Source organism: Pelodiscus sinensis, chromosome 6, assembly GCF_049634645.1.
Source record: "Pelodiscus sinensis isolate JC-2024 chromosome 6, ASM4963464v1, whole genome shotgun sequence".
Lineage (NCBI taxonomy): Eukaryota > Metazoa > Chordata > Testudines > Trionychidae > Pelodiscus > Pelodiscus sinensis.
Window position 1 is genome coordinate 23,858,197 of NC_134716.1, and position 120,066 is coordinate 23,978,262.

At 42.2% G+C, this 120,066-nt stretch overlaps 1 long non-coding RNA gene across 1 annotated transcript; it reads right to left on the reverse strand.

The window, feature by feature from the left end:
* Positions 1 to 722: 722 nt before the first annotated feature.
* On the reverse strand, positions 723 to 72,740 carry LOC112544911 (uncharacterized). Its single transcript, XR_003088277.2, has 4 exons — positions 72,623 to 72,740; positions 72,172 to 72,331; positions 68,046 to 68,113; positions 723 to 899 (listed from the first exon to the last, which is right to left on the reverse strand). It is a non-coding gene; the product is annotated as an uncharacterized LOC112544911 (long non-coding RNA).
* Between the last annotated feature and the right edge of the window lie 47,326 nt (positions 72,741 to 120,066).

A 120,066-nucleotide genomic window follows, 5' to 3' on the forward strand; every position in this document is an offset into this window, starting at 1 on the left:
GTCCTTTCCAGCTGAGGCCCCATCCCTTGCAACAGCCCCCCATTCCAACACAGCTTGTCCAGGGGCCCACAGATGCTATCAGCACCCTTGGTGTAGGTAGGATGTGTTCTCAATTAGAAGGCTGGTTAGTGGGTTTTAAAAAACTTGGAAGGGATTAACAGGCTTAAAGCAAATGGTAACTGGACAAAATTTAGCAAAAAAAAAATTAAATAATAAAACCAGAACTGTAAATATGATTAGGCAAAGTTCAAGAGGTAGGTGGGACTATCATGGGATAAGAAAAATGGGACAATATTGTATCCCACGCTCCATTTTCTGGCTATTGCCTCAATAGATCTAAAAATCTTTAGAGTGGAGACCTTTGAATGTGTCAGGAATGCATCTAGGTTTGATTGCCATATAAACAACTATGTACTAGGGAAGGATTTTGCAATGTTTACAGTAAACCATTGCTAAGAGGAGCCCAAAACACAATGTACTGCTTGATCTGTTCTTGAGTACATGGTATATAAAGGAGCCTAAAGTTTCTCGGGCCACATGATAGACCAATTATATACATCAGTGTATGTAGAAGTTCATGCAGTATTTCATGCTGAGGAAGTGAGGTTAGTAGGAAATTGAGAGTGGAAAGACATACCAATGGAATTTATAGGCTGGAAAGAAAACTCTGAGCTGTGACTTCCATGAAAACGTGGTTATATATAACCTCTTCTCAACAGCTATTAATCAAACTGACTGCATATTACATAGTTTGACTGGAAGCTGCTATCTGCATGTAAATGGCAATACTCTACAAAAGTCACTAACATTTTTTCCATGGTGCTGTTCATCCTGTTGATTGTGGGCAGATATCAAGAACTGATCTCTCTCTCAAGTCCAGTACACTGACAAACGCTGTCCTGTTAGGATAAAGCAACGATGGGCTGTTAAGTCTGTGTGCACAGACATGCCACAAGAGTACTGCATGTCCCCAACTTTCACTGACTTCAGTGTGGGTTGAGGGTGCTCAGCACCTACAGGACTGTGGCCTCGATATGGCACATTCTGTCACTTCCAGACCCTCTACCTTCAACTTTCACTTTTTGAAGACATGGGTCAAGGACATGGAAGTTCAGGGCCTGGTGATAGTTTGTGCATTTCCAGAATGAGTTCAGCAAATCTCAACTTTCTGAAAACCAGTAAATACAGACTTAAGGTAAATAACTCCTCCCCACTGGAGAGGTCAATAGCCACTGGCACTTATCTGAATGCACTCCAACTGCATTCACTATTAGGTATTGAAGAGTGGAGGGTTTAAGCAACTTGGAAGAGCTGTGATTGTGGGATGAGGAGATCTAAGGGTGAGGTTGAGGAGTGTAAAAGAGCTGTGATAATGACAAGGTGAACTGGGCCTGTGCCCCCATCGGTCAAAGGACAGAGGCCTGAAATAATCTAATTATAATACTTAAGCACTTAAACACAGTATTTTATCCAGTTTCAGATTTGGATTGTTTTAGTCTAGTCTTGTAGTGAAACCACATTCAGCACTGGCTCAGCTGGAGCAGTTGCTGATATCCATTTTCAACACTGGCTAAATGTTTTTAATAACCTTATGCAAAGGGTGGTGTAAAGACGGCTTTGTTTACTTCCAGGAAATATGATGAATAGCTCAACACCTAGTCATGAGAACACGCGTATTTGGCATGGTACAAACAGTTATCATAACAAAACCACAAAGGTAATGTTCAAAGTAAGCAAGTGCCACTCAAAGTGCAATAAAATAAAGGAGCCAGTGGCGCCAAGTCAAATATTTCTTGGCTGCAGAGAAAAGGAGGGACCCAGCTATAGTGTCTCTCCCTCGCACCCACACACATACCCACCAGCAGGGACTTCAGGCCTCCTTAGGTGGGGAAATCTCTTCTCTCTCATACCCATATCATGAATGAGTTGTGCCAACAGGGACTGAGTTGCAGGTGGACTCCCTTGCTCTCTGCTGTAGGGGAATAGACTCCCTGTACTTAGGTTGAAACATGACTTGAATCTGTCACTCATGATTTGACAGGAGGAACGAATTTTAGTAGCATCGTGACCCATGTGCCAGGTCACACCACCACTCTCTGAAACTTGGCTCACATGCTCCTCCATCTGTACAGAGGAGTGGCTGAATCAAATTTCTGTGGTAGTGCGACCACACAGCACAGCCGGAGACCAAACCATGCCAGAAACAGCCAAACAGACTTGTCACAAAACTACTCCTTAAAAGTGGTTGGGTTGGAAGACTATGGAACTTTCTGCAAAATCTTTTTTTAAGGGGGGGAGGGGAAGGAGGATTTGCCCCCTGTCCACTCCTAATTGATGCCATTGAGAGGAGCTGCAGAGCAGACAGCATGTGAGAAGCAGAGTAACAATGACAGAGTCTGAAATGAGCATCAAGGAGGTTCTTACAGTTTCCATTAGCATGAGTCCCAACTGCTCTCTTACTACTGGAGAAATATAGTTTAGGGCCTGATCCTGAGGTAAGTCCATTATCTACCATGGAGTTACTCCCAATTTACACCAGCATTAATCAGTCTCTTAATGAACTCAGATTTTTACCACCTTGAAACACTGCTTCTGAATCCGATTCCCAGCTCAGAAGGTTACTAAAATTCACATTCTGAAAAGCTTGGCATACAGAAGGAAGTCATTATTAAAGCTTAAGGCAAGACTTCACTACAAAATTAAGTCAACCTAAGTTGCATTAACTCACAACCACCTCACAAGTAAATCATTTTTGCCTGTCCACACAACAGTCCTTGTGTCAGCAGTGCACTTCCACACCAGGAGCACTTGCACAGATTTAACTGTCAGCCTGGAGCATTGTAGGACAGCTTCTGAAAGCACATGACAGTCAATGTAAACAATACAGCATCTACACTGAGGCTATGTCTAGACTGCCACTTTTTGTTAGAAAAGGTATGCAAATTGCACTCCAATTCTTTTTTTTTTTTGAAGAGTTTTTTCCAAAATTTGGCTCATCTACATGGGGCCAAATTTTGGAAAAAACTCCTCTTTCAGAAAAACCCTTCTTCCTCATGAATCTTTTGGAAGACAGGGCTTCCAAAAGAGAGCATCTGCTCGTCTGCAAAAAATGTTGGAAGAGTAGACGTGTTCTCTGGATGCGGCGGAAGTTTTTCTGGGATACCTCCAGTAGCCCGGAAAAACTCCATAGTCTAGACATAGCCTGACACTATATTGATCTAACTACATTGACCTAAAAGTAGGAATAAGGGATCTTCTGGAAAAGGGCTTATTTTCTGCAAGATCCCGTCTAGACTGGCGCTTTTCTCCAGCAAAACCCCGAGCCGGAAAAAAGTGGCAGCCATGTTCATGCAAATGCTGCGGGGCATATTTAAATCCCCCGCGGCATTTGCAATTCCGACTGGTCTCATTAGCATCCCTTTTCCGGAAAGGGGTGTCAATGTAGACACAGCCTTGCCTTTTTCTGATTCTTTTCCTTTGCAAATGAACTAGTCCTTATTAGGACATGATAAACTATGTATTACTTAAGCTTATCCAAATTTCATAAATTTAGAACAGCTGGAATTACTTAAACACTCCCTGGTGCTGTTCTTGAAACTTGATCACTTACACATTTTATTTGTATCATGCTTTGCTTTTCCAGCTCTTTATTTCATTTGTAACAGTTGTGTAGTTTAAGTGTCACTTGTCACCATTATCTCATGATAAAAGCTAGTACTGTAAATATATTGCACATATGTTCTCAGGAGCATGTTGTGAACCAAAAGATTCATGTTCAGAATTAGTCTAGAATTCCTAGATTTATTCTCGTTTGATGCCCATTTAAAATGGTAGGGAATGTCCAGTGATCTGCTCTTACCATCACTTTTGAATTCTTCTGCCCCATCCTACCACACAGAAGTGAAAAGCCAGAGCTAGATTTCAAATACTTCATCAATGTTCAAGGGTTCTTGGACCAGGGTAGTTTGAACACAAATATTTAATTGTTGTATTTACCTTTTGAATGGTCAACCCAAGCAGAGTTGCCTAACAATGTTGAGAAACTAGATCCTATTTTTAATAGCTAAAGTAAATCAACATGTTGATTGTTTGTTAGTAGGACTATATACAGAGCAGTCACTCCTAGCCACATTGATATCAGTGGCAAATTTTTCACTTCAAGTGTATAGGACTATATGCTTAATAAGGCATGTGGTAGTCTCTGCAATCAAAGGGAAACACATTGGAGTGCTAATTATGAATTGATCTTCATTTCCTAGCCCTAGTCACATGACACAGATTATATAAGGCCATGTCTCCATTTACCACACCGGAGATCAACCTTCTGGCATTCAATTTAGAAGGTCTAGTAAAGACCCAAAAAATTGATTGCTGAGGGCATGCCTGGTTGGTGCCGGTACTCCTAGCAGTTACAAGGCATAAGAGAAGCTGACAAGAGCATTATCTCCCATTGACTTCTCACTGTGAAGACAGTGCTAAGCTTGGCTTAAGGTATATAGACTCTAGCTATGTTATTTACGTAGCTGGAGTTGCGTACCTCACTTAAGCCGACCTTCCGAGTCTAGTATAGACCTGGCCTAAATTATAATTGATCACATGACCCAGGTTAGAATGTTGGTGACCTCTGATGATTTTCATTTCTTTTTTTACTATTGTAGGGCACAGTGATCTACCTACTATAAAGACCTAAAAAAGAAAGATTGCACTAACTTGGAAACTTTTTCTAGGTGGTCTAAATTTATTTCTCACAACTATCAGAAATGTTATTACAATTGATGGATCATGAAAGAAACAATGTTAAACAAATAAGTGATAAAATTAACTAAATTACCATGCCACAAGTGTGTAACCAGTAGTTGCTGTATTTTAGCTTTAGGGCATCACAATTTATTTCCAACAAATTAGCATGGAAGGCTATACACTCCTGTCCATGACATGTCTTTATTGTGTTTTCTAATACAAAACATTGTCCCCTTCCTCATAAAGTGCTACATAGTTTTTCCTTTTGTTTTAGCAAGATCAAACTAACATGGCTACCTCTCTATTACCCTTCCTCATGAGAGACTTTAGTTTCTCAGACATACATTAAACACATAGACAGCAACTGCACACCTTATTTTTTATAATTCTTTATAAGGAAAGTGTGTTATGATTGGCTGGCATTTCTTAGAAGAAAAGTGAAGATTTCAATTTCAATCTAATTTCCCCCAAATTTGAAAGGGCTAGGATCTAGAAGTCCAAATCAGCTCCCTCTTACAGTGACAATTGTAAATAGAAGATCTGTAGATATGAATCTCTACAAAATTCAACAGAGTCCAGTTGCAGGTCTGGCCCTATTTAATCACTTTATAAATATTGTGGTATAATTGTGTGTTGAGGTGGATGAGTTGGTTAATATAAGCCTTAGTTATCCACACTCTTTTTGTTAAGTACTTTACTTTTTTAATATTCTGACTACTCAGTTTTAAACAAAATATAGCACATTCAGTTCAGATCAGAAGAAAGTCATATTGGTTACTGCGACCTCGATTGATGAAAGAAATTTAAATAAAGAAACAGAGCTAACTCCTTGGCTGCTATAAGTCACCAGGGCTCCAGTGATGTGAAGATCTTATCAAATATTTAATGTGGACATATTTTTCTTAAGGGAGAAAAAATCTTCAGAATTTGCAGTTGTAGACGTGTTACTACATATTCATTTACTGTACTACCCACAACATACAAGGCACTTCCTAAAAATTCAAGGACAAACTGGCTTAAAATGCTCAAACAAGAACAATAGCTACAGTACATGCGATTTATGTACGTGATTCACTGTAAGGGACACTAGAGGACACCACCGTTGATTTCATTTGGATACAGTTACACCAGCTATAGCATGGGCCATGCTATTTACATCCATTTGCTTATTACACAGAAAATATATATATAGCATTACTCTGAGGTTGCCAGCAACATGCAATAAGTAAATGATACTGGTTATCCCTCACCTCTCAAAATAATTTTACAACAGATATATTTGGGTAGCAGAAGCCTGTAATGTTCTTGATTTAACAATACATTTCCATAATATTAGCCCTAGTCTGCTTGTCCTTTGTTATTTTAGGATTAATATCTACAAATACCAGTTTCTGTAAGGCAATGGATATGGATTAACTGGATTAAGATTAAAAATGGATTAAGATTTTTAATTTTAGCTCTGGACATCCCACACTCTGGTTATCTGAAGAAGTGGGCTGTACCCACGAAAGCTCATGATACCATCTATATGTTTTGTTAGTCCGTACAGGATAAACTGAAATATCAACAAATAGTATGGAAGCACTTTAAAGACTAACTCGGCTACCCCTCTGAAGCTTATGGTTTAACTAGTTATTTTGCTTTAGACCTGGCATTTGACTTACATGAAACTGATTAAAAAATTAAATTACCAAATCCAGTATTTAACTTTTTTCTCTGTGGACTTTTATTAGAGTTTGCTATTATCTCAGTTGTAGACTTTAAGGGTGGGATTTTGAAAAGCATCCAACCTAAGTAATTTAGGAGCAAAAGTTCCCCAGAACGTCAATAGGCTTTGTGCTCTTAATTCCTGTTAGCATTTTTTAAAATCCCACCCTAAATTGAGACTAATTCTAATTCACATTTTACATTTACTGCTTCAACTGTTTGTTTTCCTCACTGATAAGGGATACAGCAGGATGATATAGAAACCACTGTGTACTGGGTGTAGTTTTGTAACCTACAGTCCAGGAAATAAATATAGACTTTCAAGTACCCTGGGTAATTCTTTGCCTTTCTTTACATAGATATAATAAATAAGTGTGGTGCAAGAACTCAGAAATAGAGAGCTATGTGAGGAAAAGATCTGACTTGTTGCAAAGGTGAAGTAAAAATTTTTATCACAGTGCTGATGAATATAGTTCTTTTTTTTGTGTGTTTGGTCTTGCCCACTATTCAGCTTGGTGCTGCTCTGGAACTTCATAGAGGTTGACATTACTCCTTCTAATAGTCAGAAACTAAATAGCCTAGCCCATATGGTGTCTAAGGAAACATTTCAAACATGAAATACTGGAAATTTCTCTTCCTGGATCAGCAGATAGCTCAAAACAGCAGATGTAAAAAGGCTGTGAAATTTCCACAATCTCCTCACAGAGTGTTAACTTTGATACAAGTAAATGTTGCTAACTTTTCAAAGATTTAGCATAAATTTTGCACTGTTTTGGTGTTTTTCTAAAATCCCCACCATTTGGTCTCATGTGTTTATGTGAGAATGTCAACTTTCATTTTTTTTTAAAATGTCCAGTCCTCATAGCTGCAGAAAAAAAAAAATCTTGAAAATGTTATCCCTGAAAGAGCCAACCAAAATCTCATGATTTCTAAGTGAACCAAAATGTCATTATTTTTAAGCCAACCTCATGATTAACATTTGCAGCTGGTAATATCCAGTTGCTCATTGACATTACCTAGATTATAATTGATCATCTTGTTTGAAAACAAACAAAATGTCATTTTCCCCCCATTGTTGGATGCAGTGAACAATTAAAAAATGCAGTATTATAAGTGACAACTCTGTAGATGCACCATTCCTTTCACCTGCTGAATTCCTTGTTTCTGCTGATAAGAATAGAGTTGATTCTGGTCAGAGAATGCAGCCACTGTTAAGTTGGTTTTTTTTTTCTTCAAGCCCTGACCTCATTCAAGAGTAGATGTATGAAAAGCTGCCCATTGTTGTTCCTGTGGTCATATTTTTAATCCAACAGATATGATGCTTAATTCTTAGCCAGAGCACACACAAGACAGAATGCAATCTGGAGTGTTGTCAACAATGCTTGTCTATATTTGATTTAATCACACACAAAGACAAAGTCTCTGAATTTTCAAGCCTTTTATTTCTTCAAATGACATCTAATTCTCTACTTCTATCTATCCAGTAATTTCCACTAAAAGGGGGTTAATTTTGATGTAAGAGAAAGTAGGGGAAAATGAAATTGTTAGGATTTTATATAATTAAAAGCCATTTTGAGATGGTTATATTTTCTTAAAGGAAAGATTGAGATAAAGCAGCACGCTTTACCGGTGAGAATGTGTTCCGTGTAAACTGATAGCAGTCAGCCACCAATCCTAATGACTGACCGATTAAAGGGAAGATGGGGAAAATACAAGGTGGGGAGTTTTTTTATTATTATATTATCTCTGTTGTAGCAGTGATAAAGTACCAGTGAGAATCAGGGTCCCTTTGAGTTAGGCATTGTGCATATATCCCTTTTATCACTTAATCCTAAATAACTGAATATCCTAAGGAAGTGTGACTGGAATAAATGTTAAAAAAACCAACCCAAGGTTCTAAAGTAAAGAATGGATAAGTAAAGATAATGAATAATAAGTTGAGATTCACATTCTGCATGTGGTTTAGGAAGGATATCCTAATATTATTGCTGAAGAGAGCAGAGGTAGGCCATGATAATAGATATGGAGACATGGAATGGTTCCATCATTTGTCTGCTATGCATTTGGCAACCACTGTCCCAAAGTACCCTTTCAGTCCTTTACAGGCAGTGTGACCACTAGCTTTATTGAACAGAAATGTATACCAAACAGGGACCAAACTTGACATATAAATGTGCTGAACTACACAGAGTGCCTCAGGAAATTTTGGAACACTGCATCACTTCTTAGATGTTTCCCAAAGTCTAATGTCACTTGGCATGAGCCACGCCATAGACAAACCCTTGTCCTTTTACCACTTCACTGACAAGAGTTGTTTTAGCTCATTCAAATTAATCTTTCACTTTGGCATCTGTGCCAGGACTCTTAAGCATTTGCAAAGGAACTCTCCTTTTCAGATATATTTAAATATCTTTTTATCCATCACCTGTTAACAGGTAAATGTTTGCCACACCTTTTGTACTAAACAGGTTTGTTCCAGTCACCAGGGACTTGTCTAATGGGCAGCAAGCCTGGGAATCAAATTTATAATGCACTAGCATGCCGGCACTGTCTGTGTGAACTCTTACCATGCACTAAAACGGGTTGATAATGTATGGCACATGAGCCCATTTTGAGTGGCATGCGGCCTGGCCAGTGGGGCTGAATGACAGGCGGCAGCCCTGTGTGCCACCGCTGGAGTCGGGTCATGGTGAAGCTGTCAGTGCTAGGGCAGCCTTACTATGACCCCAGTTCCTGCTCCATGGGGACAACACCAATACTTCCTTAACTCACAGAGGTATTGGGAGGGGTAAATTAATTACTATTTGTGAGATACTACGAGGGGAACCCCTCGGCCCCCAAAAAAGCTTGTTTATCTGTGACAAGGTGAGGTATTGCCCACTTTTCCTATGCTGTTTTTTTTTTTTTTTGGTTATTCATTTGCTTAATCAGCATGTTTTTGCTGTGATCCCAGGAGCTTGCTAAATTTCTAGGTCTAAAGTCACAGCTGGTTTTTGCATGGGTACCGTAAAGTGTAATGAGCCTGGGCCAGCCTCCCTGGAAGTCCCTGTGCTTTCTCTGGCACAGTGATTTCTCCCCTCCCCACACCTCTTGTGGCGCAAAGTATCCTAAAGGAGACAAAAGTAGGCAGAGCTGCTATTCTGCCATCCCCACTAGCTGACCTGTGGAGCCGGCTAAGCATGGAGGGCAGCCTTTGATTCACTCTCCTAAAGGATGGTGCAATGGGAGAGCTTCCCTGAACTTCAGTATGTATAATGTGGTTCCAAATGACCTGTTTCCTTTGGAGAACAAATCTTGCACTGGCACTGAATGGGCTGCACCTAACTGGTCAAATTCATCCTTAGTGAAGTACTCCACAGATACCTAATCTGTTTAGGTAGGCACATTTTCTGGCCTCAGGGCCAAATCTGGATATGGAAATTGTATGGCAGGCTGAGGTGGGATGGAAGGACTCATGAGATGTTACTAAGGTGGAGAAGAGGAGACTCTGGGGTGTGTCTCATGTTGGGGGAGGAGGGGCTCTACTAGGGACTCTTAGTGACCCTTCTTCCAGTGACACCAAGACTATTGTACCACTCAGTCACCACAGGTGGAGACATCTTAGATGGGCCGGATGAGGTCCGTGGGCTGTTTTGAGACACCCAAGAGTGGGGCCTGGTTGGATACGGTGCCATGTGGGGAGGACACTGTTGTATAGGGCCGGGGTTCCGATCCATGAAATAATATATTGAAGTCACAATTAGTTACGTGGCTCTGTCAGCAGGAAGAGGATGGAATTGAGCGTCAGGGACTGGGGAGTGCCAGACGAAGTGTGGCAAGTCCTGACCCCGCTCCTTGACGGGAGCTTGAGGGCCAGATAAAAAAAAAAAAGTCTGCCAGGCCGGACATAGCCCATGAGCTATAGTTTGCTCACTCCTGTTTATACCATGCTGATTAGTTCAGTTACTGAGTGCCTGACTTCAGCCACTTGTACCAGGGATGAATTTGGTCTTTTTTTCCTCTCTAATCTATGATACATTTTCTTGTGGTTTTAGTGATTACAGATGTTCCAAAATAAGAAGAAGATTTGATTTAAAAAAAAATCAACTTCCAGAGGCCTCCCAATTTAAGATAACCATTACTGGCATAAACATGAGGAAAGCTGAGATTTTGTTAACATTAATAAAAAAGCCCTACAGATTTTAGACTGAAAACAGATGTTGTGAAGGTTTGGCAACAGTCTGCAGATCAAAGGGGAGAATTATTTTTCCTGCAGTTAGAAAAGAATTTGTTGGAAGGAATCCTCGTCAGGTACACATTCCCAGAACTCTGTTTGGCCCAAATTCTGCAACCCAAAAAAGAATAATAGCGGGCCCCTGACTGTGGTGAAGTCCTTGCAGTGCTGCTGTGTGTGGGAATGGACAAGGCAGGGAGCCTGCGCAGCTAGTCTATATGCTTCATGCACCCAAAGAACACAGGCTAGAGTTATGGTTTTGCTGATGGATTTGTGACTCTGTGGATCCACTAACAAAAATCTCTTCTGGAAGATTGCAAAGCAACTGAGTCTCTAGTAGCTCAGACAGGTTCTTGTGCTGCTGAGCATTATTATCCCACCAGGTTTCACAAATGGTCCCTGGGCAGAACTGGCCTGCATCTTGAGAAAAGGATTTATACCTTAGTGATTACAGAGATCTATTAAAAACTATTAAATAGCGATAGTCATAAAATCAGGAACATCCATGATCAATGATAATAAAATAAAGATACATATGACTTGTGAGAGATGCTGAGGTGCAGTGTCACACAAACTCGACATACTCAACATAGAAAATTTCTTAAATTTCCCCAGAGAGCCGGGTTTTGAGATCACTGACACTAATGTAGATCCAAAGCAGCTTCATGGAAGCCAGTAGAAGTAGTCTGGATTTACCCCCAGAAGAAATGGGAGCAGAATATTTTCTTTGGAAAGAGTAATACTACAACATGCAAAATGGCTATAGGTTTTAGCATACCTTTACTTTTGTATTTCAGACATTTTAACAGGATCCTTGTTAGCCATGGGATTTTTGCAATAAGGTAAGCAGGAAAAATAGCCATTTACAAGTAGAAAACCATATTTTTACTTTGGCTATTACTAATTGTGAACCAAATGGCTGTCACTAGATCTAGGAGTTCCAGGATTTTGAAAATGAATGATGAAAAATGAAACTCAGAGGATGGCTGTACTTCATCATGCTAATTACCAAGCCTGAACCCTCATTTCACAGTTAGTTAGTAAATCAGGAGCAATTCCAGTTAAATCACTGGAGTTACAGTAGGTAAAAACCTGTGGGGAAATGAGGATCAAGGCATAATCAATATGTTGATATGGTCAACTAAATAAAGCCAAGGTAGCAACTGCATAGTTGATTAATGGGGCTAATCAATGAATTGACCCAACTGTACATTTCTTATTCCTCCTCCCTCACCTTCTCTTTCTCTTTTTTCTTTTGGTAAAAGAACTTTCAAAATATTTTCATTACCGTCAAGGGTCCTTTGCATTGTAATTTCAGATTCTTCAGTTCATGTCAAAGTTTATATTAGCATTATGATTGCAACTGAGCAAAATATTTCTTCTCAGCCTAGCATTTAAGTATATACAGGCAGTCCCCGAGTTACGCGGATCCGACTTATGTCGGATCCGCAGTTACGAACGGGGATTTTCTCGCCCCAGAGGACTGGAGCAGCGGGACGCCTGGTCCTGCCGCCCGCCTCCTCCGGGGCGAGAAAAGCTGCTCCCCATCTCCCTGGTCTGCTGGGGGATCAAAGCGGAGACGGGGAGCAAAGCGGCGGAGGACCCGGGGCCAGACCCACGGCGCTGATCTGGAAGCGCCGCGGTCCGGCCCGGGTCCTCCGCCGCTTTGCTCCGCGTATCCCTGCTCTGCTGGGGGGGGGGGGGGATGCAGCTAGTGCCCCCCCCCAGCAGACCAGGGAGACGTGGAGCAAAGCCCGGGGCCTGTGGTAGAGCAGGTGGGGCGCTGCCGGTTGGTCCCGCAGCACCGCTCCTTGGCGCTACTGGACCGACCTGGCAGCACCCCAACTGCTCTGCCCCAGGAGTCCTGATTCAGCCGCTGCTGATCAGTTTCAGCAGCGGCTGAATCAGGACGCTTGAGGCGGGGCAGAGCAGCTGGGGTGCTGCTGGGTTGGTCCAGTAGCGCCGAGGAGCGGCCGCACTACTGGACCCACCCAGCAGCACCCGAGCTGCTCTGCCCCAGGCGTCCCCAAGTCAGCTGCTGCTGAAACTGACCAGCGGCTGACTACAGGAAGCCCGAGGCAGAGTTGCTCTGCCCTGGGCTTCCTGGAATCAGCTGCTGATCAGTTTCAGCAGCAGCTCACTTGGGGACGCCTGGGGTTCTTAAGTTGAATCTGTATGTAAATCGGAACTGGTGTTCAGATTCAGCCGCTGTTGAAACTGATCAGTTTCAGCAGCGGCTGAATCTGGATGCCAGTTCTGACTTACATACAGATTCAACTTAAGAACAAACCTACAGTCCCTATCTTGTACGTAACCCCGGGGACTGCCTGTAGTTAAACCCCATTGAGCTCAGCCTTGCTGAATCAGGGCCTAGAATGTTTGCTTCCTAGGTGACTGGTTCAATAAAAACTGATTTTAATGGTAATTGGATAAGGACCATATTGGGTAATTGTACCTCTAAGGCTTTCCCTATGTTGTAAGTGCCAGGCACAGCTGAGTCAGTGGGTTAGGCAGTAAGACTAGATCTCTTGCTCACTGTCAATATTTATAAATATGTTACCTGCACCCAACAAACTGGAGAATTCTTAAAACCTGACATAGTGCTGCCCTCTAAGTTCCAATATGTGGGTGGATGGCGCTTAGGACATTGTATTACTTGCTATTCCATTAGCACCTTCAAAGTCTTTATTAAATAAGGCCCATATTACCTCACAGATGGCTTCAACTTCAGGAACTCTTTGTGGTAGCTAGGAGATGCAGTGCAATATGTTTATCAAAAACTAGATACAGACTTGTGGGAGTTAGTGATATAGTGGCAAGACAAAGATTCAGAAACATCCTTCAGCCTCTCCCTCCACTCTATTCAAAACGCTTTTGGCGCTGCTTTCTGATCCATTTATCTGACTACTATTTGTGGCTAACAAGGCCTCTGCTACATTGAAGACAAGGGTGTGTGTGTATTTTATTTTAGGCACTTTTATGAGCTTTAACTTTTAATTCCACCCTACATATCAAATTGAATTTCTTATTGAAATTCATAGCTCCCATCCCCAGTCTGCTAGTGAGTCCAGCCTTGATTTCTTATTTGTTTTTCTGCCAACACCTCCTTGGCTGACTTATGTAGTTGAAATTCACAGAGCTAGCACCTGTATCTTCTTTTAAATATCTCTGATTCTGTTATAATATTTACAGATCACAGCCTGTATTACTGGCTAACATAGAGACCACTTATGTTACTAATTTATGCAAATATAAATTCTTAATTTCACTTGGTTTCCCAACCCCCACAAAATTATCCATTTAGCCACATGTTGCATCTTTCTCAATTATAGACTATGACCTCTGAGGCAGAGACTGACTATTTTGTTTTATGCATTCGTACGGTGCCTTGTATTCCCTTAAAATGAAAAATAGATGAAAGCCTGATAGCATACTCAATGCCACCAGATGAACGAATTCTATAGAGGCTGGAGAACTAATGTGCTCAGAATTGGGTTGGGACTACACTGAACAGGGTGAAGAACTGAAATGGCTTGTGCAATGAGAATAGCTTTTATGCGCACATGGACCATATATAAATATATAAAATTGTATATTTTAAATAGGTTGCATGTTGATGTACTTTAAAAGTAACCAAAAGTGCTTATTTAAATTGGGACTTTCAAAATTAATGCTTGCAAACTACAACTGAATTCAACTTGCTAGGACTGAGTCACAGGGCTCTAGGTAAGGCTCCCTATTGGGTTTTCCCAAAGGCCTGATAGGAAGGCTCTGAAAGAAAGAGTGGGCTGGCAGAGATCCCAGTGTGAAAATAAGAGTGCAGCCATATCAAGCAGAGAACAGAAGATTTAAACCCCTAAAATGAGCAGTTGAATCAACTGATTGCTTACAATGCTATTGAACTATAAAATATATTGAGTAAGGTTTTTAAAGAAAGCATTTAATGTTCAGCTCTTGACAATCATCAGATGTGTGCAGACTGGTTATGAATTTATGTATTTGTGTATCTAGAAAACTGTGCTCATAGTGATCATAGAAAATAATGCCCCATAGCAGGGCCTTGAGCAGCCAGGGAAGAAGAAGCAGCTCCCAAACTATTTGTTGTCATGAAACCGGCTTCACATCTGTGGTCCAGCCCAGGAAAAGACAATCATGGGCCATTAGAATTAATGGAAAAACATTGAGACAACTGAAAAAAAAAAAGAAAAAAAAAAAGCATCACAGCTCTCCCATTGAGACAGAATTTCTCCACTCTGAATGAGTCACCAGCACCAGAGAATAGGGAAGCAGGGAAATAAAAAAGTCAAAAGCCTTTTAAAGCATACCAGATACTGGTGGTTTTTAACCAGCATCACATAGTATCCAAGCTCGAGACTGTCATGAACACTGGCTCCCTCTTCTAGATAAGGGGTATGCTGAGAAACTTTATAAGGCAACAGGCAACTTGTGTTAAAACAGGATTTTGGCTAGTATAAAATTTTAAGACCCGAGTTTCATCTTTATGTTTATTTCCTATGTAACTTGTATAGATTTGCTCTTCTTTACGATTTCATTTTTGAATACATGAGTTTTCTATTAAACTTTTTATTTTTATGCAAACAGGACTCTGGTATGAAAAAGTACATGGAGTATATAGAATACTAAAACTGCAAGGGACCTTGTGCGGTCATCAAGTCCAATCTCTTGCCCTCACAACAGGACCAACCACCATCTAGACCATCCCTAATAGATATTTATCTAACCTGCTCTGGTGGAGATGCCACAACATCCCTAGGCAATTTATTCCAGTGCTTAACCACTGTCAGGATTTTTTTCCCTGATGTTCAACCTAAACTTCCCTTGCTGCCATTTAAGCCTATTGATTCTTGTCCTATCAAAAGACATTGAGAATATTTTTCTCCCTCCTCCTTGTAACATCCTTTTAGATATTTGAAAACTACTATCATGTCTCCTCTCAGTCTTCTCTTCTAAATTAAACAAACCCAATTCGTTCAGTCTTCCCTCATAGATCACATTTTCTAGACCTTTAAACATTTTTGTTGCACTTCTCTGGAATCTTCTCCAATTTCTCCACATCTTTTCTGAAAAGGAATTACAAGTGAAAGCAGCACTGTTTCTTCCCAATTTTGAACCAGGGACCTTTTACATGTTAGGCAAACATGATAGCCACTACACTACAGAAGCCATCTATAAGCTTAAGTGAACTGGTTCAAAAGGGATGGGTGTGTGTGCTCATGAACCTCAGACCAATCAGAGGGGGACAGTTTCACTGTCTAAAAATCACTAACTCAGGGAGGATACATTTGATGAGAAGTGTATTGGTACCAGTAGCGGCCCGAGGCTGGGTGCAGTAGCTGGTGCCCCAGGCAGAACTGGTGCCCTCCTGCAGGGCCGTCAATGGACTGACATCATCATCGGGTGCCCCAGATGGCGGCACCCTAGGCAGCGGCCGAGTCCGCCTATAGTCACGGACCGCCCGATTATTCCTTGCAGAGTAGTACCAAATAGGCTAGTGAGGATCAGAGTGAGACCTTCCGCTTGTGAGCTGGCTATTGATGTCTGCCATCTGAACCATATCTGCAAAATCACAAAGGACCATCAGTGACAGAACCAACCAGTCTAGGTGGACTCCCAAAATGTCATAACCAAACATTCAATTTTCTTTATTTTTAGGATAAAATTGTAAGTGCCTGAGCTCACCCACAGAGCCCAGACAGGGAAGATACCCAAAAGAGTTTCCTAGGTCCAGTAGACCTAAATATCTTATAAAGGCATTCTTTAAAGCATGTTCTGTGTCTTAGGGTACATATATATTGCAACACTATTTCAAAGTACTATTTCAGGACAAGGAGTAATGGGCTTAAAGTGCAGCAGGGGAGGTTTAGATTGGACATTAGGAAAAAATTCCTAACTGTCAGGGTGGTCAAATATTGGAATAAATTGCCAAGGGAGGTGGTGGAATCTCCCTCTCTGGAGATATTTAAGAACAGGTTAGATAGACATCTGTCAGGGATGGTGTAGATGGAGCTTGGTCCTGCCTTGAGGGCGGGGGGGGCTGGACTCGATGACCTCTCGAGGTCCCTTCCAGTCCTATTATTCTATGATTCTATGAAAGTAACTAGCGCTATTCTGAAATAATTTAGTCCGTATCTACACAGCAGGCAATTCTTTTGAAATAGTGTCAAAATACCATCAAGCTGGAGGACTTTTTACTCCAACTCCTGTAACCCTCATTGTACGAGGAATAAGGGAAGTTGGAGGAAGAGTGCTCTATTTCGAAATAAGTGCTGTGTAGACACTCCCTATTTTGAAATAAGCTATTTCAGGAAAGCAAGGAGAGCAGTGCAAGGGACAGCTTGAAGGTAGGGAGGTGGGTTGGGTTCTGGAGTGGCCTAGGGCATTTGCCTGGGGAGGGAAGGGTGGTGGGCTTAGTCTAAGCTATTTTAAAATAAGATACTCAATTGAAGTAGATCAATTTGTGTAGCTTATTTTGAGTTAAGCCCTGCAGCGTAGGTGCACTGTATGGCTACGTCTAGACAGCTCCCTCTTGCGAAAGAAAATAGGCAAATAAGGCAAAATGGTGAATATCCCCATGCCTCATTTGCATACTTAATGAGCTGCCATTTTTGCACAAGGGGCTTTTGTGCAAAAAGGAGCAGTCTACACAGCTCCTTTTTGCACAAAAACCCCCTCTTGCGCAAGGGCTGTTCCGCCACTTTGTTCAGGAAAAACAGTTCCTGTGCAAGAGGGGATTTTTGTGCATAAAGGAGCCATGTAGATGGCTAATTTTTGCGCAAAAGCCCCTTGTGCAAAAATGGTGGCTCATTAAGTATGCAAATGAGGCACGGTAATATTCACCACTTCGCCTCCTTTGCATATTTTCTTGCACAAGAGGGGGCAGTCTAGACATAGCCTCTGTGTCTTGAAAGACCCAAGTTTGTCACTTGCTTTTTTGGTAAGTAAGTGTTGTTAAATTTCTTACCAAGAGTCATCTGTTAAAGTCTATACTATAATATCCATTGTGAGGGAGGTGAAAAGTTTATCCACCACAAAAGAATTCAGATTCAAGAGGGAAGCTTTATAAAACTAACTTAGATTATGGTTCAGACATTTGATATTTTGCTTGCAGTATTAAATAACCTAATCTGAAATTAAGAGATTTTATTGCCTTTAGTTATAAATCCCAGTTAACAAATTTTACCAGACCTCCTCTTGTCAATCTTTCTCTTAGAACTTCATTAATGACAGATTATACAGTAAGTGCCAAAAACTCCAATCCAGTAATGAAAATAAGTTTATTTTATTTTAAAGTTAAAAAAATGTTAACAATTTTGTTTTATTTATTTTAATATAGATATCTAACAGAGACACTTACTAAAGCATATTTCTTTCAGTAATCAATGTGGGTTCCAGAATCTTTGGGGCCCTTAATGAGAGCCCACTGGTGAACCTAGAAGAGTGACCATTTTCTTCAGTAAAACCAGCTCCATGTTCAAATACCTCTCTAAAAATATATATAAGATCCCTACACCATACCTATCAATACTTTGAATTGCCTGCCCACATTTCGTGCTTCTTTTAATGGCATGTGGGGTATGTGTTTAAATAGCAGTGTTGTGGTGCCAGTGAGGCACAGCTTAGGCAAGTAGAGTATCGACACACTTGACTGGGATAGGTACATACCTGAGAACATAACCCTAAGCGTCTCTTCGTTCACCCAAGCTGTATGCTCCCATCTATACTGCTGTTTTTAGCCATTTAATGTTCCAGTGCCTCCCTGCTGCTGGGGCCTTTCCTTGCCCCCAGGGGAAAAAATAGGAGAGAAGCAGCAATAGGGAAAGGCTCCAGCAGGGGGTAGCTGCCAGAGCCTCTCTCCACTGTGGGAAAAGACTCCAGTAAAAGGAGAAAGGCCCTGGGAAGGGGGAGCATCTGGAAAAAAGATTCAGCCATTCCTTGCTGCCTCATTCCCACATGAACATTTCACTGATACAGGCAGCTACACACCACTGTGAAGACACAGCTTGCTTTTCATGGCAGTGTAGCTGCACATATCCTAAATGTTTAGAGTTACAGAGGTTAGGAAGAAATCACTTGAAACACAGAGAGCTGTAGTGGCTGCAAGTTGCCATTTTATTCCACAGCACAGAATTAACTAGAACAAGCACAGACCGGCTGGACTGACCCCTAATGACTTAATGTCAGTTACTATAACAACAAGAAGATCTATATCTACAACAACCCAGTACACAATACTGCACACTGCTGAAAATGATGTGCACTATAGACATGGCTACAATGGTAATCGCTGCTTTATAAAAATGAGGGGAAGATGGGGAGTGGAGAATAGAGCTGCTTAAAAGTTAAACGTTTTCAATGCAAAACCTGAGGTGTTGGAAAATTTGGATAGGCCATATAGGGCTATGCAAATTTGGGGCTTAGTGTTGTATAATTTTAATGAAAAGTACATTCATGCCACAAAATGCACTCAAATTTTATATTTTTATGGCAATATTTTGCAAATTGAAACCCTCCTTTACATTATTAAGAAGTCATCTTCCTCAATGTCGCATTTGCATGTTCAGAAAGATCTGAACCATGAGAGGGAAAACTTGCTGCTTATTCTTAATACTACTTGTACTAATTAGGGGAACATTGCCCAAAAGCATAATTTAGAGCAAAAATGGCTTTCTGAAAGCTCTATTCAGAGTCACACACTTGGAGAACTTTAAAAAGAAATTAACAAAAAAGTATTTTTTTATTAAGCACTTTTTTGACAACGGTGGTTTTCCAAACTCATTTAGCTCTAAATTTTCTTTCAGCAAGTTTAACATTTATACTCATTTGGTTAATCAAGCCTCATATAAGTGAACATGATAAGGTGTAATAGAATATTAAATTGGCTCTCTGTTAATAGAATCTGTGCCAGAACAAACAATATATGTCAGCAGGGATCTCCTGGTAATGAGAAGGAAGTATTAGAAGAACTAATAATCAACTGGATAGAGTTCACATTAAAGGAAATTATGTATGTTGCAATTTTAGTGCCATTACCTCATTGAACTGGCACATAGGATGTGACATACTGTATCAGATAATTGGTCCATTATGTCTAGCAGCTGGCCCCCAGCAGCGGCCAGCCCCTGATATGAAAACTTCATGGTCCATTGCACAGTGATGTCTATGAAGGGCAGGAGGCTTACTTTATAAGATTCTTCCCCTTCAGCATGAAATTTTTTAACCTTAATATTGTCATTTATACTGAGACACACCATGAAAGTATATTTCCACTTTAAAAACTTCAGACACTGTATTGAGTGACATTTATGCAGGATGGATTAATTTGGACTAAAAGGTAAACTGCTGCAGGAATCCCCTGCCCCATAATTCCAGTCTTGAACTAGATATTAAAATGATGTATTAATTGCACACAAACTCTACAAAGTTGGCCACCTGGTTTGTTTACTGAGTTTGCAAGGCAGTAAGCATGTTCGCTTGCAGTAGTTTTCTCTGCAGACACTTATGCGAGCAATGGCTATGCAAGTTCTCATTTCACTCTCATTTCATTCCCCCAATAGGATAACTGCCAAATAATCTCTCATGTATCTTGGAAAGCAATCTAATAATGCCTCATGATGTCAGCATAAGTGGAGTTTGAGTTTGTCTTGTCACCAAGGCAACATCTGTTTGCGCATATTTACAGTTATAGTCTTTAGCATAACACACTGTGCCCTTTTCTCCCTCACCAATGTCCTTGTACTTAGCAGATTTTGGCTAGAAGTGGCATAATGAGAGCTACAAATCCTCATTTTAGATAAGATAAAGTCTGAGAGTTGAACAACATTCTTCTCTTTAAAAGATTTTTTGCTAGAAATGGAATCCATTGGCAGAGCCTAAGAAATGGTTTAAATATTTTCACATTAAACTGTATTTTGCAAAATGACTGTCTAAAAATGATACCACTTTACTCAAATCTGCTCTCTTTATATATTTGGAGTCTATCTACTCACTATGTTTAAGTTTTACCAGTATTTATTTCTGAAAGCCCTGCAAAATTTACAGTGTGGAGGGAGGAGCAGCAGATTTCTATTTTGTTTTATGCATCAACAGAATTCCTTATGACCAATAAGGGAAAAAGAGATTGCATTGGTATTACAGAGGGACTAATTTGGTTTGCAGAAATAACAATGATCCACAAGAATGAGAATCCAGTTTAACTCTCAGAACCCAGGCTGAATTTACAGGGCTTAATGTTGGGGGGGAGTGGGGAATTGTTTCCTGTGTAAACATGTCGGCACAGTTGATCTCACATGGTTTCAGGTCTGTCTGCTTGATAATGCCAGTTTCAGAGCACCAAATTTCAAAGTAGAATTGCACTTCTCAGTCCACATTTATTTAGCTGGTACAATTTAATTGAAAACAAAGATATTGTAAATTAAAAATAAAAAGTTATCTTCAAAGCTTTCAGCAGGTGCAAGAATGACAAGAGGGTGAAATTTTATCTCTAAAATGAAGTGAAAGTATTTCAGCATTTGGCCCATAATTACTATCCTTATTGCAAACATTGTGTTGATTTTTACTGGCAGAGACTATCTGCTTCAGCAGTTGAAACCCAGTGTAAGAACATCTCTCACTCCTTTCCCCAAAGCACTGTGTTCTAAAAGACTGTTATTTAGCCAAGGTGCAGTTGCAGTGAACTTCCTAGACTCTGTACACGTAGTAGCGAAGTAAGCATGTCAATTCACAACATACAAATCTACCAACTCAAAAACACTGCACCATTTTATTATATAGTGTGCACTATCAATAGCAGCTGTGATATATGAAAAAATAAATTAGGACAAAATATTATATATAGTCTGCAGTGTTGTCTAAGGCCTAGATACTCAGCAGAGGTTGTGATGAATGGGAGTAGCGCTGGCCAGAACTCGGTGACTAAAAGATTAAACCCAGGTAACTAAGGATGTTGGTAGGGAACCAAAAGAACCAATGGGGGACAGTGCTCTAATCTGAATTGCATATAGATACCTGGCTGCTCTTCCTTTGTGTGAGTTCTAAGTTAAGGGCTGGAGGGAGCAATATACAATAATCAAAGTCTCCAAGGAATTCAGGGCATGGAATTGGACTGGACTGTGAAGGGATTGTGAATAAATAAGGGAAAATGTATATTTAGTTGGGATCAGAGAATTTCTCTTTGTTTTGGTTGTTTAGTTAAACTTCTCTGTGTGAATTCCATGTGCCTTCCCTCCCCCATGCCTCATATTTAGCTACAGCCCAAAGAAATGTTTCTTTGTGTCTTGATCTGTTCTTCTCTTAGTTGCTCTGTAACACCTGACAACCAAGTATGCTTTATCAAGAATATCATTTTGTTTTGTTAATAAAATCACCCTTTTAAAGGCAATGATCTTGTGTCCTGGAAGGTAACAGGAGGTCTCTGTGTGTCTTCCTAGCCTGGGAGGTCAGCTATCAGAGATAGAGTTTGTTTTCTCCTCTTTTTGTTTCTTTTTCTAAGCTCTCTTATGACAGAAGAGATTGGGGTACCACTGGGGAAGAAATTCAAGTGTTTGTTTCCTGTTTTTTCAGAGTTTAAATCACTTGAAAGTGGCAGCCTATCTTCCAGAGTCAGTGCATCTGTGACTCAGTGGAGATGTTCTTTTTTGGTAAGCAAAGTCTATAGATGTAAGGTGTTTAAGGTCTTTTGCAGGCAACCACCTTCTGCACTCAGATTGCCAGAGTGGGCAACAGCCCTGACAGAAGTATATTGGCATAGCTCCATAAATATGATGCTATACCAATTTACCCCAGTAGAAGATTTATCCCCAAAGCCTTTTCATATCTGATTCTCCCCCACCCCACACACACACTTTTAAAAGTGTCATCTTCATGGAACTGGTACCTTAGGATATGTCAACACTGCACGCTTATTTCAAAATAGCACATCTACACTGCAGAGAAGCCTCAAAATTAGACGGAGGCAGGCTTCCCTAACATAGATGCGCTATCTTGATTTAGAGCCTTGGGAGGCACTAGGGAGGAATAACTGAGAGTGGTCCTGCTGAGGGGCTATTTTGAAATAGCAGCAGTGGAGCACACGCCTTATTTCAAAATAGCTATTTTGGAGTAGGCATTATTCCTTCTAGAATGAGGTTTACAGATTTCAGAATAAGCCATCTGTTATTTCAAAATTATTTTGAAATAACAGAATGGCTGTGTAGATGCTCACACTGTTATTTTGAAATAATGCTAGTTATCTCGAAATAAGGGTGTAGTGTAGACACACCTTTAGAGTAGATTTCTAATCCCCATCACTTGACTATGTGCTCCTTAATGTTGCTGTACAGAGAGCAGTGATGCCTAATTTAGGAGCCTCTTTTTCACATGGGATTTAAACTCTTGAAATGTAGGCTCCCATATCAGTTAAGCATTGCTGTCCTTGCACAGCAAGACAAATTCTTTAAAAATTTGGGCTTGGAAAGTGTTTCTAATACCATTTCTATTTTAATAACTTAATAGATTTATGTAGGACAGAAAAGAAGCCATAATAATCAGTCCAATGAGAACCGGAAATAATGTTTCCTATATTTCACTTGTCGTATTCCCCAAAAATGTAGACGCATAAGGAAATTTCAGCTTTCATACCTTCTGTAAGAAAGCATGTCAATTTTTCCCTGAAGCTGCCCTGCAAGTGTCATATAGAAAACTTCTTGGAAATGGAAACATTTAAAAATGTTTTACCAAATAAGCCCTGCTGCAGAGGGAAAATAAGTTTTTTTAAGAGTATAAGAAGATTGGAAAGGATCTAGGTTCAGCTTCTAATGAGCAAATCAAATTGTTGAATTAAAATTATGAAGCCATCTGGATTGTAAATTAGTCTCCTGATCTCCCTTCCTTCTCATGAAACCTACATTTAAAGGATTATATTAAATTAATTTAGTGATTTGTGACAGAAGAGAGCTTATTACTTTCCATTCCTCAATACAGAAGGTTACTTTAGTTTACAGATGCATTTGGAATGCTGAGCCTTTGTCAAGGCAAAGGATAAGAAAAATATTAAAAATTATCCTCAGTAGAACAAAAAAATATAATGCATCGTCTCAGGATTTTAGACCTGCAGGCTAGCTACTGTGTTGTTTCCTTCTGATAGACTGCATGAAAAAAAGCAAGTTGGAAAAATACTAAGTTGTCAGTGAGGAGGAAACTTTTCAAGAAGGTCAGGAGAAGTGAAATCCTATCTTTAAACAGCTGATCTCAAAATTGCAGGCACGAACAACAGTAGACTCAGGTTAGGTCATTTATGCTACGTGTTTAAGTGCCTGATTGGAATCTACAAATCAGGTACTTAGATGTCCATAAACTTCAACAAGTAATTGCAAGTGCAAAATTGCACCCTTGGTTATTTGCACTCACAAATTGTGGGCACAAACATAGAGGCCCTGCTAAGGCGAGACTAAAAACTAGACCTGTGAGGTGCAAAATGGACTTCAAATTCAGAGATTACACACTGATCTGAAAGTTTCATTGGAAACCTTGTTCTCATGAAAGGTTGCAGCATTCGGTGCCAAGAATCAGGAAATGATTTTCAAGTAAGTGTTAATAAAATGAAAGTCCAGTTCAGGGTCAGTTAGTTCAAAGGATTAGGTCAGTTTTTATGTTTTAGCTTAATCAGAGGTTTCCAAAATGTAATTTACAAATCTCTGATGGTTCATAGATCACAGAAGTTTGTGGAACACTTGCTGATATCATATAGAAAGCTGACTCATTACATGGTTCTTCCTGCCACTAAGCTGTCTTAAAAGGCAACTAAAAATCATGTATATAGTAGCCCAATGCCTGAGAGTCTGTAACACTGTAATGCTGGCTGTTCCCTCTGGGTAGCACTATTGCCTGAAATGCTGGCTGTTCCCTCTGGGAAGCCAGTACTGCATGGGGAGTGCAGGGCCAAAACGGCCGCTTGCTTCGCTTGCTCCCCCGCGGCAGCTTGGCTGAGCAGTGCAGAAGTCAGCAGAGCACCACGGCAGGAAGGGAAGTGGGGTGGGACGGTGACATGCGGCGTGACAGCGGCTCCAGGCCCTGCCCCCTGGCCGTAAATGTCACCGCCGTGGCGATCTGCTGACTTCTGCACCACTCAGCCAGGCCGCAGCGTGGGAGCAAGTGGCGCAAGCGACTGTCTGGGCTCCACGCTCCCCATGCAGCATGGGGTGAGAGGCAGGAGGGAGAGGAGAAGAGAAAGAGAGAGAGGCAGGAGGTGGAGGAGAGCTGAGAGAGAAGTGGGGAGGCAGTAGGAGGAGAGAGAGAGACGGAGCAAGAGACCGGAGGCTCAGGAGGGAAGACCAACGTGGAGGAGAGACCTGAAAATCCCCTCTTATGACAGGCTAACTGGCTAGTAAACAATGCTTTTCTAATTGTATCTACCCATTAAGCAACTGCTGAAGTTATCAGAGTAATGTCATGTATCTATGAAAGGGAGAGGAAGCATTAATTAATGTTGATGTTGATTAAGGCAAAGTAATGCATAATGGAAAACATAAGCTCAACTATATGTATAAAATGATGGAGACTAAATTATCTGTTACCACTCAGAGATCTTGGAGTCTTTGTGGATAATTCTCTGAAAACATCCACTCAATGTGAAACAACAGTCAAAAAAGAAAACAAACAAAAAAACCCCAGGATGCTAAGAAAGGAATAGAGAAGATGACAGAATCTCTCATTGCCTCTGTATAAATCCATGATACACCCACATCTTGAATACTGTGTGCAGATATGGTCATTTCATCTCAAAAAGGTATCTTGTCATTGGGAAAAGGACAACAAAAATTAGGGGGTGTAGAAGAGCTGCCATTCGAGGAGAGATTACTAAGGCTGGGTCTTTTCAGCTTGGAAAAGAAATGGACTAAGGAAGGATATGATAGAGGTCTATAAAATTATGACTGGTGGGAAGAAAGTAAATAAAATAAAAAAGTTATATACTTGTTCCCATAACACAAGAACTAGGGGACACCAAATGAAATTAATATGTAGCAGGTTTAAAAACAAAAGGAAGTATTTTTTCCACACAACAGTCAACTTGTAGATCCTCTTGCTAAGGATGTTGTGAAGTCCAAGACTAGAATGGGATTCAAAGAAGAGCTAGATAAATTCATAATTGATAAGTCCATCAATGGCTTAGCCTTTGTTTGTCAGAAACTAGGAACAGATCACTTGATTACCTGTTCTGTTCATTCCCTATAGGGCACCTGGCATTGGCCATTTTCAGGGGACAGGATATGGGGCTAGATGGACCTCTGGTCTGACCCAGTATAGACATTCTTGCGTTCTTATTAAGCTATGACCCAATCTACAAAAAAATGAGATGGCTTGAAATAAATTTATTTCTTCATCTGTCCCATCCATGGAAGATAAAATGGACCACTGAGTTACTATTATAGTATCATAGGTATGCATGGTTCCTACACACAGAGCTATAAACATGCACACTCAGCTATATAGAAACCTGACGGCTGTGTCTACTCTGCACCCCTTTTCTGGAAAAGGGATGCAGATGAGACAAGTAGGAATTGCTAATGCAGCGGGGATTTACATTTTCCCCGCTGCATTTGCATGAACATGGCTGCCACTTTTTTTCGGCTCGGGGCTTTGCCGGAAAAAAGCGCCATTCTACACAGGGATCTTTTGGAAAATAAAGCCTTTTCCGAAAGGTCCCTTATTCCTGATATTAAGAGGAATAAGGGACCTTTCGGAAAAGGCTTTATTTTCCGAAAGATCCCTGTCTAGACTGGCGCTTTTTTCCGGCAAAGCCCCGAGCCGGAAAAAAGCGGCAGCCATGTTCATGCAAATGCAGCGGGGAAAATGTAAATCCCTGCTGCATTTGCAATTCCGACTTGTCTCATCTGCATCCCTTTTCCGGAAAAGGGGTGCAGTGTAGACACAGCCGAACAGTTTGTGCTTGAACTGGCTCAATTACTAACAATAATGCATACCAGTCATGCAGAAACAGTTGACGTTTTCCCTCTGTCTACACTAGTAGGCTGTGTCTACATTGGCGCGATCTTGTGCCAAAGCAGACGCTTTTGCGCAAAAACATGCTGCCTGTCTACACTGGCAAAGAGTTCTTGTGCAAGAACACCGACGTTCTAATGTGTGAAATCAGTGCTTCTTGTGCAAGAACTATGATGCTCCCGCTCAGGAATAAGCCCTCTTGCGCAACTGTTCTTGCGCAAGAGGCCAGTGTAGACAGGCAACATTAATTTCTTGAACAAGAAAGCCTGATGGTTAAAATGGCCATTGGAGCTTTCTTGCGCAAGAGAGCATCTACACTGGCATGGATGCTCTTGCGCAAAGGCACATGCCAGTGTAGACGCTCTCTTGTGCAAATTCTTTAATGCAAGAACTCTTTTAAGAAAGGGAAAAAAAGCGACCCGGGTAATTATAGGCCTGTTAGTTTGACATCTGTAGTATGTAAGATCCTGGAAAAAATTTTGAAGGAGAAAGTAGTTAGAGACATTGAGGCTAATGGCAATTGGGATAAATTACAACATGGTTTTACAAAAGGTAGATCGTGCCAAACCAATCTGATCTCCTTTTTTGAGAAAGTAACAGATTTTTTAGATAAAGGAAATGCAGTGGATCTAATCTTCCTCGACTTTAGTAAGGCATTTGATACAGTACCACATGGGGAATTATTGGTTAAATTGGAAAAGATAGGGATTAATATGAAAGTTGAGAGGTGGATAAGCAACTGGTTAAAGGGGAGACTACAGCGGGTCATTCTGAAAGGTGAACTGTCAGGTTGGAGGAAGGTTACTAGAGGAGTTCCTCAGGGATCAGTTTTGGGGCCAATTTATTTAATCTTTTTATTGCTGATCTTGGCACCAAAAGTGGAAGTGTCCTAATAAAATTTGCAGCTGACACAAAGTTGGGAGCTATTGCCAATTCAGAAAAGGATCGGGATATCATACAGGAAGATCTGGATGATCTTGTAAATTGGAGTGATAGCAATAGAATGAAATTTAATAGTGAGAAGTGTAAGGTTATGCATTTAGGGATTAATAACAAGCATTTTAGTTATAAGCTGGGGACACATCAGTTGGAAGTAACGGAGGAGGAGAAGGACCTTGGAGTCCTGGTTGATTATAGAATGACTATGAGCTGCCATTGTGACATGGCCGTGAAAAAGGCTAATACGATCTTGGGATGTATTAGGCAAGGTATTTCCAGTAGGGATAAGGAGGTGTTAGTGCCATTATACAAGGCATTGGTGAGACCCCATTTGGAATACTGTGTGCAGTTCTGGTCTCCCATGTTTAAGAAGGATGAATTCAAACTGGAACATGTAGAAAGAAGGGCCACTAGGATGATCCGAGGAATGGAAAACCTGTCTTATGAAAGGAGACTCAAGGAACTTGGCTTGTTTACTTTAACCAAAAGAAGGCTGAGGGGGGACACGATTGCACTTTTTAAATATATTAGAGGGATAAATACCAGGGAGGGAGAGGAATTATTTAAGTTTAATACCAATGTGGACACAAGAACAAATGGATATAAGCTGTCTAGTAGGAAGTTTAGACTTGAGATTAGACGAAGGTTTCTAACCATTAGAGGAGTGAGATTCTGGAACGGCCTTCCAAGGGAAGTAGTGGGGGCAAAAGATCTATCTGGTTTCAAGATTAAACTAGATGGGTTTATGAAGGGGATGGTTTGATAACATGATCTTGGTAGCTAATTGACCATTCATGATCAGTGGGAAATAGGTCAATGGAGGGATGATAGGAGTTACTATAGAGAACTTTCTGAGTGTCTGGCTGATGAGTCTTGCCCACATGCTCAGGATTTAGCTGATCGCCATATTTGGGGTCGGGAAGGAATTTTCCTCCAGGGTAGATTGGCAGAGGCCCTGGAGGTTTTTCGCCTTCCTCTGTAGCATGGGGTACAGATCACAGCTAAAGGATCTCTGCATCTTGGGGTCTTCAAAGTATTTGAAGGCTTCAATATCTGAGATATAGGTGAGAGGATTATTCTAGGAGGAGTGGGTGAGATTTTGTGGCCTGCATTGTGCAGGGGGTCAGACTAGATGATCATAATGGTCCCTTCTGACCTCGGAGTCTATGAGTCTAAGATCATGCCAATGTAAATGTAGCCGTAGGGTCTTAAACCATTTTAGTTGCAATGTCTTTCAGGTATCTACCCCTTCATTCTTCATAAACCATGTGAGGCGCTGTATTATGGAAGATTTCATTAGGCCACCACTGCATTATGGAACAAAGGGTACATCTACACTGCATGGTTATTTTGGATTAACTAGCATTATTCCAAAATAATAGTGAGTGACCAAATAAACATTCCATTATTTCAAAATAATTTTGAAATAATGGATGGCTTATTCCAACTCATGTAAACCTCATTCCACAAGGAATAATGCCTATTTCAAAATAGCTATTTCGAAATAGGATGTGTGTAGACACTCCACTGCTATTTCAAAGTAGCCTGGCACCAGGACCATTTTAAGTTATTCCTCCCCAGTACCTCCTGGGGCTCTATATCAAAATAGCACATCTTCATTAGGGAAGCCTGCCTCAGACTACTTTGGAGGCTTCCCAGCAGTGTAGATGCTCTATTTCGAAATAAGCTATTTCAGAATAACTATTCCAGAATAGCTTATTTTGAAATAAGCCTGCAGTGTAGATGTACCCCAAAGAAATGGAATTTTGTTTTCTCTTGGGTGCCAAATACTAGTGGTTGGGAAATTTCCATCTAAATAATAGGTTAGTGAAAAATGCCCTTTTTGCGCGCGCACACACACACACACACACACACACACACACACACACACACACACACAAAGAGATCAAAATTTGCAGAAAAATCAGAATGACAGCTTCCTGGTTGGGTCTCTGCCTAGAAGGGTCCTGTCAGCTTTGAGTTCTCCCTACAGGCCGAAAATGAAATTTACTAAGTCTTCCAGGAAGGAAGATTCCTTATTTGTTCTCTCAAAATTGGATTTTTTTTAGGGAGGGGGGAGGAGGGGAAGACACCTCTTCCTGAAAAAAAATAGTGTGATTTATATTCTGATGCAGGATTTACTTTTCAAGTATCCAAAATTAGGACAATAAGTCAAAACCAACATGTGACTGGATTTCCCTTTTCCGGCCTGTTCTAAATTGGTTCAGACTAACAGTTAAGCTGTACTAGATGTTGCAGTGATGGGCACCACAGAAAAACTGAAGATATATATGCACAAAAATCTGTCTATTACATGTCTTTATTAGCTTCAGTGTCAGTACTCTCACCACAAAGGGACTGGAATTAGGGGCTAGAGAAAAACTCTTAAAAAAAAAAAGCCTTGCTTCTCCGGCAGAGGAGAGTGGGAGAACATGTTGCATGGTGTTGAGAATCTATTCTGTTTGATTTAGTTACCATACCAGAAGACTCCCTAGCCAACGGGAAGTTGCCATGACATATAGTCTATTTCTACACTTGGAGCTAGTTACTTAGACATTCTCAGACTAGCTCAATGGGAGTTTGTGGGCTAGTAATGCAGCCATGGGAGCATAAGTGCCAACTTCTCTAGCTGGCGGTGGAGGTGCTCAACCCATCCTTCTGCCCCAAGCCACACTCCCACTCCACCCTTTCAGTCAACCCCTTTGCTCCTGACCTGCCTCTTTCTGGTCTCTCTCTGCCCCAATCACACTGAGTCCTCACTCTTCCTTTTCTCTCCCTGAGCCTGTTGCATGGTATTTAGGTTTTTTTTTTAAGCAGTGAGTAGAGGGAACTGAGGGGAAAGTGGATGAATAGATCAGTGGGACTGCTGGCAGGCAGGAGGTGCAGGGGGAATTTTTCCCTCAGATTCCCCAAACCTGGAGCACCCGCGGAGTACGTATCTATGCAGGGTGGCATGGGCAGCAGTAAATGGTGGCACAGGTTAGCTGACCCAAATGTGTGTCCATGGGGTCATGTGGGTTTGGATGGATAACTTATGGCACTGCTGCTCTATTTTTAGCCAGTTAGCTTAATTAGACCTAGCATGGATATGCACCACTGCCTCTAACCATAGACAGGTAGGAGGAGGTGGAAAATGGGAAGTGAACCACCCTGGATAAAAACAAATTAATGTTTGTTTTTAAGGTGTCACAGGACTCGTTGACTTTCCAAGTTGATTATAAGTTATATTAGATGTTTTGTGGGTTAAATGTATCATTTGTAATACTCTAACACATAGGCGCCCCAGTCACATACTATGGTCTCCATTGTACTGTGCTGTATAAACAGAATATGATTTAACTCTTTCCTTCAGGAGAAATTTTTAATATCTAAAACCAGAGACAACAGAAGGATGGGGAGCTATAACAAAACAACATTGGTCTGCACGATGGACAATGATATCATGCCAGTAGGACACTCAAATATTGGCATAAGAACAAGGAAGTACCTGTACTGTCTATGAATTGTTGGGATTGTGAACATTTTAGCACATGAATATTTCTAAGGTAACATCATATAACACTCATTAGATGGCTGATAATTAGTTTGAATTGATTTAAAATAATATGCACTGTCTCAAAGCTGAGCTTGTTAATGTGCCAGGAGATTTCAGGTAAGAGAAAGACGTATCAGCAGGATTTGTGCAGGGATAAGCAGACTTGTAGAGTCAAGAGATTTTAAAAGTGTGCATCTTTCATCTTGTTTTCTGTATTGCTGCATCTGCATTAATGACCTTCTGCAACAAGATAGGAAAGAAAGATGAACATTTTAAAAATCTTTTAAAATGTAAAAGCTATTCAAAATCCCTAGAAGAAAATATAATTCCTATTTAGGTTAATCAATCCTTTAGATTTCTAGATAATCCAGTGTTCAGGTCATTTGTACTGGTTTTTAAACATGTTTTCATAGTTAGTACATGCTCATAAATGATGAATACTTATTAGCCCTGATTGAAGTTCCTAGATATGTGAGAGTTCCGTTGATTTAAACAGGATTACTCATGTGCTTAACTGTAGATACATGCTGAAATAAGGCCACTGTGATGCACCGAATAGAGATTACAGTGATGATGAAATGCACAGATTGTGTATCCTCAAATTAGTCATCTGTCCATTTCCAAAAATAGTTTATGGGGAATAGAGAATTGTAATTTCAAATACAAGTACACTCTCAGGACATTGTTTGAAGGGCATGTCTATGACTGTTTATTTCTCATTCACCTAAAAGAAAAGATATTCAGGCAGCTCTCAAAAAAAGATGTATGTCCTCTCTCAGTGCTCCAAAACACAATAGCATCTGCATGAGTCATGATGAAATGGATACTTCCCTCATCCAGCCACAAGTGTTAACTGAGACAAGGAACAGTGAGAGTACAATGAGTTCTGATCTCCTCCAAACCCATTTATCATACTATCTATGGAGGAGAAATTTGTTTCTCTTTAAATGCAGTGCCTGTGTAAGACATCACCAGTCAGTACAGTCTTTCTTGAAGTAAAGCCAAGAATTTTGTTCTTGAAGAATTTTATTACTTCAGTCAAGAGTACTTGTAACAAAGCCTTTCGTGGTATGACAAACCAAGTGGAAAATAGGGGGAAAGATGTGTTGCCAGAAGTCAATGGCATTTATTATTTAGTGACTGAAAGAAGAACATAATGAAAGCCCTCAGTAAGGAAAAAACTAAGAAAGAGAAATTAAACTGAAAACAATAGGCTGCAGTAATGAGAAAGTTCCTCTGTCTTCAAACAGATCACGTTTCTTTACCAACAATAAGCCTTAAAAACGAAAAGACTACCTATGAGATAGAAATAAAACAGGGGGTCAAATGCTTTGATATCTGAGTTCAAAAGAATAATATCTTCTTGTGCTTGGGAAGACTTTTGAATTTTGTTAAGCAAGAATTAAGCTTCAAAGAATTTTGCCACAGACCCCAGTGGCCACTGACTTAGATCGCTAATAATCCTTCAGGCCCACTGAAGGCAACATAAGGATTCCCCTGGCATTGAGGGCATACCACATTAGGCCCCAAGTACACTCTAAAGGAAACAACACACTGTATGTAAGCATATAGCTAGTATCATGAACTCACTAGTCTTTCATAATATTTCCACTGAATCTTAAGAGATCAGCAGTAGATAGCTTGGGACCTCCCACAGTTTGCAGGAATGGCCTCCTTTCTGCTTACCTTACGATGTTGCTGACCCTGGGTATCACACACACATTATGCTTTTACATTTAAGAGGAAGTTTCACTGACAATTTGAAAAGAAAAGACAAAATACTTTGCATTAAAAATTAATGTTTCCTTTATGGGCTTTTTTGTATTGCTGACTGATTTTTAGTTTTGTTGCTTCCAACAAAATCACTTGACATCAATAGTGTTGCCAGATGTCTGATATTGACCCAGACAGTCCATCTTGTCTTCCTGCTCCAGGCCAGAGAGCTGCTCTGGGGAACCAGGTAAGCACCTGTTATTTTTGTCTCCTGTCCGGTAAAAAAAAAAATCAGAAAATACCAGACACCTAAAATGTTCAGTATTTTCTGATTTTTTTTCCCCAGCCAGGAGGCTAAAATAACAGGTGCTTACCTGGTTCCGCAGGGCAGCTGTCTGGCCTGGAGCAGGAAGACAAGATGGCCGCCGGCTGCCTGTTAGGGCCAAAAAGCCTCAAAGGCATTTTTTAAAGGGCCCATGCTGGGTTTTTTAATTTTTTTGCTCAACAATTTTGGTCTCTCCTTTCCCCCGCAACAGAATTTGTTTCCCCGGTGGGTTTTTTTTTTGGGGGGGGGGGGAAGGGGTGTTCGGTATTTTTGGTTAAACCATCTGGCAACCCGATCAAAAAAGTTAGAAACAGGCTGATTTTAACAATGGCTATTACAAGAGGCCATTTGAGAGATACAGGAATCGTCAAGTGTTTATGGAATCATCACTATTTGAAAATTAAAGAGAACTCTCATCAAAACTGAAAAATTATATGGCTACAAAGATTAAGTTAATCTTCAATCTAGCGAAAACTCTGTCCTTTAAATACAGTTTGTTTTCATTTATTTCCAGACCAAACCTCTTTCCTACCTCCCAAAATCCAGAGAAATATAAAAGAAAATATTGCATTTTAAATCTGTCAGGCTACATCTAGACTGCAGGCTTCTTTCGGAAGAAGCTTTTCTGGAAGAGATCCTAAAAAACTTCTTTCAAAAGAGTGTGTCCACACTGAAAGGATGCTATCTCATATTTAAGCTGTGATTAATATGGATGAAGTGGCCACCAGGGCACCTGTGCTTTTTCCTCTTCTTTCGAAAGAACTCCCTCTTCCCTGTCTACACACACCTTTTTCCGAAAGAGCTCTTTTGGAAAAAGGCTTCTTCCTCATAGAAAGAGGTTTACCAATGTCGCAAAACCACCTCTGTTCTTTCAATTTTTTGTCAAAAGAACGCGATTGCAGTGTGGACATAAGTGAAGTTTTTTTTCGTAAAAACAGCCGTTTTTTTAAAAAAATTCTGTAGTGTAGACATACTCTCACTGACTAGCCTTCATTACCTACACACCCTTTCCAGTACTTATAAAATCCAACTGGTTAAGTACATCATAAGTCTTACACTGCATGCAAGTAATAAGTAATGCATGAGATAAGTAATGTATATTGTCAACACCTTTACCTCTGACCACAAAATGAATATTGTTCTCATCAGTAATTTCAAAATAAAAAAATGTAACTTTGTTTTAAATCCTTGTGCCTACTTCAAACAGATGGTATTTTCAGCATTGTCAGCTCATGGTATTTGGTACTTTTCTTAAGGCCTTAGTTGCTTTAAAAAAAAAAAAACCAAAAAAAAAAAAAAACCACAAGAGATTGCATGCAAATTTCACTATTTCTTTTTTAATGAAAGGTAAGTTCCTAGACCTCATGGGTGTGTGGAAAAGCTTTGCAGTATGAAGCAAAATCCCCTTAAAGGACTCAGAAATCAAAGGAAAATAAATACCAACCACATTTTATCATTAAAAACCCTTGTTTTTTAAGCAACTCATGAATGTGGGGGTCCTGGGACATGATTTTTCAATATTTGGGTTGGGAATATTTTATATTAGAAGAAATACATTTAGTTAACCCTGATCATTGTTAGATTACAGAACTAATAGTCTGGTATCACCCACAATACTGATACTTATTGGAGAACTACATAGATTCAGCTATGAAGTATCTACATAGAGCTGAGATGGAACAATGGTTAGGAGACTCTCTTATAGTGTTCTATTTCTTATCTAAAATTAATACCAATGGAGTCAGGTCAGAAGATGAGATTTAACCTAAGACCTTTAGAGCTAAAGGCATGAGCCTCTACCACATGAGTTCAAGGCCAGCTGAACCTTTGCTTTACAAAGACAGAAATGGATAGCTCTTTAGAAAGGTGCAGCACACACATTGAAGTGATTTAATGAATGTACCCTGAAAACTGGACCCATCTCATTTTAATGAAGAGAGGCATCAGGTTGCACAACAGCCTGAAGGAGAAGGAGGAACCAGTCAGAAGGAGTATGAATCAGAGCACCATCAAATGGCAGCTCACATAGGACAATTCTTTCTTGAGTGTGCACGTAACCTTCTGATGTCAGTAAGAACTTAGGCAGGCATTGGAAGCCCAGTATGTAATCCTAAAAGCAGGAAAAAAAATCCCGATTAATCAGTGAACCTGTTAAACATTTGGTTAACCTAACATTTAGCTAATTAAGTGGGATCCAGCCAGGGGGCTGAGGCTGGGAGGCTGCTGCTGACATTAGAGGCTCTCAGCTAACTGGTACATAATAAGGCTCACCCAGTAAGGTTGATGATTATTGAGTTACCTGTTCACATCCCCAGCTAAAAGAGGGAAATATTGCTTTCAGATTGTGCAACTAGGAATGGAAACAAACAATTAAGGAAACTGAGCACAGAGCAGGAGAGGGTTAAACCAGCCTGGAGGGCTGAGAAGGTTCCTCTCACTGTGCATTATGGGCATGCCTAAGCTGCTCTGCTATAAAAGAGAGCAGCTCAGCTCAGTTCAGTTGAGGGCTAGTGGCTAGAGGGAAAGGATGTGCCTTGCCAGCATCAGGCAAACTGCAGAGACTTCCCAAACGCCGAGGCACTACCAACACGGGCTGAAGGCCAAACATGTCTAGAGACCGCACAGGTTTCAGACACCAGCAGAAGTAACCAGATTCCCAGATGGAGGGGAGCTGGAGATTCAGTAGTGAGCTGAGACACCTGAAGCAGGAAGTAGCCCAGGTGAGGGCTACAGGGTGAGTGAGCCGAGGCTGGAGAGCCAGCATGTTGCAATGGGAGCTGTTCCCCACTGACTCCGTCGGTACGGAAAGCCATTAACAGGACCTTCGGCTGGGGTGCAGTGGAATGGGAAGCCTGGAGCCCCCTGCCAGAGGATTTAAACCTTTCCCCTATCTACCATCCCTTAATAGTCTTTGACCATTGAGTCACAATATGACTCGAACTATGTTGCTCTGCCAATAGGGGCAAGTTAGTCTCTAACCATTGGGTCACCCTATCCTGGGGAGTAAGAGGAAGGAGTAGACAGACCTTGGTTGGTGAGATTAGAGACACCAGTAGAGAATACAAGCATGACAGGTGTGAGGCAGGCACCCACTCCCTGCCTTGAACAGGGTCTTCTCCAGAGCCACATCATAGAGACCCAATCTGAATTACAAAGGAACATGCAAACTGAGCTACCCCAGGCTTCTGGAGAGGGCATAAAATGGTAATGTTACAAATGGAAACTAAAATGTTCCAACAGCTACTTCAAGGTCAGGGGAACAATGGAAGAGATGAGAGCCCTAATACTACTACATACCACATGTTTTCCACAGCCACACACTTTTCCCTGTGCACCACAACATCCCATGAGACTTTTCTGAGAAGTCTAGTGGGAAAATCAACTTTCTAGATTTAGCAGATGTTACTGCAGAAAGCAGTCCAGGTGTGGATATTTTATAACAGCAGGGGAAAAAAAAAGGAAGAAAGATGCATGCCTTGACATACAAGTCACCATGATGAATGGGAGTGTTTATAGGGGAAAAAGCCACATTCTCTCATTGGAAGCCAAACTTTAAGGCACCAGGCTTTATTCCAAATGGGATGCAAACACAAGTGTGGTATAGCCAAGTAAGAAGTCAGTTCTTCCACATGCTTTATTTGTGCTCTCACCAGATTTTGTTTGGGATTCTGCCAGTTATGTAGTGCATCTGGGGTTTGTGTGGGTATGTCTACACTACAAAGTTAATTCGAACTAACTTAGATAGGCGCTACACTAGCACTCCATTAGTTCGAACTTAATTCAAACTAGCGGAGCGCTTAATTCAAACTAGGTAAACCTCATTCTACGAGGACTAACACCTAGTTCGAATTAGCTAGTTCGAATTAAGGGCTGTGTAGCCACTTAATTCGAACTAGTGGGAGGCTTCCCAGCTTGCCCTGGTGGCCACTCTGGCCAACACCAGGGAAACTTGTCTGCTCCCCTCCCGGCCCCGGAGCCCTTAAAGGGCCATGGGCTGGCTACACAGTTTGTACCAGTTGCAAGGCTGCCAGGACCCAGCCAGCAGACCCTGCACCTGCCACGCCATGAGCCAGCCACCCGATGCCACCCAGCCCTCCCCCTCTTCCCGGGACGAGCCTGGTGGCTCCCAGGAGCCTGCCCAGGGCCGCAAGAGGCAGGCGCCCGCTTGGTTTAGTGCGGAGATCGTGGACCTCATTGAGGTTTGGGGGAAAAGCCTCCAATGTCCACGATCTCCGCACTAGCTACAGGAACGCGGCTGTCTACGGCCGCATGGCTGACAGCCTGGCCGCCAGAGGCTACCAGTGGACCCGGGAGCAGGTCCGCTGCAAAATAAAGGACCTGCAGCAGTCCTACTCCCAGGCCTTCCTGCCAGGGGCCGACCCAGAGGCCTGCCCCCACTTTCAGGCCCTGGACCACATCCTGGGGTCTCACGCCGTCCATGTCCCCCCGGGTAGTCATTGACCCCGGGGCAGAGGGACCGGTCCTGGACACCAAGGAGGAGGAGCTGGAGGACGCCGCAAGCCAAGAGCCTGCCCAGGACCCCCGAGGAACCCCACAGACAACATCTCGTGTGTCGTCCGAGGCCGGGGAGGCCTCCACCTGTGAGTACCATCATGCTCCCGTTATGTGTACGGGGGGGTGGGGGGGGGAAGAGGGAGCCCAGGGACCGTGCGCCTGGGCCTTGCCCACCATGGAGCAGCAGCTGGGTGTCATGCAGGGGCCTTGGCCTTGCAGAGGGGGGCTGGGTTTCACCCACCTTGTCCCCAGGGAGAACTGACCGCTGCTCTTGTTTCACCACAGCCACAGCACCTGGGACTGCAGGGCGCACCACCCCGCCTGCAACAGCCACCTGCACCTGGGCCAGCAGGCATGCCAGAAACTAGGACTACCACCAGCAGCGGCACCTCCGGTTCATGGAGCAGCTGCTCCGCAACCAGAAGCACTGGGTCCGGGAGGACCTTCGGCTGCGCCAGCGGAGTGTGGACATCCTGGAGGAGCAGGGCCGTGGCCTCAGAGGCTACCTCCAGACCCTGGTGGACCGGTTCCTGCCTCCTCCTGCTCCGGCTCCTGCGGCTGCCCCAGCTCTCATTCCTCCTCCCACCCCTGCTGCCCCTGCTCCCGCTTTCTCCACACCCCCCCCCCCCCCGGTCCCTCCTGCCCCACCCTCCACACCCACTCCCGCCCGAGGTCTCTGCACCCATAGTGTTGCAAGATGGGAGAGCCAGCCGGACACCCAAGCCTGAGCTTTCCCTTCCCTTCCTCCCCTTCCGCCCCCTTCCAGCTCCCCCCTCCCAGGTTTTCCCCTCTCCTCTCCCACCCTCACTCCTCCTTCCCCCCACTCCAGTTATGTAAAATAAAGAGAGGTTTTTTTTGCCAAAACAGGTGTCTTTATTTGACATTAGGAAGGGAGGTTAGGGAGGGGAAAGCCGAAGGGGGGGAGGGTGGAAGAAGGCCCCAGTGGGGCATGCAGGGAGAGTTCAGTCCTCCTCCTCAACCTGGAAGCTCTCCTGCAGGGCTTCCCGGATCCGGACGGCCCTCTGCTGGGCTTCCCGGATGGCGGTGGTGCGGGGCTGAGCGTACTGGCTAGCCATGAGGTCAGCCTCAGTTATCCAGGCTGGCAGGAAAGCCTCTCCCTTCCTCTCGCACAAATTGTGCAGCACAGAACATGCTGCCACCACGGGAGGGATACTATGCTCGGCGAAGTCGAGGCGGGTGAGGAGGCACCTAAATCTGGCTTTCAGTCGCCCGAAGGCCCCTTCAATGATGATACGGGCCCTGGTCAGCCTCGCATTGAAGGCCTGGCAGGAGGGGTTGAGGTGCCCCGTGTAGGGCTTCATGAGCCAGGGCTGTAGGGGGTAGGCCGCATCCCCCACCAGGCAGACGGGCATGTCCACGTCCCCGACCCTGATGTGGTGGTCGGGGAAGAAGGTCCTGGCCTGCAGCCTCTGGCACACGGAGGAGTTGCGGTACACCCGTGCATCGTGTGCCTTGCTGGACCAGCCCACATTAATGTCCGTGAACTGTCCCCGGTGGTCACACACGGCCTGCAGGAGGACGGAGAAGTACCCCTTGCGGTTCACATACTGGGAGGCCTGGTGTTCCGGGGCACAGATGGGGATGTGTGTCCCGTCAATGGCCCCGCCGCAGTTGGGGAAGCTGAGGGCGCCGAACCCCCAGATGACAGCGTCCGAGTTGGCGAGGTGGACCACCCTGCGGAGCAGCACCTGGTTGATGGCCTTGACCACCTGCGGAGAGACACAGCAAAGCACGAATCAGTGGGGCGCCCGGGTGGCTGGGAGTGCTCGTGCCCTGGCAGTGTCCCGCGCCCCACTCCCGGGAGCAACCCTCCCGGGCGGCATGTAGTATGGCCGGGAGAGACCGGCCCCTCCGGTGCTTGGCACTTTTGCCTCCTCCCCTTCCCGACCCCCCGTTTTCCCTGGGGCAGCCCATCCCCTCCTTGCAGCCCCCCTCGTCCCCCGCCTAGTGGCCAGCGAGTGCCGTACCTGCATGAGCACCGCTCCGACGGTGGATCTCCCCACGCCGATCTGGTTCCCGACGGATTGGTAGCTGTCCGGCGTGGAGAGCTTCCAGAGGGCGATGGCCACACACTTCTGGAGGGGGATGGCGGGCCTCATGCGAGTGTCCCTTCTGCGCAGAGCAGGGGCAAGCCACTCGCAGAGCTCCAGGAAGGTGTCCCTCTTCATCCTGAAGTTCTGTTGGTCTCCCCAGCGCTCCAGGACGATGTGGTCCCACCAGTCGCTGCTGGTGTCTAGACACCAGATGCGGTGGGGCATGCCGGCGCCCGGGCGCCGCCACAGCTGCTCCATGGCCCCCAGGGTGGCCAGGCGGAGAGGCAGGGGGCTGACGTGCACCAGGTGGAACCAGGCAGCCTCCAGCCATTGCTGGCAGGCTTGCAGCAGCAAGTCCATAAATTGCACCAGAAAGTGCAGGGTGAGCTCTGGCTCCATGTTGCCACCTGCGGCGGTGTCCCTGAAGGGAAGCACCGACACAGACGGGCGCAGAGAAAAACGCTTTGCTGTCCCTCGGCGAGGTAGGCAAGCATGAGGAAAAACTGAGAACCGGCTGTCCAAGGGGGCCTCTTTAAGCACGAGCCTCAGATAGCCTCAGACAGCAGCCACACAAAGCAACTACTGACCTGGTGCCCTGCCGGAACCGGTTTCAGCCACCCTTAAATGCGCCCCTGCGTCCAATCAGTGTGGACGCGCTAGTTCGAATTAGCAAAACGCTAATTCGAACTAGTGCTTAGTTCTAGATGCGCTAGTTCGAATTAGCTTAGTTCGAATTAACTAATTCGAATTACGTTAGTTCGAATTAGTGCTGTAGTGTAGACATACCCTGTGAAGGGAACAGCCCTCCCCACCTAAAAATTTTGAGAGTTCAAGGTCTAGACAAGAGCTCACCCATCCCCTCCAAACAAACATGGTAGATGGCCCAAATTCTGCTTGATTACTTTGGTGTAAGTGTGCAGGAGCTCCAATTATGTTACTCCAGATTTACAATTGATAAAACAGCATATTTCACTTCCACAATTTACCTTGCAGTGGACAAGATTGGTTTGTTCAAGACACAGATTCTTTTGACCTAGGCTAACCACAATTAAGATTGAGCTGCTGACCAAAAGCAACACTTGTGTTGTAAACTTGTTGCCAGTAAAGCAGCACCTATAAATACATGTTGTGTTAGTCTTTAAAGTGCTACCAGAATATTTGGTTGTTTGGGTTTTTTTTTAAGTAAATAGGTTTGCTGTAGCAATGACACTGCAAACAATGCACAAACCGAAACCTCAAGATGACCCTTTCACAAGTGAAGAGTTTGCTGTGAAGCGGCCTCTTTAGAACTTTTGTCTACTAGAAGAATTAGCACAGGACTGGGAAAAAGAAGTTTGAGTTCTGTTCCCACTCACCACTTAACTTTGCAGTTACAAGCAATAGTTTGGCCTCTTAACACTGCTGGTATATGTTCTCCATTTTACAAATAGAGAAACCAGAGGCTTAGATAGGAAATCAGTTTCACAATATGCCCCAAACTCCTACTCTATTAGACTGCTGTATGCTAACAAATTACTTAACTTCTAAACCTCATTTTCTCTGGAAAAGCATCATTGTTTTCGACATGTAACTGTTACACAGGGTTTTCAGAACCCACAGCAAGGGTAACTAAGCTGTTTCACTCTGGGTTGTGTCAAGACCATACAGGGGTGCTGACAGCTTCTGTGGACTCCTGGGTAAGGTGTGTGGGGGAGCAGCTCCATGCTCCCAGAAGGAGTAGGGCCTCAGCAGAAGGGATGGGGCTGGGCACAGATCCCCTCCCCCAGCCCTCAGACCCACAGGAAGCACATAGTGTGGTGATCCCATAGCAATTTAAAGGGCCAGGGGCTCAGTGCAGCAGCAGCAGCAGCCCTGGACCCTTTGAATTGCTGGGTCCCGGGGCAACTGTCCCCTTTGCACTCGCTTCCCCTTCTGGCAGTCCTAGGAAGGCAGCAATGTGGCTGAGGGATTAATGCAAGTAAGTATGCTCTGATCTATAATTACATTTTATTAAATTCAAGCACAAAGACACAAGCAATAGTTTTAGAAAATTCTAAATAATTTACCTAAATTCTGGGAAAATATTGAGTAAATGATAGCCAGTCCACAGTGGTCAGGTGCTTACCCACGAGGGAGAAAAGTCTCTCAAGATAGCCCCAGAAGGATAGCTCCACTCTATTATCCAATCCTTTTATAGCTAACTTATACAAAATACAAATTATAGTGACCGCCCCGGCTCATCACTTCTCCCATCTTCAATAAACTATTTACTAAACATCCCTAACAATCACAGTGATAAGAAGTTTCTAGATCAAAAGCACCCAAATTCAAGGTTCTTGTCCACTTATTTCCATTTAGTCTCAATTCATGGTCTCCCTCCCCAACACACACACACACACACACACACACACACACACACACACACACACACACCCCCCCTCCCATTTTGGTTATCAGAGTATGCAAGCTTGCACGTTTCAACCTTGCCTCAGAAGCCCTACTTTATGCAAATTAGAACACCAGGGAGTTAAGGATTATTTTATTAATTTATGGTGGCTGGGTGCACATAATATGGATGCAATTGGCTTAATGATGTTCTAGAGTACAAACACCCCTGAATGTAAGTTACCAGAAATGTCTGAAAACATACAGGGATTTAAGCTTTCCAAAGCTTCCTGCCTGTAGCTAAGTGATATTAGCTTAGTTTTACAGATTCACAAAGGAGTAATTTTTTTGGTTGGTTGTTTGTTTCTCAGGCTCTATGTTTTGGCCTTCATTGTATTCAATATCATTACAAGATTCTGGCACTTCATCTATGGAGAATGAGGCTCCTTCCCTCCTCCCAAATTGTGAACTGAAGTGGTGCTCAGCTAATCAGGCCTAGAGAGAAATTATCTTTATCTGTTCAAACCTATGAACCATATTCTGTATTATGTTTTCATAAAATAATTGTGCCCAAATATTAAGATGAGCAGAGCAGAGCAATCTGTAACTCTCTCTAAAGATCTAGGACTTATTGAATAATTCTGAACAATGAATACATTTGTAACAGTCGTCATGCTTACGGACAATATATGAAAGAAGGGCCCCACGCCCCAGCAAACTGAAACAAAATATTTTAACCCTACAGATTATTGTTCAGCATGATGCAATTACGTAGGGCAGAATGCACACGGAAAGGCCATAGAATGTGTTAAAGTACATCTCCCCACTACTTAGTTCACTCTTATGGAATGTCATGAGGGATCTTAAGAACTAGCTTACTAGCCTCTCTTTATGCTAAGAAGAGTTAAGCTTAGTAATTTTTGGTGATAGGATCTGAGCATTCAGAACATGATTTGGAATCCTTCACAGTTCCAATATGACTTTCAAAGGAGTGAGAAACCAAGAGTAGTTACCATGTGGCCCGTGTGTGATGAGCTGATGATTTTGTCTTAGTTCCCAGTCTAAGGCTATGTCTACACTACCAGGTTATTTCAAAATAATAACTCCTGAAATAACTATTTCAAAATAAGCTTATTCCTCTTCACAAGCAGGAATTACTATTTTGAAACAACAGGCTTGGTAGTGTGGATGCTTGCCTTGTTATTTCGAAAGAAGGAGAGTTACTTCAAAATAACTTCCCAGTGTAAACATGCCCTTAGCGTGCGTCTACAAAGTACCCTAAACTTGAAATAAGATAAGCAATTTGCATAGTGCAAATTGCGTATCTATCTTATTTTGAAATAGTGCGTTATTTCAAAATTTGGTACTATGCTGACGCACAAAATTTTGAAATAAGCTATTTTAACACATCCCTTAACCCTCATGGAATATTTTCAAATAACGGGCACGTTTAAAAGACACTGGGTAGTTATGTCAGGATATCTCTGGTATCCCGAAATAGCCCTGCTGTCTAGACATACCCTAAGTGTTCACATCATGAGATTTCATTTAATGACTAAATCACCATAAAACTTCTAGAGCTAGCTGTCTAGGAAAGGATCAAGGTGCACCGGAGAGACAATATTTGGAGGTTTTGATTTTGGCTGTCCTTGCTGTATTTGTCTCTGGGAATTCTGACCCTGAATTCTGACAGGATACAGCTCAAAAAGTTGTTGCTGTGCTTTTAAAAACTGAATACCCTATTGTATATGCTCTGGAGAAAATATACAGCTGTATAATAAAGTTATGGAAAAAGTTATGAAGCCATCTTTTTTCCTTTTATTTACTCCAATTTTAAATACGATTTTTAAAAAAATATCTAGCTTAGTAAGCAAAGTGACTTTCTTTTTCCATTCAGTCAACTGCTAAAACAGTATTAAGAAGTAGAATTCATGCTAATGTGATCAATACCTGTTATTTTAACATCAAAGAAAAAATGGATCTCTTTTTTGCAAACCAATTGATTTCACATCTGTTAATGTTTAAGTTCCTTGAAGTCTACCTGTCAGAATAAGCTTTCCTATAATTATAGACAATTTTTCAGTAAATTTTATGACTTTTTTTCCATTTAGTGACATAATACAGTCAAGTTTTCCATGTGAAAAATATGCCACACATTAGAGTCAGTTTAACAGTAGACTTATGGTATCACAATCTGATATTAACCCCAGAACTGAATATCAACTTTAAATCCATTAGAGTTATAAAGTTATTCTGCTACTCCCATTTCTTTTTACTTTTTTCTGTAGCAGAACAGAGTTTTATATATTTCCAAATCCCTTCACTTGCGCCCTCTCCCCCCTCCTGGCATTTCTTAATAGCCATGTTTCCCCCTAGACTATATGCATTCCCTGGACCACTTCTGAAGTTATCATACAGAATCTATTTAATTCAGATTGAACAAGACAAAACAAACCTGATGCTGCTCTTCCCACACTGAATTATTTTAAAGTGTTTTTGCAGACGATCAAGGGGATAAATCTGGCTGGATTTTTTATTTCTGAATCAGAGATAACAGTCTTTGGGGCATACTTCTGTTTCCCCTCAAGAATGAACACTTTGCACTTTTGCTGTACAATGAAAAGAGATGCCTCTCTCCCCCTCCCCTTTATTTAACAAGCTGATTACATTCTTAGCCTTGGAAACCCAGAGAGTGAAAGTCCTGACTTTGTTGACATACTGCTTTCCCCTTCTGTAGTACAACTGTTTAATCATTCCTCTGTCTGGAGCTCCATTTCTGTATCCAGGAGCAGGCTCAGTACCACCAGGATGTTAGAAAGCTTTGTGGGATTGTGAGCATGTTCAGAAAATTTTAACTAAATCCCTAACAAGTTCTGCATATTTTTTTAGGGGGTGGGATGGAGCACTTAAAATTTAGCCAGCTCCGGGGGGATTTTTATGTGGACACACAAACCATATTCCTAACCTCAGGATTATTCTGCCAAATTTCATTTCTCTGTTCCATAATATGGACGTTCTAGAGCTCTTCAGAATCAGTCAGCAACAGTTTAATATTGACAAAACGATTGAATTTTTCCACACACACACCCTGCTCAGAGGCAGCATGGAAAATTTCAGTTTAACTATTTCTATTTGAGTGAACAGAAATGTATAATGGGAAGTTTTGTGCAATCTTAGAAGATTCTGCTCACTTTATACACTTTTCACCGGTGTAACTAATTTGTCCCAGAAAGTGTCCATGTTACATTTAATAGGTAATGTGAAACCTATTGCTACTGCCATTGCCACAGCTCAGGTTATCATATCATGCACTAAGGGTGAGAAAATAATTAATCAGGAAGGTCACCGTATGGCCTGGTAAATAGAGTTGATGACTCACTTTGAATTGGATGACACATATGTAACCTACAATGAATAACTGCTTTGTGCTGTATTTTGTCAGAATCAATAGACATTCCAAGGTCACCTTCTGTAAATCTAACCTTATTTAAACAAAATAAGTGCACCTTGCTGATTATAAAAGTTACCAAATTCAAATCCTGTATCTCAAGGAAAGTGCTAAAAGAAATGAAATACTTAATATTGGCTACGTCTAGACTGGCATGATTTTCCGCAAATGCTTTTAACGGAAAAGTTTTCCGTTAAAAGCATTTGCGGAAAAGAGCATCTAGATGGGCATGGACGCTTTTTCGCAAAAGCACTTTTTGCGGAAAAGCGTCTGTGCCAATCTCGATGCGCTTTTCCGCAAAAAAGCCCCACTCACCATTTTCACGATCGGGGCTTTTTTGCAAAAAACAACAACAACAACAAAAAAAAACCCCTGAGCTGTCTACACTGGCCCTTTTGCGCAAACGTTTTGTGCAAAAGGACGTTTGCCCGAACGGGAGCAGTATAGTATTTCCGCAAGAAGCACTCATTTCAGACAGTAGAAAGTCAGTGTTCTTGCGGAAATTCAAGCGGCCAGTTTAGACACAGCCAATGAGTATTTTGCACTTCTTCACCAGCATCCTAGAGAGTATAATTGAGCCTCAGTCCTCTATATCAGGTACACTGAGGGTAAAAATAGGTACAACCATCAGAAGCAATTCACTTAATTTTTTACTGCTTGGAAGTCTAACAGAGTTTAAACACATGTGAGAAGAGATCTGGCACTCCATAAAAGAGACTTATGAATACTACTGAATCTAAACAAGTTTAAAGCCCGAGAGAGATAGTACTGTGATAATCTGGGGGGAAAATTGTTTAATGATATCAGAGGAAACTATTCAATATCTTTAGACTCCCACTCACTGATAACCAAATGTTTCTAACATAGAAGAAGCCTACCAGTCACTTTATCAGAATTTTGCAACAAAATGTTGGCCAGCATTCACATGGTGCAACTTTAATCCTAATAAGCTAGGAAAAGATCTCAAAGGGGATCTTTTGAGCAGCTACTTGATTAATAAACTGATCCTAGAACTGATCTTGCGCCGTAAACATCAGGGAAAAAATTAAGTTCAGCTCATATTGAATCTTTTCTCTGTACTATTGGTGATTCAGTAGTTGCATCTACTCTCAGGGAACTTTGTAACCAGACCAGAGTAGCAGTCAGTCCTCATGAGCTCACCTCCAGTTCATAAAAGCTCAAACATCTGGAATGTCAAGATCTCGATTCAAAAGAGATGAAGTTTTAAGTAAATGGGGGTGGAGGGGGGGGAGGGAGAAAGTGATCCATTTCTACATTGTACAAGCACCCCAGGAATTAAATTTAGTCCATGTCCCAGTCCCCATTTCAGCTTGGCAGTGACAATATAGGGGATACTATGGAAACCAAAATTGTTCCTGATATTGCAGGCCTTTTTCTGACCCAATTCCCTGTTATTAGAGAATGTAGCAAGTAGTAATAGTAATTCTATTTTAATGTGCAACATTTAGAAAAGATAGTGGAAATAAATGTGTTTCCTTTATTAAAAGATCTTGCACAAGAATTATACCCCAGTACACACAAATCCTTTACAATAAGTCCCTGCAAACTGAGAGAAAGATATAATAGTAACAAAAACAGCATTAAAATTGTGGATGCTAAATGAAAAACCCACTTAGTAATTCCATCTTCTACATCCATGTTATGAATGGCATTAAAACTAAATCCAACTCATGCCTGAATTGTTTATATTTAGCTCTGTTAATAGTTTTGCGTACAGTTGATGAATTTCATTTTCAGGTAATTAGGTTTGTAACATGGTCCTTGCCAACAACCACCAAAGGAAAGATCACCCAAATGACTGTTAGCCACAAGGAGTCTTATTACAGGACCTCTTGCTGAGGACAGTTTGCCTTTTCTTTGTTGCTATGATAGTCTGCATCCTATTTCTAAAGCTGTTCTCTACAGACATTACTATATGTATTCATTAGATTATTTAAAAAGTGCATTCTAAAATAAGAAAAAAATAGAGTCATGAAAACCTTTTCTTTGTCTTACTTATTAGGCTTGACCCTGCATTCTGTGGACATCCAGAATTCCCCATAAAAAAAAAAGTCACTGGGGTGCTACAAGGAACCCAGAGGATATTATTAGTGTTACTGCTCCACTGAAGCCAGTGTTTTCAGACACCCACAGTATTATGCAAATACCTCATGCCCACAAGCTCACATGTGGTAGGAAACCAGCATGCAACCTATATATGACAGCAGGTTTTTCAGTCTCCCTTCCCCATAGATTTCACCCACCCTTTTAGATTTGTGATGTAACCATACTTCCCCACTCATTGCAATCATCATACAAGATGTGCCAAATGAAGCTATGCATTCTCAAAGTTCAAAATCTTGTTTCCCCCCTGTTCCCCATCTTTTTTGGTAGGCCCAAACTACACCATTAGTTTTTTTCCCCAGTTGCTACTAGAGATGAAGAATGTTGTTACTTCTCAAAGATGTTTTTAATCTGGGGGGCACACCAATGATTTACACCACAATCGTCTTAATCACATTTCACTCAGATAAGTGAGAAGTTAGTACAGTTAAGAAAATTAAAGTTCTTCCAACTTCTAGTAACTTCAAGTATTATAAGTGTGACTGGTGCTAGCTGAGAAAGGGTTCACTGACCTTAGTGTTAGACTTGACAGACTCATGACACCTGCTTTCATGGTATTTATCTATAAAGCATAGCATGTAAAGCCTCTACTGAAAGCTTGTAATTTATCAATATTTATCATTGTAAGATATGTACATAGGTGATTTTAAGCAATAATGCAACAAATACTGAAAATTATGGTCTTGGAATGAAAGGGAATCTTGCATCTCACCGATGGCCAAGTAACAGCATTCCGGCATCTCTGAAACAGTTGGGAATCACTTTGGATGGAAGCACTAGTGGTCAGATAAAATATTCCAGAACTCATCCAAAAGCAAGGAGAGGGGAGAAACCACTCCAAGTACCAACCCTCCTTTCTGGTGCTTGCCTCATACTGGGAATTAGACCATGGACTATGTAGGCATAGTGTAGGCTACACTACAAGGTTATATATTTCAAAATAATAATTCCTGAAATAACTATTTACAAATAGCACATCCACACTACAAATCCCCATCAAAATAGCACAGAGCTATATCGAAAGAGTGCATCCAAACTCATTGGACCTGAATTGCATTGAAAGCACTCCGGGGAGGGCATCAGGACAGCAGTCACTTCCTGAAGCTTCTGTTTGAGACTAAAGCTCTTGCTCAAAGGGACTCCCCTCTATGGCTGTGTCTCAGACTCTTCACCTTTGCCTACTTCCTGGAGGGACGGCAAACACCTTGCCATGTGCTCTGCTTACCCTTGTGGAAGCCACAGCAATTCCAGCATGAAGCCAGACCTGTTGCAAAGCAGTCACCAGCTATTAGACCTGCTGCTGCACCTCCTGGCACAGTTTATGCAGACTGCCCACGTGGCGCTGCTTGTGGGTGACGACCAGCACTGGACTGGATGACCCCTCGCTTAGGCCCAGGAGCTTCTTGTGTACCACATTCCTTTCCATCCTCCTGTGCATACTGTGCACTGCCGCTTCTGGTGCTGGGAAACCACTACTAACTGGTAGGACCAGATCGTCATGGAGCGGTGGGACAACCAGCAGTGGGCTCCAGAATTTGTGTATGTACAAGAACACCTTCCTGGAGCTCTGCAAATGGTTGGCCCCTACCCTCTGGTGACAGGACATCCAGATAAGACCTGCCATCCCCCTCCAGAAGCGTGTCACCATCACTATTTGGAAGCTTGCCACATTGGACAGCTACCACTCCATCAGGAACCAATTTGGCATCAGGACATCAATCGGCAGGGCTGTGCTCATGCAGGTATAGCTCTCTTTCTATTGTCCCAGGAGGGTGGAGAAGCACTAGAATCCCCCCTATTGGGGGTGGGGGGGGGTTGAATCTCCCTCCTAGGTTTTTCAGTCTTACCTTTACAAAGCCCTGTGGGGATTGAGCACTTGGAACTGGTTCTGCAATAGGAAGGGGCTTAGGCTTGGGGAACTCCTAAGGGCTCTGGCAACCCTTTGATTCTCTGTTTGTATCCTTCTACAGGTGGTGAGGGCCATCAACACCGTCCTTCTGTGCAGGGCGGTCATCCTGGGGAACATGGACCCCATCATAGCTGGTTTTGCCACCATGGGCTTTCCCAACTGAAGGGGGACCATTGACAGTACCCACATCCCCATCTGGGTCCCCAAGCACTGGGCCTCTGAATACATCAATAGGAAAGGGTAATTTTCAATGATCCTGCAGGTCCTCATGAACCACTGGGGCTGCTTCACTGACATTAACATTGGGTGGTTGGGGAAGGTGCACAATGCCCATGCCTTTAGAACTTCAGCCTGTTCCAGAAGATGCATGCTGGCACTTTTTTCCCCCAACTGCACCATCAGGGGTAGGGACATAGACTGACTATGTGCATTGTGATGAGGCAGATATGCCCCCACACTGAAGGGGAGGGGGTTAAGTCTCTGTGGGCAGAGGAAGTCGTGCCCTTCTTCCCAGACTGGGCATGCTCCAACTGCTGGAGCTGTATAAAAGCCAGGGAGCAGCTCAGTCTGGGAGGACTGCCAGCAGGGCAGGAGCTCAGGCCGGAGCTCTTGAGCAGCCGCCTCAGTGACAAACTTGCACCAGGGACGGTAGAAACTGGCCCAGGGTGGAGGTTTGTCCCTTCAGGAGCTCAGTGCGTTTTGGCCGAACGACCCACTGAGCAGGCGGCGGAAGTGTCTGCTGCCAACAGGGTCCTGGGTTGGGACCCAGAGGAGTGGGTGGGCCCGGGACCCCCTACCTCCCTGCCCCACAATGCTCGCTTGCCAGAGGCACAGGCCTCTAGGCCAGAAGGCCTTTCAGAAAGAGAGAGAGAGAGAGAGAGAGACACACCACAGGCCCTTTTGAACTAGGCTGGTGGGCCACATTTCTCCTGAGTCGGGGGCACTGATCTTTGGGACTAGGCCGGTGGGCCGTATTTCCCTGGATCTAGGGGCACTATACGGTGAGGTTGATATCACGGGAGGGAGGGGCTTGCCCCTCCCCAGGACCAGAAGGGCGCACCCCATGAGATGCATCATGGGCAACGCAGCCTACCCCTTGCTTCCCTGGCTAATGAAGCCCTATACAGGACACCTGGACCCCACCAAGAAATGGTTCAGTGCCAGGCTCAACAGGTGCCAGGATACAAATACCTGCTGATCTGCAGGGCATTACAGATCTGCCCACTGCTAGAAAAGAAACACCTACACTTGCCATTTCTACTGACTCGTCATGACATACAACATCCTTTTGCTACAGCTAGTCATGCAGTTATGTCCACTGCTGCCAATTCAATGTCCATCTTCTTACAGCAGCAGCAACTCTTGGAAAACAAGACAGGGCTTCTGAAATTTTTCAGCATGCCTAACGTCTGAGACACAAATCCTGGAATGACAGGAATGGCCAAAGTGGCCACCACAGTGAAGAAATTTCTCTCAGTCAAATCTTTAATGAGGATCCTTGGTAGCAAACACATTATATATTGGAGTGCCCCATTAAAGGACTGCTGGGGTAGACCGCAACTTTTCAGCAGTTAGATTGCTCGGTGGTATAGATTTAGACTTGCAACACATTCAAACAAGGAAGTCCTCCCCAAATCCTCAATCCAAAAGCTACTTAGCAAGGCTTCACAATATGACTTGCTCTTAACACTTGCTACATGGTCTCCTCTTGTTTATTTCAGAATAATTACATATATCCAGTTTCCAGACGGAATAGCTCAAAGAATGAGGAGGTACAAGCTCAGCTCTGAGCGAAAGGAGCAGTCTGGTATCATTAGAACAATTTATCAGCGACATTCACTGCTAACAGATCACAGAACAGTGCAATCAGACAGAGCTCATCAACTCAGTATCAAGGTCACAGCGATTTTTAACCAAAGCTCAGGCTTTACTTGCAGTTGGAAATTAGTGCCAATTTCAGCCTGGTATAAGATGAACTTGTGTAAAGCTTTGAACAAGAGAAGCAATGGGTTGCTACTGAATAGGAGTAAAATCCACCAGCATAAGTTACGTTTTCCTGGTCTACGGTAGGAGTTTGCACCACTGCAACTACACCCAAGATTAAAATTGGGGCACAATCCAAGTGTTCACAAGGCCTGAGCCACAGAATGGATCCCACCCTTTGGCACGGGATCCATAGCTGAAACCAGCCATTGAGCCAAATGCATTTCACTAAACAGAGTAGGATGATCAGATAGAAAGTGAGAAAAATCAGAGTGGGGTGGAGGGGAAATATGTGCCTCTATAAGAAAAAGCTCCAAATATTGGAACTGCTCCTATAAAATTAGGGCATCTGGTCACTTTAAGTCAGAGACTGGCAATTTGTCAAGAGATGGGACACAGCTTCTCAAATATGCACATATCAATTCAGCCATTCCACAACTGCAATATTTCCCCGAGATGTTTATTTGTCCAAGCCCCCATCCTTCATCTAATTGCTAAATTGGTTGTTCCAGTATACATAGACTTTTTTGATGAATTTCCTTGAGCTGTGGGCAGGGAGGGAAACACAGTTTCTTTGCAAATTTTGCTAGTTTTTTTTTTTTTTAAATTCTCAACTAGCAAGAGGTGGAGACTGTTTCTGAGTAAGAGACTAGGGAAGCATGCAGGAGCTCAGCCTGTTACTGTAACCTAATCTGTTGCTAAAGCTTGAAGGCTTTTTTGTTGTCATCGAGGCACATGTTTTTGAATGGATTGCCTGAATGAAAGACTACTCAGAGTTGTCTTTGGAAGGGCTAGTTGACAAAATTATTTTTACAACTATTTATGCCATTCAGTCTTTTACTTGTTAGCTGACCTTTTCGAACTGTACCAGGAGAAAGACATAACCATTAGTTGTCCTGTCAGGTATGGCAGTCACATTAGCAAATATTGAAATGGAAAGCTTTGGTAACAGCTGTCCTGACCTCTTTTGCCCTGTAACAAGCTATTCCCACACTATGAAGGGTGCAAATCAACTTTATGAGACAAGGCTACTCATTTCCACTTATCTGAGGTTATGTCTGCTTTGTGGTTAGGACAACAGGGCATATAAAGTCCATTATGGTGAACATTGGACCTTTACATTCACCTCCACAACATCCATATGGAGAAGTCACATCACTTTGTTGTGCATCATTATTCACACTTCTATATCCAGATTGCAGGACTGTATAAATAAGCTCTTAGTCTCATGGGGCTTCAATGATTATTTAGCCCTCACTGTCAATCTCTACCTCGAATGAGTTTGGCAAAACCTGGCAAAGAAAAAGTAGTAACAGGTGGAGTTAACATGTTTTGTGGCCACATCCATCACCGACACAACAGCATTATGTGTCCAAGAAGTGTCAGGTTTCCTGGAGAATCAGTTACTGAAAAACTATTTCCTGTGAAGTTTGAGAAGGAAAATAAATAAAATAAAATAAAAAATATCCATGAATCTCTGAGATTATTTGAATTGATACTGAGCTAAATTGAGGAATTAGTTATGTTTCAGCTAGCATACTGAGTACAGGTATTCTCAGAAATATTCTAGTGACACAACAATCTGCTAAAGACTAAAGAGCAGAAAACCAGAGCTGGCTGGAAAGAGGATATGGCCAGAAAATGCATTGATGCAGCCTTTCTCCATAACTCACTCATTGTAGAAGTGGCTTCTAAGGTTGCAATGTGTTTTATGTAAGTTATAAACAAGGAATTAGTAACCAAGCTTTCAATGTCAAATAATGGGCAGAAACCAACAGAAAGACCCCCTCAAAATACTACAAAAGAATTATTTTGCCTTCATGCTCCCAGAAAATTATTAAGACAATAGAACTCACAAACATAAGGGCCTTCCACATCTCTGCCACAGAAGAATCAGGGCCTGTTACTTATGCTTACATTATATGCATACCATACTTTTGCTGAAATGCTCAGGATCAAATTGACAGCTATATGGGGGTTAGGAAGGAATTTTTTCCCTGGTTACATTGATAGAAACCGTGAGTATTTTTAATTTTGCCTTTCTCTGCGGCATGGGATTTGGGTCACTTGCAGGTTTAAACTCGTGTAAGTTTTGAAATCATGATTTGAGGCCTTCACTATGAGCGAATTAGGTGGGCAAGTTACTGTGGCCTGCAATGTGCAGGAGGTCAGACTAGAGGACTATGACTGTCCCTTTAAACCTGAAGATCTCGGATACCCGCTATGTAGCGTTCTGATGCAGTCACCAGGAGGATGGATCACTGATTCCTAGCGGATGTATGAGGGTATTTCAGCTCTCCATCTAAGAACTAAGATGATGCACCCAATATAGCCATCCTTGACCAACTGCAGGTTTATTAGATTTGTTAAGAAGTCACTGCATAACATGACACAAGGCAGAAGAATGTGCATCTCTTTAGGCAAATATCCCCTATATACACATAAATAAGACTTCAGGCGTTGCCAGATCATACTAGCAAATACTGTACTAACTACAGTCAACCACAAAATTTAGAGGACAGTTATTAGGTCATAGTCCATCCTTCCTGCTAGCACTGTAAATATTCCTTAAAAAGATTGAAGTGCTTTACATACTCCAGTTTTAAAGTAACCACAGCAACAGGTCTTCCCTTCACACGGAAACTAGGACCGTTTTAAACAATTTATTATAGCTATCACAAATCCAATTTTCATGCATTCAACAGGGAATTTTTGAACATTCTAATTCTATTGATACTTTTTCTTGAACATTCAACACCACCACATGATTTAAACAGTGAAACATAACAGACCATTTTTCATCCTGAGCTGGTACTTAAGGCATTCCTTCCAGATAAAGTACCACTATAACTATATGCTAGCACACCATACAACAGTTCCTAGATGATGTTTGGAGACAGCTTTTCGGAGAAGAAGGTATAAAGAACCATATATCAGGTAACAGACAACCACAAAGTATTTCATGTGTCCAGGACAAATCCAACTGAATGGAAAGGAAAACAATTTTATAACCTGCTACTCCTGCATCCTATTACTTGTATTTAGAACGTATAAATAAAGAGAGAACCATTCAAGAAATATTAAATCTTTAGCAATATTTTATAGGGCAAGAGGATAACTGGGAAAAGAGCTATACTAATTACTTGCAGTTAAATGTAGTGACTTAATGTAAACACATTTCTTCTTTTGATCATGCCAAAAGATGGCACTCTGGTAGAATCATACCAAGTTAGCAAGTTGTCTCCAAACTTATTGGTTTTCAGACTTATCCTATCTGCAGCTGCAGGAGCTATTTGTGCACTAGCTGCCACTAAGCCATTTAGAAATAGAAGTTATGAAGACTAAATTGAAACTAAATGAAAGCAAGAACACGAGGAAACAAGAAATGAGTACAGAAAATGACAGAGTGCCAAGTAATCAGCACCTTGGGATGCGGGTCACTGACCTGGTTAACCACAAAAAGGCATTCTTCTAAAAAGTCCTGATGTTGTAAAGGACCAAACAGAGCAGGTTAATCTCAGACTATTTTAAAGAAAAGTAAAGAGAAAAAGCCATTTCTTAACCTTTCGTGAGAAACCATCGAAATGCTGCATGGCTTCTATAAGCACAGGCCTCAGAAGAAATTAAACAAAAGGTTGAAACCTCTGGACTGTTTTCCAGTATCACTCCTCACGTGGAATGCAAATCCACAGGACTTCCAGCACACACTTTGCTTTTCTTCTCAAGCATCTGAACTGTAATATAGCATGGGAAGAGGCGGAAGTACTTCCATTCTCCACTGTCCCCTTGTGACAGTCACTTCAGAAAGGACAGACAGCAATAGCCCTCTCTAGAAAAGGGGGAATAATTGCTCCCCCAGGTGGGTACCCTACCAGTATTATGCATGTGAGCCTAATCCCTGGTGGTCTTTGCTATCTATATGTGGAGGAAAATAGTCTCATGATTAATGGACTGCACCAGGATTCAGGAGATTGGGATTCAAGTTGATTACTTTGCTACAGATGAGAGAGATCTTGGACAAGTCACAATCTCGCAGCAGCTCAGTTCTCCGTCTCTCAGGTGGGGGATGATAATACCTACTTCTCTCACTCAGACTACTTAGTCTCAGAGGGGTAGCCATGTTAGTTTTCATCTTCAAAAACAAGAAGGAGTCCTCCAGCAGCTTAAAGACTAACAGATTTATTTGGGCATAAGTTTTGGTGGGTAAAAGACACTTTGCCAGATGCATGGCCATTACTATAGTATCTGAACACCTTGCAGTAATAATTCATTCAGTAATGTGACTGTACATCTGCAACGTGTTTGTTCTCTCATCCACTGCCCAGAGGAAGAAACATGTCCTGTGGAGTGTTGTTTTGGTAGTGTGTGTATGTGTGGGGTAAAAATATCTGCTGCTATTTGCTTTGTTAGAGAAGGCAAAGTCAAATAAATGTCCTGGGTACATGGACTGGGAAATGGTGACATTTGGTATGACTCTTAGCCACTGGGGTAGCTCATACTACTCTCACACCACTTCCCGAAAAGGGTCTGGCTCCCCCCAGAGATAGGCTTTATAGTTACTGTTGAGAGTTCCATTGTACCAGAAGAGCAGACGTGTCAGGTGTGGTCTGTGCTGCAGAGCTTTAGACAGTCTTTTAGCCAAAGGCTTCTTGCATGAAGAATAAGCCTCTACTGCTTGAGGATCACAAACTAGTCTCTGTACACCACACGCATTAACCTCATGTGTGAGACACTCACTGAAGGGCACATAGGTAATGTGGGGTACATTTACATGGTATTGGGAATGGAGATGGGTGGGAAACCATTTTCTTGCAGTGTGAAACTTTTAATTATATTTTTTAAACATTTCGGCTGTGTCTACATTGGCACCCCTTTCCGGAAAAGGGATGCTAATGTAGACTTCGGAATTGCAAATTCTGCGGGGGATTTAAATATCCCCCGCGGAATTTGCATTTACATGGCTGCCGCTTTTTTCCGGCTTGGGGATAAGCCGGAGAAAAGCGCCAGTCTAGACGTGATTCTCCAGAAAATAAGCCCTTTTTCCTTGAAAGTAGGAATAAGAAATCCTCCGGAAAAGGGCTTATTTTCCAGAGAATCACATCTAGACTGGCGCTTTTCTCCGGCTTATCCCCAAGCCGGAAAAAAGCGGCAGCCATGTAAATGCAAATGCCGCGGAATTTGCAATTCCGAAGTCTACATTAGCATCCCTTTTCCGGAAAGGGGTGCCAATGTAGACACAGCCTTTCTGTTTATTAGAGGTTCCCCCTCACCAAGAGTACTAGAACTGGAAGGGACCTTGAGAGGTCATCAACTCCCATCCTCTGCACTCACTTCAGGACCAATCACCATCTAGATCATCCATGACAGTTGTCGATCCTGCTTTTAAATATCTGAATGATGGAGATTCTACAACCTCCCTAGGCAATTTATTCTAGTGCTTAAGCACCCTGAGAGTTAGGAAAATGTTTGTTCTAGCCAACCTAAATCTCCCTTGCTGCAACGTAAGCCCATTGCTTCTTGTCCTAACAGAGATTTCCCCATAAAAAATATAAGAGATTGGTGCCCCAAGCGTAGCTGAAAGCCAAGAGTTTGGAGCATTTGCTCTGCCTGACTCAGACCAAGGACTTTCCCTTAAGTCTCCTCACACCTCTAGTGAGTGTCCTTGTACTAGGACTTTTTACTATTTTCAAGAAATCCATTCCTAAACCTGACCAAAAAAAAAAAGTTTCGTTTAAAACCAATGCATGCCAGCAAAGGTTTGGTTTGATTAATAAAGATTTTTCTGATATTAAATGGCTTTAAAAAGTTGCTGACCACATTTAATTGGAAAAAAATAAGTAGGGACAGCAGCAGGTTATGAAGGAGAGGGAAAACAGAAGTGTGCATCTGGTATCTTAATGGCAGAAATAACAGAATCCAGTCTGCATATAAAGTTATTTCTCTTAGAAAAGAAAAAAGTGCAGAGTGAGATAAGGCCACTCAAGGTACACAGACCCCAAAAACAACATAGAGTGCACTACTTTATTTTCACTAAGATATTGAGCAAGTATCCCATTCTAGTGCTGGATTCCAACCTTCTAAGCCATTAAACAGAATATTCCACAAAGATCATTGTCAGGTCATAAATTCACTAAGGGAGAAAAAGGAATGAATGTAAGCCGCCACTGTTTATAAGTTATGCAAAAGCTTTCCACTCTCTATTTGGACCAGTATCCTATAAATAGAGCTCTGCAGTTTCAAGATATGTATGTGTATGGGTTTTGAAAATAACACATGTTTTTCAAAATCAATTATTTCAAAGGAAAAAAAAAATCAAGATAGGAAGAGAAGGCTGACATCATACCAAACTTTTTCCAGTGAGCCTTAGATGCTACATATAGGACTGTGAGGAATGTGATAAAAGTTGTTTACTCATAACATATTTATCCTAATATGCACTTGTTTATAGGTTATACATCTAGGCTGTGTCTAGACTGGCCAGTTTTTCCGGAAAATCAGCCGCTTTTCCGGAAAAACTTGCCAGCTGTCTACACTGGCCACTTGAATTTCCGCAAAAGCACTGACTTCCTACTGTAAGAAATCAGTGCTTTTTGCGGAAACACTATGCTGCTCCTGTTCGGGCAAAAGTCCCTTTTGCGCAAAACTTTTGCACAAAAGGGCCAGTGTAGACAAGTGAAAGTTGTTTTCTGCAAAAAAGCCCCGATCACAAAAATGCAATCAGGGCTTTTTTTTTTGGTTTGGTTTTTTTTTGGCAGAAAAGCGCATCTAGATAGGTACGGACGCTTTTCTGCAAAACGTGCTTCTGCGGAAAAGCGTCCGTGCCAATCTAGACGCTCTGTTCTGAAAATGCTTTTAACGGAAAACTTTTCCGTTAAAAGCATTTCCGGAAAATCATGCCAATCTAGACGTAGCCCTAGCTTTTAACTTTTAGGACACTAACAATGGTAACTATCCTTTATAGATCATAAAAAAGATTTGTTCACAGGAGATTATACAATAGCATTACAAGAGTACAAAGGCTGAAATGTCCACTACTTACAATAGTGTGGTAATTAATAACCATATGTTGACATCCATTGTACACCAGTTATATGTAGTGGGCACAGTGGATAGATATTTGTAATATCTACACAATAAATATATTTGATTAGAGTCAAGCAAAGCAAAACCTCTCTCTCTCTCTCATCTTAGGCATGTTTGCAGTATGTAACTATACCATACTAATGGATATCTTAATTTTGAATACCTCATTATATAAATAACACTGACAAATGTGAGAGCAAGACATTTGACCGGGGACAAGAGAAACTGATTTACAAGGAACAAATTTAAAAGTTGAACAGTATGTGAAGAGAAAACTCAAGAAAGGTTACCGTTACAATTTGGAACTCAAACCACTTTTGGATGCTTATGAAAGTTTGGTTAAATCTTAGAATCATGGGAGGACCAAGCATTGTCTAGATCATCCCGGATAGATGTTTATCCAACCTTCTCTTAAATATCTCCAGTGGTGGAAATTCCACAACCTCCCTAGGCAATTTATTCCAGTGTTTAACCACCCTGTTTTTCCTAATATACAACTTAAACCTCCCTTGCTACAGTTTAAGCCCATTGTTTCTTGTCCTGTCATCAGACACAAAGGAGAACAATTTTTATTCCTTTTAGATATTTGAAAACTGCTATCATGTCCCCTCGCCGTCTTCTCTTTTCTAAACTCAACAAGCCCAATTCTTTCAGTCTTCCCTCATAGGCCAGGTTTTCTAGATCTTTAATCATTTTTGTTGCTCTTCTCTGGACCTTCTCCAATTTTTCCACATTTTTCTTGAAATGTGGTGTCCAGAACTGGACATAATATTCCAAATGAGACCTAATCAGCAGAGAGTAGAGTGGAAGAATTACTTCTCATGTCTTGCTCACAACACTCCTGTTAATGCATCTCAGAATCATGTTTGCTTTTTCTGCAACACTGGCACATTGTTGACTCATTTAACTGGTCATCCTCTAGGACCCCTAAATCTCTTTCAATAGTAGTCCTTCCTAGAAAATCACTTCACATTCTGTATATGTGAAACTGATGGTTCCTTCGTAAGTGGAGTACTTTGCATTTGTCCTTATTAAACTTCATCCTATTTACCTCAGGCCATTTCTCTAATTTGTCCAGATCATTTTAAAATTTGACCCTATCCTCCAAAACACTTGCAATCCTGCCCAGCTTAGTAACATCTGCAAACTTAATAATCGTACTCTCTATGCCATCACCTAAATCATTGGTGAAGATATTGAACAGAACCGGTCCCAAAATAGACCTGTGTAGTATCCCTCTTGTTATGCCCTTCCACCATGATTGCGAACTGTTAATAACTACTCTCTAAGAAAGGTTGTCCAGCCAGTTATACACCCACCTTATAATAGCCCCATCCAGGTTGTATTTCCCTAGTTTGATAAGAAGGTCACACGAGACCGTATCAAATGCCTTAATAAAGTCTAGGTATAACGTATCCACGCTTCTCCCTTATCTACAAGTCTGGATATCCTATCCAAAAAAAAGCTATCTGATTGGTTTGATATGACTTGTTCTTTGCAAATCCACAGTGGCTGTTATCTGGAAGATAAGAAGGTGATAGGCGTTTACAGATCAATTCCTTAATTACTTGCTTCATTATCTTCCCCAGAACAGAAGTTAAACTGACTGGTCTACAGTTTGCTGGGTTGTTTGTATTTCCCTTTTTATAGATAGGAACTATATTTGCCCTTTTCCAGTCTCCTGGAATCTGTCCCAACTTCCATGATTTTTCAAAAATGATACCTAGAGACTCAGATACCTGCTCTACCAGCTCCTTGAGTATTCTAGGATACATTTCATCAGGCCCTAGTGACTTGAAGACATCTAACATTTCTAAGTAATTTTTACCTTTTTTGGTTTTTTACTTCTAAATCTACCCCATTTCCACTAGCATTCACTATGTTAGGTATCCCTTCATCATCCAACGTCTTGATGAAGACTAAAACGAAGTCATTAAGCACTTCTGCCATTTCCAAGTTTCTTGTTTTTGTTTTTCCCTCTTCACTGACCCATGGGTCTACCCTGTCCTGGGTCTTCCTCTTGCTTCTAATATATTTGTAGAATGTTTTCTTGTTACCCTCTTTGTCTCTAGCTAGAGTTAGCTCATTTTGAGCCTTTGCCTTTCTAATCTTGCCCCCTGCATACCTGTGTTGTTTGCTTATATTAATCCTTTGTAATTTGACCTAGTTTCTACTTTTTATACAACTCCTTTTTGATTTTTAGATCATATAATATCTCCTGGTTGATCCAAGGTGGGTCTCCTTGGAAAAACTCTGTAGTCTAAATGTAACCCCACTCTAAGTTTACTAAATTCTGCCTTCCTGAAATCCATTGTCTCTATTTTGCAGTTCTCCCTTCTACCATTCCATGAAATCATAGAATTCACGATTCTATGATGACTATCATCCAAGCTGCCCTCCACTTTCAAATTGTCAACCAATTCCTCCCTATCTGTTAAAATCAAATCAAGAACAGCTTTGATGAAGAAGCTCTCTCAACCTTCTGAAATAAAAAAAAAATGTCTCCAATGCAGTCCAAGAACTTATTGAATAATCTATACCCTGCTGTTTTAATTTACCAACTTAGGTCTGGATAATTGAAATCCCCCAACACCAACAAGTCTCTCCTATGTCTATCTCCACCTCAGTCCACATGTATACATTTTTAATAGATAAGGCAACACGTCCTCCCTTTTTTCCCCTGCCTATCCTTCTTGAGCAAGTTGTACCCTTCTATACCAATTATGCATATTATCCCACCAAGTCTCTGTGATACCAACTATGTCATAGCTGTGTTTATTAGCACTTCAAGTTCTTCCTGCTTATTTCCCATACCTCTTGCATGTGTATATAGGCCTCTAAGATACTGTTTTGACTGTGTCCTCCATTTCTGACTTGTCCCTCCTTCATCTCTGCTATTGTAGCCCATGCTCCTTCCCATTTCTGAGCCATCTCCTAGGTCTCCATGTTTTTTTATTTACCTGTGCGCTTTGGTCACCTGCCCTTGTTGAACCTAGTTTAAAGCCCTTCTCACTAGGCTAGACAATCTATGTCCAATACTCTCTTCCCCTTCCTCAAAAGGTGAACCGTATCCCTGCTTAGCAGTCCTTCTTGGAACAGCATCCCATGGCCAAGGAAGCCAAAGCCCTCCTAGTGACTCCATCTTTGCAGCCAGGCATTCATTTCCAGGATGCTCCTGTCTCACCCTCGGCCCCTACCTTTGACAGGAAGGATTGAAGAGAACACTACCTGCACTCCAAACACTTCACCTATACTCCCAGAGCCTGTAGTCACTCTTGATCTGCTCAAGGTCACACCTTGCAGTATCATTTGTGCCCACATGGATGAGCAGCATGGGGCAGTAGTCAGAGGGCCAGGTAATCCTCGACAAATGCCTCAAAAACATCTCAGATATGGGCTCCTGGCAGGCAGCATATCTCCTGGGATATAATGTCAGGGTGACAGATGGGTGCCCCTTTCCCTTCAGAAGAGAGTTTCCAACCACCACTACCCTATATTTCCCCCTTGCAGTGATGGCTGCAGATCTCCCAGCCTTGGGCTACAAGGCTTCTCCTCTTCTGCTTTCAGGGATGATTCTTTATCTCCCATATACAGAACAGCATAACCCTTCTCCTAAAACACAGTGGGAAGGTTGGGAGCACTGCCTGCTGCTAGAAGTGATCAGCTGCCAGTGTCCCTCTGAGTCAAAGCCATCTCCTTCTCCACCATGGTATGCAAGCAGTCTTTTGCTGCCTCCTCATTCTTTCACTGGTAGCTTTCATTTTGATGATCAATCCTGGCCTGCATTGCAAGTCTGGCCTCGGTCTCTTCAATAAAAATTACTCAAAGAATAAGCCAAAAGAAGGAACAAACTGAGTGACTTCAGATAGTCCCAAACCTAAATCTAGGCTTGCTGAATATCCAGTAGTTTTTCCTTGACAGAATTGCAGTTTCTCCTGGAAAAGTCTTTAATGTTTTTCTTCATTTACTCTGCATTTCATTCATTCAGTTACTGCTTACTTACTCAGGTATCTGTTTGACACTATGCTCTAGATTTATACATACAGCAGAATGCAAACAGAAAACAGTGGATTGATAGATTCAAAAATCTAACAATTGTTACCCTTGAATTTGGGGTTTGAAGAGTTTTATTCTCTTCATTTGTGTTCTTATTTTGTAATCTACCCAGTGAATTTTTCTGACTTCCACATATTACCTACTCAAAACATAACAGCAACAATAGTATTGGAAAAAATAGGCTTCCTTATTTTGTCAGTCTCAAATGGATATTTAGCAGTTGCCAAATATCTGCGCTGATGAGGAAAGCTCACATTCTGTTATCTGAAACAGAAATAATATCTGTACTTTCCACTCCTCCACAGTCAAGATATTTAGAAAATGTGAAGTCAGACACACATACCTTCCCCTGAACAGAACTAAAGCTTTTGAAATAAGACTTACCCAGACTCAAAATACCTCCTGAATTATACAGAGTTAAAAAGGTCATACCTTGAATCACTAGGAAGGAAAATGTTCTTTGTTTTCTAACTAAGGTCTGAGGTTTACCCTCTTTCTCAGAAATCATGAAGCTCTATCTAACCAGGCAATCAACTGTATGAATTTGTAAAAACAGTTACCAATATTTTATTATATTTATTTAGTGTCCATGTAAATTGTTCTAACATTAAATACATTCCTCAGATGGGTGAGCACCCTGTTAAACAAAGCTGATGATTATGATGGACAACTGAGTGTAGAATGTACTCCCCATCCCTCCAATTGGAGAAACTAAATACCTCCTGAGCCTTCTAAAAAGTCTCTTTGGCAGAAGTGACCCCATAAGAAAGCAAGGGCTACAGGTATCATTAATGTATCTCTGTTCAAAAGTAGACCTTATTAGCTTTTTAACTTGACTGCTGTAAAATATTACTCTAGAAAGGTTAGCTGTAGTCCTCTGAACCTATTTCTATAATGATCTCTATCATGCCTGCTCAACTTCCTTCTAGCTTTTGGCAAATTCTTCGATCACAATTACCTGAAAAATCTGAGGACTTCCAGAGATAACATGTCCACAGTTTCCACAAGGGCATAATTCCACATAGACTGGAGGAACTGAGGTTTAAAAAAAATAAAGTATATAATTTTCCTCATCTACCTAGTGCTGTAGTAGCTAACCACTGTTATCTGGTTCTGACCAAGTGTGTATGTTTTTTTTAAAACCTAGACCAGTGGTTCTCAAATTCCCCATCCCCACCCCAGACCATTTGAGAATTGCTGAGGATATTGGTAGACTACTTAATGATCTTTCCCAAATATTGTTTCTACTACTGTGAAATGCTTTGGATAAAAGTGTTGTATAAAAATCCTGCACACCTCAAATTCCCCCTCTCACCCTACTGCTCCCCTTGTACTTCTTACTCCCCAACCTCAGTCCACTGTCCCCTTCCACCTTTCTGCGATTCTTCCCAAGGTCACCATGTAAGGGCCCAAGTACCTATTTAGTGAAGCCACACCTGTGAGCCACTCATTAGGTTGGCAACCCTTCATTCTCACATGTGTGGCCACCAAAGTACGAACTATCTGCAGACCACATGAATGGAGCTTGCAGACCACAGTTTGAGAACCTCTGTCCTAGACTACAACTTTGCCTGGACTCTCTAAGTATGGGGCTGACTATTTTTCTGATTTGATGGTGGATTCCTTTCCTAAAATGTCAACAGAGAAATCAAGAAGAGGGAAGAAAATGTAGGCAGTCTAATCATTTTGTAAGTTACAAACTCATTTAAAAAAAGCTTTGAAAATGTACGACAGTTGGGTGTTATTATATAGCTATCAAATTTAAACAGTGAATTGCTGTAAAGAATTTTGATGGAATATTTCACAGCAATTCACTGATTACATTTGATAGCTATGTAATAAAACTCAACTCCAATATCTTCAGCACGTGCTGGTAAGAACTTCTGATTCCTTCACCCAAAATACACACCATTCTGAGAGTGGACTGGATTTCTGGAATACATGTTCTCTTTGACAGAACATAATTTTAGCCAACTCCTCCAGGAAGGAGAAGTTATGCTGAAATAGGTTTGTCTGTTTTGGGTATTCACTAGTACAGGGGTGGGCAAAAGGATTTCTGTGGGCTGGATTCGGCCCTCCAAGCATGTTGATCCAGCCCATGGAGGCCCTGCCATTCCCCCACCCCCAGGTTACCCCTAGGCACCCATGCCCCTGGCAGTGGGAGGAGACTTCCCATGCTCTCACCCACATGCTCCTGGCAGGGCAGGAGGAGACTTTGCTCCCCCACCCCTAAACCCTGATTGGCCTGGAGGTTGGGGAGTGAGGGAAGTCTTCTCCCACCGCCAGAGGCATGGGTGTCTAGGGGTAACTTGGAGGGGCCTAAAGGGCTCCCCCACTCCCAGACCAATTATGGTCTGGGGGTGGGGAAGCCCAGAAGTATCCTGGCCTCACCCCTTCTGTTTGAAGCCCCGCCCCTTCCAGTGCAGCCTCAGGCCACTTTAAAAAATTTTGAAGTGGCCCCCAGCAAAAAATTAGTGTCCACCCCTGCACTACCTCAAAAAAAAATCATACAAGCAAAATTATATTCCACTTTGCCATTTGTTCTGCTGTGTCCCCCTTCTGCACTGTTTACAGCCTTCAATAAAGCACCAGATAGAGCTGGAAAAGCTTAGTCAAAAATACAATCTACTGAAAAGGTCATATATATTTTGTGGGAAGCCATCACAATTTGTTAATTTGTTGCCATGAAAAATAGTCTAATAGGAACAGGAAGGGCCACACAATTAAACTTAATCAAGGTAAAATGTCAAGACCTATAAACATGGTCATCTGCCTGATCTATTAAAATGCTAAATAAAGCAATGCTTCTCAACTGCTGATCAGAACAGATACACATTGCCAGCTGGTTTACACCCCATCTTTTAGGCCTCTCCAGTTGTTCTGCAAAGATAATGTTAGTCAGAGGCATGAGATGCTGAGGACTGGATGGCTCAGCCAAATACTGTACAGAAACTTTCACCCACAGGAACCTAGTTTGAATCTTATTAGTTTGAGGGTAACCAAGAGGGTAACTTTCTGCTGATTGTTTGGTGACAGATTTAAAATGAGTTCATTGGCCACAGTCGTAGCAGAAAGACATTCACCCCTACGACAGGTAAATTCTTTGCAGAAGGAAGGGACAAACCCTGAACAGATACATAGATTGTCCACTAGAATTGCTCTCTCCAGTACCTGGTTAGGCAAAAATCATGAAAGGTATCATGGGAAAGGTTGGACCGCTCAGCTGCTCTCTACTGTAAGTACCCAAAGGTACCCATTCTCACCATAAACATCCTCTAAGCACCTTCGGCCTTGTCCATACTGGTGGCAGCATGTGAGGCTTCATGTTGCAGTGAGAGAGCAGGATGTGTCCACACGATGGTGTGTACATTTGGTATTAATAGACTTAGTAGGGAAAGACTTTGGTAGAGAGCTGCCCGAGCTATTACCCACTTCCTCACCCCTGCCAGTCTCTCACAGTGGTGGGAAAGGCTCCAAGGGGGAGATATTATGCAGCTAAAAATAGCAGTATTGATGTAGGAGGCACTATTTGGGCATGTAGAGAGCTATGTAGAGTTCTACTCACCTAAGGAGTGCTCCTCGGAGCCAGCTTTAGGGAAAATGGTGCACTGGGAAAATCTCTGATCCACTGTATATTTAGTTATTTATCCACAGTGGGACAGCTTCAAACAGGAGAGAAGTCAGAATACCCTGTAGTTTGGTGGTGGGAGACCCCTCTGCAAATTTCTTTCCATTAGGTAGAGGGGGGAATTGAATGAAGGTCTCCTATGGCCCAGGCAAGAACCCTAACTACTGGATGAATAATTATACCTTTTTATGTCCCTTCTCCCTCATAGCCACTTTGCATGATATTAGGCATGCTTATAAAATAGTTTAGGTATCTGATCTCAGGGGATGGTTTCCAACTGCTGATCCTAAGCAAGGACAGGTCCTAAACTCCCAGGCTACGTCTACACTGGCATGATTTTCCGGAAATGCTTTAAACGGAAAAGTTTTCCCCGTTAAAAGCATTTTTGGAAAAGCGCATCTAGATTGGCAGGACGCTTTTCCGGAAAAGCATCTGTGGCCAATCTAGACACGCTTTTCCGCAAAAAAGCCCCGATCGTCATTTTCGCGATCGGGGCTTTTTTGCGGAAAACCCTACTGTGCTGTCTACACTGGCCCTTTTCCGGAACAATTTTCCAGAAAAAGACTTTTGCCCGAACGGAAGCAGCATAGTTTTTCCAGAAAAGCACTGATGATTTTACATTAGATCGTCAGTGCTTTTCCGGAAATTCAAGTGGCCAGTGTAGACAGCTGGCAAGTTTTTCCGGAAAAGCGGCTGATTTTCAGGAATAACTTGCCAGTGTAGACACAGCCCCAGTGAGAAGCAGGGTTTAAGATCCATCATTCTCCTTAGCATCTGCTACTGGCTCACTGAAATGATTCTCCACTCAGCTGTGTAGGAACGAGACCCACAAAAGCTAGCACACTCTCTTGCCATGCGCTGAATAGAGCCTAAGCACTTAATCCAGGTCTTATTGCTATGACTGGGCAGGTAGCACCTAAAAGTTAGGCCTTGCAACAGCTAAATTCCTTTGTAGATAAGATAGGGCTTCAGCGAAGATGTGCAAGTTTTTCATAGTGAAACTTCAAAACCAGGCAATAACTGGTCAATAACTGGCCAGTTCTTTCAGCTACTTCATCAAGAACCAACATCAGGGATATCTGATTGTAACCTGGCCTCCAGTGATATCTCAGAGTAACCTCATACTTTGAAGTACAATGGGAAGTTAACTTTAATTTAACAAGTATGGCAATCTCTTTAATAAGCCTTTGGCTTTTAAGTTTCTAGATCCAATACTTTCAGATGGCTGGGATACTTGTGAACACCAGGACTTTCATACACAGTCTACCTTATAAGCGTTCCTGTAACCCTGAGTTAAGCATTAAACCTGTACCATTCTATTAGGAATGTTCATATTCTTAATATACTGAATTTTAATCCATATTAGAAAATATAGTGCATCTCTAAGTATTTAAAAATGTTTATACATGCCTAGATATCACTATCTAGACAAGAGTGCAGAAAATGAGCTAGAGAAGACACTTGCACATAAATGTTGAGTGTTTATTGATGGAAGTTACATGTGCAGATTAAGGAGGATTACACAAGGAGAGGTTCATATTTTAGTGTACTGAACAAATTATGGGACTCACTAATGCATGGGATTTAGTCAATGTATTTATATACCAGTGGATTATTGGCTTCTGACATGTCCAGCCCTTACCTAGGCTCACCCTCCAGTCTTTAATAGCACCAGCTGCTGAATTGAAAAAATATAAAGGCATTGCAACTTACTTTAGTGCAGAAATCCTGGGTTTATCAGTGGTGTTTTTCCAGTCGACCTCAACTTTTCTTTAAGAAGGCTGCAAGTCCAAACAAAGCATTCCTCATTACTTTAGGGTCAGGCCTCAGCTCTCTGCAGCCACAGAATTCTAACTTTTTTTTCCTTTTACAAAAGAAGGAAATTTTCCTAACTTCACAACTCCCAGACTTCTTTTGTCTAGATTTCAGCTGGTGCAACAGCCACCAGTTGCTCAAGCCCTGACAACAGGCACAGATTAATTATTCTAATCAGTCATTCCAGGAAGACCCAATTAAGTGCAATCAGCTACTCATTTTACTCCATTCTTGGTCTCTTTCCTTCTCCCTGCTACAGATATTTTACCTTTGCATTTTTAACCTACCTACTGAACTCCACTTAGAAGTTGGCCTTTCTACCCCAGGCTCTTAATATTTAGGGAAACCACAGATTGTTTTAAAATGCTACATTTTGAGCCAAGGCACCTAATAAAACCCAGGCTTCTCTTTAAAAAAAAAATCACAGTGATGGAAAAACAACCCTCATATACACATCATGAATGGGCTGCAAAACTGTTCCCCATGTGTGGACAATTTTAGATTCCTCTCATGTACTCTTGAGGAATTCTCAAGTTAGTCTCCTGGATAAAAAATTTCAGTTTGAGAAGCATTATATCAAGGAAATAGAGGAGCAAGATCCTCTTACTCTGAGGGTTTTTTTTTCAAATACACCTCTCTCTTTCTCTTCCTCCTACTCTTCAGTACGGTGCTGGGAATCTGTCAGCAACACAGCTCTGTTTTCTTTCTATCGATAAATCCCTTTAATAAACTAGGCAGACGGACACTGTAGAAGGATACATTTCTTCCCTGTTGGCATTTCTGGTACTGCAGTGTTTATGTAGCAAGAGGTTTCCAGTTCACATGATTCTCTGGAACAGAGGCTCAACAGTGCTCACTTAGCAAAATTCCAGCCTAGCAGAGTGGACACAGTGAGAAATTTCTCTACAAGTCTAGAAAGAACGAATCCATTTCATTCTAATGAAAAAGTAGTATTTCTCTCCCCCCACCCCCTAGTTATAGAAGCCTCAACTTTATGGAATTAGGCTGCCTGTCTCAGAGGAACTCTGTAAACACCTTCAAGTGGAAGTGTCTGAGAAGAATAGTCACTGAAATATTTGGGTGAAGAGATATTAAATAGGAATGTAAACAATTAAAAACTCCCAGAGAATACATAGACATTTGATTGTAAACAGCTCAGTGCAGGACCTACTGTTTGCTACCTGTATGCAGTGCCTAGCACAACAGGAAATTGGTCCTCTTTAGAGCTGGCTAATAATAGCCACCTCAATACAAATGGTTAAGAAATGAAAGGGGAGGTCAGTGTTCATGTACTAGCCACTTTCAGAAGAGATTGTGGTGCTCATGAAAGGAAATGGGTTTATAATGTTATTAATCTAGCAATATTAAGAGCTGTGGCAAAAGTCTCACCACAGGACTCTTCTAGAAAGTGGAGACTGCCACAGGAGAACAGCACTTACATTACAGAGTTACTTGTGGAAGGGGAAAGTGAGAAGAGCACAGCTGATGACACGGCCTTTAAACAGAGGCCTGGGATATCCTCTTTTGGAGATACTTACCTGTAACAAAATTCCCAGATCAAGTCTTCCATAGTGAATAGCAATTTTTTACACCATATAAGCATCCTGAGTGTTATTTCCATACCTAATGGCAAGAAGACAGCTATTTGCCTACACAGCCCCCTTTTTTCCTATTTAAGAGGAGGATACTTATTCATTGGATTATTATGAATAAGACCAACTTTTTTAAAAAAGCTATATTTAAAGTTTTGTCTGTGTTCTTTCTCTCTCCATCCTCTGACTGCCAGATGTTGGCCCTTGCACAGATACAATCCTTGAAGTGAATGGAGTCTGCACGTAAGTCCAGAATGAAAGTACACATTCATAGTAATCTATTATTCCACCTGAGTTCTGTCTTTAGTAATGAAATGTAATCTCAAAAATGAAATCCAGGCTTGGCTGCTCCAGGATTCCTTTGCTCAGATTAATTCTGTCCTAGAAGTGAATTCTGTCCTAGATTTTAATGGTCTTCAGGTGCCTGAAGATGCAGCTAAGCACCTAGTGGAGTTTTCAGGAGCACTTATGTCTAAGTATCTTTGAAATCAAAGAGTTATACACCTAGGAACTTCTAGAGAAAATGCACTACAATTGCTTATCTGCATCTTGAAAAATCTAGCCCCCAGTCCCTCTACCAGTGACTTAATCCACTTTAAATGAGAAGGGTTGGCAGTGAAAGGGTTCTTACGTTCCATGCCTGGATCAATGTGTCAACATTAGTTAATTTGAAGCTTCCAGCAGGTTTCAGATACCTACTAAGAGTGATTCCTGCTACCTTTTCACAAGTTCTTGAAACAACTGTGGGACATCCACAAAAAGTTCTGAAGAAGCACTAGAACAAATAGTATCATTATTTGTTACAGAGTTTGCTAGAATTCCATGATGCTAATGCAAGTATGGAAATCTAACAGCTCCCTACGGCTGCTAAAGACATATGTAAGGAGGTAGGATAAAAAAAGATTCACTCACAGCTAATATACTTCAGGTAAATATCTGAATATTTGATTTGTAATGGGATATCTGATCTGTCCTGAAGATTTTTAATGTGAGGAGATGGAGCATTAAGTGTGGTTAACAATATTAGCAACTGGGTAACAAAAGCTAGCTGAATACTGATAAAAGATAACTTGGTAAACAAGAAGTTCTCGAATATCAGACAGCTAACTGTCTTGCTGAAGCTTCTTGCTGAAGCTTACAGCTAGTGATAGTTTGCTTTCTACAACACTTATTAAGAGACAAAACACAGTATGCACTGAGGTAATGACTCTTGGCAGAGGTACAAAGCAGCAAAACAGTCTCTGAAATATAGTGCATTATAGCATTAACAGGGCCAATATCAATTTCCAGCTGCTTTACACATTTTCTCCTCCCTTTCCTCCCCTGGATATTTGACCTATGTTTATATTCTTCATTTTTATATCTGGCTTATTTGTCTGAATTGCAGTTGCTTTTAGAAAGCAGTTGCTTATAAAACTATATTGTAGGCCTGTCCTATAGTTTAGGAGTAGCCATCTCTTTAAATAGAAACAATCCTTGGCCAACAAGGACGCCACAATTTACTCACAATTTTGTAACAAGCAGGCTGCATCTAGACTGGCATTATTTTGTGCAAAAGCTACTGCTTTTGCACAAAATCTTGCCGCCTGTCTACACTGGCCACGAGTATTTGCGCAAGAACACTGACTTTGTAATGATCAAAATCAGTGGTTCTTGCCCAAATACTCTGACTCTCCCGCTCAGGGATAAGCCCTCTTGCGCAAGTATTCTTGAGCAAGAGGGCCAGTGTAGACAGCAACATTAATTTCTTGTGCAAGAAAGACCGATGGCTAAAATGGCCATCAAAGCTTTCTTGTTCAAGAGAGCGTCTACACTGGCATGGATGCTTTTGCACAAAAGCAAATCTTTTGCGCAAAAGCACATGCCAGTATAGATACTCCCTTGCACAAATACTTTGAATGGAAAAACGTTTCCATTAAAAGTATTTGCGCAAAATCATTCCAGTCTAGACGCAGCTGCAGTGTTTGTCCACTTAGGTGCAGAGCTGGCAAATTCTTCATCAAAACACATGCTTTGTAGGAACCTCCTCCCCCCAGACAGTCACATAAACAAATGGAGAAAAAGTTGAAAGTTAAATTTGATTTAAATGTGTTCTGGTGTTAGCAATGATGAGAGAGAGAAATGACACCTTTGGGCAAGTAACCCCCCCCCCTGATTAAAGCTTTCTCTCAAAAGAACTTTAGTTTGTTAAGACCCAAGCAGCACAAATGCCTCATAGTTCTAAGAAATTATATTTTCTACACTCTAGATGGCCTTGAGGTCTATCCAGACATAAATTTCTATACTTCTACTCCAAAACCATGAAAACTAGCAGTTAATGCGTCATGAAGTGGTGCTTTTATTTATATATATATATCAGTCCCCATGGATGGATCCTCAACAACAGTGGTTTCTTTATTTAAAAAAATAACTCTACACACAAGCATTGTTACCTAGGGTGATTGTTTGATCTTAGTGGACTAGGTTTAAGAGATGCAGCACCTTTGGTGGTAATATCTTCTTCCAGACAAACAGGAGATGCCTCACAGTATTATTGCACCACCTTATCTTGAGTTTATTGATCTTCTATCTTTAAGGAAGGGACTGCCAAATCTGGGGATAAAAAAACAAATCAGGGAACATTTTCCAATACAAATCTCATTACAATAGTTCAAAAAGGTGCCTTTCAGGTAATGAGATGAACTACTACTAAGATTTTGCATCTTTTATATATTTGTGGGGTTAAGCGCACACACACTTTGCAGGAGGGGAAAAAAAGCAACAATGTTTCTAGCAGGCAAAAGTTGCTCCTGAAATATGCATTGTGGACCAAAGTCCACATAAAAAAAGTACAGCATTGTTTCTAACAAGGACCAACTCCCACCAGAGAGGCATATTTCTAACCTTGAAAAGGAAATGCAGGTCTACAAAGACAATGATCTGAGTGAAGAACTGAGTCACTTTCAACCCTATTTCAATCAGCTCTTCATTTGAGTCTTCAGTCTGCTGAATGAACTCATACCTGAAGATGAATATAGAGAGAAACAGAGGGTAGAACGTTAAGAAAGGGCAACAAAAGTTTTGAGGGCAGACAGAGTATATTCCATGCCCTAAGGTAGCTGGAGAGCTCTCACTTTGAAGACCTACAGTACGGTTCTCTTATTGTGACACTGCACATGATTACGCCAAACAATTCTCTACTCCTTAGATGGGCTTATGCAGAAGTAGACAGGGACTTACAATTGTCATTATCACCTAGAATCATGTTTGCGTTGTGATTCACTATATTGAAGGGTCTATGTTTAATGGTACCAGTATGAACCTTAAACAAAGGGGCAAACACTAAGTATTAGGCACATATTAGGATATCTTATTTGCTACCTCTTAGGAAATTAGTTTCAAAGAAAGTTTCTTTATATAATGATGCATTCCTGCACTAATTCCCTTTAGATTAGGAACCAGGTTAGATTAAGAATCAAACTATCCAGGAGTACAATTCACACATTCTGAGGATCATGATTACAGAATGTAAAATAAATACAATGAATGATGCATTACCTGTGCTCTGAAAGCAAAGAACTACAACAGAAGAGATTAGTGGTAACAGTGGACACATTTCTATTGAAAATCAGTATAAAAAGGGATATTATTCAGGTTCAGTATCTTAGTTCACAAGGACTTTGTTATAGTTCACTGATGCACACAATCTATTTTTAATTAAAACTCTTTGCTGCCCAAAGCTTAGACTAATCCCTAAGAATTAGATGCAAAACAAACAAGAAAAGAGAAAAGTTACACTGGTAGATATCCCTGAAGAACAAGTCTAGGTTTTTCAGGTTATCACATTTAGCTTCAGAAATGAGGATTAATACACAGGTGGGCATTCAAGATTGTTCCACCCTAGAATAAGGTAACTGAATACTGATGGTGTCTAATTTACCTTGATTTCATCAACTATTGCAGTTACATGTAATTGAGAATTCTTGAAGCAGGTTCAAACATTAGGAATACATGTAATCATTTGATCCCTACAATTTTGGAAAAATCCATACTTCAGATCTTGAAAATAATGGACTCCAAACAATCCAGAACACTTTCAGTGTAATTTCTGGTAACTGTCGAGTGGGGACTAGTGTTATGGTTAATTGGACCTTGCATATAATTAGACAGAGGCCTGGACATTTCTCACCAGTCACTGTGTTTGACACTAATGGCCATCACAGTGGTCAATGAGCATCCCAATAATATTTGAATAAAACACCTTAGTGCCAGTAGAAAACTATCCTTCAAGAATCTGTCTGATCACTGGTCAAGATGTGCATTTCTCCTGATTTCTAGGGCTCATGCATGATAGGTGACAGGTGGTTTAATAGCTATTCCCAGGCCTACAGTAGAGGGACTGTTACCTTGAAACAATAAAACATCCTACTGAATGCCATACAGGCAATAAATCCTTCTGAGGGTCAAACAAGCATTGGAGAGGGCTTAGTCTCGACCATTTACACAAAGACTTCCGAATTGTAGACAAAATGTCCTACACTGGTGACAGAGTGAAATAAAACTTTGCCTTTACATGACAGCAGTTTTGTTTTCAGAGACTTCTAGTCAGGGCAGGTCACGCCTTTCAGTGATTCCACCCTATTTATTCTCAAGCTCAACAAGCTGATCTGTATGGCTTTCTGATGAGGTAGTAACATTGCTTGACTGAGGAAAATAATACTGTGGGGATGCATGCCTCTGTGTGAAGCCTAGCTAGCGGTCACGATTTTATCATTGAAACAAAGGGTTAGAAAGCTGCAAAGATCATCTAGACTAACCACCTGCCAGGCTGCACAATTGGTTGTGTCTAAGCCATCCAAAACAGGTGGCCATCCAGCTTCTTATTGAAAACCTTTTGTGAAAGATCTTCCACAACCTCTCTAGGCAGTCTGTTCCATGCTGCAACTGTTCTTACAGTAAGGGTGTTTTCCTGAAATTTAATCTAAATCCAATGTGCTGTAGTTTAAACCCATTGTCTCTTGTCCTTCCCTCTGTGGCAAGAGAGAACATCTTTAATATGGCAGCCTTTCAAGAATTTGAAGACTGATATCAGATCCCTGCCCCAATCTTCTCTTTTAGAAATTAAATACACACTGTTCCATCCACCGTTGTTCACGTGGCTAGATCAAGAGATGGAAGGTTCTTCTCTGGACCGTTTTCAGGTTCTCTGCGTCTTTTCTATCCACTGGTGACTGATGTTGGACACAATACTTCAGCTGAGGCCTACCCCACAATGAGGAGAATGATACTATCACCTCCTGTGACTTGCATGCTGTGCCTCGGTTAATACAAAAAGCGCAGCAAATGCAATTTTTGCATTGCTGACTCATGTGGAGGTTGTAAACCTTCGGAACTTCCAGATCCTTCTCAGCAATGCTGTTGCTGCCAAGCCAGTTATCTCTCAGTCTGTATTTGTGCATGGGTTTTTCACTTAAGAAAAAAAACAATGAGAATTCCTGCAGCACTTTAATGACTAGAAGTTTTATTTGGGTATCAGCTTTCATAGATTAAAAACCATGATGCATCCACTGAAGTGGTTTTACCCACAAAAAACTTATGCCCAAATAAATCTGTCAGTCATTTAGGTGCTACAGGACTCCTCGTTGTTTGTATAGATACAAACTAACATGGCTACCCCTCCGATATTTGTCACCTTCTGTTGGTCTGTTGTTGAATTTCTTGGAGAACTAGATTATAGGCAAAAACTCATCAAGATTCCTCTGAAGAGTAGAGTTAAATTCAAAATGTTGGCAACCCCCACTAGCTTTTTGTCAGCTATATGTTTGACCAATATGCAAACTCTCATGACTGGGCTTATGAATAGGGGGAGCACTCATGGCAACATTGTCAAGAAGGTGATGGCTGCAGGGGAAGAGGCAGTGCCTGTTGGGCTCTACTCCCCACTTGGAGGTAGCTTCACTGGGGCAGATGGTGGCCCAGTTTGGTGGAAGGGGTGTGCAAGTTGAGCTGGGGAAGGGGCTGAAGTTGCAGGGGTCATGTTGCAACGTATGGCTGAGAGGGTCTGCCCAACGGGGTGAGATGTGGGAGCCCTGGCAGGCCTGGGGGACCTTTTATAGCAGGCAGGGGCCAGAGAGGCCTTGTCCCAGGGTTGTGCACATACTAGTCTGTGCTAGGTAGGGTGACTAGATAGCAAGTATGAAAAAAATCAAGGCTGGGATGGAGGGCCATAGGCCCATACAAGCTGTCCCCGTTAAATTGGAACATCTGGTCATCCTAGCCTATGCTTGGGTGGGTAGCGTTAAGGAAAATGCTGAGGGGAGAGCTACTTCTTCCCACTGTCTCCTGCATTCACCCCAGGATGCCTTCTGCAGCCCATCCATCAGGCTAGCCACTCACCTGCCCTCAGACAGCTGTGCATCAGGAAGGATGGGGCATGTCTGAGCTAGTGGTGCATGCTCCTAGGAGCACAGAGCCATGTCCAAAGCTGGGTGGTGAAGAGGAGCAGATGCAGCCGGGCACCCTGGGCAGGTTCCTGGCAACTTGGGGAAATGGACTTCATGCCAAGTGTATGCTGTTCAAGGCTTCAGTTTGTATCTTGTAGTGCTGCCATCTCCTGGCACTTAGCAAGGTCTCCAGCCTTGTGACAGAGGGTCAGATGCTACAGCAAGCTAGCATAGAACATATAGACTGCCTGTGTCATTTTTCAGTGGTCTCTGCTATAGGTGCACGCCGCTCCTCCAATAACTTAAAAGCTTCTCCACTAAATGCAAGATGTGTGACCATACTGTGTATCTGTACTTAAAGGCTTTGTCTACACTACACGTTTTTGTGGCAGAAAATATGCTAATGAGTCATATTGATGGCATCATTAGCATATTTTCTGCCATTTCTTTTTGCGCAAGGGGTTTTGCAGGAAAAGAAGCAGTGTAGCTGCTTCCGTGTTGCACGAGATTCTTTTGCCTGTCCTGGAGAGGCATAAGGATCTTGCGCAAAACGGGGTTTTGGCACAAAACGGAAGCGGCTATACTGCTTATTTTTCTGCAAAACCCCTTGCGCAAAAAGAAACAGCAGAAAATATGCTAATGATGTCACGATTCATGCTAATGAGTCCCTAATTAGCATATTTTCTGCCGCAAAAACATGTAGTGTAGACATAGCCAAAGAAAGGCCCCTAAAATACAAGTTTACCCAGCATGCTGTTTTCTGTTAGGCAGGTGCTTGCTTTTTATGTCTGCATCCAGATTGTTAAGTTATATAGTGGATCCAGAACAGATCTCTGTGGAACCCTACTCGAGGCTTCCAGCCAATCAGACATTCCATTCAAAGTTACTTTTCGTTCACGGTTCTTTAACCAGTTATGTAACCACTTAAATGGTAGTTTTGCCAAGCCCACATTTCTCCACTTACGTGTCGGGTCATGTGGGACTTTGCCAAAAGCCTAGCTGAAATTCACATCCATTATGTCCACTGCATTTCCCCAGGCAGCAAATAGGTTATCCTGTCAAAAAAAGGAAATCAAACTAGTTTGGCATGATTTTTTGTTAATATATCCATTCTGGCTGCTCCTGATTATCTCTGCATCCGACAGGTATTCACAACCTGGATGATTTATACATTGCTCTACAGATTGGACCTCCTCAGTCCAGCACCCTTGGGACCTGACATTTCTGAATGAGGGATTTTGCCCAATCAGGGAAGGTCATTTTGCCACCTCCCCCTTGTTTCCCCAGCCATGAACTCACTGCTAACCCCCCCCCCCCTCCTTCCCCTGTCACTGGCCCCTCAGTGCAGGGGTCCTGGCCCCACGGTGGAAACCCTGCTGCTACAAGCAGAGCCCTGTTGCTGGGTCCCAGCCCTGCAGGGCAGCTCGCTGCTGGGGTTCAGTTGCACTGCCAGGCCGCAGCCCCACTGGGCAGCTCTGCTGCCTCCCAGCCACAGTGGGCAGCTCTGGTGGGCGAGAGTGGGGCTGCTGGGCTCTTCGCTACACCACTGGGCAGGCCACTCCCGGGATACTGACCCTGTTGCCAGGCTCCCAGTCCTGCTGGGCAGCCCCACTGCTTCCTAGTCCTGCCACACTGCTGGGCTCTTGGTTATGCTGCTGGGCAACCCAGCTGCTGGGTTCCCAGCCCCACCACCAGGCAACCCCACTGCCTCATGGTCTTACTGGGTAGTTTTGCTGCCAGACAGCAGCCTCACAACTGGGCTCCAGCCCTGCTGGGCAGTCTGCTACCTCCCACCCCCAGTCTCCACCCAGTGTCACCACTGGGAGGCAGCCCAGTTGCTGGCCTCCCAGTTTTGCTGCCTCAGGGCAGTCCCAGTACTAGGCTCCAGCCCTGCTGCGGGGCTCCCAGCCACCAGCCCTCCACAGAACTATCTTGTCCTAGAACATCCCTTCCAGACCAGGGATGTTGCTGGACCAGAGAATCTCAGTTAAGAAAGGTTCAACTAGTCGTACATTTCCAACAATCAAAATCATGCTGACTGGTCTACAGTTCCCTGGCTCCTCCTCCAGTCTAAAGCTACCTCTTCTCCAGTCTTCCAGGACCTCTCTCAGGGTATGTCTACACTACAAAGTTAATTCGAACTAATGGACGTTAGTTCGAATTAACTTTGATAGGCGCTACACTAGCGCTCCGCTAGTTCTAACTTAATTCGAACTAGCGGAGCGCTTAGTTCGAACTAGGTAAACCTCATTGTACGAGGACTAAGCCTAGTTCGAACTTACTAGTTTGAATTAAGGGGTGTGTAGCCCCTTAATTCGAACTAGTGGGAGGCTAGCCCTCCCCAGCTTTCCCTGGTGGCCACTCTGGCCAACACTAGGGAAACTCGTATGCCCCCCTCCCGGCCCCGGACCGCTTAAAGGGGCACGGGCTGGCTACGGTGCCCATGCCAGGTGCAAACCTGCCAGCACCCAGCTAGCAGACCCTGCACCTGGCACGGCTCGAGCCAGCCACCCGATGCCCCCAGCCCTCCCCCTCTTCCCGGGACTAGGCTGGCGGCTCCCGGGAGCTTGCCCGGGACTGCAAGAGGCGGGCACCCGCCTGGTCTAGTGCGGACATCGTGGACCTCGTCCATGACCTCCGCACTAGGCACAGGAAAGTGGCCGTCTAGGGCAGAAGAGCTGCCAGCCTGGCCACCCAGGAGCAGGTGTGCATGAAAATCAAGGTGGTCCACTGAGACCCCCCGACCCTGAGCTTACAATGGCCGTACTGGGTCAGACCAAAGGTCCATCTAGTCCAGTAGCCTGTCTGCCGACAGCAGCCAACCCTAGGGACCCTGGAGGGGATGGACCGAAGACAGTGACCAAGCCATTTGTCTAGTGCCATCCCTCTCCAGCCTTTCACAAACTTTGGGCAGGGACACCACTCCTACCCCCTGGCTAATACCACTCCATGGACCCAACCTCCATGACTTTATCTCACTTCTCTTTAAACTCTGTTCTAGTTCTAGCCTTCACAGCCTCCTGCAGCAAGGAGTTCCACAGGTTGACTCTTTGCTTTGTGAAGAATAACTTTCTGTTACTAGTTTGAAGCCTGCTACCCATTCCTTTCCTTTGGTGTCCTCTAGTCCTTCTATTATGGGAACGAATGAAGAACTTTTCTTGATGCACCCTCTCCACCCCACTCATGCTTTTATAGACCTCTATCCTATCCCCCCTCAGTCTCCTCTTTTCTAAACTGAAAAGTCCCAGTCTCTTTAGCCTCTCTTCATATGGGACCTGTTCCTAACCTCTGATCATTTAAGTTCCCCTCCCCTCTCCCACCCACTCTCTTCCCCTCTCCCACCTCCTTTTCCCAGTCTCCCCGAGTTTTGTTCAATAAAGAGAGATTCTATTTTTGACCACACATTTTCTTTATTTTGTACATCAGGAAGGGGGGCTAGGGAAGGGTAAGTGGAAGGAGGTGAAGGAGGAATGGGGTACGAGCCCCCGATGGGGAGGACTGGGCTGGCTCTGTGGGCTTCTGGGGGTGGAAGCTCTCCTGCAGCCCCCCAATTGCCACCTCTCCCCAGATGGCAGCCTGCGGCAAGTGTAGCCGGTCTGATGGCCGAGTGCTGTGATGTGCCCAGTGTGGGCACTCAGGGCACTCCAAGCCATGACTGCTTTGCAAGCGGGGCACCCCTGAGAACTGTCTGTCCGGGGTGGGGGTCGGGACCCTTTAAGCACAGCCCTCGGCTAGCCTGAGGCAGCAGCTCCACACTCTAAGTCCTCATCTGATGCCCTGCCGGCACTACTTCCGGCCATCCTTAACCCCGGTTCAGGGTCCACTTAATGTGGACACGCTAGTTCGAATTAGCAAAATGCTAATTTGAACTAGTTTTTTAGTCTGGATCCGTTAGTTCGAATTAGCTTAGTTCGAATTAACTAATTCGAACTAAGTTAGTTCGAATTAGCACTGTAGTGTAGACATACCCTCATTTACAAGTTTTGTACATAAAATTCCTTCATCTGACTTTGTACCCAGATTGGTCAGAAGATCTGTGTTCTTTGCTTATTCTGTTCTGCATCCCTATCCCTTTATTGTCTATGATAAACTTTTCTCATCATCCGGTCACAAGAAGACTGAAGCAACGTCGGCAATGAACAGCTCTACTTTAACACCTCCCTCCCCCACTTGCCAGCTCACCTTCTCCACTGAGCAGTGGATCCACATTCACCCTGATCTTGTGTGTCTAATAATTTAAAAGTACCTCTAACATTCCTTATCTTGGTTTTCCTGATTGTCCCTAAGGCTGTGTCTACACTGGCCAGTTTTTCTGGAAAATCAGCCGCTTTTCCGGAAGAGCTTGCCAGCTGTCTACACTGGCCACTTGAATTTCCACAAAAGCACTGACTTCCTACTGTAAGAAATCAGTTCTTCTTGCGGAAATACTATTTTGCTCCCGTTCAGGCAAAAGTCCCTTTTGCGCAAAGCTTTTGCGCAAAAGGGCCAGTGTAGACAGCTCAGATTTGTTTTCCTCAAAAAAGCCCCGATCGTGAAAATGGCAATCGGGGCTTTTTTTGCGGAAAAGCATGTCTAGATTGGCATGGGTGCTTTTCCGCAAAAAGTTCTTTTGCGGAAAAGCGTCCGTGCCAATCTAGACGCTCTGTTCCGAAAATGCTTTTAACGGAAAACTTTTCCATTAAAAGCATTTCCGGAAAATCATGTCAATCTAGATGCAGCCAAAATGTTTGTGCAATTGCAACGCACATTCCTTTTGGGTGGGGTGTATTGTCGCATCTAGTGACACACAGACCACCTAGAGAGACAATAATGACTCTATGCTACAGCTTCAGCTAAGAGCCAGCTGGCTTTCGTCTCATGCAGCAGAGGTTCATGCATTAAGCTCCATAGGTCCCAGGTTTGATTGCACTCACAGAAGACCAGGGTCTGCTGGTGTTACACTCTTCCAAGGTATTTCCTTGGAGAAATGCCCCTCCTTCCATTTTATCTATATATCCCTTTTGGGTTTTAAGATCGCTAAAAGGCTCCATTTACAGCCACATTGGCATCCCGTGATTCTTCTGATCTTTCCTCTGCATCATAATAGCTTGATGTTGAGCCTCTAATATTACTTTTTAGGAAATGGCAGCCCTGTTCAACACCATTTTCTTCCTAAATGGTCTTTCCATGGGACCTGGCCTAGTATTTCTCAGAGTTGTTTGAAAGACATCTTTCTGAAGTCTAGTGACTTTGTTTTGCTTCTCTTATATCCTCTTTTCTGTTGGTTCTTAGAATGCTATCAGATCACAATCACTTTTCCAGGCTTTCTCAATATTCTGTGATTTTTTTACACCTTAGACCTTATTCATCTTATGTTAAAGTTTTAACTTTTTTTTCCCCAAAATGGAAGTCACTAGAGCTCTTAGTGGGAGAAAAAACTTAAAAACTGTGAACCCTAAAGGCTCAAAAACCAGATGGAAAAACTACAAGAACTTGATATTTAATATCCTATTTTTAAAGAGCCTTATTATTAGTCTGAGTCATGGTTTTAAATACTTGGGATTGGCAGTGCTGTTGTTGTGAGTGAGAAATCAAGTCCTTTACATGGTGATAATCTATAGCTGAGATGTGTGTCCGGGAATACAATACTGTATACGTTTCTATTCAAGTTAAGAGTACATATAGTATAAGCATATCGAGACTAGCTCTTTTACACTTGAGGTTTGGAAAAATATTAAATGCAAGTACTTTAAAAGATGGTGTTTTATTAAACTAGAAGTTAATGTGGCTGAATCAACCCTCTTGTCAAAATCCCTCAAGTTTTGTGGGATGAAGTTAGAGTTCTATAGAAGTGATTCTCAAGATGGAGTGAATTTGATGGAGATTTACTCTTTCCAATAGGTTTTAACTGCCCCACAGAGTTTAATAGATAAGTTATAGCCTATTGGAAAGAGTAATTTTTATCAGGTCTTGATTTTTCAGAGGCACTGCACACCTGCAGTTTCCACTGAAGTCAGGCCACCTGTTACTATTACGAATAGTTGGGTCCAATTTATATGACTGTAGGTGACATTCACAAGGAAAAGGTTAGGAGGATAAATCTTCAAGTGGAAAAACAATCACTTAGAACAATCATTGAACAGCTTGGAAGGGCTGGTAACCTGGTATTCCATTGTCAACTTCTGGAGACAACCAGTGCCCAAGTGGCTATAAAACCCATGGTTTAGAAGCAAAAGGTCCCTCAGTCTGTTCCCTTTGCCACTCGAAAGCTCCTCCCCCATGTTCCAGTGCTACGCATAAAAAGCTCAAAGGGCACAAGTAAGAGGAATTTTTTATAACCAGTTACTTGTAATTGCCACCCTCTGTTTCACACTGACAGTTACTGTAATTCTTTATGGGATTGTTGTGGCACAAGAATACAATAGCTCCCTACCATAACATACACTGTCGATATGCAAGAAGAGAAGGCAGAGAGGATTATTTTAGAGTAAATCTATTCTGGCTTCTGCTGCTCTTAATACACTGACCATCTGACCTGACCTGAAGAAGAACTTGGTATAGCTTGAAAGCTTGTCTTGTATTGGACCAATTTCTTTAGGTGTGTGAGAGAGATTACCTCACATCTTGTCTATAATCGCCTGGGAACAAAACAGCTACACCTGACCTACTGACAATTCTAGGTTTTAGAACCAAATGTGTCAAGAAAAATGGTGAATGCTGTGTCAGGGGTGTGTGTGCTGTCATCATTTACTATTAGGTTACTTTGCAGTAAAAAACAAACAAAAAAAATCAAATAATACACTGCAAACTCTAAAGCCCTTTGGCAAGATACCCAGTGAGGTGAAGCAGTGCATTTGGGATGGCCAGGCTCTTTTTCCAGGCAGTGATCACTCACAGTCCCCAGACCCTATGCATACCTACTTCCTGTGAAGTACTTCAACCTCATACACCAAAACATAATAGCAGCAAGGAGGATCTTTCTATATGAACTGACCAAACTATCTTAAGTTGCCTTACATCAGAGGATGAAATCCATCCCTGAAGAAAATTCATAATTAAGACCAGCTTCAGCTTCCAACCACTGGATTTTTTTATTCCTTTTTTCTCCTAAAGAGCCCTCTCTTCTCATGTAGGTACTGATAGACTGAGACCAACTCACCCCTTAACATTCTCTTAAATAGACTTTGGATCATTCCAAGATCATTAGATCTTGAGTCCTTTCCAATATTTTTCAACTGTAGAAATGGGCACAGTATTCCAGTATTGGTCTTTCTAATCAGGGGCAGATGACGATTTTGCGGGGCCCAGGGCAGCACAATTTCGCGGGATCCTCCCTTTGACACAGCATGCGTGGTGGCGCTACAGCGCATGCGCGAGACTTCTTGAAGCACGGGGCCCAGGGCAGCCGCCCCACTCGCTCTGCCCTATATCCACCCCTGTTGCTAATGGACTCGGAGGTAATACCACCTTCCTCCTCCTACAGATTGGACCTCTCTGGTCCAGCACCTTCAAGACCTGACCAGTCCCAAATGAGGGAATTTGCCAGACCAGAGGAAGTCCCCTGATAATGGCTCCCAAGACCACCTTCCCTCCCTGCTGCTGGCCCCAGCTGTCCTTCTCCCCCCCTCCTCCCCTTCACACCAGGCTGTAATGCTGCTATGGCCCCAGCAGCCTGGACTGCCCTGGCCCCCGCTATCATGGCTGCCACATCTCTGGCCCCACTATCTTGGCTGCCACAACTGCCACGTACCCAGCCCTGCTACTGGGCCTGCCACAGCCCCTGCTGTGTTACTGGGGCTCCAGCCCCAGTTGGCTCCAAACCACCAGCCCTATTACCACTGGGGCTCCCAGACAGGACTCCCTACTGGATCATGGATGTTACCGGATGAGGGAGTCCTGGAATTGGGAGGTCCAACCTGGACTTAATATTCCCCTCCTTGTGCCTCAAAAGGATCACATTTGCCTAATGAGCTTCTAGTGCACTGAATATCTACCACAACTTATAAGACCCTTTTCAGCATCTTACAAGTATACCCTACATTATTTGTTCCTACATGTGTTATTGTGCATTTGATATGTTGAAATGCATGCTGTTCAAAAGAGGAGCCCTTGCAGACTGACCTAGATTGCTTGGTACAACTGACCTGTCCCCGTGATTATTTATCACTTAACCAATTTGTCACTGCAACCTTTACCAGCAGTGATTTTCGCCAATAATTGTGAAGAAAATATACTGAGTACCATTGTTCCAAGAACAGATCCCAATGGAGCCCTACTAGAAACACAATTGTGATGATTTATCAGTTCGTTAGGTTTTAATCCATTTATGGTGGGCTACATAGCCTTTCTGAAGTGCTAAGCTTTGTATTGAAATGTCATGGACTAAGTCAAATTCCATATGGAAGCCTAGGTATATTATGTCCGTGGACTGCTTACACATCTCTTAGCCCCACTGTCTAGACATACCTCTTGTATTCCAAAATAGCTATCCCCATGCCTTTTAAAAGCACCCTTTATTTCAAAATATTTTCAAAATAATGGGGATGCTATTTTGGCATCTTTGTAACCCTCATTCCACAAGGGCTAAGGGAATGTGTCAAAATAGCATGTTATTTTGAAATTTGACGTTGTGTAGATGTGCCAAATTTTGAAATAAGCTATTTTGAAATACAATTGAAAAAAGATATGGAATTTGTATAGCGCAAATTGTGCCTCTTATTTCGAGTATAGACTCACCCTTAAGGTGCACTTCAGTAATATTCAAGTATACAGACCTTGTGCTGGCTCTCTGTCAACACTGATTTCACCATATATTTTAGAAATATGCATCTGTGAGTCCGTTCAAGAACTCTTTCTAAATGGTAAGAGCTAAGACCACCGAATTTGGTATGCAGCTTCCTTTTATCATAACTTAAAGTTAGGTACAGGTTTGGCTGTGCCAGGGCATTGGGGTGTGCCTGGAATTGTATTGTTTCTCATAAAATAGAAAGGAAGGGGTCTGTTGGGAGGGATTTATACTACAGATTGACCACAGGGAGTGAGGGGGGCAGCAAGGGGCAAGAGTTGGGGTCCAGGACAGCTATAACCCCACTGGGACAGCAGGAGACAGGGTGGAGAAAGGGACAGATATCTGAAATATACAGGAGCGAGAGAGAGAGAGAGAGAGAGAGAGACAGAGAGAAAGCATATGTCAGGAGACATGCATCCCTCCCTTATCTGTGCCAGCTGCAGTAGGTATGGCATTTCTCATCTGACCCCAAGCTTCTGTGATGAGAGAGGGCTTGGGTGTCCTCTCTCCCCAGGGCAGCCTGCATACTGAACCCCTCATCCCCAACTCCACTTCAGAACAATGATTTAGATGGAAAAAAAGTATTTGAGTTAAGGACCTAAACAATGCTTGGTAAATCTTCTAGTGTTACCATATTTCTTGTATTTTCTAAGGCTTCAAAAGTTAGTTCTGAGTCTAAAATGACAACAAAGACTGTTTCTTCGAGGCCTTCACTAAGTTTTTGAAAACAGTTTTCTATTAGTCAAGGATCATGAAAACTGGAAAAAAGGTAAGTTACCATTTACATTACAGCTTTACTGAATGTACACTTTTGCTGGAAATGAAGACTGCCCCTCAAGTTTCCTTTGACTGATACGAACAGGGAAAACAAAGGATTGTGTGTCAGTAATAACATATCAGGCACTTTTACATTTAAACATTCTCTCCTGCTAGTGTCCAAATAAAAATGTAGTACTGGAAAGCACAAAGCATTTAGTCTAACATATCAGCACTGTACAACAATGGTCAAGCCATGACTATGTAAATTGCTGCAACAATTCAGCCAATTTACTTTACATTCTCCTGATCTGAAGAGAAAGAAGTGTGACCAAAAGCATCCCTGTATTTATATTCTACACAAAGTTGGAATCTTTGTATAAACAATGCCTTACAGAATACCCCAGCTACAGAAAGGATGTGGACAAATTAGAGAGAGCCTAATGTGCTTCAGAGGTTGGAGCATATAACTTATAAGAAGAGGCTGAGGAAATTGGATTTATTTAGCCTGCAGAAGAGATGCATGAGGGGGGAACTTGACAGTTGCCTTCAACTACCTGAAGGTGAGTTGCTAAGAAGATGGAGCCAGGATGTTGTCAGAAATGGCAGATAAAACCATTGCTTTTTGTTCTGTCAGGTTATAATGGGGGAGGCCTCGGTTGGATATTAGGAAAAACCACTTCACTAGGAGGGTGACGAAGCACTGAAATGGGTTACCTAGGGAGGTGGTGGAATTTCCATCTCTAGGGCTACATCTACATTGGCAAGATTTTGTGCAAATGCTTTTAAGGCAAGAGTTTTTGAGCAAGAGAGCGTCTACAGTGGCATGTGCTTTTGCACAAGAGCATCCGTGCCAGTGTAGATGCTCTCTTGCGCAAGAAATCTCCGATGGCTATTGCACAAAAACTAGCAGCCAGTGTAGACAGGCGACAAGTTTTTGCGCAAAAGCAACTGCTTTTGCTTAAAATCTTCCCAATGTAGATACAGCATAGAAGTTTAAGGCCAGGCTTGACAAAGCCCTGACTCGAACAATTTAGTTGGGATTGGTTCTGCTTTGAGTAGGGTTTTGGACTCAATGACCTGTTGAGGGCTCTTCCAATTCTAATATTCTATAATTTGAGAAGTAATAACTCACTGGTCATTACTGTGGTGAGATAAGTAGCAACATTAATGAATTTCCTCCTATATGATGTTAACACATGTTCACAGACCTGCCCAAGTGGTGCTATCTCAAATGAAGAAATGTATATGTTTACATAGAACTAGTGAACATGGATTTGAGATAGTAGGGAGAGGAAACAGCAGGAGACACGACACATTTGCACCTCAGTCAACACAACTGGGAAAAAACATAGAGTCTCCTTCACCACAGTAGGATCTACTTCAAAGGCCCACTGGACTATGAAAGAAAGGGACAGAAAATCCTAAGCATGTGCTTGCTCTTTCTTCGTCACACACATACTAAGATAAACAAGAGAACTGACCTTTTCTCTTTTGGTGACATAGCCTGAGAATCGGTCAGCAGTGGTAAGGATTTAAATTTGGAACAAGTCTAGCTTGTTAAGTATTAGCAAATAGAAAGTATTTTCTTTCATCTGTAATAATTTCTGACTTTAACACCTTATACTCAAAAACCTATCTTTGTAATTAAACTTGATTTACCTTTTTTTAAATCTCAACTAATCCAGTGGGCTGTGTCTAGACTGGCCAGTTTTTCCGGAAAAATCAGCCGCTTTTCCGGAAAAACTTGCCAGCTGTCTATACTGGCCGCTTGAATTTCCGCAAAAGCACTGCCTTCCTACTGTAAGAAATCAGTGCTATTGCGGAAATACTATTCTGCTCCCGTTCAGGCAAAAGTCCCTTTTGCGCAAAGCTTTTGCACAAAAGGGCCAGTGTAGACAGCTCAGATTTGTTTTCCGCAAAAAACCTCGATCATGAAAATGGCGATCGGGGCTTTTTTGCGGAAAAGCGCATCTAGATAGGCACGGACGCGTTTCCGCAAAAAGTGCTTTTGTGGAAAAGCGTACGTGCCAATCTAGATGTTCTGTTCTGAAAATGCTTTTAACAGAAAAAAATTCTGTTAAAAGCATTTCCGGAAAATCATGCCAATCTAGACACAGCCATGTTGTTTAAACTGAACAAAGGGGTAACTCCAGTTAAAGTACCAAACTGAGGTCTATTTTCCCTTTACAGAGCTAGACAGGTTTTGGGGAAAATTTGTTTGGTTACCCTTCAAATAGCAACTAAGCCTGCTGGAAACCAGAGCATAGTTGAGTTGCTGACTGGGTCAGAATTGCTGGACCAGGACTGAAGCAATATACAGACCCACATGATGTGACTGGCTTTTATGTGTTGTTCTACTCACTGCTGGATGGCTCCAGTTGATTCTACCAATTAGCACTATCAGACAGATATTCCTTTCAGTAGTTATATCCCCTACAATTTCATCTCTCAGAAGCCTCAGCTGTCTTCTTTGTAACTCAGACTTCTAGCAGATCACTACTGCAGTTTTCCCCTGGGAGGTGGGAGAAGTCTATCAAAGTTTCTGGCCTCTTGGGCTACATCTACACTAGCGGGTTCTTGTGTCAGAACATCTTGTGCAAGAAGTCTTGCACAAGAACACATCCACACTGCCATTTCCTTTTGTGCAAGAGCATCCATGGCAGCATGGATGCTCTTTTACGCATGAAAGCTCTGATGGCCGTTTTAGCCATAGGGCTTTCTTGTGCAAGAAACCCCTGCCACACATCCACACTGCCCTCTTGCGCAAGAGCTCTTGTGCAAGAGAGCTTACACTTGTTAGAGAAGAGCATAGCTCTTGTGCAAGAAGCCCTCTCTTACCACACCTTACTGTAAATCTTGCGCAAGCGCAGGCAGGCAACATGGATGCTCTGCAGAAGAACATTCAGTCTTGCACAAGACCCCGTCAGCGTAGACATAGCCTTGTGGTCTTCTGCTTCATTGTCTCTCAGTACTACTCCTAAGTTGGCTGGCAAGCAAGGCCAGGTCTGTTCTCTGCACTTTACTGCCTTTCCACGAGCTGCTTCCATAACTTCTGGTCTTCTCCTACTTTGCCAGTCTGATCCCGCTTTTCAGAGAGCAACTTTAGGCAATGTGGCTCTACAATCCTACCACAGCTTTTCATTTCTTCCTAGGACCTTGTCTGCTTTTCCTGTATTTTATAGAAGTCCTGCCTCCCTCTTGCCGCTGACCTTCTATCTAATTAGCTGTCTCTAGCCTAAAGCTGGCTGCTTTTGCAGCCTAATTAGCTGATTGGGCCCACCTGGTCCTGCTCAGTTCTGTAGGGCCAGTGCATGTGTGTTGGGGGGGGGGGAGTGCACACTCCATCACACCTGCATAATATTAGGCTGTTCATGAACATCCCTGGTTGGGAGCTACAACAGCAAAGCCAAGGTTGCAGGGAATGCAGGGGCAATCCCTTGCTCATCTGGAGGGAGGCACCCCAGAATGTGACATTGTCCTCTCTGTCATACCCTGTTGTTCACATGCATCTTTGCTTGCAGTGTAACATCTCAGAGGACAGAAAAAAGTAGTTCTTTACTGTAGCCACTTTACAAAAGTCTCTTTATCAAAATCTATCACATCCTACAAAAAGTGTGACCTGAGCAGAGTGCTGTAACAGCCACCAGAAGAATGACAGCAAAAAGAGAACAGTAATTATGAGGAGTCCTGCACCTATATGAACAACTCTATTTTAAAAAAAATCTTCATCTGTAGCGTTCAAAGCATGGATACATGCTATTATAATAGTAATAATGGGAAAATGGAGGCACAAAGGGGAAGTAACTTGCCTCAGGTCACACAGCTGGTACCTGGTTTCTGCCGTTTATTATTTTAGTGCTCCGTTCACTAGGAATTAAATAAATAGCATTTTAGATCTCTTCTGAACTTGTTCTGGACCATCCTTTTGGCTTGTTTAGAAAGCACCGAATGAATGCTAATAAATATTGGAGCACTATATTAAAATGCCCTAGAAATTATTCTGAAACCTGTGACTGTAACAGAAAAGAAGATTTTTTTAATGCAATTGTAAGACCATCCACTGAAATTGAATTGAGAATTATACCCCTGTAATAGACTATTTTGTGAATTCTTTAGACAGGGCTTCATGCTTTGGTAAAATTTGAAACTTTTTTACAGGGCAAAACATATTAAGAGAATACATTGTACTTATTATGCATTTTTTATTCATATAACACTAGGTTCGGTGTCTTTAGTATTCACTATATGCTTTGGGCAACATTTTCAAGAAATTTAGGAGCCCAGAGCAGATAGGTGCTTTCCAAAATTTCTCATAGTGTTAGGAAAAGAGTTTGCAGAATGGGATAATAGTAGCAGATGGGATGTAATTCAGCATTCTCAGACTCAACCTTAGCAGGGAAGATGTGAAATAGCTGCAGTACCATGCACTTGCTTAATCCACCTAAATCTAGCTACCTGAAAGGAATTTTCCTAGATGCACGAGTGAAGGAAAGAGAATTGATCCTTTCTTCCAAAGTCTCCTTTAATTTGTGTGATGATGCTTAGATGCTACTAAGACTGGAACTTTAGATGCACATCTAATATTCATGTGCATAGTCTTCTATACATTGGAGCAATTTACCTGTTCCATTACAACACATTTGCATGAAAGGAGTAATTGGCAATGTTTGTTAGCTTGTGGAATATAAATAGGCCTTGGTTTTAGATCCATGCCCTACATAGATAAATACCCCTTTCTCCTCTTAATAGCTTCCTCTCACTGTTCTCCTTATGATTTTAATCTGTTCTCCACCTCCCCACACACATCTGATCGGCATCTCCCCATCTTTTACACTTGTTTGCTCAGAGTATGTTTTACTTCCTCCTCTGTGGGCCTCCTCTTCATTGCTGGAGTATCTCTCCTTTTTCTCTACATCAGTAGTTCTCAAACTTTTTGGGCTCTGGAGCCCTTTACATGTGTAAAAATGTATGTGGAGCCCCAGTGGTCCACTGATTGTATGTGTCGTACCTATCGATGTTTCCAGTTTGTCAACCTTGTGGAGCCCCTGGGGATGTCTCAGGCTCCGCAGAGCACAGTTTGAGAAACACTGCCCTACATCAACCTTTTTTGCACTATTTTAATAGTCTGACTAGATTGCTCCATAACAGTGGCACTTCAATTAACACTTTGGTTATGTCTACTGTATGAACTAAGGGTTAGATTACCCTGCTTGTGTACACATAGCTGTGCTAGCTTTCACTGAGTTAGTTCAAATGTTAATGGCAGCATAGCTATGGTGGCAATGACTATTCAAGTTTTATGACCTGTCTTATATAGGAAGTCAAACTAGATGGTCACAACGGTCCATTCTGGCCTTGAAATTTAGGAATCCCTGTGTAAAACTTGTGAATACATACTCGCTATAGCTCAGTCATGTGAGCTTTCAAGTGATTAAAATTAGTCACAATTACTTGTGGTGTTAAACAATAATAAAATACTATTTAAATATTTTCATTTCCAAATACATTGATTTCAATTACTACACAGAGTATATGGCAGAATGGGGTTAAAGCAGAACAGAGACATACAACTCTCCCCCAAGGCGTTCAGTCACAGATTTAATTAACACATTTTTTTAACAAGCAACATCAGCATGGAACCTTTCCCTCTCGCATGGTGACCAAAGCATGAAGGCACAAACAAATGTTTAGTATGAAGGGGCACACAAATGTTTAGCATATTTGACACACAAATATCAATATCCTCATTCAATATAAAGTACTTTAATTCACCTATGTTATTATTTAGACATCTAGCATTTGTACATAAGCACTTTAAAAATTTGTCACTACTTAGCTGTTTGCCATTACCAGATGTGATTGAATGACACTTTTTCATTTGACTGTTTCTCATCTGATTTTACCTTATCTTCTCATCTTCCATATTTTCCTCTTTATTAGGACATAGAGAATCTCTAATAATATATCTTCCCCTAAGGGATGTCTCTGTCCATTCCATGTGCTCCCCTCTGCACCTGTTAGCTTTCCTCCATCCCTTAGTTTAAAAACTGCTCTACAAACTTTCTAATTTTAAATGCCAGTAATCTGGTTCCATTTTGTTTAGGTGGAGCCCATCCTTCCTGTACAGGCTTTTCCAAAAGTTTCCCCAGTTCCTAATAAATCTAAACCCCTCCTTCCTATGCCATCCATGCATTGGGGCCCTGCGTGTGGAACTGGAACCATTTCAGAGAATACTGCCATTGAGGTCCTGGATTTCAATCTCTTTCCTAGCAGCCGAAATTAGGCCTTTAGGAACTCTCTCCTATTCTTCTCTACGTGTACCACAATCACCTCCCTGGCATTACACACAAATCTATCTAGATGTCTCAACAGATACAACAACCTTTGCACCAGGAATACAAGTCACCATATGATTCTCCCAGTCTTCACAAACCCAGCTGTCAATGTTTCTAATGATGGAATTCCTCATTGCTAACACCTGTCTTTTCCTAATAACTGGAGTTCCCTCCTGAAATAACTAATAACCGCAGTTCCCTCTCCAAATAGTTAGAACTGTGGTGAGGTAATCAGAAAATAAAGTTCAACCTGGAAAATCTGCAAGGTAATACATCTAGCTAACCAGAAACACAGCTATACATCTAGCTAACCAGAAACACAGCTATTTGACAGGACATGGGTTTGGATTCAACTCCTCAGGGGCGATAAGAGATAACATTACATATGAGCTTAAAAAGGCATGTAGCAACAAAAATGCTATGATAAGCATAGGTTTTGCATGTAGAGGTACAAAGTTAATAATCAGAAAGATGCTAGTCCTTTTCTAGATAGCACTAATGAAGCCACACTAAGAATACAGATTATGGTATGAACATCTCAGTCAGTGCTAGAAAATATCAACAAATTGGAGGGAGATCAGAGACAGCTGCATACATAAACATATGGTCGGAGAGATTAATTTATGAGGAAAACTTAAATGAATTAAATACCTTGGTTTAGCTAAATAGTTACTAGTAGTGGATAAGATAACAGTCCGCAAGAATTTGAAGAATGTAATTGCCAAAAAGGGAGATAAATAGGATATGTAAGGAGATCTGGTTTTTCATCTGCTTTTCCTCGCTGTCCCCCCCGTCCCTCCCCCCGTGCTTGAAATAGTCTCCCGTCTCTTCACTTCCAAATGTTCTTTGTCCCCTCATCCTTGAAACCCTCCTTACAATCTATATTGTCTGTGAAATCCTCCCTGTTTTAATCTCTTCACCCAAGAGATAGCCACATTCTCCTCTATCTTAACTGCTGCCCATAGAGTTAAATTAGGGATGAATTTATCATGCTGTGTTTAATCTTCATTTAAAAGCAAAATGTACATTCCTATCTTTGCTTCCATAACAGTAATAATTTAGAGCAGTAAATTAAGTATCTGTTTACCCAGTGAAAAAGCCTGAAGCTTATTGTATAAAATCCATCCTAGATATTGGTCATCTGTCTGACCAGATATCAATAATAGTAGCTCATGTATGATAACTGCTGTCATGTACAAAGTGGCAGAATCTCCCCTTGTGTCAGCAGGGAAAGAATAGTGACTTTCTAAGTCACAGTTCCTTCCAAGGGTGGCCCACAGGGTTCTGTCTTTACATAGGACTGAGTTGAAAGGTTCTACCTAGACACATGAATAGATCCTTGAACTACAGCTGCTTTGCTCTGCTCCTACACCACCTACATCTGGGGAATCCTCGGTTGTCCCATTGGTACAATCTTCAGCCACTGAGAATCTATCCCTAAATTAACACAAAGGGTGCATCTAAACAGCAGGGCTTAACTTGAAAACTACGCAAATTGAGCTATGTCAACTACCCAGCTTAATTTGAAATTGAAATTGGGGTTGTCCACACAGCACTTATTTTGAAACAGAGCACTCTTCCTCCAACTTCCCTTACTCCTTGTACAATGAGGATTACAAGAGGTGGAGTAAGAAGTCTTTCAACTTGACAGTATTTTGACATTATTTGAAAATAACTGCCTTCTGTGTAGACCCAGACTATGTTGCTGTGTAGACGTACCCATAAGGACCTAGATAAGGTGGCTAATTTTAAAGAGGCTGAGCATTAACAATCCCATTGGCTCCTCAGAACCTTAGGAAAATTGGGTTACTTATTTTAGCTCTTAAATACAGACTTAGCTTCCTAGTTTTAGCTTAGACACACACTGTGCTTTGGTTTTAGCACAGTTCTTGAAATCAAAGAAAAAATCCTCATTAAAGTCAAGAGAAGCAGGTTAAGAACTATACCGGAAAAATATATCAATATTCAGCTCTTTATGGTGATAGAGGAAGTCAATCAACCATATAAAATGGTTACATTGAAAAAGATCATAGACTCAGAGGATGGCCTCTAAAACATTGTCAGGGTACAAACAGTCTATGGGGCAAGTTAGTTGTGACCTTCCCATATCATGTTTATATTGGCACAAGAGCAGAACAAAACCTAAAAGGCCTTTAAAATGCAACAAAATCGCAGTGCCAATCAAGAGATCTGATTGCACATTTAAGGTAAAGCATTCTGGGAGCACAAATTGCATACATTTTGAATTATTTTTGTGAGTAGGGTTGTCCCATTTTTAGGTTTTTTTTTGACTAAGCAAATTGTGTTGCTAATTTCTTTAAATGTGATTGTGCCCATGACCTGAGGTTTCTGTACACACTTACATTTCTGATCATCAATGGCCACATGGGCCAAAATATTTTTATACATTTAATCAGAGCAGTTCTGAATTGTAAGTTGTGCAGATATAATTAACATGGAATCCCTGTTTTCAGACTTGTACCATGCTATAAACAAGTTCCAGATCAAGAGCCTCATCCAAAGCACATGGAAGTTAGCTGACGAACTCCTCAACTTTATTTTTCATTTTAGTATGAATACCTCACTCCATGCATTGTTCTTCACACTTTCTGAAGCCTATGAGTGGATCAGATAATCATTCCAAACATTTTAGCTGGGCTCCAGTGCCTAGAGGGGATGTAGCCTCATAAGTTTCAGCATAAGCATGCACTTTGCCATAAAGACATATAATACACTGTAATCATTCCATTTCAACATTCTTAGAATTATTTATTCTTTTAATGTGGCCATCCTGTCTTTCAGTTCCCTAGCCTATTTGTTGGTTTCTTGCCCTTGCTGAATTTTACACCTGCATCCTCTCCATTTTTATGGCTTACCACTTTGGACGGGATTGTCCAAACAATCCCTCCAGCAAGGAAGTAGTCTGCCTCTTCTTGGGATTCATCCTGTTAGACAGCTCACTTATATTCCCCTCCTTCTGATGTAACAAAGTCCTGCTAACAAATAATTCAGTAACGTTGTGCAGCATCTTCAACCCTAGTGGTCCTTACATCCCTTGTTTCAGGGCTATCATTTGTCTGTACCTCTTGTATCACGGCATTTCCCATCTCTTTCTTTTATGGCTGGTAGTGAAGAAGGAAGGAGTCAGTCATGAGCAGCCATGGTCTGGTTCCTTCAACCACTTGCTGCTTCCCTGATCTTATTCCTACCTTAGCTTGCACCTCTGTCCTTTTATTCAGCCCATTCTAGGCTCAACAATTTTATTGTTAGCTCTGGTTATGAGCAATATCTCCTAGTGGTTTCCCTCTAGACATCCTGTTCCTGCCTGGTTATCAAGGCTTCAATAGTTGTTTTCTTCAGGCCTCTGGTTTCTCAGTATCTCTCCTGCACTACTATCAAAATTGCCATCTCAGGAGTTCCAAAAGCCTGACCTTTATCTTCCTTTCTCCCAACCCTCTCTCATTGCTTTGAGCTTCTCTCTTTCTGATGACACAAAGCCAAGCATTTCTTACAATGAATTAGTTCTCCAAACCCTTGCTTTCTTTCTGCATTATATTCCAGTTCAGGTCCAACCTCAATATTGTTGAGGGAAATAAATAGGAGGTGCCTGATTTCTCCCTATCATCTCTGAAGTATATAAGTTTCAGAGGATGTTACTTACATCTTTTAGGAAAAAGACTGGGTAACCATAATTGAATAACCAATAGACTTTATATTGTAACATGTAACCAAAAGCCTGTGCTGCAACATAGATACAGCTGATTAGCCAAATAATATGCTCGATTAGCCAAATAATCTGCTCTCTGTGTAATCACAACAACCCTCAAACAACCAATGAAACTGTTGTATGCAAATTAACTGTGGATTAAGGCTGACAATTGACTGAGTTAACAGACATTGCAATGGTCTCTAGAATCTCTTGTCATAGCATAAATACATGCCTTGCTCAAGCTGTGAACAGCACGGGTGTAATTCATAAAGTTAAAACAGCTGAGAAACTAAAAACTTGATAGCAACAGACGAGTGATGATTTCATCTGGCGATATTATGGACAAAAAGAGTCCTCAGCTCTGCTTGTAGCTACTTCCAACACTGTATCATGACTCAAGAGCAGATAACCTAGGCTTCAGAGTGAGTGGTAATCCTGGAATTTTATTCTAAGGAGTTTGGCTGCAATCATGCAAACACTCATGTGCTTAACTTTACTCCCATGAATAGTGCCGGTGAAGTCACTAGGACTGCTCATGTAAGTGTCACGAAGCAAGTGCATATTTATTAGCATGAGCAGGGCATTTATTTAGGTCTCAAGCATTCTGACAGGACATAGTTACTACTCCCAGGGCTTATTCTCATGTTTTCACTGTAAATACTATTTGTCCAAGTTCCTTGCTTCACTTCATGTCTTCAGAACTACTGGTGACAAAATCAAGTAATTCAAACATGACATGTCATGAGAAGAAACCTCCCCTCCCCCCTGCTTTTTATTGTACCGTCCACAGGTCCTCATCTGTGTAGCAGACCTTGTGAAATAATGAAGATGACTGTGGCAAGTGGCCTGGTTTCCTTTCTTTTTTAATGAACAGTGAAACTCCCTTCCCTCTGCTCAAACCCTCTTTGGCAGGCATAAAAAACACTGAAGATCAGACAAGAGGAATATGTTTTGGATTTTTTTTCTTTTGTACATTCATAAAACTGTCAGCAGGAATTTTGCTCTTCTCCAACATTTTACCCATTTTTTTTTCAGTGTAAACTGCATATTTTTGCTCTCGCATTTTCTTCCTCTTCTTGGCATTTCCACCTTCTCACTAGATGTCACCTTGAGAGATCTCTCGCCTATAGTTCCTCAGGAGAAAAGGAAAAGAAAGAGGCTTTTGTTCTTTGTGCCTCACAGATGACAAGTGTGGAACATTATCAGATTGGAGCATTAGTCAGAAAGAATATGTTTACCTGTTTGAGATTTAAGAAGCTGAGAGAGGAGAGATTGAATATGAATTTAAAAAGCCACAGAGTCCACTATAGAAATCATTTCTAGTATCATCTGTACAGATTTTAGTTAGAGAAACCCATACTAAATTTTCAGTACAGGCAGTCCCCGGGTTACGTACAAGATAGGGACTGTAGGTTTGTTCTTAAGTTGAATTTGTATGTAAGTCGGAACTGGTACATATTGTAGGGGAAACTCTAGCCAAACATTTCTCCAGAGTTCAGTTTTATTCTCCCACACGTCACTTCCCTCAGTCCTTTATTCTCAAGCTGAGGTGTCTGCTGATAAAAGCCGCTCCGTGTCTCCCTGGTCTGCTGGGGGGGGAGGGGGCGCTAGCTTTGCATCTCCCTGGTCTGCTGGGGGGACGCAGCTAGTGCGGGGTTGCCTTACCCCGTTTGTAAGTAGGGATCCAATGTAAGTCGGATCCATGTAACCCAGGGACTGCCTGTACTTGCAATGCTCATTTCCCTCTCCACCCATCTCTCTGGATATCACCATTGCATGTTGTATCTTCATGGTAAAAGTTCAGTATGTTGGCACACAGTATTGACTAATGACATTGCATAGGGCTGCCCTCTAGTTAGAAAACCAAAGAGTACAATCTTTGCTTCGTATGATCAAAGAACTTCCCTTATCTCATCCTGAGATAATACAGAAAAAAATACAAATATGTCATTTTCCCATGGGGCTATGTTAAAGATATTTGGCAAGAGTACAAGAAACTAGAGATTTATAAAGACAAACATGTTAAACAGGTGCCATAAAGTATTGTAATATTATCGACGTCTTCTGTAGCTGAGGCAAGTTAAATCATCCCTTGAGTTTCCTCTCTGTGACTGGTCTGACATGTCTTTGCTTAATTGCAACATTTTTTTTAAGCAGGAGTGACTTAGAAAAACTAACCCACATTCACAGATGGCTTAAAAGAAAACTGGCTCCTATTAGAAAAATTAGTTACTTATTCCCTTTGATTAGCAACTCCCCCTAAACATTTATGAAACTACAAGTAATAATTTTAATCAAGGAGTTGAAACAACATCAGTCATCATCAGAGAGCATGTTTCATGATGCTTCTTGTAAAAGACAATTGAAGCTAATTGAAAAGGAAAAGCAGAGTCCTTTTAAAAAATGTTATAGTACTTAATTAACACACTATCGAGGTGGGGCTATCAGGAGGGCCAGGGCTTTATTAAGCCTGTGAGTAAGCGACCAAGGAGCTTTGTAAACAGGGCCAGCTAACAGGGAGTTTCGAGAGGGAGTTCTGAAGGAGAGTTGGAGGGGGGTGAAGTATACTTGCCAATCTTTAAAACTTTTACACTAAACTAAAAACAAAACTTCCTAATTTAAATAAAAACCCTATCAATGCCCTAAGTAGCTGTAGGAGAGAATGCAGGCAGAAGCCCAGCAACAGAGTGGGGGCTATCTTGTTTATTGCACTCAATGTAGCATGTATGATTACCTGCCCTGTGGGTGTGTGGCATATGTGTGCATTCTGGCTCCTGCCTTTCAAAGACCGCATACAGAAGGATGCAGAACTGGAGGAGCAAAGGGAGGCTGAGAGGTACGTAGATGAGGCTATCTGGGACACTGTAGAACTGTCCCACCTCTGGTCAGACAGCCCCTGTCCTGTTAAGGTGGATGAAGGGGGGACATGATAGTGGTTTTCAAATATCTAAAAGGGTGTCACAAGGAGGAAGGAGAAAATTTGTTCCTCTTGGTTTCTGAGGACAGGACAAGGAGTAATGGGCTTAAAGTGCAGCAGGGGAGGTTTAGATTGGACATTAGGAAAAAATTCCTAACTGTCAGGGTGGTCAAATATTGGAATAAATTGCCAAGGGAGGTGGTGGAATCTCCCTCTCTGGAGATATTTAAGAACAGGTTAGATAGACATCTGTCAGGGATGGTGTAGACGGAGCTTGGTCCTGCCTTGAGGGCGGGGGGCTGGACTCGATGGCCTCTTGAGGTCCCTTCCAGTCCTATTATTCTATGATTCTATGAAAGGCTCAGGGAAATGATCACATAGTTGGGACCCTCCTTCAAGAGGATGTTATGTTATCCTCTTACACTGAGTATGCATCTCTGGAACTCCAGTTGTTAGGAAAAGGTAGGTGTTAGTAATGGGGGATTCCATTATTAGAAACATAGATAGTTGGGTTTGTGAAGACCAGAAGAACCATCTGGTGATTTGCCTGCCTGGTGCGAAGGTTGCAGATCTCTTGAGACATCTAGATAGTCTTATGTGTAGTGCTGTGGAGGAGCCGGTGGTCGTTGTACATGTAGGTACCAATGACATAGGGAAGAGTAGGAGAGAAGTTCTGGAGGCCAAATTTAGGCTGCTAAGAAAGAGATTCAAATCCAGGACCTCTATGGCAGTGTTTTCTGAAATGCATCCAGTTCCACACACAGGGCCAGGTAGGCAGGCAGAGCTTCAGAGTCTCAATGTGTGGGGGAGATGATGGTGCAGAGAGGAGGGATTTAGATTTATTAGGAACTGGGAAAACTTTGGGATAAAGTGAGCCTATACTGGAAGGATGGGCTCCACCTAAACCAAAATGGAACCAGACTGCTAGCACTTAACATTAAAAATGTTGTAGAGCAGTTTTTAAGCTAAGGGCAGGGGGAAAGCCAACAGGTGCAGAGGAGCACATGGATCGGACAGAGATATCTATTAGGGGAGGTTCTATTAATAGAGATGCTCTATGTTCTAGTCAGGAGGGGAGGATGGAAGTATGGGTTGGATCAGATGAGACACAATAAAATGAAAAAGAGTCTAACACATCGAGAAATGGCAAACAGATAAATAGTGACAAATTATTAAAGTGCTTATATACAAATGCTAGAAGTCTAAATAGTAAAATGGGTGAACTAGAGTACCTACTTTTAAAGGAGGATATTGATATAATAAGCATCACAGAAACTTGGTGGAGTTAGGACAATCAATTGGACGCAGTCATACCAGGGTACAAAATATATCAGAAGGAGAGACCAGGTCGTGCTGGGCGGGAGTGGCACTATACGTGGAAGAAAATGTAGAATCAAATGATGTAAAAATCTTAAATGAGCCAAAATGTTCCATAGAATCTTTATGGATACTAATTCCATGCTCCAATAATAAGAATATAGCAGTACGGATATATTATCGACCATCTGATCAGGACAGTGATAGTGACTATGAAATGCTAAGTGAGATTAGAGAGGCTATCAAATTAAAAAACTTGATAATAGTGGGGGATTTCAACTATCCACATATTGACTAGGTACATATCACCTCAGGATGGGACTCAGAGATAAAATTTTTTGATACCTTAAATGACTGCTTCTTGAAGCAGCTTATTCTGGAACCCATAAGGGAGAGGCTATTCTTGATTAAATCCTAAGTGGAGTGCAGGATCTGGTTCAAGAGGTAAATATAACTGGACCGCTTGGAAATAGTGATCATAATAAAATGTAACATCCCTATGGTGAGAAAAACACCTCAGCAGCCCAATACTGTGGTATTTAATTTGAGAAAGGGGAACTACACAAAAATGAGGAAGTTAGTTAAATAAAAAATAAAAGATACAGCGACAAAAGCAAAATCTCTGCAAGATGCATGGAAACGTTTCAAAGACACCATAATAGAGGCCCAATTTAAATGCATACCCCAACTTAAAAAACATAGTAAGACAACCCAAAATTGCCATCGTGGCTTAGCAACCAGGTAAAAGAAGCAGTAACAGATAAAAAGGTATCTTTTAAAAAGTGGAAGTTAAATCCTAGTGAGGAAAATTAAAAGGACCCTTTTTCAAAACCAGGGTGATGCGATTATGCAAATGAAGTGTGGGATATTTAAATCACCGCTTCATTTGCACTTTCAATCTGCCTAATTTACATCCCTCTTTCAAAAGAGGGATGTAGTTTAGACATGCTCTCAGTGTTCAGTACAAAGCAAAGAAAATGCAGATTTTATTTTCTTCTGGACTTCAATTTTCTCCTATTTGGATCTCAATAAGCAAAGTTGCTGCTGGAAGAAATCTATCTCCTGGGCACCATTTCTGATCATGAAAATATATTACGGGGAAGCCTGATTAATTTACCAGATTTAGATCATGGTTTTGAGCTTTACATATGTGACCAAGCAGAATAACCCAAGAAGCATGTGGGAAAGTTACTCATTGTCAATGACTGGCATTTTTGTAAAATGAAAGATTAAAGAGGAGGTGCAATTTTTGTTGTCCATGATATATCAATTGAGAATGGAGAATAAAGTCTGGATTTTAGAGTGAAGTACCAAACCACCACAATTCAACACATGGAAGATTCATTTTTCTAAAAATCACTTTCCACAACGGAAACAAACAAACAAACAACAAATAAGCCTTATTTATAGAACAAAAAGCCATCTGGTTGTCCCAAAATGGTCTTGGAGGCTAAATCTCCAAGAAATTACTTTGGCTTAGTCATTAAAAAAATAAACAAGCAAAAAACAAAAACAAAAACAAAAAAAACCCCACTCCCCACCAAACAAAAATGTACAAAAATGATAGATTATTAAGAACAACTCAAATGAGCTCACTCCACGTCAGGAATAGATTTTTTCTTGAGTTATGAAACATACCAAGACAGTAACCAGTGTTCCCTGTAAGCTGTGTTTTTGTGCAGTCACTCAGGAGAGATTAAAATGTTGCCTATCCTCTGATTAGCAGAACACCCACAGCTAAGTTCTTTGTTTCTATTGATGATGCATACTTGCACATGCCTTGGTGCACATAAAAATTTATTCTACACATGAATGGAAAAAAATCTACACATGGATGAAGAAAATTAGCATGAACATTGCCAGTAGCTCATTGGGAGGAAGGATGGCCGATGGTTAAAGCACTCACCCAGAATCTAGGGGGATCTGAGTTCAATTTCTGGCTTTGATTCAGATTTCCTGTGTTATCTTTGCCAAGTCACGTGAACTCTTTGTGCATTAGTTCTCCACATATGAGAAGGTTCTAATGCTTGTTGTCTCCCACCCTTTCTTTAGTATAAGCTCTTCAAAGCATGGACTGTCTTTACTATGTGGCTGCATCTATAATGTCAAGTTTTTCTGCAAAAGCAAAACTTGCCAGCTGTCTACACTGGCCGCTTGAATTTGCGCAAGAGCACTGACGATCTAAAGTAAGATTGTCAGTGTTCTTGTGCAAATACTATGCTGCTCCCATTCAGGAAAAAGCCCTTTTGCGCAAATGTATTTGCGCAAGAGGGCCAGTGTAGACAGCTAAAAACGGTTTTGTGCAAAAAAGCCCCGATGGTGAAAATGGCGATCGGGGCTTTCTTGCGCAAAACCACATCTAGATTGGTATGGATGCTTTTCCACAAAAAGTGCTTTTGCGCAAAAGCGTCCATGCCAATCTAGACGCTTTTTTCCACAAATGCTTTTAACAGAAAAACTTTTCCGTTAAAAGCATTTGCGGAAAATCATGCCAGTCTAGACTTAGCCACGGGGCCCCAATGCTGAGTTGATGGCTGTAGGTGCTACTGATATACAAATAGTATAATAATAGTAAGCTTGATCCTGAATGTTGAAATTATCAGAGCAATATGGTGAGACTTTGACCTCCTCCTCTTGGTTGTTATTATATCATCATTTATAACCATGGTTAAAGAGAAACCACAAAAAATATTTTCCCGATACTATCATCCAGTTCCCTGTTCCGTTCAAACATGTTCAAACAGTATTCTGGAGAGATGACTCTGAGTGCTGTAATGATACTGTTGAAACTAGTTTTATTGAGCACTACTGCATGACTACAATGGTGGTTAGGTGGGTTCAATGGGAACAAAAATGCAACGATAGCCTTTGAGTCATGGTTGTATTGTTACTAATGTAACATTGTGGGGAATGTCTTTTGCCTCATTTAATTTACCCAGTTATATAACACATGTCCGAGACAGCAGTGATGGGTCTCAGTAATGCAGGCTCATATCTTAGGGACAGATTGTGCTTTGGTCTAGTATGCCTGAATGGAGGAGGCAGAATAGAAGTGAATTCCCACTCTTTCCCCTACATAACCATATGAATGTTGTTAGGATTGCAGTGGTGGGTACGGTAAGGAACGCAGGGGTTTTTCCCAGATACCTTCCTGTCTAGAAGCAAGTGGGATGGCAGAGGTTGGCTATGAGCATTGATAAGAGGGGCAGGAGAAGTTGCTGTGCCATCATAAGGGTTGTATCAGTTTAATTCATCTTTCTTTCCTCCCACCTTATCTGCATACTGGGCCAGTCAGAGAAGAACTGTGCTTTAGAGGAGTATCTGAGTCACAATGTTGCCCAATGTGAAGAGCTTTTGGATTCCACCAGAATGAGAGATGTGAGATGTTTCAGGATGACTAAATATGAGTCACTCTCTTGACACTTTCCTCTTTTCATCAGTCTTACTACACTGTCTCTTTGATTGTCAGTTTCTATCAGAAGTTGACACTGAACCAGCAGCATTGACTGCAGTTGGATGAATCACGTTGTCTTTTTTCCTCCCTGACTCCTTACCTTTCTCACAAAACAGCCAGTTCCATTCTCAGGCTCATGCCAATAGCCTCTGACGTTTTGCCTCAGATAATCTGGCACTGATGGAAGCATGTGTTCCCTTTCCAAGCCTGCTTGTGAGAAAACTCTGCAAAGAAAGCCACACATTTATTTCCGAGAACGTGGCATTTGTCCAACAATGTGTTGAAGATCTCAAAAGTGTCTGACTGAAGCCCTTTATTATCATACACTGGTGAAATGATTTGCCTGAAGGGGAAATGAAGCATTAGTAAATGGAATGAATTGTACATTGTTCAGGGATGTTCAGACTCATGTAACTCATACAATTTCTTCTGTGTATTGTACATTCCCACTCTCGATCGTCTACCTGGTGAATAATCAGGTGTATCAGAGCGTAAGTTTTACCTTTGGATTGGCACATGTAGGTAATTGTTGGGATATCCCATGGGAAATTATGTCCAGCCTGGATGATAGGGCCCGTTGCGCTAAACCAGAGCACCAGTTAATCCTTACATTGGACATGATTGTTCATCATGGTGACAAGGCATGCTAAGCAGTGCATGCTCTCTGAACATTCCTATCATAACACAAGTCTGCTCTCTTTCTATTATAACACTATATCGAAGATGATAGATATCATGTCCAGTTTTGCCTCCCAGCAACTTTAAAATTAGAAATAGAAATGACATTTTTGTTCTTGCTCTTTTATGCATTGATGCTGACTGCATTAGCATCTGTGCGAGCTGGGAACAGGGATTTGAGACCAGCATTTGTCTAAGTTGTTGCACAAATTCTAAATATCCCAGCTGAGAAAGACCAAAGTATAATTCTTCATTTTAGGGACCTTATGTCAATGTTTTGCTTGTGTTCAAACCCCACAAATAACACAAGTAAGAATTGGGTTCGCCCCATTACATAGAACTTGAAGTGAGGGGGAATGACATTCCCTTGTTTGATATATGGGAGGTGAGAACTGCAGAGAGAAGGTAAGTTACCCTTCCAAAAGTAAAAAAGTATCACATTGTGATATGATGTGATCATCCTAGTTTTAGGAATGGCCTTGGCAGAGTATTTCTGCAACTAGTTACACAAATGAGGGATGTGTTTGATTTCCTAGACCACAAGTGAGGGATGTGTTTGATTTCCTAGACTAAGCCTGATTTGTATTAAAGCACTATTCTTCAGCAGGGTTCCATGTGTCCACAAAAATCCACAGTAGCAGATTCTGAGGATCAGCAAACCAGTGCCCTAGTTTGTTAATAGAAATACTGGTTTATTTCTTTCTTCTGTGTTTGTATTCTCTCTTCCAATGGGAAAATACTTAGATATATATTACCCTCAAGTACAGCCAAAAGTTACATTTTAGAATTCAACTCCTTTGAACTAACTAATAATTGTTCCACATTTGTGGTTTTTTTGTCTCTCTCTTTTCTCCATGTGGTCCAATTTATCAGACAGGCGCTTTTCATTGATTCACCTGTTACAAAAGCTCAGAGGGGTAGCCATGTTAGACTGCAACTTTAAAAAACAACAAGTGATCCTGTGGCACTTTAGGATACGTCTACACAACAGTGTTATTTCAGAATACAAATGTTATTCTGAAATAGCGTATTGTGCCTCTACGCAGCAAGCTTTTTTATTCAAAATAAATTCAAAATAACAGACTTATTACTCTGACATCTGTAAATCTCATTGTATGAGGAGTAAGGGAAGTCAGAGGAAGAGTGCTCTATTTCAAATTAAGTGCTGTGTAGATGTGCCCAAATTTGAAATAAGCAATTTTGACTTAAGCTACACAGTTAGTGTAACTCAAGTTGCATAGTTTTTTTCGAGTTGAGCCCTGATATGTAGACATACCCTAAGGGATGTAAATTAGGCACGTCGATATTGCAAATGAAGCCGAGATTTGAATTTCCTGCACTTTATTTGCATAGTGGCGGGCATAGCTTTTTTTTTTAAATGGGGATTTTTCAAAAAAAACCAACAGTGGTTTAGATGGGAATCTTTTGAAAATAAAACCCTTTTTCAAAAGATCCTGTAAACTTCATTTTTGAGGAGTACAGGATCTTTTGAAAAAGGGATTATTTCAAAATATTCCCGTCTAAACTGCCGTTTTTTCGTACAAGCCCCGTTTCGAAAAAAGCGGCAGCCGCCATTATGCAAATGAAGCACAGGAAATTCAAATCCCGTCTTCATTTGCAATACCGGTATGCCTAATTTACATCCCTTTCTCAAAAAAGGGATGTAGTCTAGACACACTCTAAGAAACTAACCTATATATATATATATATATATATATATATCTTTTGTGGGCAAAACCCACTTCATGAAATCATAGAATCATAGAATATTAGGACTGGAAGGGATCTCCAAATGAATTGGAACTTAAACTCACCATCAGACTGCTTTAGATGCCAAAAAAAATGTGAGCTGAAGTGCTGAAAAGCAGAAGTGATAAGATCGGAATCTAAAGTTTGAAATGAAAGATTCTTCCTTTTTAATCATAATCTGACAGAGAGCAGCTGATGTGGAAATGCTGTTTTACTTAAAGTATAACAGTAGTTAGTAGCTTCCCAGCATAACAGAATGATTCATTCTTGAAATCTCCTTCTTAATACCAGAATGCTGAATACCAGCAACTGTGACCCAGCAATGACTTTGAGTAGCTTCATAGACTCGAGCAAATATTTACATTACGTGAGGCTGTGGGGTGGTGGGTGACACATTGAAAGCCATATTTGTCCTAGGGATTATGTCACTGTTCAGAACATAGCCTCTGTGTGGAAAAGGCAAAGGAGTGTTGCCCTTCTCTTCCCCTCCCCACCATCGTCAAAATATTTTTAAGATTACTCTGCTGAGAAAATCCTGTGATAGCAAATAGTAAGTAAACAAAGGGCACTGTATTCCCAAGGGAAAAAGCAGTTCTCTTCTTGATAAATCATAATTCTCATGAATAAAAGAGACACAAATGGTGATTAGGAACACGCCTTAATTTTTTCTCTTTGTGGAATCAAAAAAAGTATGAAGTAATGACGCTTAAAGGACTAGTTTTAACAATATGAAATGAACTAGGGAAAAGTTCATTTGTCCACAGTAAAAGAAACTGGAATTCAAGTTTGAAATAAATAATTTTAAAGAACCATAAGATTATCATTAACTGGACAAACTGAATAAGACTTAGCCCTTAAAAGGAAAAGACAAAGGAAAAACAAATGACAAATTACCTTTTAAAAATAGTCTGTACTCCTTTTTGTATTATTCCAATGGATCACTATGGCATTTGTTTATGTGCCTTATGTATCAGGATACATAAGCACAGGATAGTCACTGAAATTGAGTCTAAAATTTAAAAAAATAAATATTTAACTTTATGCATAATTTTAAATTCACGCTAAAAGACAAAAACTAGCCATAGGTAGAGTAAATAATTTGTAATGAATAAATGTAAACAAGGACTTCAACCTCTTTTATTTTCCTGTTGAAATATCCATGGGCAAAATATAATTTAGGTCCTGAGCCCCTGATTCTGCAAAATGGTCTGCAGAGTAAAAGTCCTGAACTCACATGGACTCATGTTGACTTCTGAAGGGCTGCAGGATTTGGATTTTATTCCTTATTCAAATATATTCAATTTTTTTCCTCCAGTGTTTTTCCCTCTATAAATCAAATATCAAACTTAAATAGTTTTGCTTAACTTTGTCAAGCCTCTTGAAATGTCTGTGGATGTTCACATGCTGCTTAAGTACCTAAGTAGCAAAATGGTATTCCATCTCAAAGGCCATCTGGACAATGATCTGGTGCAAAAAGAAAGCACAAGGGAGATATTCTATATTTACTATACACTGCAATTAAGTAACAAATGAATGCTGATGCATAATAAACATTGTAATCAAGCTTCTTCACAGGCTTAAGTGTTTGCAGGGTCAGGTTCTCAAATGCTCTGAGAGATGCACTGTGGTTCTCTCCTGCACTTTTCCTCTTCACTTTGGTAGTCTTGGTCAGGTCTTATGGGCTATGTCTACAGTGCAGAATTTTTCCTCTGCTGCATCCAGGGAATGCGTCTGCTCTTCTGAAATTTTGTTCAGAAGAGCAGATGCACTTTTTGGACTTTCCTGTAAACCTCGTTTTATGAGGAAGAAGGGATGTTCCAAAAACGTTTTTTCTCCCGGATATTTGGCCAGTACAGATGGACCAAATGTTGGAAAAGCCTCTTCCAAAAAAAGAAGCAGAAAAAGCTACGCAAATTGCAGTTCACAATTTGCATAGCTTTTTCTGGAAGAACAGTGCAGTGTTGTCATAACCATGATCTGGCAAAGTGGACAGCATGTGAAATTTTATCCCCAATTATTTCTGTGAGACCTTCCTACTGTCTCTCATTGTCACATCAGCATTATTGTCAGTACATAGTCCAAGCTGGGCTTTTAGTTTGATGTTAAATGTACTGATTGGTTAGATTCTTTTCTTCTTGATTTTTTTTTTAATAAAATTCCTTGATATCCAGAAGATTTATTTAGGTTTCAGAGAATTGCGAGGTAGAATACTATATGAATCATAAAATACTAGAACAGGAAGGGATCTTGAGAGGTCATTAAGTCCTGTCCCCTGCCCTCACAGCAGAACCAAGCACCATCTAGATCATCCCTGATAGATGTCTATCCAACCTGCTTTTCAATATCTCCAGTGATATTGATTCCACAAGCTCCCTAGGAAAATTATTGCAGTGTTTAACCACCCTGACAGTTAGGAAGTTTTTCAAAGGGTGCATCTACACAGCAGGGCTTAACTCAAAATAAGCTACATAAATTGAGCTACATCATTTGTGTAGCTTATTTCAAAATAGCTTATTTCGAAATTGGGAGGATCTACACAGAATTTATTTCGAAATAGAACACTCTTCCTCCAACTTCTCTTACTCCTCGTACAATGAGGGTTACAGGAGTCAGAGTAAGAAGTCCTCCAGCTTGACAGTATTTAAACATTATTTCAAAATAACTACCTGCTGTATAGACACGGACTAAGTTATTTCAAAATAACTAGAGTTATTTTGAAAAAATGTTGCTGTGCAGACAAACCCTTTGGGTATGTCTACACTACAGCACTATTTCAAATTAACTTATTTCGAATTTGTTAATTAGAAATAAGCTAATTGAAAATAATGCATCTAGACACAAAAACTAATTTGAAATAGCGTGTCCACATTGAGTGGACCCTTAATCGAAGGTAAAGCTGGCCGGAACCAGTGCTGGCAGGGCATCAGGGTCAGACTTAGTGTGTGGGGCTGCTGCCTCAGGCTATCCGAGGTCTGTGCTTAAAGGGACCAGTCCCCCCATCCCGGACAGACAGTTCTCAGGTTTCTTTGCTTGCTGGTCTACCTTGCTGAGGGACAGCAAAGCATTTGTGTCTCGGAGTGCTCTGCTTGCCCTCACTTGGGACACCATGGCACTCTGCAACATGGAACCAGACCTGCCCCTGGGGACTCTGCTGCATCTTGTGGACACGTTGCCAGCAGCTTGTCTGCACTGTCTGCAGACTGCCATCTGGGAGGACCATCGAGGGGCTGTTAGGATCCAGGGGGCCCTGCAGGAGAGCTTCCACCCTGAGGAGCGCTAACAATCTCCCTGGTCTGCCCCACTGGGGGCTTGTACCCCATTCCTCCCTCCCATCCTTCCACTTACCTTTCCGTAGCCCCCCTTCCTGATGTCAAATAAAATGCACTTTTGTCTCAAAAATAGAAACTGTCTTTATTCAACACAACTGTGGGGGGATGAACCTCTGGGGAGATGGGGGAAAGGAGGTGGGAGAGGGCAGGAGAGAGGGTGGGAGAGGGGAAGGGGAAAACTGGGAGGAGGGAGCTGGAAGGGGGAAGCAAGGAGGAGAGGAAGCTCAGCGCTCAGGGGTGGGGATCTTGCCGGGCCAACTGCCTCCCAGCACCGCACAGGAGGGGGCCTCGGCGTCCCCAGGGGTATGGGGAGGAGGGTGCGGAGGTTGAGGTTGGGGGTGTAGATATTGAGGAGGAGAGTGTGGATGTTGAGGAGGAAGAGACAGGAGGGGGGGCAGGAGTGGGAGGAGGAACAGTAGCTGGGGGGGCAGCAGGTGCAGGACTGGCATGGGGCAGCACGCTCTGCACCAGGGCCTGCAGATGGTGACAGATGGCACGACCCTGGGCAAGCAGCTCCCGCTGGAACTCCCGGTCGTCCTGTGCCTGCTGCTCCATGATCCGGGTCTGGGCTCGCAGGGCCTGCAGGTGCTGCTCTCTGTACCCCTGCCACGTAGTGGTGGTGCTGCTGAGGCAGGGTGTGGGAGCATATCCCGGGCGGGGTGGTTTGCTCTGCATGAGCAGCTGGTACAGCTGTAGAGAAAGAAGAGAAGTGGTCAGTTGTCCCTGGGGACACAGTGTATGATGCCCAGACCCACCCACGAGGTGAGGGCGACCGTGTCCTGCACCATCAGAGCCGATGTGCTTGCACAGAGGCCATGGTCGGCATGTCCAGCTCTGCCCGGTAATGGGAGCTATCCTGAGACCACACCCGTGCCCCTGTGCTATGTATAGTGTGGCTGTGGCGGGGGGAGATTTCCCCTTCCCCTGTGTAGAGGGGGCATGTGAAGGGAAGGCGTCCTGCTCTGTCCTGCCCCGAGGTCGGGGGCGTGTCGGGTCTCTTTACACACACGTGTGGCTATCAGGCCACAGCCCCTGTGTGGCACATAGCTGGAGCCACCTGCCCAAAGGTGACACGGCACGTGCCCGCACATGCCCAGTGGCCAGACTCTACCCTTTTAAGGGCCCCGGTGCTAGGGGAGAGGAGAAGAGTTTTCCTGGTTGTGCCCAGAGTGGCCACCAGGGGAAACTGGAAAGGGCTGGAGGCCCCCTAATTCTAAATAAGTGTCTACACAGTACTTATTTTGAATTAGCTATTTCAAATTTTGTGTAATTTCTCGTAGAATGAGGTTTACCTCATTCGAAATAAGTGCTCCACTATTTCAAATGTATTTCGAAATAGCGGTTTGGCTGTGTAGACGCTCTTAAAGTTAATTCGAAATAATGGCTGTTATTTCGAATTAACTTTGTAGTGTAGACATACCCTTAATGTCCAACCTAAACATCCCTTGCTGCAATTTAAGCCCATTATTTCTTTCCTATCATCAGAAGCCAAGGAAAACAATTTTTCTCTTTCCTCCTTGTAACAACCTTTTAGATACTTCAAAACTGCTATCATGCCCCTCTCAATTTTCTCTTTTCTAAACTAAACAAGCTAATTTCTTTCAGTTTTCCCTCACAGGTCATGCTTTCCAGACCTTTAATCATCCTGGTTGTTCTTCTCTGGACTTTCTCGAATTTTGCCACCTTTCTTGAAATTTGGTATCCAGAACTGAACACAGTACTCCAGTTGAGGCCTAATCAGCACAGAGAAGAGCAGACGAATGACTTCTTGTGTCTTGCTCACAACAGTCCTGCTAATGCATCCCAGAATCATGTTTGCTTGTTTTGCAACAGTGTCACATTGTTGACTCTCATTTAGTTTGTGGTCCACTATGACCCCTAGATCCCTTTCTGCTGTACTCCTTCCTAGACAGTCGATTCCCATTCTGTATATGTGAGACTGATTGTTCCTTCCCTGGAGTACTTTGCATTTGTCCTTATTAAATTTCATCATTTTTACCTCAGATTATTTCTCTAGTTTGTCCAGATCATTTTGAATGTTGACCCTATCCCCCAAAGCACTTGCAACCCCTCCCAGCTTGGTATCATCTGCAAACTTAATAATTGTACTCTATATGCCATCACCCAAATCATTGATGAATATGTTGAACAGAACAGAACTGGTCCCAAAACAGACCCCCTGCAGAACCCCACTTGTTATACCCTTCCAGCATGATTGTGAACCATACTCTCTGAGTGTAGTCTACACTACAAAGTTAGTTCGAACTAACGGACGTTAGTTCGAACTAACTTTCAAAGGCGCTACACTAGCGCTCCGTTAGTTGAAATTTAATTCGAACTAACGGAGCGCTTAGTTTGAACTAGGTAATCCTCATTCCACGAGGATTAAGCCTAGTTCGGACTAGCTAGTTCGAATTAAGGGGTGTGTAGCCCCTTAATTCGAACTAGTGGGAGGCTAACCCTCCCCAGGTTTCCCTGGTGGCCGCTCTGGCCAACACCAGGGAAACTCTACTGCCCCCCTCCCGGCCCCGGACCCCTTAAAGGGGCACGGGCTGGCTACGGTGCCCGTGCCAAGTGCAAGCCTGCCAGCACCCAGCCAGCCAACCCTGCACCTGGCACTGATCGAGCCACCCACCCAATGCCCTCCAGCCCTCCCCCTCTACCCGGGACCAGGCTGGCGGCTCCCGGGAGCTTGCCCGGGACCGCAAGAGGCGGGCACCCGCCTGGTCTAGTGCGGACATTGTGGACCTCGTCCACGATCTCCGCACTAGGCACAGGAAAGTGGCCGGCTTGGGCAGGATAGCTGCCAGCCTGGCCATCCAGGAGCAGGTGTGCAAGAGAATCAAGGGGGTCCACTGAGACCCCCGACCCTGAGCCCTGAGCTTACAATGGCCGTCCTGGGTCAGACCAAAGGTCCATCTAGCCCAGTAGCCTGTCTGCCAACAGCGGCCAACCCTAGGGACCCTGGAGGGGATGGACCAAAGACAGTGACCAAGCCATTTGTCTCATGCCATCCCTCTCCAGCCTTCCACAAACCTTGGCCAGGGACACCACTCCTACCCCCTGGCTAATACCACTCCATGGACCCAACCTCCATGACTTGATCTCACTTCCCTTTAAACTCTGTTCCAGTTCTAGCCTTCACAGCCTCCTGCAGCAAGGAGTTCCACAGGTTGACTCTTTGCTTTGTAAAGAACAACTTTCTGTTACTAGTTTGAAGCCTTCTACCCATTCCTTTCCTTTGGTGTCCTCTAGTCCTTCTTTATGGGAACTAATGAAGAACTTTTCTGTATGCACCGTCTCCATCCAACTCCTGCTTTTAGAGACCTCTATCCTGTCCCCCCTCCGTCTCCTCTTTTCTAAGCTGAAAAGTCCCAGTTTCTTTAGCCTCTCTTCATATGGGACCTGTTCCCAACCCCTGATCATTTTAGTTGCCCTCCCCTCTCCCAGCCTCTCTCTTCCCCTCTCCCACCTCCTTTTCCCAGTCTCCCCCAGTTTTGTTCAATAAAGACAGATTCCATTTTGGAAGACACGTTATCTTTATTTTGTACATCAAGAAGAGGGGCTAGGGAAGGGTAAGTGGAGGGAGGTGAGGGAGGAATGGGGCACAAGCCCCCGATGGGGAGGACTGGGCTGGCTCTGCGGGCTTCTGGAGGTGGAAGCTCTCCTGCTGCCCCCCAATTGCTCCCTCTCCCCAGATGGCAGCCTGCGGCAAGTGCAGCCGGTCTGATGGCCGAGTGCTGTGATGTGCCCAGTGTGGGCACTCAGGGCACTCCAAGCCAGGACTGCTTTGCAAGCCGGGAACCCCTGAGAACTGTCTGTCCGGGGTGGGGGTCGGGACCCTTTAAGCACAGCCCTCGGCTAGCCTGAGACAGCATCTCCACGCTCTAAGTCCTCCTCTGATGCCCTGCCGGCACTGCTTCCGGCCATCCTTAACCTCGGTTCAGGGTCCACTTAATGTGGATGCACTAGTTCAAATTAGCAAAATGCTAATTCGAACTAGTTTTTAGTTCTAGATGCGTTAGTTCGAATTAGCTTAGTTCGAATTAACTAATTACCTAATTCGAACTAAGTTAGTTCGAATTAGCGCTGTAGTGTAGACATACCCTGAGAATGCTTATCCAGCCAGTTACGTGCCTATCTCACAGTAGCCCCATCTAGGTTGTATTTTCCTAGTTTATTGATAAGAAGGTCATGTCGAGTGCCTTACTAAAGTGTAGGTATACCACGTCCACTGCTTCTCCCTTATCCACGAGGCTTGATAGCCTATCTAAGAAAGCTATCAGATTGGTTTGACATGATTTATTCTTTTATATACAGGCAGTCCCCGAGTTACGCGGATCCGACTTATGTCGGATCCGCAGTTACGAACGGGCCTTTTCTCGCCCCGGAGGACGGGAGCGGCGGGATGCCCAGATGCACCGCAGTCTGCCGCCCCCGTCCTCCGGGGCGAGAAAAGCTGCTCCCCGTCTCCCTGGTCTGCCGGGAGACGGGGAGCAAAGCCTGGGAGCACACCTGCAGCGGGACAGCCCGGGCGCAGTTGAGCTGTCCCCCTGCGGGCGTGCTCTGCGGCTTTGCTCCCCGTCTCCCGACCAGCAGACCAGGGAGATGGGGAGCAAAGCCTCGGAGCACGCCTGCAGTGGGACAGCCGCGGTGCGCCTGGGCTGTCCCGCTGCGGGCGTGCTCCAAGGCTTTGCTCCCCGTCTCCCTGCAGATCAGGGAGATGGGGAGCAAAGCCTTGGAGCACGCCTGCAGTGGGACAGCCCGGGCGTGCTTGAGCTGTCCCCCTGCGGGCGTGCTCCGCGGCTTTGCTCCCCATCTCCCTGGTCTGCAGGGTTGCTCTGCCCCAGGCTTCCTGGAATCAGCGCTGATCAGTTTCAGCAGCAGCTGACTTGGGGACGCCTGGGTTTCTTAAATTGAATCTGTATGTAAGTCAGAACTGGCGTCCAGATTCAGCTGTGGTTGAAACTGATCAGTTTCAGCAGCGGCTGATGCCAGTTCCGACTTACATACAGATTCAACTTAAGAACAAACCTACAGTCCCTATCTTGTACGTAACCTGGGGACTGCCTGTATATGAATCCTTTTATTCCTTATGTGCAATGTTAAAAAAAAAGCTACACTTATGTCTCCTTGTCCAACATTTGGCTGGTATGTGGGGAGTTGAAGTAGGGACCTCCACAGCATGAACTGCTATAACTTGAGCTAGTGAGCCTGTGGCTGTAACAGTCTCATAACATCTGCAAATTTGTCTCAGAGGTTCCCTTGTAATGCATATTCTGAGCTAGGTTACATTTCTACTATGGTTGTGTACTTTTTTACACCTTTTCTGATGCACCCAATCAAAGACGAGCAGGGTCCAATCCTGTTTTCTCTCCAATTATGACTGGACTCCTACCAGCTTCTGCATATCCCAGAACTGTGGTCTCTAAATACTCTCTAAACAAACTGTAGATGCTATGGGAAGATGATTGAGGTAAAAGGCAGTATAAGAAGAAGACATTCAATAATGGTAAAGCAAAAAGAGAACCAGATGAGAAGAATCTAACAATATTCAGTCATCATGGTGGCATGAGTTTATATCCTCTAGTATGCCCAATCCATGTCATGGACTCACGATACCTACATCTACAACCAATCACATCAATACAACAACCAAGAATCACAAAAGGCTAAATTTTTCTTTCATTTACACTGATGTGAATTGAATCACTTCCTTGGAGCTACCTGAATGTTAGCTTGGCCTAAATAAGATCAGAACCAGATTCACAGCACATTCTTCTTTCTGATGATGGGTGAGCTAGCCATGCATGCACAGAAGAGAAAACAAATGTTTTTGCAGACTAATTTTCATTACATAAGCATGCTAAAAGAGGGATCTTTCTATTGTGAGAGAGAGAGAGAGAGAGAAAAAAAGAACATACCACCTAACCCTGCCAGAACACAAGAAAACACTTTGATGCTTACATTCCCAATCTCACAAATCCACCAGCTAAACCATCTCAACTCTCCTTCTGTCTAAAGGCATAGGCCTTGATAATAAAATGAGAACTATAAAAAGAATGTTGACAAAAGGAATCTATGAAGGTCATCATTTTGTTCTTCAGTTAAACTTCTGGAACAGAAAGCCCCAGGAATGGCTTCTGATATTTGTACAGGGCATCAGTGAAGTTTAAAAGGCATTACAGCTTAGAGGCTCTATTTTTGGCATGTTCTTTGTGATTTTGTGTCTGTTTCCAGATTGCATATTTTTCATGTAAAATATTTTATATCCTTTATCACATGTTTTTTTTTCTTTCTGTATGTGCTAGTGGGTGTGCAGATGAAAGAGACGATTGCAATAAGAAAGTATGTGCAGTGCTGAGTCAAAGGTGAAAAGATAAATTAACATGATGGAGTTAGAAACAATAATCCAATAGAACGCAGCAGACCTGTGGCTTTAATGGTACCTGGAGGATAGAATTGAAAAGGCTGCTACCCTCATTAGGTCATCGGATCAGTGCATGACTACCACAGTGAAGGAATGGGGTGAGAAAGGGAAACTACAGAGCACAAGGAAACCCCTAATAAAAGACCAGATTCTGCCCAGAGTATGTAGGGGGCCAGAACTATAGTTCATTTGCTATTGTCTGCATCTACTTCACCAGGACATAAAAAAGTATCAAAATGTTTGCAAACATTTTAAATAAAAAAACCAAACAAACACATAATTAAATACAGTTCTCCATCTCCTAGAATATGTCTAGACTACATGCCTCTGCCGGCAGAGGCATGTAGATTAGGCTACTCGACATAGTCAATGAAGCGGGGATTTAAATAATCCCTGCTTCATTAAAATAAACATGGCCGCTGTTCTGTGCCGACGATCAGCTGATCCGGCACAGTGCGGCAGTCTAGACGCGGATCTGTCGGCTGGGGAAGCCTTTGCCGACCGATCCCTTATGCCTCGAGAAATGAGGTTTACAAGATCAGTCAGCAAAGGCTTCCCCAACCAACAGATCCGCATCTACACTGCTGCACTGTGCCAGATCAGATGATCGTCAGCATAGCGCAGCGGCCATGTTTATTTTAAATCCCAGCTTCTTTGACTATGCCGGGTAAACTAGTTTACATGGCTCCGTCGATGGAGCCATGTAGTCTAGACATACCCCTACTGTGGAATCTTCAGATAGGCTTTTCTGACTAGAATATTTTTAGGTGTCCAAAAGGCGCACACAGTTTCTTTCTCCCAGTCCTGCCTTGTTCCGTGCACTCCCTTGGTTTGAAGGTTGAGCACTTTGTAACATTAATTTACTGCAAGAACATAAGAATGGCCATTCTGGGTCAGACCAATGGTTCATCTGGCCCAGGATACCACTTGTGCACCCTCCCTGGATCACTTCCTACTGGTGATGGGACAATCCATGAAGCTTTAGGGTCTTCAGCTTCCACAGAACAAGTCACTCCCCAGGCTCTTTTGGCAATGGAGGCTTGTTCCAGTCTCCTGGGTCACCAGTTCCTGCTGTCAGGATCTGTGGCTGGTCCACCTCTGGCACTCCTACCAGAGGTCCTCCTTCTCCAAAAGCCCACCAAGACAGTGCTGAGTTGCTCCCTTTTATACTAACACAGCTCTTGTAGCATGCCCAGTATGTCTGGGGGGCGGGACTTCCTCTGCACAGTGTATCATGTTCTGGCCCAGTGGAGGGTACGTACACCCTGCCAGTGTCACAGTCACTGTGCTCCAGTACATATAGCCTCTGGTAGGTTACATACAACACATACATAACTATATTTTTTCGATGCCACTACCTTAATCTAGCTACATATAGTCATTAAAAATCAGAGGGATTTTTATTAGGGTATGTAGCCTTTTATCCTAGCTAGTTTAGCTCTGGCCTAGATAAGTAGCAAGCATAAGCAGTAAGAAAAAGTTGTCTTCTCAGCAATTTGGTGATGTGTGTGAAACCAGCTGGAAGTCCCAGCAGTTAACAGTCACAAAATCACACCCTCAGTTGGAGAACATGGGCAACTCTGTCATTGAAACAAAAAACAGTACTATGTAGCACTTTAAAGACTAACAAGATGGTTTATTAGGTGATCAGCTTTCGTGGATCAGACCCACTTCCTCAGATCAAATCTGTCATTGAAGTCCGGGATTAAGAGCCTTATCTGCAGCCCATTAAAGTCAGTGGGAGTTTTTCCATTGACTTCAATGGGTAGGGCATTTGATTAGATCCTGAATGGGGTGGAAAGCAAATGAAATGACACTCAGCTTTCTATAGATGAATTCTCTGAGTCAGGTTTGAGTCACATTAACAGAATTTAGTTCAGAAGTTTACACTGATTATGTCCATGCTGTAACTAATCTTTGCATAAACAGAGGTCTTCAGTTACCAGAGCTGGAATTTGCTGAGATACATCAGTATTAATGCCACCAAAAAGGGAAGGAATTAAAAATCACTTAGAAATATCATAATAAAGCTTTTAGCCAATTTTGGAATACTTGATTTTCATGATGGTTATCTCCAGTTTTATCTCCTTGGCTATTTATGCTGTAAATTGCATTTATAGCAACTTAGCGGTATTTTTTCTTTTGAAAAAAATTCCTCCACATTGCCAAAAAGCTAAATGAAAATACAGCTAAAAAGCAAATGTTAAAGTCTATTTATTGCTTTTCATGCTATTGTTGCAAAAGCTGCTCCTAGTAGCCCCACATTTAGCAGATTAGCATTTTCTCAGAGAGAGGATTTTTTATTTTGAAAATATTTATAGTTACCAAACAAATCCTAATGCATGTCTGAAGGAAAGGTTAAGTGCCTTTTGGGGGAGGATGTCCTAATGTTCTCAGTTGCTACAGTAAACTCATAAGCATTTTGAGAGAGACAAATTTGCAGTAACCCTGAACATTTCTTTTAAAGACAAGTTTATTTCTATAAAAAGGTGATGGGTGTTTCTCATGTTAGCTGGAAATTTAGCTGTGTGTGTCAGGGACACTTCATTGACACTTGTTTTAGCAAATCTTTGGTAACAAAAATACTAACATGAGCATGATTCTTGTCCAGATATGAAACTTAAAATTACAAAAACAGCCCATGGTCCTCTTGCAGTTTAAACTAGATAACGAGATACAAGACTATGGGCAAACAGTAATTATTAAATCACTGACATTTCAGATGCTCTTCACCTTGATCCATTAGCCAGTTCTCTAATTGATGGACAGTGCTGAGAATCAAGTAGTTTCCTTATCCTACCCTTTAAAAGCTGGAGAAACTGATGCCACTTAAAAACTGTGAGAGACACCTCAGTTTTAAGAAAAACAAGAGACACCTTTCTCTTTGTGTTCCTTTTATCCAAAGGCTTTCCATTTGGATAGTCTTTCAAAGACAAGGACCTGTTATATAATAGGCACATGCTAGAGGATTGGAGGATAATGTATTTCTGAGATGCTTTTGTAGCTCAAAAAGACACAGACTCGGATCAATACCTGACATCACCTAGACCAAGGATTTTATTTTGTGGTTTCCTGAACATTACCAGTCTAGATGCTCAACAAGGGATCTTGGCTGGATCACCTTGATCGAGTCTCTGAAGCCCCCACTTTTTCAGATGTGTAGTTTAGTTAGTGGATTTCTCCATGAATAACTCCTTTTGTGAACCTCTGCACTGGAGATATTTCAGTTGCTGGCTGGTTCCCAGCATTTTTCGTAGGATTTGTCAGTCCTTGTCTCTGCTATATACAGATCTATTCTGGAATGTTTTTCAAAGAAAGAATTGCAGTAGCCTGGAAAATAGGCTAGAGAGTGTATAATACATTGTTCTAGTCTCAGAAGTAAAGTCAGCAAAAAAAACCAGTGCTGTTCTTTATTATACAACAGATGACACATCAGAGCAATTGTTCTTGCAATGGTGAAATGTACCTGCAGTGAATCCCAGAAGAAACAGCACATTGTGAAGGTGTGAGGAGGTCATTCAGAGGCTTTCTGATGTAGCAGACCAAGAAATAATAAAATTGGAATGCCAGAAGTTGATGCTAGAAAGATTCAAACTGGGAATAAAGTGTAAATTTTTAACAGTGGAGTCAATTATCCATTAGAACACCTTGCCAAGAAATGTGGAAAGATGCTTGATCATTGGAAAAGTTTAAACTAAGACAGGAAATCTGTCTCAGAGATATAGTTTAGTTGATCTACAAATTACTGGCCTCATTTCAAAAACTGGTGAAATATTATGGCCAGGAGATCAGAGTAGATAATTATAATGATCCCTCTTTATCTTTAAATTTATTAATGTCATTGGGGATTTTAACTCAAACTCCAAATCCTTCAGTACATTTGTGGTTTTGCTCCTATATAAATCAGGTCTGAAGGAAGTTCTGTTCCTGAATTAGAAATCACTGCCATTATATTTTCTTATTTCTTTTAGGCGGGAGTAATACTTTTTTTTGGATCCCTAATTTTTTCCACCTGTTGGAGGGATAGTCGAATGAATGAGTCCGCTCACATGTAACTTTTATTTTATCCCTTTTACTAAGAGATCTCATTGACTACCAGTGAAATGAACTTTTTAACTGTAATATGATAAAGCTATCCATGTAGTAATTACTCTTGAACCATTATTTATATCTATGCGGGGGTGGATGACAGTTCCAACTCTCTATTTTCCTTTAAGTCATTTCAGCATAACTCTAGGGGACATTCAAGAAGGCAAGTTAATATTTTAGGATTTCCTTCATAGTTGAGGAATGCTATGTTCACCTTGGCATGCTGCCAAAAACTAAATCTGAGAAGATAAAGTCTAAACTTAGCACCTTCATTTCATTTAGAAGTGACTGTAACATCAAGGCATGCCACTTCCATGCCAAACCATAGATGTGGCTTTGCTTAAACAAAACAATCACCCCCCACAGTCCTTT